This window comes from Amblyomma americanum, chromosome 1, assembly GCF_052857255.1.
Source record: "Amblyomma americanum isolate KBUSLIRL-KWMA chromosome 1, ASM5285725v1, whole genome shotgun sequence".
NCBI lineage: Eukaryota > Metazoa > Arthropoda > Arachnida > Ixodida > Ixodidae > Amblyomma > Amblyomma americanum.
The window spans coordinates 255,887,356-256,031,534 of NC_135497.1; the positions used below are offsets into that span (position 1 = coordinate 255,887,356).

General features: G+C 44.4%; 4 protein-coding genes across 13 annotated transcripts in view; 3 read left to right on the plus strand and 1 right to left on the minus strand.

Moving 5' to 3' along the window:
• Positions 1–34,645: 34,645 nt before the first annotated feature.
• LOC144114968 (protein SCAI) lies at positions 34,646–97,686 on the plus strand. 4 transcript variants are annotated; one of them, XM_077649045.1, is made up of 14 exons: positions 34,646–35,069; positions 35,389–35,484; positions 35,579–35,665; positions 35,796–36,009; positions 36,860–36,958; positions 41,053–41,205; positions 51,836–51,973; positions 58,472–58,667; positions 59,362–59,452; positions 59,687–59,841; positions 71,570–71,743; positions 73,420–73,520; positions 89,605–89,691; positions 97,402–97,686. In XM_077649045.1, exons 1-14 carry the CDS (start codon positions 34,873–34,875, stop codon positions 97,543–97,545), a joined length of 1,932 nt encoding a protein of 643 aa, XP_077505171.1. In that variant the 5' UTR covers positions 34,646–34,872; the 3' UTR covers positions 97,546–97,686. The 4 variants fall into 4 exon arrangements, with proteins under 4 accessions (XP_077505171.1, XP_077505173.1, XP_077505172.1 ...); XM_077649046.1 differs by having other exon boundaries at positions 34,683–35,069; positions 51,854–51,973; XM_077649047.1 differs by lacking the exon at positions 89,605–89,691.
• An 18,533-nt stretch (positions 97,687–116,219) lies between these two features.
• Positions 116,220–118,070, plus strand: Prosbeta6 (proteasome beta6 subunit). Its single transcript, XM_077649049.1, has 6 exons — positions 116,220–116,435; positions 116,520–116,627; positions 116,711–116,792; positions 116,860–116,989; positions 117,558–117,664; positions 117,746–118,070. The coding sequence occupies exons 1-6, from the start codon at positions 116,350–116,352 to the stop codon at positions 117,929–117,931; spliced, it is 699 nt and encodes a 232-aa protein (XP_077505175.1). The 5' UTR covers positions 116,220–116,349; the 3' UTR covers positions 117,932–118,070.
• A 1,411-nt stretch (positions 118,071–119,481) lies between these two features.
• mbf1 (multiprotein bridging factor 1) lies at positions 119,482–132,762 on the minus strand. 2 transcript variants are annotated; one of them, XM_077649051.1, is made up of 6 exons: positions 132,627–132,762; positions 132,474–132,570; positions 132,327–132,378; positions 131,935–132,095; positions 131,044–131,137; positions 119,482–119,916 (listed from the first exon to the last, which is right to left on the minus strand). In XM_077649051.1, exons 2-6 carry the CDS (start codon positions 132,549–132,551, stop codon positions 119,858–119,860), a joined length of 444 nt encoding a protein of 147 aa, XP_077505177.1. In that variant the 5' UTR covers positions 132,552–132,570; positions 132,627–132,762; the 3' UTR covers positions 119,482–119,857. The 2 variants fall into 2 exon arrangements, with proteins under 2 accessions (XP_077505177.1, XP_077505176.1); XM_077649050.1 differs by lacking the exon at positions 132,627–132,762 and having other exon boundaries at positions 132,474–132,618.
• A 146-nt stretch (positions 132,763–132,908) lies between these two features.
• The window catches only part of LOC144114967 (large proline-rich protein BAG6), a 136,044-nt gene continuing 124,773 nt past the window's right edge, over positions 132,909–144,179 (plus strand). For 2 of the 6 annotated variants that reach the window (XM_077649041.1, XM_077649043.1), the window contains exons 1-5: positions 132,909–133,163; positions 133,384–133,446; positions 133,633–133,674; positions 133,768–133,843; positions 138,842–139,062. In XM_077649041.1, coding sequence (XP_077505167.1) covers positions 133,384–133,446; positions 133,633–133,674; positions 133,768–133,843; positions 138,842–139,062 — 402 coding nt within the window. In that variant the 5' untranslated portion in view covers positions 132,909–133,163. The remainder of the gene's footprint in view (positions 133,164–133,383; positions 133,447–133,632; positions 133,675–133,767; positions 133,844–138,841; positions 139,063–144,179) is intronic. The other 4 variants (XM_077649039.1, XM_077649042.1, XM_077649040.1 and 1 more) reach the window with 3 other exon arrangements.

Consider the following 144,179-nt stretch of genomic DNA (forward strand, 5'->3'; position numbering starts at 1 on the left):
ATCGGCATATGCAAGCACGCGGATAGAAGGGATGGTCTCTAGGGCTCGAACCAGAGGAATTAAAGCCACATTAAATAATGTGGGGGCGAGAACGGAGCCCTGCGGCACTCCTCTATTGGAAGTGAAATTACCAAAGGGCTTTCCGTGGACACGCACGCTGAAGGTTCGATTTGCTAAAAAGGCGTGAATGGAGAGGAGGAACCGGTGAGGGAGACCGAGTTTGAAGGGAGGCAAGAATGGCAGAGTGAAGGATGTTATCATATGCCTTTGTTATGTCTGTAGCGATTACGGTTCGTACAAGGTGACTCTGTGGAGAGTGGTCAAGCACGTCAGCAGCCAAAGTAGCAAGGCCGTCCTCCGTTCCAATATGTGGGCGGAAACCAATTTGGGAATCTGGGTAACAATCATGGGATTCCAGCCACCATGATAAGCGTGCGGCTAGAATGTTTTCATAAAGCTTGCAGATGGTAGGGGTAAGGGAAATTGGACGAAGGGCCGAGAGAGATACTGGAGGCTGACCTGACTTGGGGATTGGAACCACAATAGAATGCTTCCAGTCTCCCGGCATGATGCCAGAAAGCCACACTTCGTTAAAAGTATCAAGTAGGGTTTCCAAAGCCCTCCCTTCCAAGTTACGGAATAAGGAGTTAGGTATGCCGTCGTGCCCGGGAGTAGTAGTAGTTTTTAAACGGTCAATGGAGGCCAGCAGCTCTGCCATGGTGAGGTCAGAAGTAATCCCATCGGGGGGCTCTGTTACCGATAAGTCAGGTGGAGACGTAGCGGTGCAGTCATGGTTTGGAAAAAATTGACGGGCCGCTTGTTGTGCAAATGTGTCCTCATCCACATTTAGCGCGAGGCGAATGCTCTCTGTGTAATCTGCAACCTGAGAAGGGCGCTCCATGGCGTGAAACACTCTCCAAAGATGTCGATTGCCCTGCGTAGAGGACAGGCGGGCACACCATGCAGCCCAGCGTTGCCTGCCTAGCCGCTTTGCATAGCGCCGCGCCCGTGCGGTAGCGCGGTGAAGAGTAGGAAGAGCCGAAGGGTCATCGGGGTGACGAGTAGCGTAAAGATCCGCCTGGCGACGAAGAGCCCACAGATTCAAGAGATGTATGTCCGGGTTTGGGTCATCTTCATTTACAGTAGTGGTAATAGTGTGAGTAGCGAGAACATCAGATAGAGTAGACAATGCTTAAGAGGGGTTGAATGTAGATAAATGATTGTCTGCGCGTACAGAATCCCATGATGTTATTCGTACAGTGCGGCGTATTTTCCGTAGACGCGTAGGCGTGAGGGAGATAAAAATAGGGCTGTGATCACTACCCCAAGTATCAGAATCAACAGCCCAACGAGGGTTACCGGGGCCTAACCACCAAGTCAAATCAGGTGAATACGGGCCACCTCGTGGGCGGGTAGAAGTATTCGGGTGGTTTAAAAGTTGAAAGGAATGATCTGAAAAGCTCCCTTGGATGTGTGAACCCCTTGAGGAATCCGATGGGTAACCCCACGCAGTGTGTGCGCCGTTGAAGTCACCGCCAACTAGAATAGGGATACCCGAGTTGGTAGAACGTAGAAAACGAACCCATCCCAGATTGGGAGATGCGGAGCCAGGACGACTATAAAAAGAAACTAGAATAAGGGGTGTGCGTGCAGGTTTTACGAGAAGGGCGACAACCTCTTGACGTGTGTTGCACCACCGTGAAAGGTCGAGCGGTGTGTGCGGAACTGAACTGTGAATATAAATTGCAGATTTACCTAGGCTGAGGGAGGAGGCGGTGCAACGGCGATCAGGGATAGATGGTGAATGGTATGCGCAGAAACCTGAAAGGCGTGGGAGTGCATTATGCTCTTGCAGTAGGAACGCCCATGCCCTCAGCTTTCCGTCGCGAAGGCGGATGTTCACTTCAGAGGCCTTATTAGCGAAACCTCGACAGTTCCACTGCACCACCACCGATGATGATGCGCTATCCATGACGAGGCCGAAGAGCTTCCACGATGAGGGATGTCACCTGCTTCATTAGCGCTAATATCTTGTCCACTGTCGGGGTAGTCACGGCTAACAGGTGGTCGGCACCTGATTGTGGGCCAGTGCTTACCCTAGGTGATTCCTCTGATGATTGCTCCCGAGTTATGAGAATTCTTCGAGAGGATTGAGAACGACGCTGTTCCCGGCGCTGGGTGAGTTCGTCTAGTCGGCGGCGAGCCTCCGCGATTGCATTGTCTAAAGCTGTGTCTTCATCTGTAGTATCCACATGTGATGGATGCACTGGACGTTTGGGCGTACCATTTGATCCGGGAAGGTGAGCCGCTTGTGCATATGTACGCTGGCGAGGAGACGTATGGTGAGCAGCAGGCTCAGATAAAGGAAGTTCAGGGAAGTCGTTGTCGTCACATGCGAGAGCTGCAAAGCGATTACTTGTAGGGACATCCATTTTTGCAGGCGACTTGTCAAACTTCTTCGCTTGCTTCTTCTTTGGACAAGCGGGGGAGCGAATGTCATGGTCCGGCGATTTGCACAGGGCACAATGAGCTGTTGGTTCATTCATGTCGGCCACAGCTGCTGGATTAGGGCAGGTATTTTGCATATGTCCTTCTTTGTGGCAGTGATAGCAAAAAATACGACGAGGTCGGAAGGGCTGTGGTTTGACGATCGCACCGTAGTAGGTAAGGTACTTCGGGAGAGTCAACGGGCCTTGCAGGATGAGCAGGTATGAGCCCCGGCGACCCATAGGCCGTGCTTGCAGTACAACATGAGTTGAGCAGCGAATATTTGCGCGCACCTCCTCGGGAGGGCTCGTGCTGTCGACATGATAAACCATGCAGCGGAGTGTGTCAGGACCAGATGCAAAATATATTTGCACCGGGACATGCTTGCTGTCATCCAGGGGGATCCGCGTAACTGCGCAAAGTTTCTGGGCGTCCATCAAGGATGACAAGTTTACCGTGATGGTGTTCGATGGGCGATGGACGACAAACCCGCAGTAGTTCAAAGAGCCAAGGGCATGGTCAATTGTGGCTTGAACATTCCGGGCAGGGATGGCAGTCATATCAAAGCGCAATGTAGGCTTGATGGTAACGCGGAACGAGTTCGCAGCAGGCGAAAGAGAGCCTTGACTCACGGGAGGCATCTGTGGAGGAGGCTCAGACGCTGGTGACGGCCCTTGGTGGGAATACTGAACTGGCGCGACGGGCACAGTTTCTTGAGGGAGTGCCACGGGCACGGAGGCGGTAGAGCAGTCCATGTCACAGGCCAAAGTCGTAGCATCGGAAGACGGCGCAGGCTGGAGGCCTAGAGGCGCTGACGATTGCGTGGACGTGGAGGCTGCGTCAGGTGGCAACACAGCGGGCATCCGCGTAGCCGTCGTCGACAACGCAGAATCCATGCAGACGCGTAGCGCGGCCTCGCTCGGCAGCGCCGAGCTAAGCCTAGCTTGCCCCTGAGGGTTCCGGTTGGGTTTTCTCACTTGAGAATGCGCCCGCCGTGCCGGGAATTTCTCCGTAGGGGCGTCGTCAGCATTCGGTCGCACGGAGGGCACTGTCCGACCCACGCCACACACGAGAAGACAGCGAAAAGCGAAAACACAGACCTAGAAGCAGACACGTATCCACCCACTAGGTCTTCGTCTTCTTCTCCTCTCATGACGTAGTCACTCTGTTAAAATCTTTAAACGAAAAAATTGACAAGAACCATAGCGAAATACTCTCCCAGCTCAATCAAGTTCGGCAAACACAAACAAAGCATGAGCGTCAGATGGCCAGTATGAACGATAGGCTTGTTGTCGTCGAAGAAATAGTAGCTGCCTCGCAAGCCTCCAGCGCCTTTGACATTACCCAGGAAGTGTCTGAGGCTGTACAGAATGAAGCAGAGGCGTTTCATAAACGACTCGAAGACAGGTCACGACGCGATAATCTACTTTTTCACGGCCTCCCTGACACGCAAAACGAAACATGGGATGAATCTGAAAAGCTCGTGCGTGAAAAGCTTCTTTCTGAAATGGACCTTGAGCTACCCAGCGAGGCCATAGCACGCGCGCATCGGCTGGGTAAATTTTCGAATGACAAATGCCGTCCTGTCATAGTCAAGTTTACGAATTTTAAGATCCGAGAAGCCGTGTTTACTGACCGAAGCAAAATGAAAAATGCTGGGATAAAGGTTACGGAAGATTTCTGCTTGTCAACTCGCAACGCACGTAAAAAAACTTTGACTTTGGACAAGCAAGTGGAGAGAAGTACGCTATTCGTCAGAACAAATTGTTCATAAAGAATAAGTGTTACATCTACATTTCGGCATCAGATAGCATCTGTGAATATCATATCAATAACCAAGCATCCCCACGCAGCCCTGTTAGTAGTGCCTTGCCTGCCAATCTTTCTACCGCGTAGCTACCTGCTCATGGTCATGCGCTTCCAAATGACATATGTGTTTTGTTCTCTAATATTCGTAGTGTTGTTAACAAGCGTGATGATCTGTGTACTATCATCGACACGTGCGATGCAGACATTCTGGTCCTCACCGAAACCTGGCTGAATTCAAAGATTTCTAATGATGAAATACTAAACTGCGAAAAGGATTTCATTACTTATCGATGTGACCGTGGAGACAGAATAGGAGGCGGTGTTCTGATAGCGGTCGCTGATCATCTGCATTCTTCACACGTGTCACTTGTTTCTTCACTAGAAATTGTATGCGCCTCTATGCGCATTAATCATCGAGACGTAATCTTCTGCGCATGCTATGGCCCTCCAAATGCTCCATCGTCTTTCTGTAGTGAACTTCATGATGTGCTCAATCGCATTTTAGTTAGGTTTCCTTTTTCACCAATCTTTTTACTTGGCGATTTCAACATGCCAAAAATAATTTGGTCTGGCGCGTTCCCTTCCACTCTGGATTCGTCACCTGACACGATTGGCTTTATAAATCTGTGCACTGACTTCAATTTTTCTCAGCTCATTACCCAGCCAACCCGTATCACCACTACTAGCGCTAACATTCTTGTTCTAACTACGCTTCCTGAGCTAGTTCATTCATTGGCATTTCTACCAGGCCTCAGTGACCACTCCTTCATCCAGTTTGACCTTAAAGATACTAGCACACGTGTGCGACCCAATCCCAAATATATCAGAGTTTATTCAAAGGCAAACTTTCCGTCGATTAACGCTTAACTCTAAATCTTCTTAGGAGAGTGCATGCCGAACTTTTATAACCGTACTGTGGAAACAAACTGGCGCGTTTTTAAAGAAAAAGTTCATTTTCTCGTCCAAAAACACATACCTTTACGCGTCATATCAGGCAAGCAACGTTCCCCGTGTTTCACTGCCGCATTAAAACGCCTTTTAAGTAAAAAAAAAAACGAGTTTATCGTAGAGCGACAACCACCGGTTGCCCAGATCACTGGGATGTGTATCGTGCCATAACATCTGAGTATCGAAAAGCCTTAAGAAACGCCAAGCAGGTTTTCTTCCAGAGTACGCTTCTGTTTTTGTTGATTGATAATGCCAAAAAAATTTGGCACATCATTTCTGGTCCAAAGCATAAAGCAATAGCTCTTAACGATAGAAGCGGCGCAGCCATTCCTTCATCAGAATGCCCTCAAGTGCTAAACGACGCCTTCTCAAATACTTTTTTACAGCAATCATCTGTTTCTTTGCCCTCTTTTCAGCCTGTGCAGAATCCATTAATGGACCCAATTGTGTTTGACAGTCTTGGTATAGAAAGTCTAATAATCTCAAAATTTCTTCGTCTTCGGGAATCGACGACATAAATTCTAAATTTTTAAAGAATACAAGTGTTTATTCTTCCATTTACTTGTGTGCACTGTTTTCGCAATCTTTGAATTCAGGAAAGCTACCCGGGGACTGGAAGGTGGGTAAGGTGGTACCAATATTCAAGTCTGGTGATGCTCATTGTGCTCTTAATTACAGACCCATATCATTAACGAGTGTCCCGTGTAAACTGTTTGAACATGTCATTTATTCTAATCTGGTTAAATTTCTAGAAAATCATTCGTTTTTTTCTCTCATTAGCATGGCTTTCGTCAATCATTTTCTTGTGAAACGCAACTCATTTCCTTCACCCATGATTTATTTGATGCATTAGACAAGGGATTTTTCATTGCTTAAAACATAGTGACTGGCTAGTTGGTTCTGCATACTGGAAAAATTGCAGCGCAGCAGTAACAAATACAAGACGAGAAGGACGCAAACACAAGCGCTGACTAACAACTGTGTTTTATTGCTCTGAGCCAGCCTATATAAGAACTAGGTACAAAACAACAAAAACAGAAACCAACACATCACCTCACGCATTCGTGGCACGATTATCGGAATTGTCTCCCGTTCCTCCAATCTTTCGTCCTATCATTGCCGTTCAGAAATGACATTTCTTTTTCACTAAGGCACACAGAGGGGTTGCTGACACACTTATCTGCGCATTTTGATATCGCCAGAGCTTCTGCTATCAACCTCGTGGTGGTGTCCCGACACTTACGAAGAATAACTGTGCTTTCAAGGGCAGGGTTGCAACCTTTGCACTTGCTACAGTGTAAGGCGAGTTCCCCTGAGTTTGGGTCCCTTAGGTTCCTTTTGTGCTCTTGTAGCCTTGTGTTCAGACATCTCCCTGTTTGGCCTATATAGATGCTGCCGCACGACAGGGGAATTGAATATACGACATCTTTTTCGCAATCGACGAGACGCGGACGGTGCCTCGTCACGCAGTCGGGCTCCCGTTCGGTGTCAGAATTTACTCCTCTGCACAACTGATGCAGTTTCTTCGGGGCCGAGAAGAAAATATCAATTCCCGCTCTGTTTCCTATCCTTTTCAGTTTGTGTGATACTGCATGTAGGTATGGTATCACAGCTGCCTTTGTTCGACGTTCATTTGTGGTGGGCCCATTTCGCGATTGTTTCAGTATGCCCTCTGCAACAGCAATTAGGAGATGCGCTGGATATCCGGCTTGCTCAAGACGCCCCACTTGGCTTCGAAAGGCTTCCTCTTTACGGTGCCCACATGTTTTCTCAAGAGCGCTCACAAAGCACGACTTCACAATGGCCCTCTTCACAAGCTTTGAGTGCGCTGAGGCATACGGGAGGACTGGTTTTTTACCCCTCGGCTCACAGGCCCAGCAAACGTGATCAGAGCCAAAGTACAGTCCTAAATCTAGGAACCTAATGTGGCCGTTGGCTGGCCGCTCATGAGTCACCTCCAACGGTCGAAGACACTCGGAAAACATTGTCAAAACTTCGGGCACTCGCGTATTCGCACAACCGTTTTCGTCGTTCAAGATTACGAGAAAATCGTCTACAAACCTAAACACTTCGTCTATGCCAAACTCAGCGCATCGTTCCCGTATCTTGCGGTCCCGGACACCAAGGCATATATCGCTTAGTACGGGCGCGACACAAGAACCAATGCAAATCCCGTTTCTTTGAGAGACAATGTGGTCTTCGAACTGTGCAAAGGTGGAATTCAGGTAAGTGTCCAGCAGCTCCAAGAAGCTACTGACAGCCACGCCTGAAGCATTTTGAAATTTGACGGCACCATGGGCCTCGATACAATCTCTGACATCGCTTAACAGGTCGTCATGCGGGATGGAATAGTACAAGTCTATGTCCACAGATATGGCAGTAAAACTACCTCCGCGCCTATCTTTTAAGTAGTCAATCACCTGCTCGGAGCCTTTCACCTGAAAAGGGTCGTCAATATCGAGCACGTTTAGATGAGTCTGGAGACAAAGAGGGCGGACAAAGAGGGTGGCTTTGTCGTTATGTCAAGCGAAGCATATAAATCGCGAACTACTGATGCAGTGCACTCGGTCTTTGACAGGCACGACGAAGTGTCGTTGAAAAAAGTGAAACGTCATGCTATACAGCTATGCGAAAGTTTAAACCTGGACAAGCTTGCTCGGAGTATCAATGGTGACAATAAGCTCTGCTTAGATATATTTTTTAGCGCAAAAACGCACAAGCCTGACTGTCCACTCCGTGTCATTGTTTCGGAGAACGGGGCATGGCAGAAAAATCTAGGAAAGTTTCTCCAGACTCATCTAAACGTGCTCGATATTGACGACCCTTTTCAGGTGAAAGGCTCCGAGCAGGTGATTGACTACTTAAAAGATAGGCGCGGAGGTAGTTTTACTGCCATATCTGTGGACATAGACTTGTACTATTCCATCCCGCATGACGACCTGTTAAGCGATGTCAGAGATTGTATCGAGGCCCATGGTGCCGTCAAATTTCAAAATGCTTCAGGCGTGGCTGTCAGTAGCTTCTTGGAGCTGCTGGACACTTACCTGAATTCCACCTTTGCACAGTTCGAAGACCACATTGTCTCTCAAAGAAACGGGATTTGCATTGGTTCTTGTGTCGCGCCCGTACTAAGCGATATATGCCTTGGTGTCCGGGACCGCAAGATACGGGAACGATGCGCTGAGTTTGGCATAGACGAAGTGTTTAGGTTTGTAGACGATTTTCTCGTAATCTTGAACGACGAAAACGGTTGTGCGAATACGCGAGTGCCCGAAGTTTTGACAATGTTTTCCGAGTGTCTTCGACCGTTGGAGGTGACTCATGAGCGGCCAGCCAACGGCCACATTAGGTTCCTAGATTTAGGACTGTACTTTGGCTCTGATCACGTTTGCTGGGCCTGTGAGCCGAGGGGTAAAAAACCAGTCCTCCCGTATGCCTCAGCGCACTCAAAGCTTGTGAAGAGGGCCATTGTGAAGTCGTGCTTTGTGAGCGCTCTTGAGAAAACATGTGGGCACCGTAAAGAGGAAGCCTTTCGAAGCCAAGTGGGGCGTCTTGAGCAAGCCGGATATCCAGCGCATCTCCTAATTGCTGTTGCAGAGGGCATACTGAAACAATCGCGAAATGGGCCCACCACAAATGAACGTCGAACAAAGGCAGCTGTGATACCATACCTACATGCAGTATCACACAAACTGAAAAGGATAGGAAACAGAGCGGGAATTGATATTTTCTTCTCGGCCCCGAAGAAACTGCATCAGTTGTGCAGAGGAGTAAATTCTGACACCGAACGTGAGCCCGACTGCGTGACGAGGCACCGTCCGCGTCTCGTCGATTGCGAAAAAGATGTCGTATATTCAATTCCCCTGTCGTGCGGCAGCATCTATATAGGCCAAACAGGGAGATGTCTGAACACAAGGCTACAAGAGCACAAAAGGAACCTAAGGGACCCAAACTCAGGGGAACTCGCCTTACACTGTAGCAAGTGCAAAGGCTGCAACCCTGCCCTTGAAAGCACAGTTATTCTTCGTAAGTGTCGGGACACCACCACGAGGTTGATAGCAGAAGCTCTGGCGATATCAAAATGCGCAGATAAGTGTGTCAGCAACCCCTCTGTGTGCCTTAGTGAAAAAGAAATGTCATTTCTGAACGGCAATGATAGGACGAAAGATTGGAGGAACGGGAGACAATTCCGATAATCGTGCCACGAATGCGTGAGGTGATGTGTTGGTTTCTGTTTTTGTTGTTTTGTACCTAGTTCTTATATAGGCTGGCTCAGAGCAATAAAACACAGTTGTTAGTCAGCGCTTGTGTTTGCGTCCTTCTCGTCTTGTATTTGTTACTGCTGCGCTGCAATTTTTCCAGGATTTTTCATTGACTGTGTATTTTTAGATTTTCAGAAAGCATTCGATCTTGTTAATCACCAACTACTATGTTTTAAGCTCGGCAAACTAAACATCGACCCAAACATTCTTTCATGGATCGAGAGCTTTTTTGCGTAACAGAACTCAATTCGTCACTGCAAATAACGCTGATTCCTCACCATGCTCTGTTACCTCCGGAGGGCCTCAAGGTTCCGTGCTCGGGCCGCTATTGTTTCTAATATACATTAACGATCTACCAATTTCTATTAACTCCACAATTAGGCTTTTCGCAGATGATTGCGTTATTTATCGAGTAATCAAATCCGCTTCAGACTCATCCTTACTTCAAAGTGGCCTAAATAAGGTATCTAGTTGGTGTAATATTTGGCTCATGAGACTGAATACTAACAAGTGTAAGGTCATGCGTATTTCACACCGGTCTGCTAACGAAAATCTTATTCCCTACAATATTTCAGGTTCTCTCCTTGAGCAAGTTACCACATATAAATATTTAGGGGTTCATATAACTGCTAACCTTTCATGGCAGGCACATGTTGATTATATTGTTAACAATGCTAACCGCATGCTTGGCTACTTGCGTCGTAATTTTTCCATGGCTCCATCTTCTTTAAAACTGCTACTCTATAAAACCTTAGTTAGATCGAAATTAGAATATGCGTGCTCTGTGTGGGACCCGGGACTTGAAACTCTTACTAATCAGTTAGAGTCAGTACAGAATCGTAGCGCCCGATTTATTTTGTCTAATTTTTCCCGCACTGCTAGTGTAACTACAATGAAAAATACTTTGAACCTTCCTAGCCTTTCCCTTCGTAGAAAACTCGCGCGAATACTAACTTTTCACAAGATTTACTACCACAATCATCAGCTAAAACGGGATCTTCTATTTGAACCATCGTTCATATCACCTCGCACGGATCATCGCCACAAGGTGCGCATTCCATACTGCCGAAGCAATGCATATTTTAACTCGTTTATACCCAAGACGGCGAGCGATTGGAACCACCTGCCCACCTTGGTTGCCGACATTTCTGACACCTGTTTATTCAAAAATGCCGCGGAAAACTATGTGTTTGACTAGGCTGTTTTCTTACGTAATCTGATTTGTATTTTGTTCAAGCTTACGTTTTTTCATTCCTTGCTGCATTACATTACATTTTCCATTTACTTTTTGTTTTCATTTTGCTGCATTGTTTTTACTTTTTTATCCACTCCCTTCTGTAACGCCCCACTGGGGCCCTGAATGCATTGTAATAAATAAATCAATATTTATACGCTTGATCAGTTGACGCCATTTCGCCGTCAGTGGTAAATTTCCGTCGAAATACGAACAAAGCTGCGTGGGGAGCGTTTCCAAGAATGCGAAGAGTCACACAATTAAAAAGCGCGAAAAATAGACGACGTAGAAAAAGGCTAGTCGAAAGCAGAAGCGCTGAATGCCCCCCCCCCCCCCCCCCCGGCATTCTATGCACTCAGGCTGCGCTTGGCCGTCGCACTGAGCAAATTCACAACCGCAATCTCTCAACGGCTTTCACTCTCTGCTGTGCTTCTTAGGTGGCCGGTAAAGCTGTTTCATTCTCACTTAAGATGTTTGGTTTGGTTTATGGAGTTTTAACGTCCCGAAGTGGTTCAGGCTATGAGAGACGCCGTAGTGAAGGACTCCGGAAATTACGACCAGCTGGGCTTCCTTAACATGTACTGATCTCGCACAGTACACGGGCCTCTAGATTTTTGCCTCCATCGAAATTCGGCCGCAGCGGTCATTTAAGATGCCTATCGGTTAATTTGTGCAGGCTGGCGGCGTTATGAAATTGCGTTGTTTGATTGTTTGCTTTTTAGAACGCGCGCATGGAGACTCTTGCATGCATGCATGCATGCATGCATGCATGCATGTATGTGTTCTCAGCAATGGAAATGCGAAAATGTTTTCAGAAATGCTGAAGAATATCCGAGAAGTTCAACATGCATGAGCCGTCACCTCCAACCTGCAATACTGAACTGAATATATTCACATATCGGATTCGGCAGGTGAAACCTCGCGCTCGCACGTGCAGAGTAGAAAACTGGAACCGACGAAGTAAACCCCAACCTTGTGAGGCGGATCTCCAGATATTTCCTCCTCTAAAACCGAACTGCGAACCGCTTGCAAGATGGTATGCAATGCGCTAGAAACTGAGCTTTCTCGCTCGATTCTGATGACCAGAATATAGGTCGATCGGCTTCTTCGATTGATGCCTCATTCTATCAGAAGTGTATCCTAACTTGCACTTATTTCTTAACCTTTAGCGGCATTTCCAAGGAATCAGCCTGAGCGCTGCTAAAGTTTGCGTTACAAAATACTCGTAACAATGCAACATATTTTGGCAATTATGACAAACAAATGTCTCCACAGTTTCAGTATTCGGCCGCTCTGAGCCATCCGCTGCAATAGAAAAGAAGAAAAAACGCTAATCTCAAAAAATTCTGCATGTATGCCTCTCGAGGGCGGGCCACGCATTTTGCAATATTTTCTACTCGACGACGACGAAGTGAAGAAAGGCTTTGGCAAGCCCCACGAAAGGACGCTGCGAATGTTTTTTTTTTCTTTTTTTACAGTGTTCTTAATTACAGCCCTTTTTGACAACACGCTGCTTTGCATTATTCACAGAACAGAACTCTCTCCTCGCCACGTCGAGCCCGAATACGCATTGGGGCCGGTGCTTCTACGAGTGAGCCATGAGCATCCGGGACAGCCACACGAAGAAGCACGAGCCCGTCGCTATGTATAGGCATGGTCAGGAATGCAAGGCATTGCGACCTGAAGACACGCAGACGCTCTCGCGAAGGCGACTCAGCAAAAGTTTCAATGACCGGCGGAAGATATCGGTGAATATATAGTTGAGCTCTTTATCGCGATCGTCGGAAGCGGTGACGTCAACACCCTGTTACGGTTCGCCTACGACGCGCGGTATAGCCGGCGCGGATGCAACGGACGCCGGGGATTCGTTCAAAGTGGCGGTCATTCTGGCCCGTTCAGTGCTGCCGCAACGCCTCCCGCCAAGCGCGTCCAGGCAGGTTTCAATGCCACGTGTCCGTGTGTGCGTGTGTGTGTGTGTGTGTGCATGTTGGTGCCCACACTTGTCAAAGCGCGGCAGCCGGGGAGAGGAGCTCCCCAACTGGGAGGCGAGGAGGTCTGACCGGCGCCGGCCCGGCGGACGCGCCACGTCACGTCTCAACATGTCCGTGCGTCGCCGTCTCGGGCGCCTCATCCCGAGCCGTTCCTTCTTGCCCGCGACTCCGAGGGTATAAAGGCAGCTGCCCCGGACGCCAAGAAGAGGCTTCGATTTCTTCCTTCGAGTAACGTGGTCGCCCTGACCGGCTGCTCTTTTGCGATGCTAGAATAAACAAGTTGTTCTGTTGGCAGTCGACTCATCCTTTGCCACGACCTTCGGATGTTTCCAGCTGTGCCCGAGGCCGCCAGGCCAACGCTACCCTTGGGGCTTGCAACCCATTTGCAACAACACCCAAGTAGGCCCCGAGACCGATCGCCTGTTAATTTTTGTTATGGGACACCCTACTGATATCAAAAACAAAGCGACGAGGTCAAGGTGGCATTTTTAATAGAAAAAGGAGAAAGAAAGAAGTTATGAGCCCCGCCGCGGTAGCTCAGTGGTTAGGGCGCTCGACTACTGATCCGGAGTTCCCGGGTTCGAACCCGACCGCGGCGGCTGCGTTTTTATGGAGGAAAAACGCTAAGGCGCCCGTGTGCTGTGCGATGTCAGTGCACGTTAAAGATCCCCAGGTGGTCGAAATTATTCCGGAGCCCTCCACTACGGCACCTCTCCCTTCCTTTCTTCTTTCACTCCCTCCTTTACCCTTCCCTTACGGTGCGGTTCAGGTGTCCAACGATATATGAGACAGATGCTGCGCCATTTCCTTTCCCCCCAAAACCAACCAACCAAAAGAAGTTATGAAAATGTTCCACTCAAATGTTCCGCACGAAAAAGAAGAATGGGACATAACTCATTGCTCTAAATTATTCCAAGATGTGCACTACATTTTCCAGTACTACTGAGTCGTTTTTCTGCTAGTTGCGTGAAGAAAAGATCTTTTCGATCTCTTGATACTTCTTTTTGTAGAGACTCTACTGCTCCTGATGGCGCTGAAGGCACCTCTCATCCCTGTCGAATTCAGCACAACGGCCTTTGGCCACAGTGCCGCTTTACCTCTGAGCAGGAGCTTCTGGGGCGCCTTTATTTTTCTGCCGTTCGTCTTGTGGAGCGGTGCCTGTGGTTCTCCGTGGCTCCAGGCATAGCCAATTGAAGTCTTTGTCAACTTGACTTGGCGTCCAACGTCACAGCTGGATATGTTCTTCGAACACCCCTTTTGTCAGTCTCTCAATGTCGAGATGATCGCTCCTTCCTAGCTTCGTCAGACGCTTATCCAGAATCGTGAAGTTAGAAACCCGGTGGTGCTCCCGCAGCAGCTCACATTTGAAATTCTTCATGACTTTAAGGTCTGGCCGTATGGCCTCAAGCAGTCGGCCATAGACGACACCATCGCTGAAGGTGGTGAAGTCGTGAAAATCGCTACCCAGGCGGTAGTTCACCCACTGAGTACGAACGTCGACTCATTCGATCCGTCGGTCGCCCAGCCACGCTTGTGCGCCTGGACACAGTTGCGTCCATCGCAAGACATCCGAGTATAGCGAAAAAAGCGTTCTAGCGGCGATTGCCGTGTCCAGAGGAAGGAAGGCCTCAGACGTCGCTGGCACAAGCCCACTACGGGGGAGTGGCCAAGACACAGGCGGTTAATTGCTGGATACAGGAAAGTTTTGACTGGAAAAGGAGTGGTAATAGGATGTAGCCTGATAGATTGGAAGACGGAAGGACGGGGGTCCTGTTAACTTGAAGATCGAGGACGGGACAATGGCTTAATGTGCATAATAGTATATAATGCCTGTAATGTTCCGATGTCGTACTTACTGAGAGCGGGAAGAAGAAATTAGAATGGGAGGCGCTGCGTTTCTTGAAGAAAATTTTGCACAGCAGAGCGCACACTCCTGTCGCTTCGTCCAAACAAAGAAGCGCCCATGGAAAGAACAACCGCGGAGGACACAGGCAAGCCCAGTTGATGAAATGGTATTTGCAAAAGACGCTTCCTCAAATGAGAGAAGCGGCGGCAGAACAGCACGAAATGATCTATTGCCTCAGGTTGGGCACAAAAAGGGCACAGTGGGGAAGCCGCCAGGCCAGATCTGTGAAAGTAAAGAAGAGCGGCCTCTCCCAGTTTTCTTTCTCTTCTTTGGAAGCGGTGACACGAGAGGCCTAAGATGACGAAACTGGCCAGGCATTCACCTTGCCTAAGCGCTCGTGGACGTGTTCAATGTAGCGTTTTTGCAAACCTGTGATGTGTAAGAAAATGCGGAGTTACGTACCCAAGCTTGCAAACCATTTGTGACATGCTATGATTTATGACTGTCAGAGAGGCGACATAGGGCGCTGCTCGCGCAAACACTGGGTGCACCCCTTTCATTTGTCGTCTGCTTCAGTTAACAGGTAAGTCGGAGCAGTTTCAGTCGTTGGCTCTGTACAACAACTGGCAGAAATGTGGCCCATCAATTTTTTTCCTTATTATGCAGCATTTCTAAACCTCCTCCCGACTTATCGATTTCCCAGCCCTCCAGTGATGTTGCTTCAGGCCTTACCATGGCAGATTTTTTGGTCTCTTTAGATCACTTCCAAAGCAACGCTCTCTTCCCGCCGTTTCCTAGAAGACTGTGCTTCGTACACGTAGTTCGACAATTTCAATGAAGTACGCCATTGTGGCGTCATTCTGGTAAAATGGAAGCATTTCTGATTGTCCCTATACACAAACTCCGTTGAGTCGTCCCCATTCCTCTCTGTTCTCCGTCTTACTTCTCAATAGCTTATGATCTGCAAGCCGTACGAACACTTTCCCGACGCACGCTTATCTCTCGCGTTGAAATATCATGCCTGTTATCCTGGATGTGCGAGCTTCGCCTCGCTGTGTGGAGCTTTCTTGCGCTACCGGTCTCCACAGAGAGGGCGATTCCCTCGCAGCCGGGTTTCGTGGAGTTCCGTGCGAGGAATTAGCTTGCGCATGTGTTGAGCGCCTCAGCGGATGCTCAGGTGACTCATACCTGCGACCTTAGCTCGGCTTTTTGGGCGACAGCTTTAGAGCGTTGTGCATTGCGGTTGAGGCGCTGGCCACCAGCAGAGACGAAAGGCAGGCGCTTGGTGCACTGAATGAAAGGCGCTAATATCCTGCCTTCCGTGGCGGCTTCTAAGCTACTGCGTGCATGATGGCCTGCGCTGGGAAACTTTTTTCTTTAATGAGTCGAAAGATAGGTGATGGCGCGTGCATGTAGTACTTATCTGATATTTTTCTGTATTTCGCAAACATATCCGCCTTTTCAGCGTATCAGAGAACACGGAAGACCACGCGCGTTAATCGTGGTTCACACGTTGACTTCCTGCATGCATGCGTACTGAGTACGAACGTAAAAAAAAAGAGGAAAGCCTTTTGAATTTCACAGCGCCCGCCACACAAAGTTGCTGGTTCGATGGCTGTACTGTGAACGAAACCCTTCATCGGCCACCTAACAAGCAGAAAAGAGCGCGAATACCGTTCAGAGATGGCGCATGTGAACTTGCTTTGTGCAATGGCCTCACGCAGCCTAAGTAATTCGAGGCGAGGGGTTCAGCGCTCGTTTGTATCTGCTCCTCGGCACCTGTTTAGCGCGGCTTTAATTATGAGACTGCGCATCTTTGGCAACGCTCGCCGCGCTGCTTTCCTCGTGTTTCGACGGCAGTTGCCCATTGGGGTCCAAATATCTCTGCACGAGAAAGCGCAGTACACACTTCACTGTGCACTCCGTAATGATAGCTATCGTTGATTTTTTGAACATTAATATCGTGTTCCTCAGTTATACCTAATAGCGCTTCTGTAACGACATCCTAGATTCCTCTACTTTCCCTCTTGCCGCTAACTCGTTAATGGGATTCCGCTTCACAAGTTTCTCACGTTCCCTCTTCAGGTCTAAGCTAATTCGAGACCGTACCATTCTGTGGTCGCTACAACGCACCTTTCTGAGGACCTCCACATCCTACAAAGTGCCAGTGTGAGCGCACAGTATGAAAGGTGTTTCATTTTCAGTCTCACCATTGCCGTTCTTCCACGTCCACTTCCTCTTCTTTCGTTTGCGGTAGAATGTATTCATGATCAGTAAATTATTTCTCTTTGCGGACTCTATACTGTTACAAACGCCTACTTTTCCCGGAGCCTGCTCCATAGTCGCCTACCGCCTGGTCTCCGGCCTCCTTCTTGCCTGCCTTCACATTGAAGGCGCCCATTAGTAGAGAGTACTGTGATTTTACTTTTTTCATTGCCGATTCCACGCCTGCATAGAAAATCTCAACGGTTTGGTCATCATGACTGCATCTATAGGAGCGCAAGCCTGCACCACCTTCAGCTGACACCTCTACAAATCTATTTATAATAGCTGCCACCCTCTCGTTAGTACTGTATAATTCCTCTTTGTTGCCAGCTACACCCTGATTGACGAGGAATCCCACACCTAGTTCTGGTCTATCCGCCAATCCACGATAGTACAGTACAGCCGGCCAAATCTATAACTGGCGTGCGCGACGGCCGCTTTTCCGCGCTCCTGCGTCTTGCGACGAAGCAAACTGGCGGAAAGCACGAGTCTAGTGAGCCTATGCATAGCTTTGATATTTTCGCAAGTTTGCTCCGTCATGAGCTTCAAGGGCACGGAAAACGCGGCCGTCACGCACACCAGCTAAAGGTTTGGCCGGCTGTGCATGCCCGCCCCAAAGTACTGTATGCGCCGCATCTGTCTTCCTAACCTCATTAAATAAGCCCTGATACATCCCATTTAATACCCGCTATTTCCTCGAACAGCACTCGCAGGCTAACCTCACTGGACAAGGTTCTAGCGTGAAATGTAGTCAGGTTCAGTTTGCAATGGCGACCTGTCCAGAGACAGATATTCGTGCACCCTCCGCTGTGTCACAGGTCTGAGCGCTGCCTTAGCGAGTTGCTAAGCCGCCACTTGGTACTGAGGGCCGAGGGCTAATTCGTTAGTTATTGAAGGTTGTGGCCAAGTACTTCCTCACGGTGGCCAAATCCTGGTCTGGTGAGGGAATGCGTTGTCGGTTCTGGTCACCGAGATCAGGCCGCACCCCAGGCTATAGTTATGCGATTCCATCGACACGCGTAGTTTGTTTTTAACCCAGTGGAGAATTGCGTGGCACCGGTATTCGAACCCCCGCGTTTGTCCTAGCTCTACGCCACCGCTGCGCCATCTGTCCATGACATTAATGCTGCAGTCGTTGGAAATAGTGATGTGCGTTGCTGATACTTTCTACTGACAGGTTGGTGCAGTTCGCCGTTGTGGATTGATATATTGATATATCAACATCACTTTGGGGTTATAATTCCGCGAAGGAAATGGTGCGTGCGCCTGCCTCTCGGATCCTCTGGCAGCGTAAACGGCCATATCTTAGGTCACGGCGTTGGAGCCGACTTAAATGTGGAGCCCACAGCTGCTGACCTTCACCCAGGAAAGGGCGGTCGCAACCCATTCTTTGTGGGCACAGTCATCTACTGCATAGGATCTGTACCTGACAGTGACGACGTCACTGTTTCGCAAAACTAGGTGCTACATCAGCGCTTGTTTCTTTTGCGACGGCCGGACCATCGACTCACAGTGGAAAGTGCGTATGGGTGCTGCTCGATGCGCTCGTCGTGATCCCATTTTCGGCTCGACGCTCGAAGGGAGCGAAAACAATTTCCCTTCGCCTTGGAGAATCAATATTTTTTGTTTTTTTCCTGATATGTCATTCTAAAATTTAACGGCGGCCTATTAATTGCAATAAGGTGACAAAATGCAATAGGTGACTACTGTTCACGAGTCAAATGCTCCATACCTACCTGTTGTCTGACGTCCGTCGCGTAATGCGTTGCAGTCCTGAAAAAGGTCCTCAGAGACCCTCAGTAATTTCTGGCGGCGTCAGATGCGAGCTTTCTTGAGGAGGCCGCTTTGTACGCAGCAGCTGGCAGATAGGACGAAGTTGCGTCATGGACGCACTTCTGTAATGAGGCGGCATTATTAAATTAACACCACAGAACGACTGAAGAAGGAACACACAAGTTTTACTCACAAAGCCAAGGTTATTCGGAGAAAGGAGCAAAAATGTTCGGCACAAGGATTTCACGTTCTGCGGAAAAAAGTAACTTCTCACAACGTTCCAGAACACCAAGCACACACTGGGAAAATTAGCCTGTTCCACCGAATCTCGTCAGAGGCTTGGGGAGCGGTCTTAGCTTGAGAGGTGGTCTTCGTTGCTGGTTGTGGGTCCGTCCTCTTCTTCATCGCCCAATGGCTCATTCAACACATTTATTATTTTGTCCAGCCAAATGCACGTAATACCTTCGTTCCGCGCTGTGTCAATAATTTCTTGAACTTTCTTCATCTTCTCATTCTGGGGATCACTTGCATTCTGGTCGTCACTAGACCTATATCCTGTTTCGCATCGAAGCCTCAGCGGTGTGCGCTTCCAAAGTTGTCTGCGCTACAATAATAGGCCTACTGCTCACATCGCTTTAATTTCAGCAGCATCACCTCGCAATAAAATAATAATGCGATCAATTTCCGCGACGACTTCAGCAGCAGAGCTAGCAGGCGCTGGTTTTGTTGCAGCTTTCGCCGCTACGTCGAGGTCACGCTTCAGCTCGGCGTTCCTGGGCACTGCTTTCTCGTTCTCCTTTTCGGCACTTCGTTCCGGGCGGACCTCACAGCCGGCAGTGCCTTCCTCACCGCAGGTGCCGTATCTTTTAATAAACTCTTCCATGAGCCATCTGGCAAAATTCAAGCATTCATGCAGTCTGCCTTGTGCAATCTTATCAACGGCGAGCTGCTCCTTGGCGCCCACTTTGATGAGTGCACGCTTGACTAATGAGAAGTTGGCCTCAACCTCATGGGGACGCAGTTTCTCACCTTTCCCAGTTGCTTTCGGTCGTGTCACAGCCGCTGGCCGTATTGCGCCTGGAAACACCCTGTTCGTAAGGTCACAAAAGACCACACCGTCCGTTAGGTCCCCGACGCCGCCTACGTCACAACCAAGGCTGTTTCCTACCCACTCGAAAACCTTCTGCCGGCTCACAGAGTACTTCACGTCGTTGGACGGGCAAAGCGACTTTCGGGAGGCGCGATTCTTGATGTCCTTGTTGTTGTTGTTGTTGTTAGCCTATCAAAAGATGGCACATACCCACACTGGGGGATCGGCCAAGAATCAGGTGGCTATTCACCTGAACGCAGTTAACAAAAAGGAAAAGCACGTGGGAGCGCAACACCGGTGAATTTTTCGTCATGAACAGAAAAGGGATGAGTGTTTTGATTTTAAAATTTTAAGAATAATAATAAAGAGAGTGAATAAATATTAATGATTTAGTCAAAATGTAATAATTGATAGAAAAGAAAAGGTTGGAACACTTGGCAAGGCAGTCAGTGAGATTCTATCAGGAAATTTTTAACAGCGGTGCAAACAGATCTGTGGCTGAACCCAAATGTGGTGGCGCCAAATGATAGCAAGAGCGGGCTGCTCAAACTAAGGCCAAGATGCTGCAAGGGCTCCTCCAGCAACCTTTTTCTCAGTGAGTTGAATCGGCGACAATACAGCCAAAAATGTTCAATAGATTCTGGCTCACGGCAAAATGCACAAAGGGGAGAGAGAGCCAAACCCGACTTGTGTAAATAGAAATTTAGAGGGGGGATGCGGCAGCGTAGCCTCGTCAGTGATACTTCAAGCTGCCGAGAGCAACAAATTTTCCTGTTCCAATAATATTTAAGGTGCTCATAATCCGCCGATGTTAAAAGTGATGTGTCTTGCGTGCTTAAAAACACACGTCGCCGAAATCTAGATGCTGTAATGTAGGCTGTAGCCGGGATGATTGGCAACACGGGGCCGCTGAGGGAAGCCTTTGCGAGATTATCAGCAATCTCATTTACTGTCACACTGCTGTGGCCGGGAACCCATACTAAATAAACAAGGCTCAAATGCGGAGGAAGTAGGGATAAGAAAGTTGATAAAATGGGACCGTCAACCTGTGCAGCGAGGGACGAACACAAAGATAAAGAATCAGTAATTACTGCAACTGCTGTAATAGAGGGGTCTAGCTTGCGTAGAGCAAGTACAACTGCTAGAAACTCTGCTTGAAAAATAGGGGTGAAATCTGGAAGGCGCAGAGAAAAGGACCAGTCTAAATGCGAGCAAAATATTCCCACACCTGCTTTTTCTTTGCATTGCGATGCATCAGTGGCTATTGCTATATCTGTTGGTAGGGTCCTCAGATGATCTTCTAGAAGACCATTTAGAATACTCGGTGGAAAATGTTTTGCATTTTTTGGGAATATGTCGTCGAAAACAATGTGGATAGTGGGCCCATTCCGAAGCGCAGGAAGGATATCATAAATGTTTACATCTAAAGGCTGAAGTAATCTTTGCACAAATACTACCTGAGGGGAATTGAAACGAGACCAGGGGTCACCAAAAAAGGAGGTCGGCTGAGAACAGAAAATGCTTTGGGAACGGTGGAAATGGGATTCATAGATCCTGAGGTAAGTTTGCACAGTTAAAAATTGAAGTCGTGATAAGAGAGACGGAATGCGGGCTTCAAGGTACAGCACATTGATAGCCACAAATTTTGGAAGGCCGAGGCACATGCGAAGTGCTTCCCTCTCTAAAAGGACGAGAGGGCGAAGTTTATATGTAGCCGAGCCTGAAAACAACACTGATCCAAATTCTAAAATTGGCCTGACATACATTATGTAGATCATTAATAGCGCATCTCTGCGCATGCCGTACCGGTGATGACATAATCTCCGTAACATGCCCACGGCACGAGCCCCTTTCGCCGCGACATGGTCAATGTGAGGTCGCCAGGTGAGTTTGTTGTCATAAATGACCCCTAGGTATTTTAGGGATTGAACCTGCGGTATTATTTTTAACTGGCAAGTGAGAGAGACCACTACAGGAGTGAATAGAGGGAAAACAAGAGTAGCGCACTTGCCAACATTTAACTTCAGGTGTAATGCGCTCAACCAGTGCTCAAGTGTATTCAAATATGACTGCAACAGACCATACAGAGAATGTATATCCGGCGCAGCAGCAAAAAACGCAATGTCGTCCGCATAGACGTAAGTGCGTACATGGCGGTGGAGAGGAATTGAGCTTAACAGAATATTAAAGAGCACAGGAGAAAGAACAGCTCCTTGCGGTACACCTCGCGTTTGTCTATACCTCTCTGAATGAACACCATTATGGACGCAAAAGAATTCCCTGTTATGAAGAAATGCAGATATCCATGCAACTATATAATCTGGAAATTGAAGAGACTGTAGCCTATGTATCAGGATGGAGTGTTCTACACTGTCGTAAGCTTTGGCGACATCTAACGTAACCAAAGCCGCGACCAGGCGTTGACGACGAGCAAGGAGAATTCTGCTCTCAAGATCAGCATGTACATTCCATATCGAACACCGTGGCCGGAAACCGAGTTGGCACGGGCTGAGTATACTTTTGCGGTCCACAATGGCTGACACCCGAATTAGTAACAACCTTTCTATCAACTTTACCACGTTTGATGTTAAAGAAATTGGCCTAATATTATCCAATTCATAGCCTCCACCCTGATTTTTAAGTAAAGGGATCACCTTGGACAGCTTCCACTCAGAAGGTATCCAAGCGTGTTTGAGAGAGTAGTTTATTAGGTGCAATAAGGAGTTGGGAGACTCTTCAAATAGAATCTTTAGCATCTTTGTGGTAACACCATCAGGGCCAGGAGCAGCAGCTGGCAATCTCTGGACAACTTGTGAAAGCTCCGATAGATTTACTTGTGAAGCATTATAATTTGGTACGACTGGTGCAAACAACAATGGTCGCATAGGTAGTAAAGACGAGAACCGCTTTTGCAGGCCTGTGGCTATTAATTCAACCGCCTGGATAGCTTCTATAGGTGACATAACTAATGACTGAAAATTATGAGAGGACATGAGCTGTTTCCTAGACCGTAGAAAACCGAATAGTGCACGTCGGTTGCCCGCCTTTGAAAGATAATCGAAGTGTTCTGAGTCATACTTTTCCTTTGCGCGAGAAACTGTGCGTTTAAAGGTGGCTGCAATAAATTTATAATCACTCCAGTTATTCGGACATTGGTTATGAAGAAGCCTTTTCCATGCTGCCTTCCTCCGCCTGTAATCTCTTGTACAGTCCGCATTCCATCAGTTAGAAGAATTCCCTTTTGTTGGCCTCACCAGGAACTCCGACTTTTTACGGCTTTCCTCAATAGCCAGACATATGCTTGCTGACTGGTGGACCTCGGCGATGTTAGACACTGGAGCAAGGGCAGAGCGCAACGCTGTCTGAAATCTGTCATAATTTACATGTGACCGCAACTGAGAAGACGCCGGAGTAACACGACATATGATATCAAAATGAATAGGTATATGATCACTTGAAGTGCCGCTATCAACTGTCGACCAATTCGTTACGCCAATTCCAGGACTAATGAACGTGAGATCTAAAACAGATTGAGTGTGTGAGCGAAGATAAGTGGCCGATCCTGAATTTAAGCACATCAGGTTGTGATCAGAAACCCAGTCCCAAAGGCGCTTGCCGCATGAATTAGTCCTAAAACCCCAAGACACATGGTGAGAATTGAAGTCCCCAGCCACGAGAACTGGGTTTTTACAGTTTACGAGTAAAAAATCCAGAGGTCTAACATCCTGGACTCCATTGGGGAAATAACAATTTGCTATTGAAAATGGAGAGCACCCAGGAAGTACAAAGTCTATTGCCAAAATCTCACAGTCAGGAGACATTTGTTGAAAAGATACCACCGCCCTGTGGCAAAATTTTGAAGAGACTAAAGTTAGTAAACCCCCGCCTCTTGATTGGCGGTCTAGGCGAAATGACCGGTAATTTTTGATATGAAAATGTTTGTCGGTTGAAAGCCACGTTTCTTGCAGAATTATGACATCCGGATTAAGCTGAGTAGAAAGGCAGTGTAAATCTGTGGAAGCGGAAAGAATAGAGCGACAGTTCCACTGCAGAACTCGCAACGACGCTATGGTTGCGAAAGTCTAGCAGCAGCAACTGCCTGCTCCAAAATGGTATCCTTGGGTTTAGTGCCAAGCTGCTTCTTCTTTGATTTGGGCTGGGTGCCCTGAGAAGACAACGAATGAGACATGGGAGACCCACTGCGCTTAAGAAGCCGCGCATCAGGCTCCACCATCTCGGAATCATACATTATATCAACATCCCTCGAAGTACCCGAGGTAGGTACAGCGGAAGTGACAGAAGTTTGTTCCTGGGGTTGTGATGCTACTGGAATTTGAGACCGGATAAGAGGAGAGGGAATTGTTGTCGAAAGAGGTGCCAAACTAGCCTGCACGGCATGTGTAATCTGAGTCGCTAGAACATTTGTAAAGCACTCCGACACACTTGCGATAATCTTTTCTACCATTTTAGACATCGAAACCTCCACAGCAGCCGCAATTGCCTGGGACAGCGTTGAGTCTAACATGACACCTTGCCGAGCGGTCACACCGGCATAACCGTGGGCACGTTCTTTGACCTCTGAAATAGCGTCACGGCGCGAACAGCGTTTCCTGTCAATTATTTCCAGAATTTGAATTTCCTGAGCTCGAGAGGGACAATTTGAGTAGTTTGCAGAGTGCGCACCACCGCAAAGGCAACACTTCTCATTCTTCTCAGTGCAGGTGCTTGTTGAATGACCATCCCCACAGTTGCAACACCTCAAGTTGGATTTGCAACCGCCAGCGCTATGTCCATAGCGCCAGCAGTTGTTACACTGCAGAGGCCGAGATGATAATGGGTCTACCCGAAAAATTAGAGGCCATGCCTTGATTTCAGAGGGGCAGGAAGTGCCGGCAAAGGTATCAATCACTGATTCAGTGGGCATCCCCACGTTGTTTACATCCCGGCTACAGCGGTGCACAGCAACAACACCTGCAGCCGACAGAAGCTCAAGAGTCTCTGCCGGAGACAGGGAAGAGTCTACACCTCGTACAATACTTTTCGTGCACGCCAGATGAGAAGGGATGAAAGAACATACCCGAAGGGAGGCAAAGGATGAGGAGTTTAGTAAATCTCTTACACAGGCGAGGTCTGGCGATCTGCACAGAATCCCACCGCGTCCAAACTGGCGAACCTCTGAGATTGACTCATAATTAGAAGTCGTCGACTGGAGAGCAGCCCGAACAGCACCAGGGTTGTTCATCCTAATAGCACCACCATCCTTAGGCACCAGCGCGACAGGGATACTGCCGACACCACTGTGCAAAAAAGCTTCCAACGGTAGGAGATCAGTTGACAGAGAAGCCGACCAGAGGGAACTCCCCTGGCCGGGAGACTGGGTGGACATAGTCCGGGCTTACTGCCTTACCGCGCAAAGACGCAGAGAGAAAATGCCACAATCAGCCACCCGAAACTTAGCCGATCGTTCCCAGCAGAGCAGAGCCGAACTGGAGTGCCTGCTGATTTGCACTTCTTTCTCCTCTAGCTGGGTGATGACCCGATCGCAGAGATATCAAAAGTAGCAGCGACTGTTTTTGCAAAGCTCGATGTGGAAGTACGTTGTATGATTTTTGATGAAGGGTATCACAGAATGCAACTATGCGGAAACGCACACCCAGGCGAAATGGTAAATAATGTACGTGCTGTAAATTTGTTGGTTGTAAAAAAGAAGAGGAGAAATAATAGGCTGCGATGCGGATGGTTATGCAGTGATTTCGGCTCCTGAGCATTTCAAAAATGCGACATCAAAGTAAAGATATCCCCAGGCAAAATTATGAATGATATGGTTGCTGTCAATTCTTGGTTTTGGCAAAAGACGAAAGAAGGCTTGCTTGCGAAAAGAAAAAAAAAATCGAACTGATGTCATACGCATTCAGAAATAAAGCGCTAATCCAGTGCGAAACAGGGATCACAAAAACAAGGCTTTTTATTTGTACTCTTATCCGTTCTCACAAAAAATCTGTTTTCCGAGAGGTGTCTCCTGGAGTGCACATAAAGGATATGCTTTGACTACATGGGACTCTACGGTATTAAAATATGAAATTTAACTATCAACTTCCGTGCGTAAGTGCTCAGCGCGTCACTGTGCAAACATGCGGGTACATGAAATTCTGTACTTCAGAACAAAAAGAAGAAAATTGTCATTGGCACAACTATCTATATATTAAACAACCGGAAGTGGCATCGTGGACAGGGTCTCGACTAATGTCGGCTGTCACCTTTCGCCTTTTTCTTCGGCCCCTAGGCGTCAATACACGAGTAGTCTGTACCTAGCATGTAGCATTCATTGGGTTTCGATCATATTAGTAAGTCGAGTAAAACAATCAATCTCTGGAAAAACGACTCACTGCACCGCCACACTTGGAGCTCAAGTGCACTAGGCGTACTTTGCTTCTCATTTCTATCCGTTTCGTGTTTGTACCGTGAAATATAGTGTGGGCTCAAACAGAGGGTCTTTTTTATTATTTTTAATTGGTTTTTGGGGAAAGGAAATGGCGAAGTATCTGTCTCATATATCGTTGGACACGTGAGCCGCGCCGTAAGGGAAGGAATAAAGGAGGGAGTGAAAGAAGAAAGGAAGAGAGAGGTCCCGTAGTGGAGGGCTCCGGAATAATTTCGACCACCTGGGAATCTTTAACGTGCACTGACATCGCACAGCACACGGGCGCATTAGCGTTGTTAATAATAATAACAATAATTGGTTTTTGGGGAAAGGAAATGGCGCAGTATCTGTCTCATATATCGTTGGACACCTGAACCGCGCCGTAAGGGAAGGGATAAAGGAGGGAGTGAAAGAAGAAAGGAAGAAGAGGTGCCGTAGTGGAGGGCTCCGGAATAATTTCGACCACCTGGGGATCTTTAACGTGCACTGACATCGCACAGCACACGGGCGCCTTAGCGTTTTTCCTCCATAAAAACGCAGCCGCCGCGGTCGGGTTTGAACCCGGGAACTCCGGATCAGTAGCCGAGCGCCCTAACCACTGAGCCACCGCGGCGGGTAATTTCTCATTTCGGTATAAAATGGAGATGCTTCCGTGTCGGTAACTATTCGAAGTTGTATCGTGGTCAACCGTTCATCGAAAAGCATTGATTCACCTTCTGTTATAGTATTGTAAGGGGGTGAGCATAGAAGCGAATGCCGGAACGGGTCACCGACGTGCCCTAACGAGGGCGCGGGAAGAGCGCCCCGTAAAACGACAGTACACGTTGCTGGCGGGAGTCAGACTGGCCCCTCTCCTTGAAAAGCGGGGGAGCGTTTATTATCTTTTCCCTTTCCCCCGTGCAGCTGGGTGCCGCTGAGAAGGCGCCTGCGGTGTCCTTGGCGTCTGCTGCCTTGGGGAATCATCACACCCCTCCCTTTGTTGTGAAGCCTGCTGCACGGTACTGGGGACGAGCCGTGTCTTGTTTACGCCTCTACAGTCCGTAGTAGATAACAGGCTTCCGGACCCGGGTAGACCGACGAAGCTGGGGGTCTAAAGGGGCCGCACTTGACTGCTGTTGCCGCGCCGAGGCTGTTGTAGACGGCTCGGTGCTTAATGAGCAGCGAGGTGGGTACAGCTGTTCGGTGTCCGTTGTCGCTGCTAGTGCAGGAGGAGGCTCCTCGTCGTCTGAGAGAACGCCGGGCGTCCTTCGCGGTCGCACGTGGTCCGCGTGCCTGTTCCACAGCGTTCCGTCTTCGAGTTCTATTTGAAGCGACGAAGAACTTGTGGGATGGCGAACCGTTCCGGCAATCCAAGCTGGGCCTGGTCGGAAGTTCCTAACAAAGACGGGCTCGCCGGGCGAAGGCAAACAGCTTTTGCGTGCGTTACTGTCGCAGCGCATCTTTTACTTCAATTGCTTGAAGTCCGCATGCGCCCTTAGGCCTGGGTGCATTCGCTGAATGGGCGTTTGCAGCTGCCTGCCCATGAGGAGCTCAGCGGGAGGGGACCCAGTAAACGCGTGAGGCGTTGTTCTGTAGGAAAGCAGGATCCTGTCGATGTTTGGAATGTCATGTGTAAAAAATATGGTCCGTAGGCATCGAATTGTGGCGTCCGCTGAAGGTGCATGAACGGGAACCACCTCTACCCATTTAGAGTAGGCATCGACTAGGACGAAAAAGTAGTGTCCTTGAAATGGACCACCAAAGTCGACATGCAGCCTAGACCATGGTTTCTTCGGAAACGGCCACGGATTAGACTGTGCTTTCCGTCCCATTCTCTGGTGTTCTTGACATATTTTGCATAGTTGCACTTTCTGTGCGATGGTGCTGTCTAGTCCTTCCCACCAAATGTGGCTCCGTGCGACTGCTTTCATCTTTTCCACACCTGGGTGAGTTTCATGAAGGAGATCAAGAACTTCTGCTTGTAGTTCTTTAGGAACGACGACTCGTGTTCCTCGCAGAACGCAGTTCTCATGAACACTAAACTCTGTACGGTTCTTCTGAAATAGTGTCCAATCACTTCCTCTTGGCAGCTCTTCACCAGTAAGGAGCGCCAGTCGTAGGCGTGACATAACAGGATCACGATCTGTAGCTTTGGCGATGGCGGATGGTGAAAGAAGTCGAGGATATGCACTTTCAATCATGAAGATGTCAGCAGGCTTGGGTACTGTGCCTGGCTCTGTGGGAAGCGGTAGTCGGCTCAGCGCGTCGGCGTTGCTGATGCTGGTGCCAGGGCGGTACACAAGCGTGTACTTGTACGCTGACAGGGTAATTGCCCAGCGTATCATTCTCGGTGATGATCTGTCGGGAATAGGCTTGTCCTGTCCGAGAAGTCCCAGAAGTGGTTTGTGATCAGTCACCACTTAAAAATCTTGGCCCCAGAGATACTTATGAAACTTCGATACGCCGAAAATTAAGGCAAGGGCTTCTTTGTCCAGCTGACTGTAATTCTTTTCTGCTGGAAGAAGGCTCTCGATGCGAAGGCAATGGGACGTTCCCCTGTTTCATCTCGGTGTGCGAGAACAGCTCCGATTCCGTACGGTGAAGCGTCGCAACTGAGAACGATTTGCTTCGAAGAATTGAAATGATGCCGTACCGGCGCAGAAGTCAGGAGAACTTTACTTTCTTTGAAAGCTTGTTCCTCTACGCTTGTCCACTTCCAAGGATTCCAAGGAGTTTCTTTTGTAAGTAGCAGATTCAAGGGCCGGAGAGCTGTCGAAAGGTTAGGCAGAAAACGCCTGTAAAAATTAATGAGTCCAAGGTAGCTTTGAAGTTGCTTGACGTCCTTGGGACATGGAGCATTCACGACAGCTTCTATTTTCTTTGGTGTTGGCCTCACTCCGTCCGCGTTTATGACATGGCCCAGGTACTCAACTTCTGTCGCTAGAAATGAACACTTCTCTAGCTTGAGCTTGAGGCCTGCTTCCTGTAGACGCTGTAGTACACTGGCTACGTTGCTCAAGTGATCTGCGTCGTCCAATCCCGTTACCAAGATGTCATCAAAGTAGACGGTAACATGGCGCATGTCTTGTAGCAAATTTTCCATTTCTCTGTGGAACATGGCCGGCGCTCAAGCTACTCCGAAAGGTAGTCTGGTGTACTGGAAGAGGCCCTGAGGCGTATTGATGGTCACTAGCTTCTGTGACCTCGTGTCAAGTTCTACCTGCTGGTAAGCGTCTTTAAGGTCCACCCTCGTAAACTTTTTGCCACCTGAAAGTTTCGCCCATAGGTCCTCGACTCGCGGCACAGGATATTTTCCCAGCAATGTGGCACCGTTAATTGTGACCTTGAAGTCGCCACATATGCGCACGCGGCCGTCTTGCTTGAGCACAGGAACAATTGGGGCTGCCCAATCAGACGTTCTGACGGGTGTAAGTACCCCTTCTCGTTGCATTCTTTGCAATTCTTCTGCAACTTTGTCTTGCAATGCAAAAGGAATCGTTCGTGGTTTGAAGAATTTTGGAGGTGAATCTTCCTTGACAACAATTTTGGCTTTCACACCTTTGAATGTTCCTAGTCCGTCCGAAAATACTTCTTTGTAGCAAGTAAGCAGCTCGTCAACGCTCGCAAGTGAGTCAACGGATCTGACGTCATTTAGGTCGAGCTGAAGCGCACTGATCCAGTTTCGTCCGAGAAGGGTTGGACACTGGTCCGGAGCTACAAACAAAGGCAGTGTTGCCTCTCTTCGTCCGAACTGGACTGAAACGGTAACCTTGCCCCTAACGGCTGTCAGTCTTCCGCAATAACTCTTCAGAATTACGTCTGATGGGTCTACTGAGAGCTCGGGAAACCGCTGTTGGAATGCGGTCTCCCCTATTACGGAGACACTGGCCCCCGTGTCTAGCTTCATTCTAAGAGGCCTGCCTGCGACTTGCAAAACTGCTAAAAACGGAGGAATTGTTTTCTCGCTGTTCATCTGCCACGTCTCGTAGACCTGTGACTGGATTTCAGGAAGATTTCCACTGTCCTCAAGGCTGTGAACTGGCTTCTTTGTTTGCCTTTGCGTACTGTGCTTCCTTGACACGTTCTTTTGCTTCATGTCGGCAGCCTTTGAGCGGCATACTCTGGCCAGATGCCCAATCTTGCTGCATGCGTTGCACCGGGATTTGGCGTGCTGGCATACTGTTGCGTAGTGCGGCTCTCCACAGCGATAACAACTTATCGTCTGTTTCATTTGCTTGCTCATCGCACTGTGAACTGTCTGCGCTTCGATCATGCCCTGAGCTTGCATCATCATGCTTGAGTCTCTTTTAGCCGTCTCCATTGCAATTAGAAGCTTGACTGCGGACTCGAACGTCAGGTTTGGCTCTTCAAGCAGGCGTCGTTGCATTGACGCGTCATTAATGCCGCAAACTAGTCTGTCCCGCAGCATGTCAGGAAGGAAGGTGCCGTACTCACAGTTTGTTGAAAGCTTTTTCAGTGATGCGGTGTAGTCGCTAACAGACTCCTCCGGTTGGCGAGAGCGACTATTGAATCTGAAGCGGCAGACCACCACGGAAGGCTTCGGAATGTAGTGACCCGAAAGCACGGAAAATATCTCGTCGATAGAGACTTGATCTGGAGTTTTAGGCGTCAGCAGGCTCCGTAGTAAGGAATAGGTACTGGACCCGCAGCAAGTCAGGAACACGGACTTTTTCTTCTGCTCTGGAACGCTGTTGGCGTCGAAGAACAGCTTGACTCGCTCAAGGTACTCCGTCCAGGCTCCTCCCCCGTGGAATGGCTCCAATGCTCCGTAGGCCGGCATGGTTGCAGATGATGCGATGCCGGAAAACTTTTACCTCGTCGCCAGAATTGTTATAGTATTGTAAGGCGGTGAGCATAGAAGCGAATTGCGGAACGGGTCACCGACGTGCCCTAACGAGGGCGCGGGAAGAGCGCCCCGTAAAACGACAGTACACGTTGCTGGCGGGAGTCAGACTGGCCCCTCTCCTTGAAAAGCGGGGGAGCGTTTATTATCTTTTCCCTATCCCCCGTGCAGCTGGGTGCCGCTGAGAAGGCGCCTGCGGTGTCCTTGGCGTCTGCTGCCTTGGGGAATCATCACACCTTCCTTTCCTCAAAAAAAATGTAACACATATTTGTTGGTACTCAAAAATCTTCAATAAAATGCGGCAATCAGATTCGGTTCTTTCCGTTCGTTGAAAGCGACTTTGCGCGCTTATTCGCAAAGATGCCGGTGGCTCTAGTGACTTTCATTAAAAGCGTGTATTTACAACTCCTTAATAAAATAAAAACCTAGCGAACAAGGAATCAAAACCTAAAGAAATGCATGAAATGAGACTTAAGACTGTGCAGCGACGCGGAAAACAGTTGAGAGAGAATGATAGAGTCAGAAAACAAGCCAGAGTAAATGACATCCTATAGCTCAGATGAAGACGAACACTTGGACAAAAGGCCAGCGAGAGCAACAACCCAATGCGAACAGATAACCGGTGGTTCCTTAGGGTAAAGGGAGTAGTTACCAATGAAGGTAAACCATAACAGGGGGCGGCAGATAGTCAGATGGGCGGATGAAAAGTTGGCCGCAGTTGGCGCTAGTCAATCGGGGGTCAACAGGAGTGGCCTTGGTCTTGCAGGGGCGCAATAAGGCTGAGTATGCTTACGAAAATGCACAAGCATATAGCGCTGAAAAGCTATGTCGATGAAATCAATGATTCGGAAATACTGTTCATTGAAGAGCTCGCGTCAAACGAGTGCTGTATCTTGTTTTACCTTGGCGGTTTTATTTTGAAAGGAATTCTAAAATTCATAACTTGTGCGCAGTGCAAGGCTGCTCTTCTTGGCAACCCTGACGATGAGTATGCTTCCCTCACTGCGCTCAAGGAATACGTCAGGGATGGACAAAACCTCCTATATCCCAGCAGGGATGTAATGAAAACACTGAAAAACTATGAAGAGCATTTTACAGGCGTCAATTCATGGTGTACCGGCACATTTTTCACCATGAAGTCGCCACTTCGTTCTTTGGTCGCATATCTTGAAGAGGTAGACAAGCCCTCTGTGAAGACTTGCATGGCTCACAAAGAGCGAATAAGAAAAACGTTGACTGCTGCGTATGCCAGAGTGAGGCTCCGAATTCATCTTCGCCAAATTCCGAGCCCTCATTCTAGTGGCCACGGAAGCAAAACTCGTGCTGGAGTCAGCCTTGTGTAACCGAGCCAGAATATGAAGTTCCGCGAAAGTTTAGCTTCGAAGCCTGAATTCTGCATCTATGTATATATGCAGGCACAATTTTTTTGTCAATTACAGTCATCTATTTAACACAGATGTCTACTTTGAAAAAGGCCTATAATGTTTACGTTCCCATTAACAGAAATTTTGGTAACTTTATTGTGTTTTCATAACCACTGAATAAATGATTTCATGTTTTCTTGGGTAACAGTTTGTGTTCATCTAGGTATACCGAGATGAACAGGCAAGTGCTTATATTTTATTACCGTTGCTGATAATCGTTTCTTCAAAACCTGCGAAACCAAGACGCTGTGTCATTGACCGCGTCTGCTCAGTTTCTTACCCATCCATTGCACTCACTTGTATTAGGGACATTTATAGCTAAAATCTTCAAAAAAAGAACGCCAAACAAGCTTGGACAGAAATCACCCGTTGCGTTTCAGCAATCTATTAAACTTGTTGGTTTGAAATTAACTACGAAAGAAGTTAGCAGGATTAAATAATTTCAATTGAGGGAGGTGTGCTCTAAAATAAATTTTTAAACTTCCCCCTCCACGCAGTGGTTTGTGTCATTTTTCGAGCGTTCTGTTCGCCCGGAGATTAAACATGCGTAGGAAGGACAGCACCAATGGGTCTGCCAATACCCGCGGCGGTATGCAGAATATGCCTTGACATAACCGTCATCGAGATTTACCTCATCTTAAAAGCGGCTCAAAACTTTTTATTGCATGCTCCTCTGCTTAGTAACGGTTCCCTTCATCCTAGTCTATCGCAAAACTCGGTAAATAAACGTTTTCAGGAATTTTTTTCCTCTCCTTCTCTAGGAGGATGGTTGCTTGACGCGAGTAAGCTAGCTGACGACGCAAATTTATGTTGGGGTTGAGTGCTGTTTAGACGCACCAACGGGTTCAGTGCATAATTAGAGTTAGGTTTTGAACTATAGCAATAAACTCGAGAAGCTTCACTGACATAATTGGCGCATATCTTGCATACCCGCTTTCCTTGTTAATGTCGACGCCTTGATGTTGGCTGCTTGTCCCGTTTTTAAAAGCAGAAGGCTCTCCAACAAAATTTAGTATCCTATTGTCATGTAAAACAGAAGCGCACCGCAAGACTCCTTATTTTTCTTATTTTAAGCGCCCTCCGCAAGCGAGAAGCGAGCAGCCCTCCCCCAATGAGAACGAAACCCATGCCGCGGGAGCGAGAATGGCGGCCGCCGTAGCAGACGACGCAGATGTCCTCACCCTGAGCGGGGTGCGCTCATCGAGGCACCCTAGGCTAGAGCTCCTGTCCATGCAGTGAGGAGGCACTGGTCCATGCTCCTGTCGGCAGTCGCCACCACTACCACCACCATGGTTCCCATGGTCGCCACTTTTGCCTCCACGCCGCTGCTCTCCGTTCGATTCGCAGCACTCACTCCACCAGTCAGCACGCCAGAGTGAGCAACGCCATTTCCGGCAGTTTCAGTGCAGCTTTTGGCACTGGCTACGTCCGGAACGAATGGTCGAGTGCAGTCCTGGTCGTCTGCTAGCCTTGGCGTTGACAGCAGAGTGCAGTCAGCTGTTTGCCGCCCACCTCAACGGTTGCCAATTGACGGATGTTAACATCCCGAACCGCGTGAAGAATTTTCAAACGGCACATCGCATCGAAGTGTTGCCGTGAAGAAACAGCCTGCATGTGCACCTCGCGGCAGCAGCCGCGAAACGCACGTGCGTTCTTTTACCGAGCGACTAGCGCGCCGAGTTACAATGTGGTTTTTACAACAACGTGTATCATGCTGCATGACGTGTTTGCTTTTTAGTTAACATACATGTTGTCGAGTACTGCTGTTATAACTTTATCGGTCTAAAGGAAATAAGCCGGTGACGGGTCTGTCGAGAGGTGCGAGGTGCCAGCGCTAGGCCACCGTCCGTGCCCTCAATCGCCGCATTCTCGGGAGGGGCACGTACGAGAGTCGGGCTACGCACTGGTTGGTGAGTGGGATAACTTGAGTTTCTGTAGTTGGACTGTTTCGGCACTGACCTCTCAGCGGTTACAGTTTTCCTGAACTAGACCTGCACAAAGTCTGCACTTTTTTGGAACGAATGGCGTCGTGCAGCGCCATGGTGCACCTCTGGAACGAATAGCGAAGTTTGCGAAGTGCAGTTAGTGCAGTACCGCGAGAGACAGTTCATGTAGTGCAGACGCATCGAACGGACCACTAGTTCACTGTAGCCTAGCGGCCCAGTGGCCCAGCCGCCTAGCTTCCTTAGCCGCCTGGCGTTGAGAAAAAGAACTACTTCTGATACATCACTAGCAAGTTAGGCCTACTGGCTGTATCGTTTGTTTTTTGGTTGGTTGTCATGTGTAGTCGGTGTAGACGCCGGTGGTGAAACGCTTGTGCGCGGCTTACGGCACTGAGTTTCGTACAATAATCACAGGAAAGCCTATGGTTACTGCCTCATGCGGCGGGCCTTCGTAAAGATCTCTGGTGTTTTGTTGCGGCAGCGAAAGCGACGGGTGAGCAAGGCAACGGCGAGAGAACCGTAGGTGGGCGCTTTTGATGCAGAAGGGAAGCGCCTCTTACTACGATCGTTTGGACCCCGTGAAACGCCCTGCTTCTGGTGGTCCGGAGGATCTGGGACAGCATGCACCTCGAAGAATGGCCATTATGAGTGAAATTGAGGAACAGGAGCGGAAAATAGTGAATGAATTCTGTCATTTGCTGGAGAAGTCCAAACAGCTCTTCAACGGTCTGAGGTATGCACACCAATTACGCGCTGGTGCTGTGCAGGCTCAAGTTTTTATCGTAACGACTGATTTTTTTTCCCTGTACTGAGGTCATTCGGTACGCTGAAAAGAGTTCAAACATTGTCCAAACTCAGCGCTTGTCACTTGGGTCTTCTTCCGAGCCCCAAAAAAGGGCATATTGCTTCCTTTCGTTTTTTTTTTTCTTCCACAGTGCATCGCATACATACGAGAAGTTTGCCATTCTCTGTTCGTAGCGTTGTAAATATTCTCTGACAGAGGAAGAACTGAGAATGTATTCTCCAGTTGATAGCTTGTTACTTTCGTGCAGGGACCTCCCGCAATATGGACACAAACAGTGGCAAGCTTATTTTGGGCGGACGTTCGACGTGTATACTAAATTATGGAAATTTCAGCAGCAGCATAGGTATGTCTTGTATCATTTGCTTGTTATTTCTGTGTTACTCAACGTGGAATCGACGGATCATTTTCTTTCCTCTTTTTTTTTTTTTCTGGTGCAGGCAAATTTTGGACATTAAGTACGGTTTAAAAAGATGGCAAATAGGAGAGATTGCCTCGAAGATTGGGCAGTTGTATTACCATTATTAGTGAGTACCTTTATGATGTGTTGCATTTCTTTCTTCTGGCTACATTCCAATAAATTGTTTCTTCACAATCTGAACTTGTGCAGCTTAGTAACTTATTATTAATGAGACTTTATGTTGAATCTTTTTGCAGCCTGAGAACAAGTGAAACCAATTACCTGAATGAAGCATTCTCATTTTATGCGGCCATCCGTGCTCGGGGATATTACTCCAAGGCGAGCAAAGAAGAGAGCTTGCCATACTCCCACCGCTCAGATTTGATGGTGAAAAAATTGCGTTATTATGCTCGTTTTATTGTCGTCTGTCTCCTGCTCAAGAAGATGAAGCTTGTGCGTGACCTAGTGCGGGTGAGCATTTTTCCAGGACAAAAAATTGTCATTTTATGCTGCCGTCTGATGTTCTAAATACTGCTGTTTGCATTTTTTTAGTTGTGTGTCATGCAGAATCATTGTAGTGCTTGCCAGTGCTTGTTAAGGACAGAGGATCTGTCCTGCACAGGCTCTGGCAAATGGTGAAGAAAAAAAAAAAAACCTATGGGATGCACATCCATAACTAATTTTCAATGCCTGTCTTGTGTAATATCCTCTGCCGAGGGCGTTTAGGTGTGTTTTGAATGAAGAAGAGATACATAAATGTGGATTATGTAAAAATAACTTTCCCACATGACTCTTGTGTCATACAGTGAAGGCTGTGCTTGCTGAAAATAAATGTAAAAAAAAACATCGTATTGAAATGCTAGTTAATATGGCTGAACATAAGTTATAATTTGTAGTTATAGTTGATATTCAGTAAGGCCCTGAAGCCTCAATAAATTTGTGCATTCATTGTTCACTATTATTTTTTATTGTAACGTGGATAGCAGGGTCACATTTCACACACACACAAACAAAAGTTTTGTAGTCATTCTTGAGTGTTCTGTACTGGACATGTGAAATGTGCATTAATAAGGGCCAAATTAAGCAAAAATTGTTCTTAACAGGAACGCTCTTTAGTGAGGTATTTTATCTCTCTCTATTACAAGGTGCAGTGTCATGTCTGCTGACAGTCCATACATAAGTGTGCGTTATTGAAAAAAGTTGCATGCTTGCTTGCTAGTTGGGTGCTTTAGTTTTGTCATTATAGAGTTGTGTTGATGGCTTCTTTGGTGACTTTTTTGGAGTGCTTTTAGCCTGTGTGACAGTTGCTTTTGCTTCACAGGAACTTGCCAAGCAGATTGACGACTACACTGCCACATATGAGCCTGAGGACCAGTTGGAATGGTCTCTTGTGTTGGGCGAGATCAAGTCCTTTATTGATGTATGCATCATATTTCAGGATTATTCGTCAAGGGTTTTCCTTTGTTATGGTAGTTTTGTGTTATTTCCATGGCGCTGCTGATAAGTTGGAGCTTTGTTTGTCACATTAAATTGAACCTTATTTCTGCTATTTGCTGTAGTTCCCTCTTCCCTCGGAAAAGATTGCTCTGAATTTTCTAATTGTAATCCTTGCTTGAATGAAGCATATATTCTTAGTTAGCATACGTTTTACGAATTATATACAGCTAATTACGGGTGAAGCCCAGAGCAAGTATTTATGTGTAACTTGAAGTATTCTTTTGCTTAGGTAATGTGTGATGAAATGGCAGTGGGGTGTTATTTTTGTGGTAGCAGCTTTCAAACTGAAACCATGTTATTCTGGCACCTTCAAAAAAAGCATGGAAAGCCTGTTTGTCTGGCTACTAAGTGAATTCAGAACTTATGACATAGCCTGCACATTGCATTTATGCAATGTACTGCATTCATGCAATACAGTGCATTAACGTGAACGTTGTGTACATGAAATTTATTGTGCATAGCCTGATTTCTGGCAGTGATCAATGGCTTGTGGGCTCTTGTGAGGTGATGATATGATGCTTACTCTTATTTATTATTTCTTGTGCATGCTTCTGCATGTCATTTCACTGCTATTGTTAACATTTAAAAACCTTGTGTCGCTTGTGCTTGTGCTAGTCAGATGGACTCAACAGCTTGTGGCCCCCTTCCCATGGCATATTTTCCTGGCACTTGGAGTGTAAATCGCATCCCCATTTATTAACGCGATAGCATTAAAGGCCCTGTTCTCCAGAAAATCAGGTGTCAGCATCGGCGTTGTGAGCGAAAAACCACGGGCACGGCTCTGGCAGGTGGTGCCCAGAGTGCAACCTAGGAGGCAGGTGGGCCACCTAGGTCACGTGACCTTGCGGCGTCATCACAACCTGCCCCAGTGGATAGTGAGCAAACTGCCCACCGTGCCAGGTGGCAGTTAAATTAAGGGCACGCAAGGCCTACCGCTGAGCACCTGCCATTGTAGGGCAGTGGTGCATCCCTTAACTGCTGCACCACTGCATCAGGATGGTTAGGAGGACTCCTAAGGATCTATGAATGTAAAGTAGAGAATGACCTTCCGCATATTCGGGGATTAAACCATTACGCTGTCGCATCGTACCCTTAAAGCAGAGCTTAAGTGACCCGTCCAATTTTTTCAAACATTTAGTATACAGTAATTTGGGTTTCCAAATATGATAGAATTCGATGGAGGTGAAATGCAAGAGTGTGCATGTGCTATGTGATGTCAGCACATGTTAAAGACCACCAGGTGCTCTAAATTAATCCAGAGCCCCCACTATGGTATCCCTCATAGCCCACATGTCGCTTCGGGACATTAAACCCCAAAGACCCAAAAATTTATTTAAAATGTCTTGTTGCATTTATAATTTTTGGACATGTGCTTGGAAATGTCCATTGAAAAATTTCCAAAGCACAGAGGAAAATCAGAGCCCTCTCTTTGCTCAGATGTGTGCCTATGTAGGCTGGCTGCAGTGTTACGAGTGCCGATTTGCACTTAAAAGTGCCTTACCGCCTGTTGAAACACATGCTAATTGCCTTGCTGCTTTTCATAGCCACTGTAAACCATGTTCGCACTGACTTCTACCTTTTTGAGGGCTTCTACCTTTTTGAAGGAGGGAAACAATAAGACTTAACGAATCTTGCTGGATAGCAACACGGGTTCTAAATGTAGTTGAGAAAGAGTTTTTTACGGCACTTAACCTCCTTCCTTGGCTGCCGCACCTGCGATTCCAATGTCCAGTATGGTGGACATATTTTTTATTGTTGGGCCTCAGGACAATATTAAACAGTCTACTACCACTGGTAAGAATGCAAACGGAATGGGGTGAGGGCATGGAGTACTAGGTAGTCATGATGTTGCCTTGTAGGGAGCCACTGCTAATAGATGTTGCTGTAGATGAACAGAAATGTGGTTACTGCCTTTGCTTTCTGTCAGAAATGCATATTTTTTTCATGTATTTGTGACAGCAGGCTTTGCATTTGTTACTTTTAAAAGGTCACTTTTTGTTTTGCATATGTGTGGGGACACGTGAATGAATTTCATTAATTTAAAAATTGCGCATTGATTTACTAGAACAAGGTGCTTGAGAGGTACAGCCTAGGTTTTGCATTTTGTGTTGCTGTTTCGTTGAATCTGGTGGCGGTTGTTCTTTAAGTAGTTTGCTTTTAGATTGAACCGCTGTTATGCTAAATCCTCTGACAAAATGAAAAGTTCAGATATAGTTGTTTAGTGTCTAGTGAGTGGAGTGTGAAAAAAAGTTGACAGATGCAACTCCTTTCAGTTGCACACATTGGTTAACATGAACCCTTACTGTGCTGCACCAACAAGCATTGTACAACACTGAGTGGTCAAAATTTTCTCTCGCTATATTCTACTTGGTGCGGAAAAAGTATTTGGCACAGAAAGCAACATAATATGAGGCCAAGAGTACAATTGCATGGGTTTCTCGTGCAGGTGCTGTTTTAACCTGGCAAAAACAGTTGTGATTTTCAGGTCTCTTTTGTGTCTCATGTAATTAGGCCCATTCTTCCCTTTTGAACATAATACGCATTTGTTCAGGAGCGTGAGAATGGCAAGCATTCTTTACAAACATTGAGGAAGCAAATGTGTGAAAAAAGAACAATTTTGTAGGCAAGACTAGTACAACTGAATGGTCAGTGACAGGTGGCATATGAAAATTCGTGAAAAAAGTCCTTAATATGTCTCGTAAATGTTCTTTTGCAAACTCATTATCATTTATGCTTGTCTTACTAGCAGCCCACATATAGTGCCTCCGTGCACCTGATATTTTTGTCCCTTTATTTTGAACTGAACCTGTGATAAGCTGTATTGCAAGGCTATTCTGGTTTTTGTTATTCTAATGTTATTCTGGTTTTTGTTTGATTACTAAGAAGACATGGGTTGGTTGTTTTTAAGGGTTTTAACATCCCAAAGCGACTCGGGATATGAGGGACGCCATAGTGGAGTGCTCCAGATAATTTTGACCACCTGGGGTTCTTTTGAAACTGCATATTTCACGGGCTTCTAGCACTTCGCCTCCATCGAAATGTGAATGTCGCGGCTGTGATCAAGCCTGTGTTTTCGGATCAGCAGCTGAGCATCATAACTACTGAGCCACTGCGGCAGCAGCCCCCTAAGGTGTTTTGAAACAAATTAACTAGCCTAAACATTGTTCTTTAGGACAAACCATGTTGTGCTGAATTCTGTTTGCATTAATTGTTATATTAATATAGTATAGTTCATTTGTTTTAATGTGTGTTATACAATTTGGGGCCTTAAGTTGTGGTTGTGGTGACCTATTGATATTTTTATTGCTTCATTGAAATATTATTCTTAGAGTACAAAAAACTCTAAATCTTATCATAAAGCATAGCATTAAACTTTGACACCATCAGCTGCTGTCTTTGCAAGAAATGAGTGGATTAGACTGCTGATCTGAGCAAATTAATTAAAATTTGCCACAATTGTGCATGACTCAGTGCTTGAGCATGGCTTGATAACTTTTAGATTGGCTGCAGCGTCTTTTTTGCATATAGGTGGTTAACTTCAGCTTTTGTGGACCCACCACTTTAGTGGCTCGGTAGTTAGGGTGCTTGGCTACTGAGCTGGAGGACCTGGTTCAATCCCGGCCATGGCAGCTGCGTTTCGATGGAGGTGAAACATAAATGCGATGTCAGTGCACATTAAAGAACCTCAGGTGGTCTAAATTAACCCGAACCCCCCCCCCCCCCCCCCACCCACTACGGCATCACTAGTAGCCCATGGGTAGTTAAACCCCACAATTTATCATTTAGGGCTTTGTGGATTGTAACTCTGGCAAGTCCAGCTATTGACAGTCAGTGCACAGGAGAAGCATTTCTTAACATATTTTATGTGTCAATTGTAGACATCCGGAGAGGCTAGTTGCATGCTGGATAAGATTGCTCCATATTGTTTTAACATACTGTGCTGTGTAGGTATCTTTACAACGCTTCATTCATATTTTTACTGGTTGGTGCTTGGTCTTTCTCTCATATCTACATTAGGCTGATAACCTGGTGAATGTGGTGGACCTAGACTCATCCTCTATAGTGCTTTCCCATCGACTGAGTCCTCTGAACACCCCTCCCATGGAGAAAGTTCCCTCCAGTCATCTGAGTCTTCAGGAGATTCTTATCATTGGCAATTGCTGCGACCAAGTGAGTGACCATGTGGTGTGCTGAGCCTGTGTTTGCCTGTGACATGTTATCATGGTTCTTTGAGAGTTTTGCTTGCTCATGTTTTTAGTTGTTTTTTTTTGCATCCTAGCTTCTAGATTTTAGTGATTAAAAGATATGAATTCTGTTTTATTTTTGTGATACATGTAGAATGCAGATAGGATGACTTGAGAGGCATGAATGCCATGATGCCTGCTAGGAGAGTTATTTTTTGCATGGTTGGTATTTTATTGTACAAAGCAATAAAAATAACTGCAAGGGCAATTAATGTATTATTAGAATCTTGTGGGGGGGGGGGGGGGGGGGGGGGGGGGAGAATAGTGTTTAGCTTATAATCTGTATGGTGGTGCTGATAATCAGTAGTTTAGGCGATAGAAACTCTTTAGGAGCTGTAGCTTTAAGGGCTCAGTGTTTGTATAGTCATTTTGTGGAGCTCTGTCGCATTGCCATGTCATTCAGTTGCTACCTTTACTCAAGCCTTGGATGTTGCCCTGGCGAATTACTTTTATGTGTGGAGAGAAACATTTAAACGGATGTAGGCATTGTAATTTTTTTCATATTAATACTGCTTTTCTGTAGGTTGTCAACACTGTCCAAAATGATAGTTTTTATTTTTGTGGGAATTTGCGAAGAATTCTTGGGTGTTGAGTTGTCCATCTAGCCCGGTAGAGAATACAGCACAAACTAGGGTGGTGACAGTGTGCATATTATTGCACTTACCAGTATAGTGCATATGTATGTTTGTTTTGTTGCTCTTATTAGGCTTCGCGTTAATGCTCTCATTCCAGTACTGATGTATGAAAGGCATATGTATGTTACACTTTCAGGATGCTTTTGCAATGCTTACATTTTTCTAGTTATGCTGCAGTAAACAAATTTCATGCTTTTTTAAGAACACTGGGCAAACGTGTATTTGTTAGTTTCATCTGTTGTAAGCCCTGGCCTTGCGAGTTTCATGAAAGCGGTAATGGCATGTTCTAAGTATAGAATGTTGGTGACACTGGAGGGCCCTTTTTTCTAGAGAGAATACAAATGCCTTTAGTTGTGTGCTTGCATGAAGTGTTTCTGATAGGCCTTTAGCTGCAAGGAGCTGGAATAGGTCTTGTGTATGAGCCAAATGCCTTACATCCTATTTCTTCCTAGAGGCAACGCATGTGCTGGCTGCGAGGGCTGAGCCTTAGGCGGCTGCTGTTTGCGCTTGCCACAGTGTGTTCTGTTGGGTCTGTATGTTACCCTTTTGCGTAGTACCTGTCTGACAGTGCTTGCTTTAGCCCTCTCCTTGGAGGCAGTTCTTCGGCCTAGTCTCTTTGTGGTCTTGTCCATTGCCTCTCTCTCAATCACTCTCTCTCTTTCTCCATCTCTTTCATTCTCCTGAAGTGTTGTGCAGTACCATGTCTCCGTTACAGTCTGTTTACACCACTTGCACCTATATTTGTAAACATTTTATGCCAGCTGGCACACTGTTGCAATAAAAGAAAATTGTTTAAGGGGGAGGGTGTGGAAATATTGACAGATATGTTTGCTTTGTAGTGAATACTCAGCTGCTGGGAACTTACCTACAGTGTGATGAATATCTGTACTTGTGCATTCTGCAGAGAAAATCATGTTGTCAGCAATAGCACCGTGCAAGCTGGATGGTTTTGTTTTAATGTCAAAGTACTTAAAATGGAAATGTTGTTTCACATTTGCTAGAAATGGTAATACTAGCAGCACCTGCCTATTGTTGCCATTGTATTTTTTCATCAGCAGGTGGCTTTATGTAATGTGCATTTAGTTTTTACCGTACAGATGGTGACATGGCAAACTTGTTTGATTACATAACTAGTCTTAGCTTGAGTATTGAGCTGTGTTGTGGCACTTTGCATTTGGTTTCTTTTGTTGCCAGCCAGTATACAACTAATAATTTTTATAAGCTTGGTCTTCTGTACTATTTGCAATCTGAAACCTTTTTGTGCAATTTTGACAGTCTGAATGGAACCATTCTTATGTGAAAATGCTTGATTAAATATTTATTTTTGTTTCTCGAGAATTTTTGGGTTGCATACCAATAGTTTGGAAAAGTCTCGTATAGCTCGAGGCATTCTCAAGGGCGGAGACTAGGATGTTCACAGCATGTATTCTAACAGAACAAGGTGTCACTCATTGGCATATTTTTGCATTTAATTCACTATAAACAGTGCAATCTTAACTGTTGTTGTCCTCAGAGTTCTCCTGAAGGAAGTGCAGCCTTCTGTTCAACATCTAATTGCTTTCAATATATCCAAAGGGTCCTTTTTGGGGGGGGGGAGCCTGAATGTCTCCAAAAAACTGCTCAATAAGGTTCCGTCAATACTGGAAGTGTCTCTGGGCCTTCATTCTTTGAGTGGCCAGTTGCATTTGCATAATTGGAACGTTGGCAATAATAAGGAACAGCTAGCAGCCAGAGAAAAAGCTTCTTGCACCACTGAACAGATTTCCTTGAAAATGCATGACTTGCACAATAGTGGTCAACTCTGTTAACTGCCCTCGTATTAATAATCCATGTTGCTTTCATCATTGTGATCAACAGGGATTATTACTGTGTCATCTTAATCAAGAACATACTTCTTGTCACTCAAGTCATCTTCATTACATTTAAACTTGCCGGATTTGTTTGTAAAAAGAGTGCGGTCGAAGTGTTGTTGTGCTAAAGTGTGCCATGCTGCATATGGAATGCACACTGTAATCTTGCTGTGCCCTCTTTTGTCAAAACAGTGACACCTTGAATAGCATCAGTTTAAAGAATCTTCAAGGGCTAGTGCCACCAATCAAGTAAAAAAAACCTGGCTGTTTTGTGTTGAAGTGAGTGTGACAGTGCTTGGTGGGCCCTCCATGACATCTGACCAGAACTGCCCTTCTTTAATGTTCGGTGGGACCTATCTGATAACCAGATTTATTGCAACCAGTCTTCAGTGAGTTTGGGAGGGAAGTGGGAATTCTCCTGTCCCAATTCCTCTTGCTCCCTTTTCTACTCTTACTTGCTTACTGGTCATTCTCCTTCCTTCTGTGCCCCTGCCCATAAGCCATCCACCTCATCAATGCTTACGAATTTATGGAATTCAGCCAGTGAGTCATCCATCTTATTATTGCTTAATTCACTCGTTCATTGCACCTTCTCTTTGCAACGAAAGCAGAAAGATCCCTCAAAGGGACAGTAAAGATCATTTTGTACATCATCCATTTGTCTCATGGAAATATAGTTCAGGCTTTCTAAACTACAGGGATGGCATTTCATATGTATTTAAATTAAGGGTGTGTGAATATTAAAAATTTCGAATATGTTTGATATTCGGTTCATATTTGTATTCGAGAAATTGATATTAGAGAATTTTCAAATATTTGCCTGCGATCGTATACTGCGCCGACTTCCATAAATTTGACCATGGCAAAATCACAATATCTGGGTAAATTATCCGATGGCCAAGTATAAATTGCCAGGAAAACAATGCAAATGTGTCCTTATCGCTTCTGCGGTGTTTTATCTTTTGGACCGATCGCATTCGGACGCTGCTAGGCTTAACCTGAAATTCCACAAGTAGGCTTTCCCACATATTCATTCATTCATTCGTTCATTCATTCATTCATCTTTATTCGACATCTTTACAGAGGTCTGGAGCACAGACAAAAAGCTGAAGACGACAGCTTGACAGGGTCTGTGCCCCTTAACAATTCATGTTCGTACAGACATGTATAACACCTTTATGACACCTGTATGACATGTATGACACCTGATGTGAACAAGATGGCATACCACCCGCTTAGAATAATCGCACCGGGAAAACTTGCTGGTTTTTCTTTGATGCTTCTGTAATGTGTTACATGCTTAATGCGCACACCCTTGGCATTCGTCCTGTCGCTTTCAGATCTCTCCTAGCATGAGCTCTGCCATCTCATTTTGGTCAACTATGATATGCAGGAAAGTTCACTTGTGGGAGTTTACACAAGGCTCCTGAAGGGGCAAGTTGATGTGTCATAGCAGGGCAAGTGGTCGTGTAAAAGTCATGTCTATTGCACGGTGCATTGTAACCCGTGCACTTCTTAAATGCGCTTAATGGAAGGCGTGATGACGCTAGAAGAGCCCTTATCGCCAGGCCAAAAAATAGCCTGGCCACGCAGTTTCGGTCTTTGAACTCCTCCACTAACCCGCGGCGACAGCAGCTGTTGGCCAGCTCATTTGCCGGTCGTCCGAACCCAGCTTCGCACCACTTTCGGATGCCGACTGGCATGCTATTGGTCATTTCTTTCTCCTTTTTAAAAGCAGTCTCCCCATTCCAACGCCCATATACGTTCTCCTCATTTATATCCGCTTTGTTCCAGCGCGCCGAAACTGCATGCTCGTCACAGGCTTTTTGATGTTTGTGCAATGAGCCTCCGCATAAGGCTTAACCACATTTTCGCATTTTCGGCATTTTTTTTTTCAGGGGTGCAGGGCATAAATCGACCTTTGGATAATCCGGGCATTTCTTCTGGTTTATTGAAATCCAAGTTGATAAGATTTTGCTAGCCATCATGTTAGCTTTAGTTGTCAGTCGTGTCATTTCATGGATTTCATTTTGCATGACCACAATACAGGCTGCATACTGTCATGCTGTCTAATCAAATAGTATACATTTCTGTGCACATCGGGTTTTTTTATATGGTGCTGAGTCAGTCTAGGTTTTGTTTCAGTTGCAAAGACCATGCACTGATTTGAAGGGAAGAAAAAAAACTAAGGGCAACAACATTTGCCTGTATTTCTTTTCCTTAAATATTTTTTCAATATTCGGTTCAAGACTCGGAAGCCATTTGTTCTTCATATTCGTATTCGATTTGTATTCGAAAATTTCGTTATTTGCCCACCCCTTATTTAAACACAATTTTTATTAGGAAATTGCTTTCAGTGAAGCTCTTTGTATCTTCTGCATCTCTGCATAACTTGGGACATAATCCTTGATCACAGAATCTATGATGATGCATGTGGAGACACATTAGCATTGACCTATACTGTATTAATGTATGCCAGTTACGCATGTGTGGTTGCAGGATGTTGAGCAGGGTAGGGCGTGCATCTGCCACTGCACATGCACAACAGACATATGTTAATCCGGTATATGTCTGTGCTGATACGTCCCTGCTAAGCTAAAACGCTAATAATTCCTAAAGCTTACCCTGATGCTGAACTTTCGGTCTTTACTTTATCCTCACTTAAATGGCCCTGCTTACTTACCAAAGCCATGCCTTTAGCTTGACTTCCTGTTATGCAGGCACTTGAATGATAGTTCAGCTTTTCTGCGTCCGCTGAAATGAATGGCTGTTGTTATGATTACGTGGCACTGTCCGCTAAACTCAGCCAGGGAAAGTTGTATATTGGGGGATATAATATTAAGGACAGCAATTTTCCATGCAGTTCAAGAATGTATGGCAGCAGAAAATGTCACTGACTTGGCCAATTCAGCGGGTTTATGAATCAATAAAATTCACGTATTCATCTAGGACCCCTGATCTCGTTGAGAGCTCAATGGCGGTTTGATTCAGTTCAACTATTCATCATCAAAACTCCTGTTGAAAATAACATGTAACAAAGGTATGCTGGTTTATATAATGACTTGGTGTGCTAATTAAGCTGATATGCTCTTGCCAACACTATGAGAATGAAGTGGTCTGTTCTAATTATTTTGTAATGCAAGGAGTTCATGCAAGCACTACTGCCATCGCAAAGCGTTTTCAATACACATGTAAATAGATGTAAGCTTTGTAGCATGGGAGAATGTTCCAGTATTATACAAGTAGCTTATACAATTAGTACACATGATCCAAACTCACTTTAATGTATTTTTAAGGAATTTGATTCCAGCACTATTGCCTTTGGAGAAATACTTTCTTTGTATGCTGACTAGTGAACTATTGCTTGTAGTTAAAAAATACCAATCTTTAGCTGTGACCCTAGATTGGTAACATATTTACGTGCGTGAGTGATATCGTAACTGGAAAAATTGCTAGCACGATTCTTCAGGGTTCAAGACCAGTCCAAAGATCTGAGATAGCTTTTTAACCCACACCTCGTCCCATGAACAGGCCATAGAGCCATCCCAATAAAACTTGTTCTGTCATTCAATCATCAAGTTATAATACTTGTGGTTTTGACAAATGCTTATGAAAGGGCAGGAAGTCTCAAACATGTGTTTAGTTTACTTTGTGCTTCTCTTTCTGGTCCATCGTACTGGCAGTGTTGAGGTTGGCGTATAGTTGGCCCCAGCTAGGTGATGGGTGTTGGAATTCCATTAAGCATGCTCGAGGACTTGGGAAGACATTGTGTGCACAAGTGGTAAACTGGAAGTTAAAAATGATTTATTAATAAATGGATTCAGAATATAGAATCATAGTGATAACAACTTCCTTTTTCATTGCTTTATTTAGTGCAGTCATGTACTCAGAGTAATGTCTCCAAAAGTTCATTACTAGGATATGACTGTTGTGTTTTAAAAATCTTCATGCTGTTATTTTGGTGTGCTGCTGAGGTAGTACACTTATTGTGTTGCAGCAACGAGCAGAATTGCATTTTAGAAATCTTGAAAACTGATTATTACGAACAGCTAGCTACAAATCTCTAATCACAACCATGCAGGTATCTATAATAGTTAACAGTTGGCTGTTAGAGTGGAGTTAACTATCTCTCTCACCTGTTTTCTGACGTCCGCCACCAGTGGCACAACTTTGACACAAGGAAACAAGTCTTCTTGCCGCAAAAAACTCATGATGTCTACACCAAAAAGGACTCCATGATCACTGTTTTGAAATGAATGGCGCTCTAGCCTAGCCTCGGGGATCTGTGCTAAAAAAACTATGTCGACACACTGCACTTTATTTGCGAAATTGGCTGGTGATGCTGACACCTGTATTTTATTTTCTTGTCTTTTCTAACTTATAAAAGCTCGGTTTATGGTGAGAGTGGTCTCTTTGTAATTAGAATGCAGTACACTATTGATACAAGCTGACATTTTGTTCTCAGTGTGCCGTTAAACAACCCCAGGTGGTTGAAGTCTAATCCAGAGCTCTTCACCATGTTATGTGTAATAGCCCCCAGCATTGCTATGGCACATGGAAATCTATTAGCCTTTAACCCAATTACTAGCTCAGGAACTGACTAGCAGTTGCTAGAACCTTGCTGACTACCTGAAGCTGTGTTGCCTGCCTCTCGTGCAAATTTTTTCAGAAGACCTGTTCAAATGTTGCAACTGTGTGCAAAACTAGTTAGCGTAGGTGTTGTCACTATGCTCTTTGAAGGACTTGCTGCCTGATGAAGGGAACACACTAGTTTTAGTGTGCAGATGTATCCGCATTAAGGAGTATAGATGCGAAATTTTGGTTGCTTTTATTTGTCTTTGTAGTGATGTGTAACACACAAATAAACCTAAAAGCCGCTGCGGTGGCTCAGTAGTTATGGCGCTCGGCTGCGGACCTGAAAGACGCGGGTTTTATCCTGGCCGCGGTGGTGGAATTTTGATGGAGGCAAAATTCCTGTGCGATGGCGGTGCACGTGAAAGAACCCCAGGTAGTTGAAATTTTCGGAGCCCTTCACTATGGTGTCCCTCATATCCTGAGTATCTTTGGGACGTTAAGCCCCCCATAAACCAAACCAGTAAACCTGGATCGCCACATGGGATTCACTTATGACTGTTAAGTAGTATATAATTGAGCTTCTTCTCTCGTGCTGTTTTGGTCATGAGAGGCATGAAAAAACTGCATTATAATCATTCGTCCTTCACTCATGTTCATGTTTCTGTCTTTATCGTAGAGAATTAAAATGATGCAGCAGCGATTATATTGAAATTTTTCATGATTCGTGTGACCTATACAGAACTGTGACATCTCACTCATCTCTTGGCTGTTGAAACCAAATCTGAAATGGCCTTAAAGAAGACATTTCATTATAAATTATTTTGCGGTCGTAGGTTAATAACGTGATAATCCACGTATACAGTCGAATCTTGGTATGACAAAGTCATACTTGCAGTCGAAAGATTTGTTAAATCACAAATTTTGTTAAGTCAAAATTCCTTAGTTTCAGCAGTCCAAATAAAGTTATATTCTTGAACATTCCTGGTAGATGGCACCTTGTAAATACAGTAGAATCTCATGATATGATTGTGGTTGCTAATTTTGCGACGATATGAATTTTAAACTTCTTCCGGCCAGAGTGTATTATATACAATGCAGTACGGTTCGGGATGATACGAACGATTTCTGAACCTGCAGCGGATGATACGAACATTGCCAGTGGGTGTCCGGTGATGATGATGCTGTTCAAAAGGGACTACTCGAGGGAGAAAAGAGACATATCAAGGGAGAAAAGGTCCAAATGAGCATTGTGGACTTTCTGGGTGAAAATAATTGAGCAAAAAAAAAAAAAAACTGTAGATATATTGAACCCGTGCTGGTGACAGGCAGCAAGCTTCACTGCACTATACAACTGGCCGGTGCTGGAGTACGCTCACTGCAGGTTTCGTATGTACAGGGTCATCCACTCTTAGTGCGAACACGCGAGTACACTTCTGTGCTCTGCGGAAGGCCACTGCGTTCGACACGGCCTCGCATGGAAGTAAAGTCGCAGATGACGCTGTGCATCACCTGCAGGTCCCTCTTCGCCTATGCCACTTTGCTGCGATAAGCTGTTGGTCGGGTGCAGTGGCACTCCGAAGAACACAGTCACACACTTGCGTGTTCGCACTAAGAATGGACAACCATGTATATGATGGATGGTGCAGCGATACGTTCTGCTCTACTGATTGGAACCCACCGGCAACAGCTGTGCATGAAAGGGCACATGCAAATCGTGGTCTGTCTCGGCTAAAGTTTTCATTTTCACCTTCTAGTCAACAAGGCTGCCGGTATGTGCATTCGATATGCGAGGACTTCATTAAATTGAAAGTGCGGTTTAAAATTACTTAATTAAATTGTGAAAAAACAAACAAACATGGCTTTCAGTGGGGCAGAGATTGGGAAACAAAAGAATGCAGTACTTAGTGAATTTTGTTATATTGAGGTTGGTTATATATCGAGGTTCACTGTACACTTTACTGCAATTTACATTCTTGCACATTACCGCAAAGATGAAAGCACACAACAAAAAATTTGGTGCCTGTATTTCTTCAACAGAGTTACAATATAGCAATATTACATGCCAATTTAATGTTGCAAATTATGTGATGTTTACATTAATCTACCATGTGTTGTTAAAAGCACTGTGGAATTTGAGACTTAGTAAAGTGGTAGGCTGTTCTGTGTAGTTTTCTTAGTTGAACATGTTTTCTTGGAATGCCCAAAACATGTCGCCTCTGATTTGCCATAGCACGATTTTTCAATCATGATGCTGTCATCGTTAATACTGTAAAATCTTATGATAGTGTCAGAGATGAATGTAGAGTGTGAAGGAGGCCTCCACTTGTGAGCTGTTCTGTAGAGTGCGATGAGTTGTCTGTAGAAATTGTGAAAGCTTGTACCCAAAGCCGCACTTACTGGCGATGGTGCATGGGGTTTGGGATGTGTGTTAGCAGCTCACCATATCTAGCATTGCATATGACATGGTGGCGAGCATCAGTTAATAACATCTTACCAAGAGTTTCTTTCATTGTGGTTGCTGTCATGGGAAGAACTTTTCGACTGCAATTTTAGTCGCCTATTATGGTGCAGAGCTCCCACGGTGTTCGTTTTTATCCCTAGTACTGTTACCAGAATACAAAAGTGCAATACTTTGAACAAGCACGTCATGGCCCTTTTAAGGAACTGCATTATTGGTAACTAAAACAATTTACTTTGCGGCTGTACTTTCCGTCAGTACCTTTTCATTCCAACTGTTAGAAGTTAGTCCTTATCTATCATTGGCCTCTTTACTGATTTGTTTTGTTCTGTGCTGCTCGACTAACAGTCGCTGCTAGGTAAAAGCTACTGGTGTTTGCACAACGGAACTTCGTTTTTAGCTACTGTTTCATACAATGACATCGGAATTGTGACATCCTAGTTTGATTAGGGCTCCTCCCACATGAATGCATGTGAGTTTGCATGGTGCATTCCACCAGGCTGCTGCCTCTTTTTAATGTCAGCATTTATTGCAAGTTGGGCTATTTTGTGGCTGTCATCGATCGGTCTTGAAAAGTTTGAGGATGAATCCCTGCTATAGCTGCATGCCTTGTGGGTAACTGATTTCACTCGAAATTTGCATAGCTGTTGCTGCTAAGGTATTGTCCTGGCCTCTGCCTTCGTTGCAGTGGCTTGATACTGTTTCTGTGAGGTGATAACCCGGAGCCAGTACATTAATTTTTCTAGATGCTCATTAAATGTGCATTTTGTGGTCCGGAATCTTTTGCTGCACTGAGCAGCACCTGTCTGTTACTCAGACAGTGTTCTGAATTACACAGGGCACTCTTATGCTGTGTGTTGAGGAGAATCACGGAGGGAGACCTGGTGGATCTCATTTTTTGTACCTCTGGGTGGACATGTTGCTTTATGTTACAATTTTTTGAGAGGGAGAGAGAAAGAAGTGGATTGAGAGGGAGAGAAATCGGAAGAGTGCTGCAGAAGGGTAACACGCGGCTTCTCTCCTGGTGTTGATGCCAAGATGGCGGACCCTCCCCAGGTGAAGTTCAGTGAGCTGACACTGGACATGTTCCGGATGCTGCAAACATTGGAGCGGGAGCCACAAGAAGACACCACACAGCTGTACGATGCTTCGCCTGCTCCGGGAAGGGTGCCTTTTGTACGTGGGTTCGAACCTTATTTTTCCTTAACAATCTGCCACTTGACAGTGAATATGCCAGTTCAGAAAAGAGATGGTAATCTTGATGTTTTATGGAAATTTAAACCCACATTTTCTGTGAGACATCTCAAGGCTGATGATTTTTTTTGGTGACGGTGCTGGTTTCTGAAGTTCAATTTGGTTGAAATGGAAATTCAGCAAAAGAGGAGGGTAAAAAAATTCAGCTCGCAAAGTGTGAGAAATTGGTTCTTACTGCCACGCACATTTTGCCATTGCGAGATTTCATTCTGAAACCCAAATGGTATGCCAAGATGCCACTAGAAAACGGTCTAGAGTGCTTTGAAGGCATGACACAGCTGTTGCAGAGTAAAGAAAAAATAGTGCGTTATAGGAAAACATGCCTAATAACCCCCAAGTGGCTATCTCAACGTGGCCAGGAGCGGAGCTTCCTTGCTTCACTTGTCGAACAGATAATTAATGTATTTACGCAAATATAAAGCGAATGTTTTCCTCACTTTATCAGTTTCAGAATGCATCCCATGTAATATTCGGAACCAGCATACAAGTATATACGAATATAACTGCTGAAGATAGCTACAGTGACTTTAATCACCAGACTTGCAAGCCGCAAAGAGAAGCCAACTTTTCTATAACCTTGGGGTAATGCATTTATTAGAGTTTGGAGGAGGAATGGTTGATAGCTACAAGTATGGATGTGCAGCGCTATGTGCGCAGTGTGCTAGCATATGCATATAGGCAAGGGTGGCGATGAATGTGGAGGGAATGCGGTTCGTCCTGTTGAGAAAGAGATGGCGATGAAAGAGTTGAGTGGAGTAGGGAAACGAAAGAACAAGCACAAGATTGGACACTCCAAAACTCTTAGCAGCACTGGTGCAGTGGTGACGGCAGCCACTACTGCGTGGCGGACAGGGTGTGTTAGCATCGGAGGCTTTGCAGTGGTCGATGGTTTCGCTTGCATTTCTAAGGCATTGCCTATCAAATAGTGTCGCCTTATCCATTGCTTCACTATTTTTGCATGCCGTCTCTATTTTTATTTTTCCAAGCCCTTGGCCCCTTGGCTGTAGGTGACTTTTGAACAAACTGTGATTGCATTATAATAATTTTTTTTCATTTTCGTAAAGTCTTGCATTATATTCGTGATCGCATTATATACATGTAAACATGGTAGTTAAGTGTAATAAATATTTTAACCAAATGGTATACATAAAGATACATGGGCGCAAAGAAAAATATTTTGTGGTGCAATTTGTTCAAAAGGTATCATTGTCTAGAAGTTAGTCGTTTTATCCTCTAAATAAAATGCTCATAACACTGGCGGAGCTTTAGTCTGCTACTGTACATTGTTAGAGGCAGTTACGGCAGCTGGAAAGGAGATGAATGTTTCTTCACATATATTTATACATACAGCTGCAGCATTGCATTTGCCTCTTTGAATCAGCAAGAAATTTTAGACTGTTATGATAGAGCATGGGGAATTTTAAGTAATGTATAGGTTGACGCAACCAATTACATATTCCGATGTTTCACTTTGAATGAAATGTAGGTGATAATGAACACAGCATGCAGATGTGTGATCTTAGAACTTATGAACAGTTAATATGCAGCTAACTGCAGCATCTTGTTGTGCACGCAAGCATGTTGTGATTGAGCTTTCCTTACTTGCCAAACCACCCGAATACATTGCTTTATTTTAATGGAAAAAGTGGTAGTACAGTTGAATTGCATTAAAATGTTTTGCTGGGCTAGTTGGTTCTGAAGCATCATCAAGCAGACGGTGGGATCTGAGACACACACAGTAGGAGGAAGAAACAGTCAGGTCTGTGTTCATCTGTTTCTTTGTCCTGCTGTGTGTCTCAGATTGTGCTTTTTGGTTCATGAAGTATTGAACCTCACTGCAACAATGACATTACAGTTAAGTTTCCACAACAGCAAATGTTCTTCCAATTCCCCATTATCTAACTATACACTCCATTTCATACATAGCAGTCAACACAGCCAAAGCTGGCGTGCCTGTTCGCACAGGCCACGTCCACGTCCAAAAAGTAGTTGCCATACAACAAAAGTGAACACAAGCACGTTTCGTTGTGACAACTGTCAAGTACCATAAGTGACAACTTTCTGCACTTCATTTTACTTGCCAAATTTTCATCCTGCAACTCATCGATACTTCCAGAAATAAAAATGACGTGGTAGTATGATACGCGGCTGGTAGGGCGGATTGCTTTGACTCCATCTGTGCCTATAAAGTAGTTCACACGCATTGAAAGCCTGAACACTGAACACTTCACAGCTCTGACCACGATTCCCGAAGCTAGCACTTCATTTTGTAGTGCTCTTTGTTTTCACCCAAACACTGTCCAAGACTTCGAGAAGATACAAATGATACGTGTCGGAGTAATATGGTTTTGCGAGCACACTACTTCCACATCCTCCCCAGCGTTGACTGCTGTGCACGAAACGGAGGGAAAAATATAATGTAACATGTTTTCCTCCTCAACAAACAATTTTCAGAGCAGTGTTCACTTCAGTAAAGTTTTCGCAAAGTTAAACTGAACTTGAGAATTTGTTTTCTAACAGAAAAAACGTGGGGCCAACAGTTGGTTTATTCTTGCAGATCTGAAGATGTGAGTTAAGTGTATTGTGATTCCTTGGCTTCATCAAAAACAAGGGCTGAAGCCAGTATTCACTTTAAACGGTGGGACTGACGTTCCCCATGGTGAGGAGCAAAACCGCAAAAAAGGACGGGACTGAGGCAGGCGCCTCGTGTTGTCGCCTCAGTCCCGTCCTGTTTTGCACCTCACGATGTCCTACCAACTAGCCTACAACCAAGCCCTTCGAAGTTCCCCATGGCTTGGCATAGAATACTGCATCATGCATGCATGAACACACACTTGTCATCATTGCACGTTTTTTGCTCTGCCAACTTATAATTACAGCTCTGTAAACTCATCGACGCCTGGTTTCTTAGTCCTTAATAAGCGAATAGGATGCAGTGAAGCATGTGGGTGGGATGCATTTACTGAATCTTGCAATGCTAAACGCGCGCCCATAAAATGGTTCTCTCGGTTAAACAGCTCTCTTATTCACGCTAAAATTTGATGCAGAGATGCCATATGACAGTCTTTTTGTTTCAGTATTACGGTTGGGTAATGTGCTTGCCTGATTCAATCAGAATTGATTGGAAATTTGCTTTGTCTGCAACATTGGTGACCCAAACTTTGCATAGGTGATACTGGTGGTGCCATCTGGTGCCTATTTGAAAAGTGATTATTTTACTACTGAAGCTGCGGTGAGTGGGGGGGGAGGGGTAATGAGCGGCTTAGTGAAGATGCTTTCTCGACTGCTTTTGCACAGTATTCTTAAAGCCGTCGAGAAATCATCTTCAAATGAACTGTTCATTCACCGACCCATTCATGCAACTTGAGTGCTAAAATTATTGTTCCTTGGATAGGCACCAGATGGAGCCACCTGTATCTTCTATGCTGACGTAAGTAACTACCGTCCCATAACAGTAACATCTGTGGTGCACAGGATAGTGATGCAGATTATAAAGGACAGATTGCAGGATTGGGTGGAGAATGAGGGGGTGCTAGGGGAACTACAGAATGGGTTCCGGAAACAAAGGAGGTTGGAGGAGAATCTGTTTTCATTGACGCAGTGTGTAGAGATTGCTGAAAAGGAACACAGGCCCCTATGGCTAGCATTTCTGGATATTAAGGGAGCCTACAACAACGTTATTCAAGAGTATCTGTGGGACATACTGGGCACATTGGATGTGGAAGATGGTGTAATTAATCTTTTAAAAGATGTATATAAAAGTACCAGAGTGCTTATAAAATGGGAAAAAAAGGTATCAGAGCCTGTAGAGATACAGCGGGGGCTTAGGCAAGGATGTCCTCTGTCTCCTTTGTTGTTCGTGTTGTACCTGCAAGGGTTGGAGACCAAGCTAGAGAGGAGTGGACTAGGTTTCAACCTTTCTTTTTTCAAGCAAGAAGAATTGATTAAACAGTCATTACCGGGACTAATATACGCCAATGATATAGTGCTAATGGCTGACAGCAAGGAAGATTTGCAGAAGTTGATAGATATATATGGTACAGAGGGAGATAGATTAGGTTTCAAGTTTAGTAAGGAAAAATCTGCAGTCATGATATTTAATGATGAGGTCGGCGAGCATAGAATACAGGAGTTCACGCTAGAAATAGTGGATGAGTACATGTATCTTGGGGTGTGGATAAATAACGGCGCTGAGTATCTGACAGAGCATGAAAAATATGTAATGAATAAAGGTAGTAGGAATGCAGCTGTCATGAAAAATAGGGCACTGTGGAATTACAATAGGTATGAAGTGGTAAGAGGGATCTGGAAAGGGGTGATGGTCCCTAGCCTGACCTTCGGTAATGCGGTCCTGTACATGCGACCAGATGTTCAAGCAAGGTTAGAAATTAAACAACGTGGCGTAGGGAGGCTAGCTTTGAGAGCACATGGCAATACACCAAATCAGGGGGTACAGGGTGATATGGGATGGGCGTCTTTCGAGAGCAGAGAGGCTAGCAGTAAGATAGCATTTGAGGAACGATTGAGAAAGATGGGGGAAAAGCAGTGGGCTAGGAAAGTTTTCAGATACCTGTATATAAAGAATGTTGATACGAAATGGAGAAAGTGGAGTAGAAAATTGACAAGCAAATATCTGGACAGCGGTAGGGGGGCAAATCAGCAGTTATCGGTTAAGAAAAAGGTTAAAGAAACAGAGAGAGCTCTGTGGAAAACAGGGATGCTGACGAAATCGGCACTGGAAACATACCGGTCCTTTAAACAGGAAATTGCCAAAGAAAATATCTATGATAATTGTAGGGCAAGCTCTTTGTTGTTTGAGGCCAGGACGAGAGTTTTGCGGACTAAGACATTTAGAGTCAGGTACCATGAGATAGACACGTTGTGCGTTGCGTGCGGAGAGGAGGAGGAAACGGCTGAACACTTCATACTTTTCTGCAAAGGTCTTCACCCTACAGTGGAAAGCAGCAGGGCTGATTTATCCAAGGCATTGGGGTTTAAGGACAGTGAAGGGAAAGTAGATTTTAAGTGGGTAGAAGTAACCAAGCGAAGGTTATCTGATTGGTGGCTAAAATCAGGAGAAGAGTAAAATTTCATAAGTCATGGCTAGGTGGCTTGAGCCACCGCCCGATTTAAAGGGTTCAGCCGTATCCATCCATCCATCCCATCCATCCATGCGAAAGCTTCTTGTTTTGGGTTGCCAATGCTGCAGACAAAGCGGAGTACATCATCCAAACGTAATATTGAAACAAAAAGACTGTCATATGCCATCTCTGTGTCAGATTTCAGCGTGAATAAGCAGGTGGTTTAACCAAGAGAAGCATTTTACAGTGTGCATTTAGCGTTGCAACATTCAGTAGATGTATCCCACCCTCATGCTTCACTGCATCCTCTTCGTTTATAAAGGCTGAGGAAACTTGGCATAGCAGAGTTTCCAGAGCTGTAACTACTACCTAAGCTGAGAGTAAACTCGAGAGGGAAAGGGTTCAACTTTGATAACACTCACTACGTAGCAGTGTATGTTCTATAAGTATCTGAGAAAGAGCTTTTTGAGGCACTACACCTCCCTCTATGACTGCCATTCCTGGGATTTTGTTGTCCAGTATATTGGACACTTTTTCTTTTTTTTTTGCCGGGCCCCAGGAGGTAATGTAATAGTCCATAGCTTGGAGGCTTTTGAAATGAACACACATACCTTGTTGAAGGTCAGGACAGCAAGTAATGAGGAAGTAGTGATGAATTCCACCTGGCGTCAGAGGTTTTGTGCCTGATGCCTGGAAACTAGGCATTCATTCTGAATGGAATTATCGCAGTAAGAATTCTGGTATGCATAAACAGCTTGGTGCTGTCTGCAAAATAACTAATTATGTAAAATGTCATGTTTAGCTCAAATGAAGAAGGATTGGGCTGAATGGGATCATGGATGTAGCTTAAGAAAGTAGTGGCTTTTATGAATAATGAACAAGGATGAAAATGTTAGTGCTGGTTTATCCAACCGTGACATGACCAAGACTGTCTTTGAATTTTTGGCTGTGAGATAAAGCCTGTTAGCCACAAATTTGTATACAAAAAAAAATATATGCTGCTTTGTTGCCAGTTTTTTTTTTTTTTTATCTGCAATGAGATTTTGATGGTGCTTTTGACTGGGGTTCAATTCTGTTGGTAAGGGAGAACAAGGGCACTATTTATTTTAATTTATTTTTGCAAAATTAGCTTAAATTTCTTACCACAAGGAGACACCATATGGCATTCTTTTTTATTTTTACTTTTTTTTTTGCTGAAATATTTTGTATTTCAGTCAGACCACTGAATATAGAATAATCTGATTGTGTCTGATAAACAGAAGCCATTGACTTATACGAGCTATCTTCAGATGTGCAGGTGTGTTGCAGTGTGCTTGATGTGGGCTTTCGTTGCATGCAGCCTGAGAATGGGGGCACAGGCGACAGCCGTCCTGGCAAGCGTGAGAACCCACACAAGTACCTGCTCTACAAGCCCACTTTCAGCCAGTTGTTTGTGTTCCTGGCTTCGGGCTTCAAGGAGCTGCCGCCCAATGGGGTGTTGCTACTCTACGTCTCTGCTGACGGCAGTTTCCCCAATGTGAAGCACCCCGAGGAGGGTGAGTGAGCACTTTTTCCAACTCACTGTCACAGTTGGTCTAGGTTCTCTTGCTTAGGAGGAATTTTGGAAGGGGGCACGTAAGTCTGAAGCAATGTGCAAAGGTGGCTGTACTGCATTTCTGAGAGTTCACTCAGCAGTTTTCTGAGTAGGACTGCCAAAGGAAATGTGCTTTCGCCCCATTTATGAAGTGACCAAATTTTATTTCAAGGAGCGCTAATATCAGTAATGCATTTCTGGAATTGTTGACACCCTTGAGTTTTTGGTGTGAAAGATAAACCACTTCATAATTGTGAATATCGTCCAGTTAAGCCTACTTCAGGGCAAAGGCCTCTCCCAGTGATCTCCAATTATTCCTGTTCTATGCAAGCCGTGGTGATGCTGTTCTATCGAATTTCCTTCATTCATTGCTACATCTGACTCTATAAACTACTGCCGATTGTGCTTTCCTTCCCTTGGTATCCACAGTGACCTCTAATAGGCAGCTAGTGGTCAGTTCTATGCATTAAATGACCATGCCTAGCTCTTATTTTTAATTTCAGCAAAAATTTCCTCAACTCATGTTTGCTCTCTAAAACTTGTTGCTTTCTCTCTCTGTAGTTAACACTCATAGAATCTGTGGCTTGGTTGGTGAGTGAATGAGGGTTGCTAAAAGCTGGTACAAATTTTTACATCCTTTTGCTCGCTTTATGCAGTTGGCTATGATTACGGTGGAGTGACCACCAACAGCAAGAGGGAACCTGACCATTCCAACAAGCGCAACGTCCAGCTCAAAGATATGCACTGGTGAGGCAGGGGCCTTGGAAGGCTTTTATGCTTTTTACTAACCATGGTGATTGTCATTTACTGACACCTTCTCTGGTGCACTCTTGTCCTTGTCCTTTGGTGACATGGATCCTTGCATGTCTCCTCCTCTGCAGTGGGGCTGAGTTTTCCTTTTTTCTCTCTCTGATAAACCTATTCCCTATCTGGCCTTCTTCCGGCTGTCGGCTCCTACTAATGGGGGGCGCATGGACCCAGTCTGTACCCTGGTGACCTGTATCCGTACACACGGAAGCCACTCTTCCTCATCATGGATAGCGACAACAGCCATGTGTTCCAGCACATGCCGCGCTTTTTTGGCCAGCCACTGGTGGCCCTCATGTCTCCTGAGGATGTTCCACCTGCTTTCCATGGTAAGTACACAGGCTTCTACATATCTGCTGCTGTCAGGACTGCTGCGCATTTCATGTAAGAGCTCAGCGCTCTTTGCAGACACTTGAAAATCTATATTCTAGAGGCCCAAAAAGCATTAGGCCCTGTAGACTTTGGTGAGGCAGCCTTTACTGGCAATGTCAGGAGCTAAAGTGCCATATTGGCATGACATCATTCTAAAGTTGCTGTGATGGCCTGCTGCAGCCATGCTGCACTAACATTGGCCTAGCAACAATTACTAGGTGCTCTTTGACTAGTCCACAGACAAGTACATCCATACTTGTGTTTTGGGCTTGAAGTGTTAAGCATATGTGTTTGAGAAGTGAACTGTCGATCATTGTTTATGCCTAGCAGATCCAGCAGCCACCAAGTTGTGAATTAGAGCCCCCGTGTAACAGTACAGATGGCCTGCACTTATTTTTCTTCAGCTAATTGTACCATTGTCGTAAGTGTTTGTTACAGTGTTAGCTTTGCGCCACTTACTCTAGATGACACCTAGAAGTGAGTCCTGCTATATTGTAGGAGAGATGGATAGTAAGCACAGATTTAGCCATCTTTCAAAAATAGGACATCACATTTTGTTTCAATTCTAACAATTTGATTGTTATGCATTGATAGCCTAGAACCACAAAACTCTTATATTTGTTGTGCAATTTTTGCCAGTGCCACTTTTGTTATGTTTAGAAAAGTACTCCATGCTGCCCAAGTATGTTATAAACCCTGTTGGGAAGATCAGTCATTAAGAAGAGGCTGAGTCATCACTAGCAGTATTGTGCACAATTTCAGTATCAGTGTCACTGTCATTAAGGGGGTATCTACTGTGTTTACTGTGCTCCTGTTCTTGTCCACCAGCTAACTTTCACATGACACTTGTGTAGGACTCTACTATAGTGGCTCACCTGCAGTGCGTTAAGGCACTGCACAGTTGATTGCTGCTGAGTCATGGAATGCCTGGTCTGCAGATCAAAATCATGACTCAGTTTGTGAGGTGGATGTACTCTTACGGTAGATGATAGGCTGCCACAGTGGCTCAGTGGTTATGGTGCTCAGCTGCTTACCTGAAAGACGCGGGTTCGTTCCCGGCTGCGGCGCTCGAATTTCGATGGAGGCGAAATTCTATACGCCCATGTTCTGTGCGATGTCGGTGCACATTGAAGAACCCCAGGTGCTCGAAATTTCCGGAGCCTTTCACTATGGCGTCCCTCATAGCCAGAGTCGCTTTGGGACGTTAAACACCCATAAATCAAATCTTATGGTGGATGCACATGATGGACTAAACTGCAGTTCAAAGCTGGGAACTTGCATTCGTGTGATTGTGTGACACTGAATTTCACCGCATGTGGGGTGTTTGCTGTAAGACTTTGGCGTAACAGTTACACGTCCTTTTCAATTTTTCTCCTCAAGTAAACAAAAGGGATGAGCTAGAAAAACCTTGCTTTGTTTCTCTTCATATATGCGTTGGGAGACTTCACAGACGTAGTTTTCGTAGGTTCGCCATGGTACGAAGTGCATGCATGCCTACACTGATGCCTGAAAACTAACTTGCAAGCTAGCTCGCTAGCTCACTGCAGAGCTACACCACTGCGGCTATCGAGAACCATAAGAGACGCCGAAAAACCACCTCTGGCATGTCAAACACGTCAGTGCAGTAGCGCATCACTGGCGACTGACCATCCGTGCACATGAGCGGTTTCGCGCTGCCAGGCATTACACACGATCATGATGCAGGATGCTTCAACAGCTAATAGAAAGTTCAAGAATAAGAAGTGCATGTTTGCACGCAGGAGACGCAAGCATTTTGTGGGACATTATGGTTTATGGTACATCGTTCAACGTACGCAGACGAGATAACTCCGGTAGTAGTGGCGCCATCCGGTTTGAATGAAGAGACCAATTTCTACAACAAACCGGTGCTCATTAGGCCTAGGAGCTACTGAATTGTCAAACGAAATAGAAAACAGGCCAAATTTATCATTTATCCAATTTGTTATAGGCCAGATAAGACGAAGCGAAAGTCCCGAACCAGGTTTATTTCCAGTTCACGTGCTGAAAATACGTAGTAACACCGACGAGTTCACTTCAAAGTGAGAGGCTCTGCTTCAGAGCGCGCCGCCATGTTGCCTGTCTTTGAGCATCTGCTGCTATGGAGTGTACTTTCTGTTTGATGTCACCATCCGGTTTCTTCGACCCTTTTTGCTGCATCCGAACCACCACATCTGTTTCCAGTGTTTCAACCAATAAGGTGTGGCCACTGTGGCAGATTATGATGCTTTTTATTATCACACAAACTTGGAATGCGGACCCAGGTGCAGGTAGTGGATTGCACTGCACTAAAGCTCTCTAATAACTCTATTCTTTTTTCTTTTACACGTCACCACTGCAGTGGCTCAGTGGTTATGGTGCTCGGCTGCTGACCCGAAAGACGCGGGTTTGATCTCGGCCGCGGTGGTTGCATTGGTTGCATTTCGATGGAGGGGAAATGCTAGAGACCCTTGTACTGTGCTATGTCAATACACATGAACTCTTTTCTTGCCGTGGGAAAAGAAGCAATTTCAGAGCGATGTATGGAAAATAATTATTTACTCATAAATTGAAAACCTTTCCTATATTGCAGCCCATCATAGTGTAGCTAATAGAGCTCTCTATTTGATGGCATAAAGAAAAAAACAGGATATGTAGTGCTTACGAGGAAAGAAAATATTTCATTGGAAAAACTTAGTGTATAAACACATAACTAATTTTGGTGGCATGTTTTCTTCTGTACAACGTTGCGGAAGACACTACTACGCATGAATCACCATGTGATATTCACCTGCAACCGCTATATAATTTATAATAGAATTTTTTCTGTCATGTCGTTTCGGTTTCATCTGCCGAACCATGGCTGCAATGTCAAAGAGTGCTTTTGTGTCATGTGAGGCATTGAAAAATGTCTATATAATCGCTGCGTCATCATTTTAGTGTACTGCGGTGCTGAAGCCAGCCTTCCTCAAGAGCTGGAATGACAATGAATGTGGAAGCAGCGATTATGTTGCAGTTTTTTCATGTCTCACATGACCTTTAAGCACACGTTGACATCACAGTCCTCATTCGGCTGTTGAAACCGAAGCAGCACAAGAAAGAAATGCGATTATAAATTATTTAGTTGTCGTAGGAGAATACCAGGTGGTAATCGATGTATAATAATGCCTTATGCATCATTACAAACAAAAAAAATACGCACCCAAAAGTTAGGTGTTTATACTCTTTTAGGGGACTCACACAAAAACTCACGAGCATATTATATATATTCAGCCAGAAAATTGGAAAATAAAAAATATGAGTTAGAAAGGAGTATTCAGAGTTACAGAACTCAATGCTGAAGTTAACGTTCAGTAGAAAAAAATTCGCTTGCCCGCATGAATCACTTTAGGCTACTCCGCAGTGCAGTCCCAAGGCCGACCCCGAGCTGTCTTCGAGAAAACTCGTTCTGGTACATTGCTGGTGGCATGGAATTGATCATGTTATGCCCGGTACCTTCAGAGAGGCTCAGAAAGCAGCGAATCTCCTTGTCATTGGCTAAAATGAAAATTTTCGAAACCACTCAATATGTGGTCCTGATTTAATTCTATTGAGTTTATTTTTTGTCATGATTAGCTGTCGTCACTTCTGATTTATCACAAAGTGAATAAGGGAGGGGAAAGCCTTGGGGCAAGCAGCCTGAGGCTTTCCCTCCCTTGTTCAATTCGTGATTGTCAAGAACCATCTGCCTACCCTCTCTCTGCCAGTTAGGCTTGGTTGCTTCTTTAACAACATTTTTCTTCATATCTGCTACAGTCCAACTTTCCTTCATTCGCAGATTGTTTTCTTCACCTGTTTTGCTCTTTTCTTTTTATTTTCTGCTGGGAATTTTTTGGTGATGGTTTGGAGCACTTCACAGGTGTGGGGTTCAGATCCTGATACTGCTGATCCTGCAAATTTCTAATGACCACAGGTGACCCCAACCAGGTATTCACCTTTCCGTTGGTGTAACACCTAGAGAAAGGTGCCACCGGTCTTTGGCTCAACTGCTCTCTGACCAGCAGTTTTGCTCAGAGTCTGATGATACCTTTCTTTAAAGAAAGCCAAGAACCCGGTGAGGGCACAAAAACAGCATCCCTGTGCTATTTTTCTTAACATTCCCTTTGCAAAGACTAGCTAATCTCCAAACTCTAGTCTAGCACCTTTTTCTACTATTTTCGGGTGCTCATATTTGTTGTGCTTTTCTCATCCTCTCTTCATATGCAAGCTAGCATGTTTTTGCAACATTTCTGTACTCTCTTCACTTTCACCATCATCACTGTGTTGGACTTTTGGGTAGCACCTGTTTTATGGCACTCTGTCTGTGTGAAGTGTTCACTTGAACTAGTTCGTGGTGACGCATGGCGGCTTATTAAGGCAGCAATTTAGTCTAGGTAGAAATGCTCACTTTATTTCATAATTTCTAGCTCTTACATGGGTGGAAATGAACATATACAAGCAACAGAAATTACACACATAAGCGATGTAAATTATGAATATACTTGGTGGGGCCTTAAAGAGTGTAGTGATTGATGAAAGACACAGAACACACACATCGCTCATGTTTATTTGGTCTTCATTATTAAATCAATGATTGTGCTATCCATTATTTCAAGATTGCACAGTAGAGTGGTGCTAATTTAAAAGGAATATAAGCTGCCTATAAATGCAGGACGGAAGTGTAGTGTATAGCCCCAAATAGAGAGGGCACCATGTGACTGGCCAAGCGCCAAGAAATATGAAATCACAGAAAGCGGAGGGTACAAACCTGTACTAATAGGTATGTTGGAACTCAGTGAGCTCAGGTTGATAGAATGTCCAGAAGATGCCATGCTGAAAGGGAGGAAAAAACTGCGAAAAGCTGCCTACAAAAATATAGGCAAAGGCTTAGCTTTCTGTGTACCAGGCAGAGATCTGTCTAGTTGCATTTTACTGGGAGTTTTGACGCAGAAAGCATTCTTGATGCTTCTGGAAAGGTGTCAAGGATAGGGAAAAAAAACTTACATGGCTGAGAATTTTACAGAAAGAAATAAATTGCACCATTGTTGTCGCAAACATGATTAGCTTGACTAAGAGAAAGAAAAAAGGCAGAAGTCAGAAGAAAAATTCTTTTTTGATCATTTGCTTAATGCATGTTTTACTAGGATGTTGTTATTTTGCTATGGTTTCTTGTTTTTACAGAATGTTGATTTGGTGCCTTAAGTAGTGTTCAGAATTTGGAGTTTATTTTTTAAAGGAATATGGGCACGAAATATGCAAGACATAAGTATGCATGGATCATCACGTGGTGTTCACCTGCGAACGCTAAATAATTTATAATTGAATTTTTTCTCTCATGCTGTTTCAGTTTCAAGAGCTGAATGACGGCTGTGGTGTCAAGGCTTAGTGTGGATTATGTCAGCTAAAAAGAAGCCGCAATATAATTGCTGCTCAATCATTTTAATTCACTACAACAATAAAGCCAGCCTGCCTCACGAGCTGGATTGACAGGGAATGATTAAGCAGCAATTAAATATTATTTTTTTCATGCCTACTGTGACCTGTACTACACTTTGACGTCACAGCTATCATTTGATTGTTGAAACCGAAATAGCATGAAGCAGTGAATTCTTTCATAAATTGTTTACTGGCCATAGGCGAATACCCCGTGGTGGTTCATGTAGACTAATGTCTCGCGCATCATTGCAAAACAAACGTGCAGACAAAATTTTGTCTATACTCCCTTTCATATCTATGCTACCTTGAAATTTGGCTTATTTTCTTTCATGCGCAAACGTAATTTTCTTTTTTTTCTCGTAAAGGTTTCGTTCACATGAAGGCTCGCTGGTGTCATTTTTGGCGGGCACTTTTTTTATTTTTCTTTCCCACATAAAGGGGTTTCAAGCGTGTCCTTTGTTGACTATCTGGTTGACCAGTTGGTTATTGCAATGCAAGTACTGTTGCGTCACTCAGAGACAACCGGAGAAAAATTCCGTTAGCTGCGGAGACTCGCCCTGCTCTGTCCCCTTGGGTTTGCTTCCCCGCGATGCGTCCTGCTTAGTTACCTACCTCAGCTAACCTGCGCGTGCGGGGGATCTTCCTCTTTAGCTCGGGAACTAACTCGTTGCTTGCAGACGTTTTGGCGTGGCGCTCCACTCTCCACTAGTGGGGCGAAGCCTTGTCGAATTTTTCCCATGAGCTCGTTTCGTCTGGCCCCGGAGTTTCTCCCGTGCCCTAGCGTGGGTGGACATTCGCTCGTAACCCTACTGGTGAGTCAGACGACCTAGATTCCTTAGCATACTTTGTTGCTAGCCAGCATTATTGTTGTTCCAGCAATAAATGTCTTGTTTGTGTCAGCCAAAGTGTTGTTCCTTTGTTCCCTCAGAGGTAGGACCGCCATGGTCAATGTGTGCTTGTTAGCGCGCATGATCAAGGGGCCGGGTCTGGTGGTTTGGATGGTCGGCCAGTTATGTGGGGAGAACGTATTTACCCCCTATTTTCAACCCCACATGTGATGCTCAGAAGTGGGGTTTAAATAGGTGAGATAAATACATATTTCCTGCTTAACCGTGTCTACCAGTTCAAACTGTCGGACCTCACCTCGTGATCACGTGCGCTACGGAGCGCACGCAGACCGTAGCGGGCCTTGCTCTACGGGGACAAAGGAATAACAGGGGCTGACACAGAATGGCATTTATTGCTGCAACAACAATAACGCCGGCTAGCAACAAAATATGCTAAGGAATAAAGGTCATCCGACTCACCAGCAGGTTCACAGGCAAATTTTTGTCCATGCTAAGGCAAGGAAGAAGATCTAGGACGAGACAGGATGAGCTCATGAGAGAAGTTCTGACGAGGCTTCGCCCCGCTGGCAGAGGGCAAAGCGCTGCACCGAAATGTGCTGTCTGCGGCGCTAGTCTTGCTATGACACATGCAAGTTATGACGCATGCTATTGACGCAGTTGCTATGACGCATGCTTGTTATGTTAGTTATGGTAACTAGGGAGGATGTATCGCAGGGAAGCAAATCCAAGGGGATGGAGCAGGGTGAGTCCCCACATAGCTTAAAGCGCTAACTGCATGAGGCGGTAATTTGCCACGACATGCCACATGATTACCTGGGAACCACTGAGCCGCTGTTGCTCATCATGTCGCTCAGTTTCTGGGTTTGCAGAGAATTTTGCCTATCACCCGGAAGTGCCCCACAAGGCTAGTCAATAGCAGAAGACTGCGGGTGCGTGACTTCTGATTCATTTTGAGAATGACAATCTTTTTTCGTGTGCACTTCTAGTGAAGAAGCTGCTGAAGCTCACTTCATGACCCATGCATTGAAAAAGTTCATTGAAAGCCTGGCAGGAATAGTGGAACAGGGAAAAGTGCTATGATATACTGTACTTGCACATATAAAATGCGACCACGAACATGGGGGAGTTTGATACCTCACGAAAATGAAAATATATATATATATATATATACAGGGTGTTTCACCTAAGACTTTACGCAATTCTTAAAAATAGGCTTTTTGAGTTAAAAACGCGATTTCTTTGGCATAGCATTTTCAGCGGCGAAGTACATCAGAATACAGTTAAGGCGTGCTAACACTAGCAGGCTGGTTAACTAATATTGAATAGTTAACTTTTCAACTATTACCGTCAGGCTGTTTAATTACTAAGAGACGTGTAGCCCCCCATAAGTGATGTCCATATCAGTTTTTAGAATTTCAAAAACCCGATTACCCTTGGTGCTGTGGCCCAGCAAATATTGCCTAAATCGCGCCAAAATACATGCGCTTTCGAGAAGCTTGCAGGCAAAGCAACCTCTCCAGTGCACCTAACTTGTCGAAATAGCCAAACTTTGTTGGTCCACAGTGCCGAGGGTAATCGTGTTTTCGAAATTCTTTAAAGTAATATAGATATTACTTACAGTGGAAATTCTAAAAAGTAATATGGATATTACTTACAGTGGACTACACGTCTCTCAGTAATTAAAGAGCCTGACGGTAATAGTTGAAAAGTTAACTATTCAATATCAGTTAACCAGCCTGCTAGTTAGCACGCCTTAGCTGTATTCTGATGTACTTCACCGCTGACAATGCTATGCCGAAAAAATCGTTCTTCTTACTCATAAAGCTGATTTTTAAAAATTGTGTAAAGTCTTAGCTGAAACACCCCTTATATTACGATTGCAATATGATCTGAGCCAGCTCAAACCAACTACACCCAGGCACGGAAAAAGTGGAGGTGGCACGCAAAAATAAGCAATGGGTACGTCGATATTATTTGAGAGAGAACACTCCAGAAGTGTGTGGAGCACCATCGAGCTTAGCGAAGCCTCATATGCATTAATGTGCATAGTCTCCCACATCGCAACTGCCGTCAGCACCGTTGTGCCACTGCTTCTGCATGTTTCGTGCTGTCCAGTTCTATGCTTGTTCACCTTTCTTTGGTTTCCCTGCTGAACTCTTTCAGTGCTTTCTCCTTTTCAACTGCCCATGCTGCCTTCTTCCTTCGTCCATAGCCAGTCTCTACTCCCTCTCGCGCCGCATAGCCCAGAGGTCATTGAAAAGTTGGCTTCTCCTAGTAGCTTGCAAGTCGTGGAAAAGATCGCTGTAGCTATCTTCAGCACTAAGAGGAAATCACATTATTCTTAGATATTCATACCTGTGTTCCGAATATAATGCGGAATGCATTCTGAAACCGACGAACTGAGGGAAAAAACTCATTATATCTATATAAATGTGATATGTCTCTCGCTTCTGAGAAGCCTCAGCACCCCGAAATGTAGTTTGGCACGTCTGTGCAGTGTTATCAATGAGGGCTTTTTATCATCGCTTTTATCGTACATTACGCTGTTTAAAGTCTTACTTCCCTGATTATGTGAAGTGACTGAATGTTGAAGCAACAGGAACCGAGCAACACTGTAAACGCGTCCTGTTTTATACTAGAGTTCTTTGCCAAGTCTCGTCGCTTTGTGAGTATGTACTAGTGGCAGCAATAGGTGATGACTGTTGCCATCATGCATCACGTTGGGAGGAAACTTCAACTCGCACTGTTACTGCCTAACATCTGGCTTGTTTGTGCATTTGGCGGTAATTTTTAATTTATACCATGTTTGGGTGTGGTACTTTCTTGAATTGGTGAGAATTAGTCAGAAATCCACATCATCTACAGTGGTGACAAACAAAAAAAAAAACGCCTTCGCAGTGATTGATCCAGCAGCGTTGTGTTGAGTCCGCCTGTAGAATGGCCTCCCTGCCATGCAGGCTGTAACGTGTCTGTGTATTGCTTTCGTACATAGTGCATAAAGTTAGATTCACACAGACAGGTCACGGTAATGGCCTTCTCTAGAGCACTATACACTTGCATTATGAGTGGCGTTCTGGTACTTTGTTGGAAAGAACACCGAAGATATACATTTGCTAACTTGGCACAGCTATTGTTGGCAGAAAGGCGAAAGTAGACTATGGAGAAGAAGGATTAAAGTGCTTTATTGCATTGATACTAAACTCATTGATCTCCGGTGCAATTTTGTGCATGCGGCAGAGTGTTTCTGTTGCATGCGTGGGATGGCGCTACCGTCTCTGCAGAAGGTTGTTTTGTTTCTTTTTGGCTCATTGTTACGATGGGGATTTTTGATCAGTTCTGACTTGATCAGGTAAGTACCCCACACACATGTATTACAGTAAAATCTTGTTAATTGGAAGTCATTGGGACCACAAGAAATACTATTCAAATTAACTGTGTTTTCGAATTAACCGACAGCAAAAAAATGGGACCCAGGAAAAAATTTTTGTTGCTGGAACGTGCTGAATCTATTAGACGAGCTTTGTGACTACCATATATTGCCACATAAAAGTCTACCCACCTACTCGTTGTTCTTGCTGGCCAAAAAAGAGTTTACTTCAAACATAAGTTGAAGCTTATACACCCCCTCCCCCCACTTTGTCCTGCTGCTTCACACTGTTTTGCAGTTTCTGACAGGATGGAATTGCAGCGTGCAACTCAAAGCAACAACCATACAACGATAGAATCACTAGGAGAGTAGTCTGAAGCCAATGAAGATCAAATGCGAAAAAACGGTGCTCCACCCTTCCTTCCACACTTGCATGGGCCTTACTGATCACTAGCAAAGTAGAACTGCAAGTGGTCCTGTTGTTTGATTTCAGCGCGACACAGGCCTCGGAGATTATCTAAAGCTTCTCTCACACTGCCTACCGCTCGTCAAAGAAAGCGGCTGCCAGTGCGAACGAGCTGGTTAAACGGCGCGCAATTGGAATTTTCTTTAGTGGAACCGATTTGTATATGAATGAACTTCTTTTGATGCCTGGAGCCCCATGCATTCTGCAGGGAATGGGCACCGGCATGTGGTGCACATTACCCATTGCTCATTTAAAGCTACCTTAGACTCCGCTAATAGGTCGACTCCACGTATAGATCGATCCCCTAATTTCGGATGGTTGTTTTTCTGAGGAAAGGTCTACTTATACGCAGCGATACTTAAAGTATGTAGTCAAAGATGCTGGTGACCTAACCCTCTAACCACGGCACACCACCCAAGGAAACTGTGCAGGCCGGCGTTGCATACAGTCAGGCTATCGCGGGCACAGAGCAAGAATGATTGTGTCGCAGGACAAGCGCAGGTGTGCATTTTGGCGGTAGCATAGGCTGGTTTTTGTGCTGGGAGAACTGGGGCTGAGGTGCTTCACATATTAAGCATGGGCATCGCTCCGCGGTGCCGCCTCGTGGCTCTGAGGGGCCGTCGCTTCACCAGTATACGGCGAAATCGGGATTGGGAATTCCTGTGTAACACCGCAGGTCTTCAAATTTACCGGGCTGGTACAGGCCGCCATTTGAATTGTCCGGTCAGATTTGCATTAGAAATTATGAGACCACAGAAGTTCTGAGAAGTATCAAGGATTTTGAATTAACTGAGTTTGAATTATCAAGGTTTTACTGTAACAAAACAAAAATTCTGCCAAATGCCACCTCTGTGCAAAATTTTGAGTGCCAAGAGGCTTGCAGTTAATCTGAATGTTTTTCAACTTTCTCTGAGCGACGCAAAAGTCTGTATCATTTCTTCATTGCTTGTTGGAGATGCGACTATGTGGCGTATTTTTTTTTTCCATTGTTTTTGCAGTTGAATATTTCTTTTTGTCATAACTTTTCCTGACAATAGTTTCACTGACTTGCTTGCACTAATGTCACCATCTAGCAGTGTCTTTGCCTCTTCCTGTCCGTAGCTTTCACAGGTAGCTGAGTAATAATGAAATGGTGTACTATATTTCTTCTCATATTTTTTTGTGAGGACGTGTTGACATCAGGCACACTGGGGCAGCTGTGCGGACCTAAATGAGAAGCCTGTCCCCCTTTTTCCTTTCTTTTATTTTTGCCCTATGTTTTGCTGTTGTTAACCGCTTTGACAGTATGTAGCAGCATTTTCTCGGCTGCACGGAGGTGCATTCGCCACCATGCACATTGTCACTACACAAGAGCCATGATAAAACTACCACCAAGCACAAATCGGCTTGCCACCTTTATTATGCTTGCTTGCATTCATTGTACTGATGTTGGTTTTTGGCTTAAAACGAAAATTTTAATACTTTCTTTTTTATGACTTTTCCTGCATTTTTTCAGTTTTAACTGAAAAACATTGAACTCAATCTGTAACATGCTTTACGTGTTACCTATTCAGATCAACAGCACAAGGGCAACCTGCTGACATTGTTCCTGCACAGCCCGCTAACAGCCCTATGCTTCGTGTGCCATGTTGTGGATGTGCCAGTGTCACTTTGGGACAAGGCCCTGGGCCACCTCAACCGCTTCATGGCAGAGGCCAGTCGGGTCCTCATACGCTCCCGCAGCATAGGTATGCTCATACTGCTGGCCCTTTTATGTATAAGAATTGGTAAGGGAAAAAAAAAGACGCACCACAGTGGACAGCACCCGAGTCATGCTGGAGGGTTTCCAGAAACCTTTTGCTCATTCCATTCCATGTGATCTCGCTGCAGTGAAAGAGTAAACATTCTTGGGTGCACTTTTTCCCGCTTTTGCAGCGTTCACTGCGGTGTGTACAACTTGCAATTGTTGATGTACTCTGACAGCATTGCAGTGTGATTTGTATTATATTGTGTGAAGTGTCTTAATATGTATTTCTGTGGCTTGTATTACATGAATGTCCTTGTCTTGTCTTTTCTTATGTACATAATAAGCTTTATTGTGGTTTGTGTCAGTTATGCCGGAGGATGGAATATAATGCTGGAGAGTGAATAGTTATTTATATAGCAAACTTTGCACCATTTTGGAGACGTGTATACATACTTCTTCAAAGTGAATCATTGGGTCATTTCTTAGTCAAACTGCACACTGAGTGAAAGAGGCATAGAACTTGTGCTCACAAGTTTTTGTAGTGCCACCTGTGGGAGAGGACTGGATGTGTACCATAGAGTGCAAAAGTTTACATAGAGATGTTCACATCCTAATAGATGGTGCCACTGTAGTTTAAGCTTTGAGTATCCTGACGTTTTGACATTTTGCTCAACCTCTTGCAAACAGCACCAGATTTTCACTAGTTTTCAATGATCATTACGCGGGAGAAAAAGTTCTAACAAATTTTTTGGGGAGTTGAAATTTGATATCATAAGTCCGTCCACCTGCCCGCCCACCAGCCCTCCCAGCCATCCATCCATCATCAACAAAAGCACGCGGTCAGATTCATTCGTACCACTGGTGTTCAGCATCGTTCACTTCAAAAAGTGTTTGCTGTATTACGGCGCGATTCGAAAATTTTGTGATAGCCAGTGGTGCCGACCAATCACAGCGATATAAAATAAACATGCTGAATACCGGCCCTGAAGGTGAGATGCACGTTTTTTATGTGAGGTTAAAAAAAAGAATGCAGGACGATTACGAGTGTGTCATGCGAATGTTTAAGCCTTAGCTGTGGTGAGGGGTTAGGCATTTTTGCTCCCTATCTCGAGCTCGCCGAATCGTTTGGGGGTCTGAAGGTCCTGCTTTCTTCGTAGCATTTCAGTGTAGAGGATGTTTTGGTTTAAGCTAAGCTACTACGCTCCTCTCCGATGCTCAAGTGCTCACTGGCTTTCTAAGCATATAGTGGCACAGCCAGTGCACTGCAGTGTGCTGAGCAAGCCACCGCCGCCGGCGCTTCTGTTAAGAGCGCACAATGGCTTGGTGCTCTGCCAAATTCGCCGAGCACGCCACCCCCGTTGCAGGAGCTCCCGTCAAAAGATAAACAAACACATTGTGACGTTATTGGCACGCAGCATCTTGGCGCACTGTCAAGGTCTGCGCTGCGGATGGCACGAGAAACAGGAGCCCACTTTTAAGAAGCTAACAGTTAAAAAAAGTATAAAATCTCAATGGCAAAAGTGGGGGGTGTGTTTATTACAGGAGTAAATATGATAATCTTGTTCTGGTAGTTGCCCTGATTTCTCAATTTGCTTTAATGCCAGATTTTTCTACACTAGCATACTGATGTCCTAGTTGCACTATGTATTAAGCGCATTGATTTTTTTTACTTCCTAGATCCCGCATACTTGCAATTCTATGGTGATGACTTCCTAAGGTTGTTGATGCTGAGGTTTATCTTCTGTCATGTTGTCCTAAAACTACATCGAATGTTCAAGGTGAGTTTACTTATTCTTCTTATTTGTAAGTGAGCATAAAAGTGCATTGTACTTGTAGCTTTTTGAAAGGATGGAAATGCAGTCATATGTGAAGTGAACTTGTTTTGTAGCACATGTTTGTATAATACCCCCCCCCAACACACACACACACACATTGCTATGTACTTACTTGTGCCCAGTTCAGTAGAAGGATGTATTTTTGCCTTGTAGCTGTGGTATTTTCGGCCACAGTGTTTTAAGTTGCCAGCCATAAATATAAATTTTTTCACTTCAGTTCAAGTTGAAGAGAAACATGGCCATGTTTGAGCTCTTCTGTAAAAGTTTTTGCTGGCTTGTGCTAGCGTATTTGTGCACGTCTGAGAGAATTTGAGCCACTTGAGTGCAGGCTAAGTTTGCCTCGATTGAAATGCTGATAAATATCTTGGTTAGTATAACTATTTTTGAGGTTGTTTGAATCAAAGCAGTGAGCATTTTTTTTCTATACACTTTAAGGTGTAGAAGCATCTGTGCCAAAGCAGCAGTGGCTACTGGTACTACCAGTGATGCACTGATATGTGGTAGGCTTTTGAGGTCCTTTGGAACCAGGAGAGGTGATTGGAAATAGCTTTTTGTGGTTGTGTGTTTTTCATGGCAGAAATGAAGTGCAGGGCCTCCTTAACCAGTTCCCTTGCATTTGCATGCTGTTGCAATTGCTTGGACGAGGCATTTATGCTTGTTGTAATGGAATGAGGGTGTCCTGAAGGCACTGACAGTGTCAGCAAGAATTTGCGCCTGGCTTTTCTGTTCAGAGTACAGAACAATGCTTTTCTGAGTGAGAAGGAAAGTTTGTACCCCTACCACTTACTCTTTCTCTCCTCGAGGTTAAATTACTGCTCTTTCCTCATAACTGCATAGTGAAGCAGTGTTTTCGATCTAGGTCAGTGTAAGCAACAGAAAATATTACTTGGTTTTATTTTAGAGTCGGGGCTTTGTTTTACTTTAGCAAGAATAAAATTTGCTTGCTGCTTTCAGTTTTCAGTCATGAGTCAGATAATCTCCCTAGTTGTGGTAGTCCGAAAATGGTTAGGGTGTGTGTGTTTAAGAGTCGTAGTCTAGTAGTTTGCCAAAACTTCCTAAGTGGTAACATTTTGAAGGCTTGGCTCATGCTGCAGACAAGTGTTCTGGAACAATGTTGAAAAGATTTTGCGGCACTGCCATCAGCAGCAGGTTTTGTAGCATGAGCAGAAAGGTTTTAATCAAAAGTTTCATTTGTGCTAGTTGGGTTTGCATCACATAATTCCAGAAAAACAGTGCAGAAGATAAGACGGAAGAAAACACTCAAGCCATACAGGCACTGGCTTCCAAGTGATCTTATTTGTGAAGTCAAGCATGCTTGTATACCCAGAAGGTGCATGAAAAATAGGAACTCCTTCCAACTCGATACAGTGTAATCATGGAGCCATTGTCTTAGTAAAGATACACAAAACTTGAAACCATCCCAGGAAGAAGGTCACCATGTCATGCACCAAACGTAGTACACATTGAGGCAAAGTCGACCCCACCAGAAAGAGGGGCTAAAATCTGAACATTAGGAACCTAGCCTTGCTCAGACAGAGTGGTACAAATAAAATATACAGACATATACAACTAAAAGGTGAAATCTGTTAAAAATCCCGTCAGTTTTACTTTCAGACAAAGAAATAGCTTTCATAGAAGGATAGTTTAATGCCCTAGTTTAATTGACGTTGCTCTTGCAGCTATCTGTTTTTACTGATTTTAGATTGTTTGACAATTTTTTCATCTCTGTTTCTATTGTGGTCATAAAATAACAGTATGGCGATAATTCTGATGTTCTACATTTCGTACTCACTCCATACTTCTTGCATTGGACACATACTGGTGCATCTGTCAATTGTGAGCAAAGGGAACAAAGCACCATGGCTTACCATAGAAGCCTTTGGCAAAGTTTTGTGTCTACTGCCTATTTACCATATTTGTTTGAATGTAACATGAGCGTCGAGTTTGTGGGTGCAAAATGGGGGAAAAAAACACATAGAATTGTAACACGAGGGTCAACTATGTGTGCGAAAAAAAAAAATGGAAGTACACAAATTCAACGCAAAGAAAGCAGCCATATACATTGGAAAGTTGGGTAGAAGTTTATGAACCAAACTACTGCATCGAAAAATGGCTTTCACACACCCTTTCTATTTCAAGAGAGCTATAAAAAAAGATTATCAGATAAGACCAACACACAAATGAGCAGTGAGTGGCACTGCGCCATCACGACGTCGACCATGCACTTTAGAGGCCCAGCCCTAAAAATGAAACCTAACCCAGTCACTCAACCACGTGTGGGTGGCCGTTCTCAGCAGCATTTAAACGAATCATATTACACACAGGGCCATTGCAAAAATGCGTGGCAGCACACGAGTTCAGTGTCGTCATAAAGGGCATCAGATACCAATACCGAGGAAAGTAGCGAAAGTGCCTTTTCGCATGCAATAGCAACACCAAGTGTTCATGCACCCCATGCGGATTACTGCCGTTAGCATGCGACATCGATGGTGACATTGAGGGTGTCTGACAAACTTAACAGAACGAAACAAAACTATAACAAAATGAAGGTCTTTATGCGTTGTGGGGTCTATCCATTTCCTCCTGATGATGTGTCGAATTTGTGCTCGGTTCGCAAGTACGCTGTTTCCAGTGACTAGTTTCTAGCTGCTTCGCTGTTGCTTCGATATGTGAAGCGCTGTGCTGGTCACCTTGGTTGGATATATGGCTCGGAGCTTCCATTTTTTTTTTACTCCTCCATTTCCCGAAGTTGGGTGCCAACCTGCACGATGCATTAACGAATGTGTGAGTAAATAAGGCATAATATTCTTTTGTTTCAGTGTAATATTCAATTCTAACACATATAATATTATCATGGTGTAGTGACCGCAGTCCAGCAAGCAGGTTTCCGGCCAGTGCAAGGCTTCCAAACAAAGCTCTTTATTGGGCTGACCTGCGCCCACAAAGAACTGAACTCGATGGTAGCGGTGATAGCAACGAGCATGCTCAACGGCCATCGGAGAGCAGAATACCCACCGCTCTCGGACGTGCTCAATTTAAAGTAGGGGTGTGCGAATATTCGTGTTCGAGAAATGATATTCGTGAATTTCCGAATACTGTATTCGAAAATTCCCGAATGCTCGGCAGCGATTGTATACTGCGCCGAACTTCGGAAATTTGATTGTGGCAAAAGCGCAATATCTGGGAAAATTATTTGAATATAGAGTTTAAAGTTCTATGAAAACAATATAAAGGCCCTGTTCTCTTTCTTCTCCATCGTTTATCACATGGACCGATAGCATTGCGATGCCGCTAGGCTTGACCTTGTGCGCAATTCCGCAAGTGGGCTTTCCCACATACCACACGTGCTGCGAGCAATTGCAACGCGAAAGCGCGTTTATTTTTTTATCCTTCTGTAATATGTTATCTGATTAATGCCCACACCCATGGCATTCGTTTTGTCACCTTAACTCTCTGAGCGTGACCACCGCCATCTTGTTTTGGTCAACTACGCTATGCGGGAAAGCCTATTTGCGGAATTTCGCGTGAGGCTCCCGAAGGGGCGAGTCGAGGTGTCATAACAGGGCAAGCGATACTGTAGAAATCCCGCCTATTTATTGCATGGTGCACTGTAACCCATGCACCTCTTAAGTTGGCGTAACGGCAGGTGTGACAACGATCAGAGAGCCCCTGTCACAAAAATAACCTGGCCGCGTAGTTTTGGTTTCTGAGCTTCGCCACTCGCCCATGACAATGGCAACTGTCGGCCCGCGCATTCGCCAGTAGTCCAATCTCAGCACCGTGCCGCTTTCAGATGCTGACTGACGCGTCGTTGGTAAATTTTTTTTCCTTTTTAGAAGCAGTCTCACCATTCCGACGTCAATGTGCGTTCCCATCTCACTTATGTTCGCGATGTCTTCCAGCACGCCGAAACTCGGTGCTCGTCACGTGATTACAGGTGTTTGCACGATAGAGCCACCTCATAAGACTACCGCACTTTTGGTAGTTTTTTTGGGGGGCCGCGGGGCATTTTATAAATCGACCTTCGAATAACCTGCGGGCATTTATGTCAGTTCTTTGAACTCCGAATTAATGAGGTTTTACTAGCCATCATGTTATTTTTGTTTCCAGTCTTGTCATGTTGTGGATTTCATATTGCCTGACCACATTGCAGGTTGGATACTGTTATGCTGTTCAATTAAGTGGGATACATTTCTGTGCACGTCATGATTTTTTTTATACGGTGCTCAGGCAGTCTAGTTTCGTTTATTTCAGTTGCAAAGGCCATACACTATTTTGAAAAAATATATGAGCAACAATGTTTGCTCGTTTATCTGTTCTGAATTTATATTTTGTGCTGACCAGATATTTGATATTCGATTTAATATTCTAAGCCATTTTTTCTTCATATTCGTATTCGATTCGTATTCGAAAATTTCAATATTCGCACACCCCTAATTTAAAGCTGACAGCGATCTTTTGAGATACGGCGTGAAATGTAACCACAATAGCCTCAAACACCATAGAATCGGTTCCACCTGGCCGTGATCATTCGAGCTAAACCTGGTCACATCTTGCTTCACAAACGAAGTGATAAAGTCGCGTGCCAGTGGCCTTGAACATGAACAAATGACATGAACATTACAAAGCTTTGCGGCAATATTTGATTATATTGTGAAGGGTATCTTCACTTCTATTTTCGGTAAAAGAACTCACTTTACATTTGAATAAATATGGTATACTTAGTGCAAAGTAAGTGTTTAGAAGAAGGGCGCTACAGGTGATTGGTTTATATGCGCATTTCATTTAGCCTTTTTTAATCTGAGAGCATCATAGTGTATAACCAAAGAATAAAGTGAACAGTCACCAAGAATTTGTCTCGTTTTGAACAGCTGGTCAGGGAAGCGTGCTTTTATGCCACAAAGGTTATGCACACTGATATCACAGTTTGGACTCAAAAACTGAAAAAAAAAAAAACCTGAACACTACATTACTACCCTATGAACAGGTGCAAAGGCTGCACTTTTTTTTCCAGGTTTAAGGGCCAGTTTTCAAAGTGCAGCCCATACACGCGATGTGCGAAAAAAAAATTTTTTAAAGTAAAAACACGTCGATCAGGGAATGAGCGGCGTTTATTCTACGTTCAGTCGTCACTTGCAGAGTATTCCGACTCCAAGCTGGTGCTGTGCTCTGGTGCATGCTCATCCCACAAGAAGTCGTACAGCGTGTCTGTTGTCAACGCATAGTCGTTGTTCCGCGCTTCCATCACTTAGCTGTGCAGCTCTTCTTCCAGTTCCGGAAACTTGCACGGCTTGTCTCGGAAAGAGCGCTTTTTGCTGCTTGTGTTCCTCAATGCATCCTTTTGCACCATCGTCAGGTGCACTTCTCGGCCACATCGAATTTCCTGCCTGCTGCACATTTGCCGTGTTCTACAGCAAGTTCCCAGTCGTGTAGCTATTAAGGTTTTTGCCCATTGTATTTAAGATGTTTTCCCAACGGCCCTTACATGGATATTATTTTTTTTAATATTTCCTTGGGGAAAACAGGGTGCAGCCCATACATGGGTGTAGCCCTTACATGAGTTCATACAGTATGTCTTGACAGGCGCTGTCCTCACATGAAATCAACATATATGGCATGAGGTAACTGGGAGAACGTACAGTAAAAGCTTAATGTGAGTTTCACGGGAATGCCAATGCAGTTCGAATTAACTGAAGTTTGAACTAACCAAAATGATTAGAATATGCGGTACATTGCTATTCGGAAGCAGTCGGGTAGTTATGTTACCCTATTTTATTATTGTAAAATATTCAGTCATCATCTTTTGCTTTTTTCCCAGAAGGCAACAGCCAGCACCCTCTATTCTGAAGACCAAACTTATTTGAAGGCCTCTTTTTTGCCTTCAAAACTCAAGAGGCGGGCAGCGTTCAGTGCCTCCCAGCTTGCGCAGCGGAAGGCTGCACCGGAGGCTTGAAGGGCGTGCAAGCGTGTGAACATGGTCGCAAGGCTGGAAAATCGAACAGCATGCGACTGTGATGCAGCTGCCACTTTTCTATCAAAACATTAGTGCAACCTCCGCGACTCACAAATTCACACTTGCGAGTTGTAGACGCTGCGCAACCACTTAAGTTGAAAAGCAGAAGTAGACAGGATGGCCGCACTTACATGGCCCATTTTTCAGTCTTCCGACCCCGTGTCGCAAACTGCCAAACCATCTTTTCGGGTTTTTCTTTTTTTTTTGCTTTTTGTCAATGTCCTTTTTCGAGAACACACTGACGTCGACTTCACGCATGGTTTCAATCTTGTCTTGAAGCATTTTGGTGTGATAATTACTGCAAACAGACAACATTTCTAAGCCACTGTGCTGTGGCACGCCGCTTAGGTTGACTGCTATGACTTCAACCAAGCGCATGGAACGCACACTGCGGCGTGATGTAACCCAATGCCACATAGCTGGCAATTCTACCTCTGCATGGCACTCTATGTAGCCACCGCCATGACTCCACCACGCCCCTTCTGATGGGTTAATTGCCATGTATGCAATTCTTTTTCTACATAACATTCATAGATTCCTGGGAGTCTTCATACCACTCCTGGCATGGTGGTGCAGCGGTTAAGTGATGTGCCACTGCACTGGAATGGCAGTTGCTGCCACCGGTGGGACTTGTGCGATCCGGGTTGTTTCGAGCAACCTCGCACGACCAATTATTAATTTAACCATGTCCTCATACTACTCTTGGTGCAGTGGTGCAGTGGTTAAGCTGTGTGCCACTGCCCTTGGATGGCAGGTGCTGCCACTGGTGGGACTTGTGCAATTCAGGTTGCCCTGGGCAACCTCGCGCGACCAATCATTGATTTAACCACCACCTGCCAGGTTGCATGAAGACACTATCTTTTATGGGTACCATTGAGTGTTATCTCTCTCTCGCACACGCACACATGCATGCACGCACGCACAGAGAGAGAAAGAGGAGGGAGAGAGCGAGACAGACAGACAGGCAGAGAAAGAGAGAGAGACGGGTTTTCACTCAATGGGGCAAGTAAGGCTTACGCCTTAAAAGATGCGCAGCAAACATATGCTAAAGCTTCAATTCGTTCGTTTTGCGGTGTTGTGCACAACTGCGTGGCTTCGAATTCGGAGTACCAGTGATGCTGCGACGCATCTGATTTTTTGTATCTTGCCGCTGGTCCCGTCATTCATCACTCAACAACAAAAGCTAACACAACAAGCTACTGAGGCCTTCGAGACCAACAGCCAGGTACAAAATTTCGGAGGTCATGGATAGTTGCCGCCACCATGTTGCCACTATACTGCAGCTAATGTGGAGAGAGAGAGCCTCCCCCATCTCCATCTATCCAGCCTCCTTCTACATTGCACGCATACTTTACCCTCTCCACATCTCTAAAGAGGCAAGGCAGCGCCTTGCGGGAATGTTGCTTGGTTCGTCATGAGCCCAGGCCGCCGAGGTGTGGCGGCACGTAGTTCAAATTATCGGTGGCGCAACCCATTCATGTTCAAATTAACAGGCTATATTTTATATACGATCCATTGGAGTGTGGATGGACCAAGCTGTACAGTTTGAATTATTCAGAAATTCAAATTAATGAGGTTTGTATTAACGAGCTTTCACTGTAGCACTTGTTGATGGGCTGGCAGCGGTACTTGGTTATGAAGCTGCTCTCATTGTATTGAGTCATATCACACTAGCAGGATGCGCTGTTGTGTGAGTTGGTTCTTATCGAATACAGGGAGATGGGTTAACGCAAATGAGACACTCTCAAGAGAGATGGGTAAAACATAGGGCAAACAGGCCACTGTATCAAAGTACACATTGATGAGCTTGAGTTGTCAATTCAAAACAAGGCGGTCTCACTTACCAATGCATTGCTTGCCACACAAATATATAATACTCCGCTAAATGTTGCTAAAGTTCTGCACAAGTGTGAAAATAAAGCGTGAGAAGTTCTCTAATCACTTTATTAGGAAGTAAGGTATAGACTGTGTCAGCGACATGTCAGTCAGGCTTTATAATTGTGAAGTGCATTTCTTCGAATACACGCTGATGGTTCTTTTTGTTTCTGCATTGTTTTCTCTTTTTTTTTTTGGCTCTGAGACCCTTCTGCGTCTGTGCTTGCAATGTATGTATACAGTAGACTCCCTTTAAGACAAACTTGAAGGGACCATAAAAATTGCTCATCTTATCAGGAGTTCATCTGAACACAAGTACCCCTAAAGACCTGAAAGACAGGGGTTCTCTGCTGACCATGGTAGTTGCATTTTCATGGAGGCGAAATGCTAGAGGCTTGTATACTGTGCGATGTCAGTTCACCTTAAAAACCCCAGGTGGTCGAAATCATCCGGAGCCCTCCACTATTTCATCTATCATAGCCTGAGTCGCTTTGGGACGTTAAACCCCATGAACCAGAAACTAAACCAGAAGTGCCCCTAAAAAAAGATATGTGAGCATGCTAGGTATGTCCATATATATGTTAAATGAAAACAAAGAATAAAATATCCTTTCAGAGAGAGAATAATTGCAAACGGAGCATTTATTTTGCACTATGGATGAAGCGAGCTGAAGACTGAGAGCATGAAACAGGCTCGCATTATCCGCGAAAGAGGCTATATGTAAGAACTTCGATCCATTCGAAAAGAGAATTGCGAAATTAAAGAAAGAAGGCTTGGTTTTATGTGAGGAGCTAAACTTGGTTGCGCTGAAAAAACAGGTGGACAGGGCTGAGGAGAATAGTTTAAGAATCTTCTTTTCAGTTAAAACACATAAGCAAGGACTGCCCTTTCGAGCCATTGTTTCTGAGCAGGGATCCTGGCAAGGGTTGCTTTCAAGGTTCATGCAAAAACAACTTAAGCTTCTAACAGTAGTTGATCCCTTTAGGGCCAGGAATGCGATGGAAGTGGTTGATTACCTAAAAGAGCTGCACGAAACACCATGTGGTAACTTTGCATTCTCTATTGACATAGTAGATTTGTTCTACAGCATTCCACAGCCACAACTAATCGATGCTCTCCGTGACCTCATAGAAAACGGGGGCGCGGTAGACTTCCAGAACGCTTGTGGTTTGTCAGTAAACAGTTTTTTGGAATTGCTATCCTTTTATTTGAAAGCAACTGTGGTGTGTTTCAGAGATGACTATTTTATTCAGAAGGATGGAATATGTATCGGGTCTTGTTTAGCGCCTATGCTTAGTGATATATTCTTAGCCCATTGTGACAAGCCCATTGTGACAAGCGCATTGCTAAGGGTTTAGATAAGAGTGTTGTGAAATGTTTCAGATATGTAGACGATTATCTGGTGATTGTAAAGTTGAATAGCCTCCAGGAAAGTGCCTCTTCTGTATCTGGTATTTTAGATGTTTTTCACAGATGTGCAGATGGGCTTAGGTTCACTCATGAACTTCCAGTGAATGGCACTATCCAGTTTCTAAAAGTGTCCCTTTGCGTCACGGGTGAGCGTACGTGCTGGGCATATAAGCCGAGATCCAAAAAACAGGTTTTAAATTATGCTTCGGCTCATTCGAAGGTAGTGAAGCGCGGCATTGTGATGAACAGCCTGCGTGCGGCTCTGCAGAAGTCGTGCCCGCATAACATGGAAGCCAGTCTGCAAGAGCAGGTTGACCGTTTGGACAAGGCGGACTACCCTCTAGAATCGGTTAATGCGGTGGTCGAAGCTTTACTACGGGAGCTTGGTGGTGTCAAAGGGAAGGCAGGTGAAGAAAGGCTTAAGCGGCGGGTCGCAATCCCGTACGTCCACAGTCTATCCCACCGCCTCAAAAAAGTTGCCCAGAAATGTGGTGTTGGTGTTCTGTTGACAGCCCCTGAAAAGCTGGTAAGATTATGTTCAGCAGTCACAGAAACGAAGAAGCCGTGTTGCAGCAAAAAGCACCAATTGAAGTTTGTAACCTGCCTAACGGGAGTGGTGTACACCATTCCACTTGCCTGTGGCAAGGTATATATAGGCCAGACCGGAAGGTGTGTCAACGACAGGATTAGAGAGCATAGAAGGGATGTTTCGTCACAGGCCGGTGGAGCTGAATTGGTGAAGCATTGCAGAAGTTGTAAAGGCTGTATCCCAGTATATGACGCTACGTCTGTGATGCATGTGGGAGCAGACAAAAAAGAAAGGGAAATTATTGAAGCCTTTCGTATTCAAGAAGCGGGCGACATGTGTGTAAGCACTCCCTCCCTGGCGTTGGCAGAAAAAGAGATTGTTTATCTGCGCAACCCTATGCCTTGCAGGAGAGGGGAGGGCGTAGTTAGACCTGATGCGGATGACGAGGCACCTGCGTGTGCTCACTGATACATATTTATGTCGTACAAGTGTCCAGTAAAGACAGTTGAAGTCTAGCGGGTGTCCTGTGTGTGTGTAGCTTGGTGTTGTGTCTGTTTCTTACCGCTAAGAATATGATTCCTTTAAGCCGTTACCAACTAGCCCAACTTAATGTTTTAATGAAGCCTCCTGTACCTTATGGATTAAAAAAAAACTATTTGCTTTAGCCGTGACTGTTCATAATGAGGAAGGTGTGCGTGTAACCTAGTGCTTATCAGTGCTGCAGCTCTAATACATAACCTTTGTCCACAAAGTTCCGAGACTGTCCATTAAAAAAAAATGCGTTTTAACATTGAAATCATATGCGCAGCACCCCTTCGATATAGTCTCCCTTGCAGTCTATACACAGCTTCTAACGCTTCTTGAGGTCTTGGAAACAGTTGGAAAATGCTTCTTTTGGCAGGGCTGTCAGCTCCTTTGTCGTGCCGTCTTGAATGGCCTCCACTCTCCCCATCCAGCGACCTTTTGGGGCTCTCTTCATACGAGGAAACGCAAAAAAATCTCATGGGGAGAGGTCAGGCGAGTATGGCGGATGGGGAAGTACAGTAATGCTGTGCTTGGCGAGCCTTGAGGCCTTGCTTGTGCTTGAGGCCTTGCGTTATCGTGTAGAAGGCTCCATTGTACAGATGCCATAAGTCAGGGCGACGGCGTCGCAGTGCATCACGCATGTGTTGGACCACGCGGACATAAAACTCTTGATTCACCGTCTGCCCTTGTGGGACGAACTCGTGGTGTATGACACTCTGGAATGGAAAAAGCTATCAGCATCGTCTTTGTTTTGGTCTTCTGTCGCCGCACCTTTCTCGACGCCAGAGAGCGTGTGGACCGCCATTCCGCACTCTGCCTCTTTGTTTGAGGATCGTATTGAAAACACCGTTTCGTCTTCAGCAATGATGCTGTCGACGAATGCAGCACCCTTCTCTGCCTCGGAGAGCAAATCAGCGCTCACTGATGCCCGTGTGTCCTTCTGGTCCTGTGTGAGGGAGTGCGGCACAAGTCTGGCATTCAACTTTCGTTTCCCCAAGTTCTCACGCAAAATTTGGTGGCATGTTGTCTTACTAATGTCGAGAGAATCTGATAGCATGCGGACTGTAATGGTGCGGTCTTGCTGTACAATTTTCCTGATCCGAGCCACGTTGTTTTCATTCCGTGAGGTTGAAGGGCGCCCCTGCCTTGTGTCGTCCTCTACCAATGTTCTCCCCGAAACAAACCTCTTGTGCCATTCGAAAACTCGCGCCCACGATAATGTCTCGTTGCCGTAAGCGTCACGAAGGAGCTCATACGTCTGTGTGGCTATCTTGCCAAGCGCCACACAAAGTTTTAAGTTTACACGCTGTTCGAGGTGGACATTTATCTCTCCACATGTACACTCAATGCGCAGACGACTAGTGACCGTATTTTTCTACATGTTGTGCCATCTAGCTGCTGCCTTAGCAATTAACATAAATAGCTCAGGTTAGCCCGAAAAGATGGCGCTACACATACACACCAACAATTGTTTTGGGGAATCATTTCTAGAGAAGAAAATAAATCAGTCTCGAAACTTTACGGACAAAGGTTGTAGGTGTTTCTGCTGCGAGGTATTTTTTTCTTGCAGGGGAAGAGGGAAATTTATTGTTTATTGAGTGATTAAGTAGTTCAGATATCAGGTGCAGTCGAGCCCACTTAACGGCCACAGTTATAGCGAACGTTCGCTTATTAAGAACGAGGGTGGTGCTACCATCAAAGTATGCATTGGGGCAATGGGACTGCGTCTAAGATACAGCGAACAACCATGACAGCGTAACTCAGTTGTAACAAGTGGAGGGGCACTGCAAATTCGACCTCGCACTCGAAAAACCCGCGAATCTGGTAAGCACAGAGTTTGAAGAGTGCCTCCGATTCCCTGTGACACCTGTCCTCGGAATGAATGGGGTGGCTAAAGAATTTGATTGGAAAGGCAAGGCATTATTGCCAACAAAACAGCACAGTTTTACCATATGGTGCCGTCAATAACGAATACCTTGAAAGGTGACATCTGCACTGGTGGAAGGCACGCAGGCTTTCGCAGTAACATGCGTCTGTGCACGCAGAAGAGCCGCAGCTGCTGCCAGCGGCTCTTCTTTTGCATCGGCAAGTCTAGCAAACTGTGATACTTTGGGAGGTGCGCTTTCATATGCTACAGGCCAAACACAAAGGCTAGCATAATACGTTGGTTTTTGTTTTCATTCGTGGATCATGCAACCAGGCATAAGTTTCATAAGGGCAATGCATGATTTGCTCATGGAGTGGCTTTTTGAATGCACCCATGTCATGGCGACAAAAATAATAGCTTCGGCTCGTTCTTGATAACTTTGCGACACACCACTAGTTGCTCTTCTTGCCACCAAATGAAAAGTGCAGTATTCAGCTGCCGGACATATGCTTCATTCACACGCTGAAGATGTCCCCGCATCAGCGCTATATACAGTGCATGCTGATAACAGTTGACACCAGGTGGCGACATTCCTGGTAGGATATCTTCGTTTGCTGCTGTAGGAATTATTAAGGCCGTGTGGATGGGACTTGCAACAGAGTGCATTAGAAATTGCTTCCCTAAAGCATGGTTTACGAGCCAAGAAACGACTGAAGACGTTGAAGATACGTATGATTAGACATGTGGATTTGTAACAATGCATTGTTGATGCACAGGTGGCCGGACATAAGTTTGCCTAGGAGGCTTTTGTGAGCTGTGGATCATGACGGCGACGTTCCTCCCCCCCCCCCAAATTTATATGTTCAACTATTTTATAGTCTGCGTATATGAACATGTGGCAGCCACTCTTCTTGTGTTAGTCGCTGGTAGAAAAACAAAATTGTTCTGTTTGGGCTGAGCGAGAGCGACTGCTGGCTCTGATGCTGTATGCTCAGTTTTTTTGTTTCAGTTCTCTATACCATTCATGCTTGGTTAGCAGAAAGAGCAGGGCTTCAAAAAGAGCACATCAGGGGTGTTGTAAACTAAAGGGCCAGAAAACGGCTTTTTGTTAAAACTTGATATCAAATATTAGCTCTCAGGCACTGCCCAAGTCAGTTGAGGAATTAATTAGTTAAGCAGCAAGTGAGTTATGAATTGCTTGGGTCTATGCTTGCTGCTTTGCAGTATAGCTTGTGCTCATGTCGGAGCCCTTCATCAAAACCGTGCTTCTTTCCTTTTTTTCTTTCTTGCTTTTACTATTTGATAAGCTCCTACACCTTGTTGCTACAGTTCCTCATGCTCTATGTCTCTTAGCATCACAATCTCTTGCAGATTTTTATGTGGATAATGCAGCACTCTCTCTCTATGGTCCCTTCTGTGATCTTAGAATTAGAGTAGAATACTGTTTTCCTTCCACTTGATTTTCACAGTGTGTGAGCAGCAGCGCAGGCTCATATGAATTGGCTTGCTTAAAGCCAGGATCAAGCTTCTAGCCAATGCCTCAAGCCAGCAATTATTGAAACCAAGGAAAGCATGGGGGGAATTGTTTTCTGTTGTGTTTATTAAAGGGGGAATGAAATGAGTTAGATAGGAGGTAATTTTACAGAAATTACAAGAAAAGACAACCAAGAAGACAACCACATGTCACCAGTGGGATCCGAACCAATGACCTGCATGCATGTATGTACATTTGACAGCAAAAATCTCCAGGACACATGAGCGGCAAATGAAGCTGATAGGTCTGCTTTTAGCCCATGGCTTGAGACCACTCTTGTGGAGGTGAAAGTTGGACCCACGTGCACTAATGTGCGGTAGTCAAATGTGGTGATCTTTGGCAGACATGGCACCTATACTCCGTTTGTACATAGTGTGCACACTGCCAAGGCTCGTGCACCTCTTGGTTCCGGTGCGTCTGCGCTTGAAAAGTAGACAAGCATTTTTAACTGTGACAAGGCTGAGGTATCGTGACTGGCAATATCCTGCTCTTTATTTTACTTTTTTAAGGACATTTTTGCAGCCACTGAGAAGTGCATGTGGCCTTCTGGTATAGCGGGCTCCCCAATGAGACGTAGAACAGTAATGTTTTGCCAGAGTGATCAAAACCACATGTTCTACACTGTTAGTGCATTCAGAATTTCTAAAGCCTGCCAAAGCATCCCTTAAAGCCTGGTTCTGCTTGTCTTCTGTGATAAAAATTTATCTCGAAAAGTCGAGCTATGCTGAGTGTTTCTGATAAAAAAGATCAGGCTTTAAAAATTTGCTTGTCCTCTTCATGAGAATGAAACTCAAGTTGTATGCTTGGCAGTCATGTAGAGTACTCAGCAGTATGCATTCTTTGTACATAACTAATGAATTAATGTTTGAAATACTGAAATTTAATAAGTCATTGAAAAGGCATGAAAAGTTATGATTAAGAAGATGTAGAGCATCAAGAGGAACAATGAACAGCACCATTTCCAAAAAGGTGGCTTTGTCCTGAACATTTTGTTCATACATTGAACATTGCATGTAAGCCCCGGATGAAATCAAATCTGATCTGTTTCCTTTTACAACATGGTGGTATAATTGAGTGTCCCAAGGTTATCTAACTGAGCAGAACCTGTTATGCTGGCAATAAAAAAAAAGCAAGTAGTAAGATACAAGGCACAAAACAATAAAGTGTTCATCGCAGTTATACAACAACATCCTTAATTTCCTTTGAAAAAGCTGCAAGTACACTTTTTTTTTATTTTACAAGGCAACTCATTTCAAAATGATGTGGCTAAAAACTGCAGTCTGAATTTTGCACAATTGTTATGTGTCCTGGGTAAATTGTGGCAAAATGCAAAATGTGCAGTATTAATGTTCAAGAGCATATATTGCGGAAAAATGTTGAGGTGAAACATGCAATGATAAACTTTAAAGAAATGTACAGCAGTATTAAAATAAAATTTGTAGCTGAGGTGAAATATTAAAATAGAAGGGTATAGGAAAGGAAAGAGAAAATCATGCAGCAAAGATGCCTGAGGCTGCTTGCAAATTTAATTCTTAGGCCTTCACTATGACAACTCTTTGACAACTTTGTTGCGTAGAAAATTAACAATCCTGTTTTATAGTGATAAAACAAATACCTGTGGTGCTACGCAAAACTGGGGAATACTGATAATTCAGTTGTGGAAACTGCTGCAAAATATGCTCTGAAGTTTGTTTACAGTGCTGTTACCTAAGGTTTTTGAAGGTTTTGGTTTAGCTTGCCTGTGAGCTTGGTGTTTATTCTAGTTACGGCTTCATAGGAAGTAATACTTGTATTCCTTAAGGCATATACCTTTGTCGCAGTGCATTGAGCTTCACCATCTTTTGTGGGAACTGCTCTGTCACTGGCCTTTTTTCCCTGCACAATGGTACTGCACAGCAAATGGCACTTGCACTCTGTTGATCTATGTGCACAAGTGCATTGGCTGAATATTGTGCACACTATGGTTGGCCAGACTGGCTCTTCACTATTTCTACATTTACTTGGATTCGTATCCTCAGTCCCATTTTTCTATTGTCTTTTTATTTTTATTTCCAAGGTGTTTCTAGTTCAGGATGAAAATATTTGTTGAAATTTCTTTGGTTGATCGAGGATTCCTACCCCCCAGTGCCTAACATATTTGAGAATGACCCCTTTTTTTCCAGATTTGCAGCACTTGGTTATGTGGGTAGTCATCACAGTTTGCTCTTTGGTGGCACATGTGATTTGGTTTGCTGTTGGATTCTCCGAATCTGGTTCTTGTTTCTTTTACCATAGATTAAGTATTCGGTGGGGGACCCAGAGAACTTGTATCAGAGGATGCCTCAGGCAGCCATGGGCACGCCTCCCTACCAGAGCCTGCCGGTATTTGCGCTTTTCTCTTGCGTTTGCCTCCTGCTCGTCTGGCCTGAGCAGTTATTGCGAGTGCTGCATTTGCTTTTTTTGCAAGGTTTTTTTTTTCTTGCAGCATGTGCCTTGTTCTTTTTTCCACTGCACATTGGGTTTTCTTCACTTTAGCTGTGAAAAAGCTGATGCATGCTGTGCTTTGTTATATCATCATAATGCACCTCTATAAACGAAGGAAGCATTCATGAGCAGCTGCATGTCCCATCATGCTTTTTTATTTTGCTTGATTGAAGGTGCTCTAGTGGGAAAGATTTCTACAGATTGAATTTTATTTTGAGCTGTAATTTATGCATTATTCCTGGCTTCAAACATTTTGCCGTTTGTGAGCAATGAGCACGAACAGTTTGTGAGAGCTTGGAGAGACCCCATGCCTGTTTTTATTTGTTACTGTCATTACACATGTTTGTAAAACATGGCTGTAGCTGAATGAATGTATATCTTTCATCGCTTTAGTTTCAAGATTGACTTAATGTTTGCAGTTGTTGTGCAACTTCATGTTTGTACATGCAAGCAATGTGACATCTCATAGTTATTGATGTTATTTGGTAGAACATGGCAGAGTAAACTGAAGTTGATCTGTATCAGTGGGTTACTGCGTTGTGATTACAAAGAAACTACGTTCACCGAAAACCGAGCTTTTATAAGCTAGAAGACAAAAAAGAAACTAAATACAGGTGTTGCTGTCACCGGCTGATTTCGCAAGTAAACTGCTGGCATTGACACTGAAAAATATTTTTGTTGTGGATCTCGGAGGCTAGGCTACACTGCTTTCGCTTAGTGACAGCCAGTCTTTTCAGTGTGGATGTCAAGAGTGAATCGAGCTGCGGGAGAATTTTGAAATTCAATTTTCTCAGCCATAAATGTGTCTTTTCTTACCAGAAAAACTTAGACACAGCCAGAAGGAGCCAGATAATCAACTTTTACTGAGAACAATAATTGGAGGGAGTTTTCCTCAGTATCACTTTAAGTGCTGATCTTTGTCATGAGGAGGATGGACATTAAGTCTGAACAACGAATGAACGTTATATTTTATATTAAGGTAAGCCAGGTATTCACGGGCACAGCAGCTTTTATGTGATGTCTTTGATAGTGAAGCTTTATTTCAACCTGAGAAACAGCGCGAAAGATGGGACAAAAGGAAGACTGACAACATGAGCACTGACTTTCAACTGGTGGTTTTATTTCAGAAGGCACGAAAATATAGGCTTCTAGCAGCTTGAAAACAGATCCAAATGGAAAAGGCACAGCTCAGCATACAATGTAGAGTGGGAAGGCACGTGCCCAGCTTGGCTGCTAAAAACTTAGTAAAGGAAAAAAACCAAAACAATAAACACAAAAAGGGTCAACAAAACAAATGCGTCAACAGTGACGACAAAAGGCTAACTTGTGGCTTAGCATGTGTCAGGGAACTGGTGATTAAGGAATGTGATTTCCTTTGGGAGCTAGGTGAGGGATGCTGTGCTTACACAGGCTTCCCAAATTTCGCGCACACGCTATTTCTTCAAGATGCATGTTTGGATAAGCAGAGGAAAGCAATGTTTACAACTGGCGCAGTGAATGGCAGGGTTACAATCTTTTGTCACTACTAGAGAATTGGTGTGCTCGCACAACCTGTCATTGATGTGTCTTCTGGTTTGTCCTGTATACAACTTGCCACATGACGGCCATATTTCATGTAGAAACGTGCCTTACATTGCATAAATCTTCACCTGTAGTTCGTGTCGCACGCTGGAACTTCAGCCTCATTTGAGTTAACCCGTTTACAAAGAATCACGAGTTTGTTAAGTGCTGAGAATACAAGACATACTCCTACCTTTCCCTGATGTTTTCTTAAGCCTGTGTGACAGACACACCATGCAAATATGGTATGACAGCAGTTCATGATCACTCAATGTCTGGGAGCTCTTTCTTGGGGTGTGGGTGACTGTCTTTTAGCAGTTTTTCACCCAGACGCGAGCCGTCACAAACTGCCGTCATTCTATATTTATATAGTGTTTCACACATGCTTAAGAAAACAGCAGGAAAGGTAGGAGTACGTCTTGTATTCTCGGCACTTAACAAACTCGTGACCCTTTGTAAAATGGGGCTCAAGTTGTGCAGCGTGCGAAATGAACCACATGTGAAGACTTGTGCAATATAAGGCGCATGTTGTACATGAAATACTCCTGTCATGTGGCAAGTTGTATATAGGACAAACCAGAAGGTGCATCAATGACAGGCTGCGCGAGCACGCCAGTTCTCTAGTAGAGGCAACAGATTGTAACCTTGCCATTCATTGCACCAGCTATAAAGATTACTTTCCTCTGCTTCACCAAACATGGATCTTGAAGAAATGTCATAACCACTGTGTACGCGAAATTTGGGAAGCGTGTGTCAGCACAGCACCAATCACCAGTTCCTTGACACGCGCTAAGCTTCAAGTTAGCCTTTTGTTGTTGTTTACGTGCCTTTTTTGCTGACCCTTTTTGTTTTTGTTGTTTTTGTTTTTCTTTGCTCACAGTTGTTAACAGCCAAGCTGGGCATGTGCCTTTCCTCTATACATCATATGCTAAGTTGTGTTTTCTCCATTTGTGTCTTAGTTTTGAAGTTATTTGAAGCCTATATTTTCCCACCTTCAGAAATAAAATCGCTAGTTTATAATCAATGCTCGTGTTGCCTTTTGGAGTTGATGTGGTGCTGGCCCAGCCAACCATCATACAGTAGAATCTGTGATACGAATCTCACAGGGTTGGGGAAATATTTGTATCACCCGAAATTTCGTAATATCCAAACAGAACAAAATCTATATGCAGAAGCATTTAGAAATACATTTATGGAGATTTGTTTAGGGCTGGCGGGATTTATTTACGGCCACGCAGCCACTGCTCACTATTTGCAGTGCATACTGCGCAACTGGCTATCGCGACGTCAGCAATGTGCGGGCCGCGTGCCCACACTCACTTGTAACATCAACGATGTGCGGGCCATGTGCCTACGCTCACTCACAATGCCAGCAATCTGAAGCCACGCACCACTGTTCACTGCTCCCTGTGTGTACAGTGTGACTAGCAGTCGCGGAGTCAGCAATGTGCATGCTGCGCGCCGTAGCTCACTGCTTGCAGTCCGTGCCACACTACTAACAATCAAGGCATCGGCAATGTGTGAGCAGCGCTTAGTGCTTGAGGGTGCAGTTGCAGCTCATGCATTTGTATGATCCGCAGTGGCGGGAGGAAGTGTTCGGAACATCCGATATTCTGCATATTGTACACAATGCACTCCGATCTGGGAACTTAATGAATTCGTATCATCCCGAATTTCATATCAACCGTGTTTGTGTCATCGAGATTCGACTGTATTTATGAAATGTAGAAAGGCATATTAAAAACTGCTGAGTGATGACATTAACACTGTGCACATTGGCTGCCACCTTGTTGCAGGTACATGGATGTGGGTGTGAGAATGTTGAGATTATTCAAGAGCCATGCAAATCATTAGTGCAAAACCCTGAATTTTTCTTTTGTAAATGCAGCCGCCGCGGTGGCTGAGTGGTTAGGGCGCTCGGCTGCCGGCCCGAAAGGCGCGGGTTCGATCCCGGCCGCGGCGGTCGAATTTCGATGGAGGCGAAGTCCTAGAGGCCCGTGTGCTGTGCGATGTCACTGCACGTTAAAGAACCCCAGGTGGTCGAAATTCCCGGAGCCCTTCACTACGGAGTCCCTCATAGCCAGAGTCGCTTTGGGACGTTAAACCCCCATAAACCATCTTTTGTAAATGCAGTCGCAATTAGAAGCATAGTTAAACCTGGATATACCAAAATTGAAAAAGTCTGCAGTATTTCGTTACATGCAGTTTTCACTTAAATCTCAAAAGGACAAAGCAGAAACGAAATCAACATGACAAGTAGAGGTATGCGAAATCACCTTGCAAACGTTCACAGCAAACACCTGTGAAGTCATGGAATCTGAAAAACGATTTGCGATCTCATTGATAACATGACTGCAGCAGCAGCAGCCACCGCCATCTCTGCCTCAGCTCACACTACTCCACTACGCATAGTGGGGGTGAGGGTGAATTTGGCAAGTGGGGGATTCCAAGGTGCTTGCCTCTTCTCACATGTCTCCTCTCTCGGTCTGCGCGGCCATGATTGCCCTAGGAAACAGACTCAGCTCACATCGCTGGCGCTATATGCTGTCCCTGCGCTTGGCAAAGCCTACCTGTTACCGGAATCGCACTGACAACCGAGTGGCAGCTAGGGGCGTGCACCGCTCTTCCCGTGTCTTCTTTGCTATGTCCTGTTATTTTGCACTGCTTCGGAACAGAAATTGTTGTAGTTCCACTTGGCGTGATGCTACAAAAGCGAAAGCTGCGGAGACTGCTGCTTATTGCAGAAAGGGGCTGATGGTGCTGGAATGCAGCGCGTTGTGTCACTTGCGTTCACGCGCCTGTGATCATAGACATTCCTTTATTCCTGTTTTATCATCATGAACGTTTAGCTCGGTATGGCCAAAATGCAAGTAACGCAGTGCCATCTAATAAATAGTCAGTATAGTGAGGTCATTATATCAACATCAGCTGCTGCGACACCTTCATTATGTGGAGTGCAAGCGTATGCGCGCTTCAATGGAAACAGCATTATGGAATTGAGAAACTTTGTAGAATAGAGGAATTTGTCACATGGAGATTCGTTACATCCAGGTTTAGCTGCACAAAAATAAACAGCAGTTCAAAGTTGGCTGAATGGCTTGAGGGGGTATATTGTCTTCCTGAGGTGTGCGTAAAAATGTAATATTAAGAGCTTTTAGGTTTGCACAGTGGAACTTCACTTGTAGCCAAGGAATTGCACTGGGAAAAAAAATAATTGGTTATCAGGAAAGGAAAGGTGTAGTACCTGTCTCACTCTCAGTGGACACCTGAAGTGCACTGTGGAGGATGGGATGAAGAAAGGAGTAAAAGAAGGGGGTGAGAAAGAAAGTGTATACTGGAGGGCTCTGGAATAATTTTGACCACCCGGGGTTCTTCAGGGATGCCAGCACACATTACCCAGGTGGCTAAAATTAATCCAGAGCCCTCCACTACAGCGTCTCTTTGTTTCTTGTTGGTGCCATTCATCCCTCCCTCCACAGTGCATTTAAGGTGTCCACTGAAAGCGAGACAGATACTGCACCTTTCCTTTCCCAATAACCAATTATTATTATTTTTATTTTATTTATTTTTTGTTGGTGCAATTCCTTAGCTTGGCAGTCGAGTTGACTGTACTTGGTAGTCAAGCTCTTTAGTACAACTCTTCTCTTGGGCAAAGAAAAAAAAGTTATATGCGGACTTTTTTTTTTATTGCATGTTGCTTCTACCTTTGGCTTGTAAGTAGCAATTTCAAGTGAGTAGGCATTGGTGACAGCATTCTTGGGCAGCTCGGATAACTCCTTCTGCATACTTGGGTTTTGAGCAAGTGATATCCAAAATACTATAAACCGTTAGACTGACATTCCTCAAGCTAAGAAAATCCTTTATGTTGCCCTTGATTTTCATTTAATTTTTTGTCACTACATTGAAATAGCTAGGAAGGATTCAGAAGGAAAGAAGCAGACTGAAAGTGTACAAGGGCAAGGTGCTGACATGTACTTTTTCTTTTATGCACATGAAAATTTTCAGTCTTATATTTGTTTTGTTAGGGGGAAAACCCGAGCTGATGTGCAGTCAGTCAGGCTAGGAAAAAAAAAATCAAAACCAAACACTCTGCAGTGTTCTAACTTGTCTTAATGCCTTGATAAGTGGGCAGCAGTGCATGAGCAAGTATGAAGTAGTGCGGTTATATATGCAAACAGTTCTGTATGCAAAAGTGTGTCAGCAAACAATATTTACATTGAACACAACATAGCTTTGACTACATTCAGTTAGGTTAAGGATAAGGGTGGTAACAAGAGTTCTGTTTGTGAAGTTGGTGTCATTTTTTATATAAGCTAAAATGGCAAGTCTCTCTTTTCCAATAGATTAGTTCATTTTCTATGAAACTGTATTGTTGAAGTCAGCATTATCGTTGTGTACACCTTAAGTAATACATTTGGACTCACTATTTTCCGTGACAGCATATACAGCTTGTTCGGACAAAAGGCTGTCGGCGTAGTGGTCGGCACTGCATATCGGAAATAATCAGGGGTTGCATAAAAAAAATCGTATCATGGTAGTTCGTGGTTCCAGTGATGATAGATTGGTGCATGATAAGCGATGACAAGTTAATGAAATAATTCTAATTAATTGATGAATGGATTAATCAAAGAAATGAAAAATTGGAAAAAGGGGGTTCAGAGGTGTCAAAATGCTCAGAATGAAAAAGCCAATGCTTCATGATGGTAATTAAAAAAATTAGATTGTGCAATTGATCAATTAGTTGATTGAAACAGTTGAAAAAATGAAAAATGCTTTCAGAGGTGTTTCCAATGGTCAAGGCATCACGTCGAACAGCCGATGGCGTTCCGTGGACTCCCTGGCAGCACTGTAACACGCTGTCACGTTCCACTCTTAAAGGCGAAGCTTAAGTGTCCTCAGATTTTCGGGTTACGTAATCGTCACCGTTACTTTTTGTATTCTTCCTTGTTTCATGCTCGGCCAATGCAATTTAGTAACAAGCAGTTACTGAAATGAAGTAACAAAAGAAATTACTCATAAAGGATTGTGTTTTCAGAATATTTTGTTCATCTGTGGCCAGCATTGTTCTCGTAGGGAAAGCTGAAACTGAAATCAACAGCTTTTCATGCATTGCAGTTGTTGCTGGTTGTGAAGCAGCATAAGAAAAAACAATTTAAAGTAGTATCCATGGGTGTTGCCTAGCACTACCAAGCTTTTTACACCGTAGTAAATATGTATAAGTGGTGCCATGAGACCATAGCTGAGCTCTGCTTTTTCTTGCTGCTGTCAAATGAAACGTGAACAAGGTAACTAGAACCATAAAACAACCTCTGAAGACGAAATATAGGCACGGTCTATTGACACTTCCACGCAGCTTTCTTCTCCCTCTTAAAATGAAAATCAAGTGCAATAGTATTCAGTTGCCTTCAATTAAGATCTCTGTTTACTGTTCCTGTTGAAACTGTCTTGCTCATGTTTCATTTGATGCTGATAATATATGCTTTTCTGAGCTAGAGCACCCACAGTTCAGCAATGAATTTATGTAATGCTGACACCTCGAGAACTTCTTTAACACGTTGACAGTGTCGTGGCTCACTGGTCGGTCACGTCCTGTATTCCTGCTGTGCGGAACGAATACTGTGTGGCACTATGAAGCCATGGGACAGCTCAGACTTTTCAGTGAGCCTGCAAAAACACATCCAGGTTGCTACTGCCATCTCTTGTCGGTTCCAATAAGTTGACTTTGCCGGAAGGCTCACTGGTGGGTCATGCTGCAGGCAAGAAAATTTAAGGGTGCCCCACCGGTGGGCCATAGCGCACAGGGATTAGGGCCCCAAAAATCGCTGCCGCAGTGGACGTATTAATAGTTGCATTGTTGCCGAATAGTATTCTTTTGATGAACTACACTATGACGTGTGGTGCGCTCAGTGAAGACAGTAGGGAACTAGAATGTCAGCAGTGGAGTCTTGCAGTGGCATTGGTTGCTGCGAGTGCATGGCAAACTAAACTGGCAGCACATTGTAGTTACTTGGATGTGTCCTGCAGAATTGTCTTCTTTTTTTTCCCAAGGGGTCCAACTACCTACCTCGGTCACATCCTCCAATTCCCGAGAGTGAGGTCTTGGATCATCCAGCTTTGCAGCGCACCATCTTGGAGCTGGCAGAGGTGCTGGATGTGCGCTCCCTCTTTTCGGAGATCGATGAGGCTGACTGACAGGCGGTCATGTTCACCCTGGCCTGAGTGGGAATACGCCACAAGCTTAACTGGTCTTTCTTCCTTTTCTGCCTACCCTCCTACTTCTCTTTGAAAGCCTTGATACATGAGCGGGTGTTGTTTGTCTGTGACACCCTTTGCAAGCTCTATTGCGTACGCTGTTGTCTGGGTGCTGCCGGCATGTTTTTACAGGTTGATCTGTAACGTGCTACATGCATCACTACATTTCGTTCCTCTTAAGGCTGACAATAAGTCGCTGACTGTAAGAGAAACTAATTTTTTTTCGTGTTGTTTATTGAAGTTGTTTTTCTTCAAGCTCATGGAGTTAATATTGAAGCCCTTGGAGTGCAGTGCTGTGCATGAAAAAATATAATTGCAAACCAGCTGCCACTTGGCTGCTATCATGCAAACTTAAATGTGTTCTGTATAATTTTGAAGTCAGTTGAGACAAGTAGTGGAGTGGAGGCAGGTTTTGTAATTGGAAAGATGAATGCACTGCCAAAAGTGGCTGGAGTTTACATTGTGAGAGTCTTGTCATGTTTGCTCCCGAAGAGTTTTCTTTGATGGGAGTTTGCCGCTCATGATCCAATCAGTACCTTGTAGTCATTTTATTCTTTGTCATATTCAATTGGAACTTATTGATGTATTAGCCCAATACATTAGAGACATGCCATTTTGTATACTTGTGTTGGTGAGATCTCTGAAGTTATCTAATTTTATGTGGTCTCTTTATCAGAAATTGCAACTATGTTAATTTCTTGTTATCAGGCACTTGTACTTAATGCCTGTATAACAAATTCAGAATTCTTTGTTGCTAGTTCAAATCGGTTCAAGTAAATTCAAGCATTCCATAAGAACCAGTTTTTTGTTGATTACTTTTCTCAGTTACAGTTCTGTCCTCAGTGAGCACAGTTTTTCAAACAGTAAATTGTGTTTGATGCAGTAAAACCTCGATAATTCGATACCGGTTAATATGAAATCTCAGATAATTGACAGAATTTCTGTGGTCCCATAATTTCTGATATATATTTTACTGGTTAATTTGAGCTGCCAGCATGGACTTCCTTGGTTAACTTGGAGACCTGGGGTCCACTCCAGGAACACCTCAGTTCAACTGATAATGCAGTTTCACACCACTTATAATAAGTGTGCGAGACCATATTCAGTAGCAAAGTGCTTAATCAGACTCTTCAGTGCATCACGCACCATCGCGCAGACAGCGGCAGCACTCCGACTTAGCGCGTGGCACGGTGACGTCACGCCGGCCAAAGTGACCCTCTGCAGTTCATCATTGCATGACTGCCACCATGTTCGGCAGCATCTGGCGTGCTGCAACCATGCTGGCACCAACACTTAGTATAGCCCAGCTCCTATTTTGTGCATTCCACACATTGGTACAAACTGCACTGCACCAGCCTAGGTGTGCCTGGTGGACCTTGCGTGCTGTCTTCTCATTGCCCCTTCTCACCCTACAGCTGCCCATATCGGAAGCCCTTCTGCGCATGCTTCTTAGAGCTGTGCGTATTGGACCTTTGCTGCCGCTCTCACGCATGCCAAAAACAGAATAAAAGCGCCAGCGAACAACCAAGGGCAATGCGCTGCCATGTTCTGTGAACATTGAAACCAGTGTGGCCAAGGCAGCGACAGGGCGACTATGATGAGTCTAAACGAGCTCCTGCTGCAGCAGGACTGCAGATTTCTTAAGTGCAATGGTAGTAACTCCATAGTAAAAATTGGTTATATGGAAAAGAAAGGCACAGTAACCTTCATTCTTGGTGAATAATGGATGGAAGAGGAAGTGAAAGGAGGAAGAGAAGGTGTGGATTAACCTTGGGCTCTTTGGTTTGCACTGACATGCACAGTTCGTATGCATATTTTGCACTCTGTCTCCATCAATAGGTGCTGCACATGATTTACAATGTTTCTTGGTTGCCTTTTTCATTTTGCATCGTTTTTGGATAATGCAATAACTCGCTTAATTTGAACATTTTATGCTGTCTGACGGGCTTCGAATTAACGAGGTTCTACTCCATATTGTTGTGCATTTCTGATTGTGCTTTGAAATCACTTACACATGAGAAGGCAATGATTTCTCTCTTTTTATGTTGTGCAGGGGAAAAATAGGGTCTGACTTCGAGATGCAATTGAAATGCAGCTATACGCACGTTAAAGTTGTGAAAATTTAATGTCAGTAACTACTGCATTGATATGCTTTCTAATATTGGCGGAGTACCGTCCTTTTGTTAGAAAGGTGTTTGCGATTGCACGCATGAAATATGTGCTGTTGTTAATTTTATTTTGTCATGCCTTTAACATATTCATTTTACTCTCTCTTCTATGCCATGATTTTTGTTTGTGCTGTAGTTTGCAAATGAGAAAATTACATTTACAAGTGGCTACCCTGCCTGAGGCATGCCACGGTTTGCAGGCTCACTGTAGAAATACTGAGCTAATTTTGTTAACTGTGGGATATCTTAATGCACTGGACAAGGGGGAGAGGGCCTTTTAATGTTGTACTAGATTACTGTTGAAAGCACCTGTCCTACAGGGTAGTTAACACTTTTTTTTACAGCATTGAAAATACGTCTGGCTCATTTTACTTGTGATGTTTGTAGGCGTTGTTTTTCCAAGTGGATGAGGTTCTTTTGCTTTGGCCGCGGCGGTCGAATTTCGATGGAGGCGAAATTCTAGAGGCCCGTGTACTGTGCGATGTCAGTGCACATAAAAAGAACCCCAAGTGGTCGAAATTTCCAAAGCCCTTCACTACAGCGTCTCTCATAGCCTGAGTCGCTTTGAGACGTTGAACCCCCATAAACCAAACCAAAATATTTTGCTTTGGCAATATTGTCCAGCACCCTATTTGTGTGATTGGTCTGCAGACATATGTCCAAATTACATTTTGTGCTCAGTTATGTATGACAGTCTCATCAATAATATATATGAGGTGCCCAATTGTTCAAGTGATAAATCTTTTTAGTGAATTCATGTAACCTGTATGTGACTTACTGAAGACTTCATGGAGTTGATATTCACTTTGAGTCTATATTTTCTTTTTTATATTTGTGCACTGGAGAATAGGTGGTTCGCCATTTCAGACATGTGAAACATATCTGGCATGTGTTGAGGAATGCCTGCAAGCCTACTTTTGCAATATGTGAATGTGTTAATTGGCTGGCCATGTTTGCACAGATTCTAGTCAACAGTTGGCCAGAGAGCATTTTACCATCTTGCAAAGTGAAGCTAACCATATCAGTAGTGGTTGACTGCATAGCCTTATTTGGTTATATGAGTATTCTGATATTATTTTACTTAGTCGTGCATTTGCTTTTTGTTGGTGAGGGTTTAGTGACAGTGAGCACAATGCATAGCACAAGGTGATGCATATTTTGCACACCACTCATACATTGCTTGAGTTCACTTGCTGTAACTGAAGTTTTGGGTGCTCTCTCTCATCTTAGGTTTTCATCAAACTTAGTATACCAAACAGTGGGCAATGTTGTCGCATAAATGTTGCAGTTTATATCATACATGAAGGGCACTGCTGCAAAAAGCTTTCCTTTTACGTATTGTCAGAAACTTCTGCAATAAGGAGCATGCTGGTTTAACTGTACTTGACTATGCAAGCGGTCAAACTGTTGGCATGCAGAGATAATAATTTTCGACTGCACTTGCACAGTCATCAGTCTGGATTTTGAAGCTTTCTGCATTGTTTTTCATTTGTATTTGCTGACGACTTTTCTCCTGGTAATATGTTTCTCAGTATTATCAAATAAGCAAAATAAGTGTGCAAAAGTTTAACTAGTGCATTAATCTTTCATGTGTTCTGTTCTTGAATGTCTCCATTTTATATCTTTAGGAAGCAAACAGCCTGCACCAAGCTTTTTGTAAAATAATGACAAAAATGAAATATTCTTCTTTTAATGTGAATTCTGTATACCATGAATTATCAAGAAAATTTCATATGTAACTGTTGGTGGAATCTTATTAAGGATGTATTCTTAATTTCATATTCATGTGATCAAAACTTCTGTCCTCGTACCTCATTTTAGGATTTTTGGCCATTCTGATAATCGTAAGGCAATGCAGGGATACAGTAGAACGGTACTGTTGTGTTCCCAGGTGCTGCGTTTTCCCGGCTACTTCTGGGTTTTGGGCTTTCCTAGGTTTTAGAAACTCGTGCAGTTCAAACTTTGCTAATACATTGCTATTGTGGCAGCATTCCCAAATGGTGCATTGCAAATGTCACCTTGAGCGGGTGCTTTACCCCATGCCGGCATTTTGACAGCCCACATATATAGCGCGCGGAATAACGACGGCATGCTGGCCAAACTGGGACTCTACACCCCATGTTGCACTTCCATCGCCGTTGTGACGCGAGCACAAACGACCGAAGGCGCAAAACATGTTGCGGCAGATGCTGCATGGGCAGCGTTGTATGAGATTAGGTTGCGCAGGTTGGCTCTGAAGCTTTTCTTTTTGTTAACAACTTTTTTCGTGTTGCCTACAGCTTAACAACGAATTTCTAGATTCAAATAGATGAGGATTGTGTGGGATTAAAGCGGCCACTAGCACAAATGCATGCTGCAACTCTGCCTCCGCCATGGGTGCTCCTTCCTTGCCTCCCACACATTTGCTCAGGCAGACAGAGAGAGAGCCATCACAGGGCGTTTTGAATGCTCTGCACATGCAAAAAGATGGCCAGAGTCGCAAAGTTTTGCAGGTCCCAGAGAAGCATGTTGCATTTGTAAGAAAAAACAAAAAACGGCAGACGTTTTCCAATTTTTTTCATGCTGATTCGGCTACTACGTTTCCCAACTGTTCAGTTTTTTTTCCATAGCCGTGGAGAATGTAACAGCAGAATTCTACTGTATGATGTTTTGAAATCAGATTATATTGGACTGGTATAGGAGTGCCTGGTCTCTTTAGAAAGAGAGGGAGTATGTGTGCAGGCATGCTTGCTTGCGTGTGTGCATGCATGTGAGGGAGAGAAAAAGAATCCGTTAGTCCCAAAGGCCCAACGTCTTGCCCGTTTAACATGTCTGCCCTTACAGTAGGATCAACGCAGCAGTGGTTTTCTTTGAAGCAGCATGAAAAAAAGACATACAACAGTTCCTGTTTGGGAGGTGAAATGAGGTGTTTGGGAAGGGAGCAAAAAAGGTGTGGTGTACCATGAGAGCTTCAACTAAATTGCATAGTACCGCCACGTCATGACCACACCTGATGTTGAGAGAACCAGAAGAGGGACTGTGGTTATCCACCGGCACATCAGCTGCTTCGTTTCGATTCATTGCACTCCTGTGTATTGAAAACACCAAAAACTTGCTGCTGCAGTGCCATAGCTCGCGTATTATACACCATTTTTTCTACTAACAGTACTAACAAGACTGCATTGTACCACCGTGATAACAGTATATGGCATTTTCCTCATTTGTTTTTCTTCTTTTAAGTGAGATCCCAGCACAGGGAGCTTAACCCTTTCTGGCCCAGCAATTCCAAATCGAATCACCAACTTTAAAGGATAGCACACGACACGGGGAAGAAGCTGCAACTGTTTTATGGCGAGTCTAGCATTTCACTATTTATCTACATATATTGGCAGTATAAAAACGGCTTATGCTCTGCTGCTGCTATCAATGGATACTTCTGCCTTCATTTGACAAAAATAAGCGGTGTTTGCTTTTTCTGATCACATGGAGTTGGGCTAGTAGGCCTCATGTGATTCCTTCAGACTAAAGCCTTCTGTAAAAACTCATTTACGAGGGCTGAAGCCTTTAAAAACTAATTTACGAGGGCTAGGAGGATTCGCAAGTATCAGTGATTCCAAATGGAATCATTGGAAGGTGGAGACACTAAAGTATAATGTGCCTTCCGGCTGTGTTTGAGTTCCTGTGATCGCTTGTGTTTTCTAAATATCGGCTTTTCTGCGCTCTGTATGTAATAAGACACACTCTTTCCTCCAAAGCAGATGACTACATTCACAACACACAAAGTTTAGAGCGCAAAAGGAGAAGTCTGAAAAGCTGTGCACATTCACGTGCTGAAGTGTCAAACATTGATGTTGATTCATTAGATAAAGAAGTAATCGTCGCAAGGACCTGACAAAGTAGAACACGAAACCTGATGAAGCTGCCTGCAAATTCGGCCATCAGATTAAATTTAAAACTGCAAGGCGACGAAAAGCTGAACAGTTGTGCAACAACACTGTTAGTTGAAAACCACCAAGAAACTCTTCGGAAAAAGTCGCACTAGACGATGCGGCATGAAAACTGCTAACAAAGGTAGAATACAAAGAATAATGTGAACGCTTACAACAAGAGTATGCACCTTTGTCGGACTAATAACTTAAAAAGCTCTGTGCTGACTCAATTTTTGAGAATTTCAATTTATGAATTTTACTTCTTGCAGAAGCTGGATATTGTCAGTTCCGAACACAAATTGGCAAAGCCTTCCTCAAGACATTAAAAATGCGAATAAGAAAACGTGGCCTCCCTGCTTCTTACACATCGCCTGCCAACAGAGCCAGCTCCCGGAAAAGATCGCGCACTGACCCACACACTATGGTAAAAAGCAGCGCAAGCTCTATATCGCATTATACTCACGTCACCGACTGGCATTGTTCTAGTGCTTTTCGTGGGGAAACAAGTTTTTTCACTGAGCTCATTCGATTACACATTCTGCACCCACCAGGTCCCACCGATTCCATTTGGAATCATGCAAAAGAAATGGATGAAGAAAAGGCTGAGCTTGCATTTTCTCATTTTTATGATTTATCCTCTTCCTAAACACTCAAATCTCTGTGTGTCAATCTTTTATTCCAAGCATTCTTAATTTGGGCCTGAATGGGTTTAAGAGCAGGCTATATCCTCACTTAACCTGTTTGGTATTTTTTTATGTTTATGTTTATACAAAAAACTTTTGTTTGCCCGTTTTCCTTTTTTTTTGTACATATGACTTGAAAAAAAATCACTGTAAATTATTTGTTTTTTGCTAAATCCTAATTATTGCATTTTTTGCGGATCACATAGACCTCGTGAAAAATGGCTCCCATGAAATATTTGAGCAAGAAGAGCGCTAAGGGGCCTATTACTTCTGCTTCACAAAATTCAGTGACTTATCCGAATTCTTGAAATACTGCAGCTTGCAAAAAGTGAGCTGTTTGCAGTGTCCTGTACATGACACATGCCTGTTGCAGATTAGCAGCAAATATATTTTCTTTCATTAGTACCATCCATGACTATACTAAATTTTTTGAGTTGGTCAGGAATGGTGTTAATACATTAAAGCTGCAAGTTTTTTAAGCAGGAATTCAGACAATGCATTTAGTTGTCTACATAGTTATGTCTAGTCTTGTTCATCAGCATAAAAAGAAATAGAGAATGTGTAGACTACAGTAAAATAAAGCTCAAAATTGTTGAAAAATTATACGTAACTAGATGATTTGAGCCTTGTCAAATGTGTCAGGTTGGCGATTATGGTCAAAAATAATTTTGAATTGCTGTGCATGCAAGCTAGTTAGTACTTATCAAAAGTTTTGCAGTGCAGCCACCTGCTTCTGTTTATCAATTTTAATTTTTTTTCAGCTTTAAGTCTCAATCTTGCTTATATGCCGTTTTTTAGATTTTGAGTTTGTTCTAAAAATATGTGCTTTGCATGTTCAGTATCTTTTTGGTGTGTAGAGATACAAGTGAGCAGGGAAAGCTTTGAAGATGAGAAAGATCTGAAGCCCTGTTTATACTGAAAACTTTCAGTGCCAGGTAGTAATGAACTTCAGTTCACAATGAAGGCTCTTATAACGTAACTATAGTAATATATATATTGTTTGGCCAAGTGGTCAGATACCATTGTCAGTGTAGGAAAACAGCTGTGGCCTCATGCAAGTGGCTAATATCAAAAGAATAAATGTAGCCACATAGGCCAAAATAAACATTTATTTTAAATAGTTTTTTATTCCTTCATTTGCCTGTTTTCATAAAGAAAGACAGTTATGGTTCTCCGCCTGAACTTTTATCACACCAGAGTCGTCATAACCTGCTTGCACTTTGCTGAAGCTTCTAGTGTGCAGCAGTGCCCTTGATTCCGTGTGAACTTTTCTCACAGTACATGTGAGCTGGTATGAATTTGTGGCTTTTTTTAATGTTGGTTGAGGCAACTAATTGTTATGACAGTTCTTTTGAAAGAAACATTCATGAGAGCAACCATGACATTGCAGGTTTAGTCAAAACATTCAGTACTGCCAGCGCTCTTTGAACATTGCAAGCTTCATAATGTTGCAGGCTGCTGTAGTTGCATGCTAGTCTAGTCACAGGTGAGCCCGCACTTGTCATAGTTTCTTTACACTTTGTTCAGCCGTTTTCCATGTAAGCTGGTTCACTGGTTATGGTAAATAATGATAGAATAATTATTTATAAGCAATGCTGCTTCGCGTATGCTGATGTGGGTCTTCATTTTCAGTTCCAAGATTTCCGAGCAGTAGGTGGGAGATTTGCAATATTCATTCTCAGTATGTTATCAGAGCTACCCGCATGCAAATACAACAAAAATTTATTCTCACTTGATATTTTGAACATGCTGTGGTGCCATTTTCTTTTTTTTTTCCCCCAGCATGCAGCAGAAGGGGCTACTACAAGCTAAAGCTGAGAGCTCAGGTTGCTTATTTTTCTGACCGTAACATGCTGCCCTGTACTCCATTTTTTTCACCTCACCAGTGCATTTGGGGAGTGCGGCACAGCAGCAACTTGTGCTGGTGTCGCTTGGGGACTCCTTGTGCTTTCATTGTGCTCTTGCAGTGCACAGTTTGTGGCAAGGCGGCCACCTGTGCAACTGGTTAATGTTGACCTTTTCGCACCAGTGCTTTGCCTCCAGGGGAAGTGTTGTCTTGTCATGCTTGGGCTTCTGCCAGCTGTGCACCAGAAGCCTTTATTGTCTTGTGCACAAAGCAAGCTCTTGGTCAGGGTGAAATATCAAGCAGGCATGATTGCAGTTTGGCAAGAACAAGCCTTGTCATATATCACTTCTGTTGTTTTTGGATCTTGGGGGATCTAGGGGTTTACTAGAGTGCACATAACTAGAGTCAGCACACGAACTCTCCAGCAGTTACTGGCACCTAACTTCTTTCCACTGAAGGATTGCTTGTTTTTGCATGCAGACTGCATCCCTCACAACTGCTACAGAATTGCTGCTTACCCTAGCAGTGTGATAAGTGCACTGGTCCTCTTGGAAGAAGTGCATTTTTTTTTTCTCTTGTTGCATTAAATGCATCTAAGCATTATTTATTGCACACAGCACTGGGTCTGTTTTGATAACAGCAGTGATCTTACATTTCGTGTGTGTCCACTGTGAATTCCGGTTTGAGTGCTTGGTACCGCATCACATGAAGAGAGTGTATTTTCAGCTTATTTAGTGGTACCTTTGCACTTGATAGTGTGGCCAGATCGTTTGTAAAAATGTGGCTGTGGAAGCTGCATTAGATTCTGTATTTATTAACATTTTGATTCAGATTACGATGTGCCTGCCCTAAATGTGTTTCATTGTGCTGTTGTTACCTCTCTTTGTGTGTGTAATATGCAGTCAAAAGCCATGTTTAAGACAGCTTGTCCCCTTGTTTGTTGCGACAGACTTGGAGCTTTATAATGATTTTCTACAAAGACATGGTCCAGCCTTGTGCACATCATGTTAATATCTTTTTTTTTTTCACATATGTGTGTATGTCTGTTAAATTGTTTCCAGATTTTATCTTGTGTGTGTCATCATGTTTCTAGTCATAGAAGCTTCATATTGTTTGTTGTTTTCTAGTCACCACGAATACTGTTCCTTTGGCTCTGATACTTCTTTTTTTCCTTGAATGCCCTGAAGAGTATTGACTGAACAGTCTGCCTGCCATGTTATGTGACAAACATTCACCATTTACAAAGGTTGTTTGCTTGGGGTGTGGCCAGCGCCTGGCACATTTTTATGCCAAGATGTGCACGGTGCACTAATTCCATCTGTCCAGAGCATCTTTTTGGGTAGTGCTGATGATGTTGGCTTACATATGTGGGATTGTGCAAGAGAACCTTATCTTTCCACTTTCCATGAAGTATGCATAGTTTTATGCCTGAGGCATCAGTCATGGCTGTACACATTCAAGTGACTACTTTTGTATAAAGTTCCTGCTCTACTGAATCATATTAAGCTGTCTGGCCTGCTTATAGTTATGGATATCATAGACAAGACCATTTAAATTGAGCATTGCAGGTTATCATACATTGCCATACACATGCTGGCTTTTTGGGAAGAGGTTGCAACTTATGCATTTTTTTCGCATGGTGCAGTGTCTGTTTTGTTTTTTTAAATTTCAGCTTAGTTTCTTTTTGTGCACAATGCATCTGGTGACTACTTTTGCTGAGAGTATGTGTGTTTCATTCACAGGATTTACTGAGGCTACTATATGGGTTTTCAGACGGAAGCACAAAAGTTCCAATATTTTTAATGCAAATACATCACGCTCCTTCTTGTGGAAAAAGTATCTTCCTTTTATGCGAACATACATCATTTTTTATTTACAGCATCATTGATATGGGTTACTATTACATTGAGTGAAAGGTTATTTTGTCATGCACAACTGGCTAGAAAATGATTCAGCAGGCATAAAGGACTTTTCAGAGCACTCTTGAAGTTAACTGAAACATATATAAAAACAGGCAAGCTCATCTTTTGCATGGAAACTTGTGTATTGCCGCCTAGTTAGTCTTCTGTCACCAACTGACACAGAAACATCTGTACTGTCCTCAATACGAGTGTTCCTTCAACTCACACTAGGTTACTAAGTGACTGGCCACCATCGGTTAGCATTTTTAATCAGAGTTAGGGATGATGCCTAGCAGTAGTGTAGCAATTTTCTTCCCTTCATCTAGTCCTTCTGTAGAATGTGTACAAGCAACTTGGACTTGGTAGTGCAGCTGGTTGTAGGACATGCCGGTACACAAGCGTATGCGCCTTTCTTTTTTCTTTTTTAGCATAGCTTCCTGCTGAGGGTGTTTCATTTCTGCTTGCTTTTATTTCATGTAACAATGCAGGATTCAAGATAGTTAAGGCCATGATAACACTACAATGCTGTGATCCCAGTAGTGGTTTCCTGTGCAGGGCATGCATCAATGATCTTAGCTCTTTATATCAGCACCAATAATCATAATTTAGTATTATCTGAACTGCTTGGTTCCTCTTTTTGCATTCTGTAGTTGCGCAAGCAACTATGCTGCCATACAATGAAAAAAAAAAAATGAGTAGCATCAGCCGGTTAGTGTGCCAGCAGCAACTTAACAAAGAAGCCTTACAAGAGCCAGCTACAACATGGAGACTGAAAATTGCATTGCTCAACTGACTCCACCTAAGAGTACCTTGTCTCCGCTGCTTTAATGTTAGACCTTGAGCCACACTTAGAGTCACTGTTGTGCACCCCTTCCCGATTTTATTGTGGTGGCATGTTCTGCTGTTTGTTCTCTTGAGTAACTCCAGTTTGTGTAGTGTCGTGGCAAGAATTTCGCCTGCAGTATACCCATTGAGAGGGTTGTGTAATGTGCCCTCTGCTGGACAAAACTGTAGCCCTAGATGGTCAATTACTACTTACACTTTTGCTTCCCAGTCTTTTTGAAACTTTGGAGCAACATTTTCTCAGATCACTTGTGACAATACTCGACACTCACCCAAGATGAGGAAACATGGTTGTGGTTAACAAATATAAAGTTCAGATATTTATTTCTTCACGGAGACAGTAGAATTAGCTGCATTCACTGATGTTATTCTTGCCAAGTTTGGAAGGAACCTTTGAGCGTGCGACTTGAAAAGGCCTCCAGTATTGATGTGGCTGAACCCAGTGGCAAACCAGTTTCACATGTATGGTTGGCAGATCTTTCGGCCACTTGTGCCGATGGTGGGTAAGCCAGAGTGCGACGGTTGTGCTGGCTCGTTGCTTCTGCTTGCAAGATGTTCAGACTGAACGTCATTTTCTTGGAGCTTGTACTTTGCCTTACCTCTCCAGTTGGACTGCCCCGATTCTAGGAGGAAAAGTAGTTTTTGAAACCTACTCTTAAATAAAATTGACTTTCGATGATTTTTGCACCAACGGCCAACTCATTCCTCATAGTCCTCTCTCACACAGCTGCTGCCTACTTTGTTGGCGACAGCAGCCAGAAAAGGCCACTAGCAGTCCTGAGAAAAAATACTTGTAGGGCGTAGTGCAGACACCATTTTGTTGTTAGGGTTGTAAACAGAAGCTCTCATTTACAAGACCATGCACAGCTTTAGGCTGTGTGTTCTTTAAATTTAGATGCAAGAAAGAAAGTCAGCCTCGCTTGTATTTAACTTTCTCACTGGTGTGCTACTTGTGCAGTAACAGCGCACTAAAATTAATAGCACTCAAAAGCATACTCTTGTTACTCAGCTCAGGCCTGTTTCGAGAGCTGCAGGCTACAAAATTTTCGCCGCCTATACCTAAGATCCTGCATGTATGCACAGATTCTATGCTGGAAAAACCGTTGCAGAACGCTTGCAAGACATGCAAATCATCTGCACAGTGCTTAGCCTAACACACATGCAGAGAAGTGCAACATTGCAGACTATAGGCATGACTACCACATTGTTGAGGTAAGTGTATTGCTACAATGTGTCTACTCACACAAAATTCACAATGCAAACCTGGTACTGGATCTGATTTAAGAGGGAACTATGTATCTTTGCCATGTCTTCATTTCTTCCAGCTACAGATATCGGCATCTAAACTTCTTTTACAAATTTATGGCATAGAAAACTGCTTGATAAACACGTACACAAACTGTGCTTTTGCTACTTATGTTCTAAACTGTACCATTCTGACATGTGCATGTAGCAGATAATGGCAAAGCTACATGAAGGCATGTTAAAAAAAAAATACATTTGTTGGCTGCACATGTCGCTCCCCACTTCAAGGCTTGCTTTGCAATGTCTTTGCACCACCCCCTAGAATTAAGCTGTATGCACATAAAAGAGTGCTCATACTGTGCTGAAAAGCCGCCGCGGTGGCTGAGTGGTTATGGCGCTCGGCTGCTGGCCCGAAAGATGCGGGTTCGATCTCGGCCGCGGCGGTCAAATTTCGATGGAGGCGAAAATTCTAGAGGCCCGTGTACTGTGCGATGTCAGTGCACATTAAAGAACCCCAGGTGGTCGAAATTTCCGGAGCCCTTCACTACGGCGTGTCTCATAGCCTGAATTGCTTTGGGACGTTAAACCCCCATAAACCAAAACCAAACCAAACCATACTGTGCCAAAAATAGTCATGGGTGCGGATTTTAACAGCATTTTATATTTGCTTATGCACCTTTAGAAGTAAACGGCAACCATAGCTTTCCGGCACAAGTATTTGGCTGCTGTCAGAATAAACGTGTGAAAAGTCAGACTTGTACAATGCAAGAAAAAAAAAATACCTAATAGAAGTTCACCTATGTTGAAATGTGCGAAGTTGTCGTGGCAGTTACTTTTCACCTCATGTTAACTTTGATACAGATGTCGAGGGCAGAGACCGTGCACAAAGAATTTGTGACTGCTTTAAGTCGCAGCCCAAACATCGCACACGTAATTCATAATCACTTCAGGTAAAAAATCTTGGCTTGTCTTTTAGCAAGTTTCTGAAAATGCGCAGATAAAGCCGGAATTTATGAGCTGTCATGTTGGCTATATATGGCGCTGTGCAACTCCAAGCAGATTGTTTGCATGCTACGAGATGCGTGACAATCAGTAGACCTATTTTAAACTGTCCAGAGTGCTGGATTTTCAAACAAGTGCATTATAGGGGGTTCTACAAGCGGTAAGGTCAGTTTTTTCTCTGCAGTTACATTGACTGAGCTTGCATTATGAAGGCTTGCAGATAATGGCGGTTTTGACTCTCTGCCAAACAAGGCAGGTATGTACGAAGGTTGACCATGAAGCAATCTTTGGACAGTTTTGAGCGTGAAGGAACCATTGGAAGAAAAGTCCTTGAAGGGTGTCCAAATAAACACGCTAGATACTGTGCATTTCTGTGCAAGGTACAGCCTTTGTCAAAAATATACAGGCCACCGGTTTTTCTTTCGTGCTGTCTTATGGGGCTCTTTTAGCATGTCTGGCACTCATTAGCTCCAGAATGCTGGAGACAAGCCTTCACCCCGTGAGAGGTTTGGAATGCTGGTAATACAAAATAAAATGTAACATAGCTTAAAACATGTCATCACTTGCATGTCATTACCACAGATATTGATTGTATGTGCCTAAAAAAAAAAAAACGTGTCCAAGACTGAAAGCTACATCCAACACCTGTGACAAGTGTCACTGTTACTGTAAGCTGGGCATCCCTTGCGTATTCATTCATTTTACTCATGAGGCCTGCTGTGATGTAGTGGATGTTTTTTTCCATGCCTTCCAACTTTCCTAAGGCCTATAACATTTTTCTGCTGAAATTTTCATGCTGGGATTTTTAAAAGACCTCGAACAGACCTCCTTTGCAGACTGGCTAAAATATGCCTTTTGAACATGCTTTAACGTAGGCAAGAGGTATTAAGCGTATGTTTCTTGAGCTGGCATTGACAAAATACACCAAGGTGAGAGAGTTTACTTCAGACAATTATTGAACCGTTTTGGCAGTAGTCGTGGTCTTTAATAACACTGTTGGTGAACTTGCTCAATTGTATCCCTCTCAGATTCAGTAAATATCTACAAAACTAGCCCATATCAAGGAACATGCACCCTGTACACCGTGCAGGAAGAGGCCAGAGCTCAAGCCATAGAACAACAGAACCGGTTGGGGGCATCATGATGTTGGCAGTCACAGGTTCGGATGGCAACCTCAGAAATAGCACATCAATCTGGTGAAGAGACCCAACCCAAGCGGAGGAGGCAGCTATTGCACTTGCAATAACCACACAGGAAAAAACCAATAATTGATTCGCAAGAAGCGTGCATGGAACCATCGGGGACAGGGCAAGGTAGGCAGCCATTAGGATCCAGAAGGAAGTAAAGGAAGCCGGAAACCTAGCAAAGCTTATTGCATCAGTTCGTAGAGGGGACGAAGGCGCACATACCGCAGACCGAGCACTCCTAGCCCGGGAACCCCAACGCACAGACAAGCACAGTACGCAAACATGCTGACCACTAACACCGAGAAGAATACTAACAAACATACTAAAGCCCAAAAAGACTACTCAATTTACCCAGAAGACTATGAGCCACAATGCACGCACTGCATATGGTATGGGCCTTCCGAAATAACACAGAAAGGATAAAAGAACTAACGATTGAGCAATGGGAGAAAATGCTGTACAGCTCAGACCTGAAAGTTCAGCATGAGCTGACTGAAAGGGCTAGAGTGGTTGCAAGATCCAAATCATTGGAGGCTATAATGGAATTCTTTAACAAATGCTGATTGGACCCACCGCGGTGGCTCAGTGGTTAGGGCGCTCAGCTACTGATCTGGAGTTCCCGGGTTCGAACCAGACCACGGCAGCTGCGTTTTTATGGAGGCAAAACGCTAAGGCGCCCGTGTGCTGTGCGATGTCAGTGCGCGTTAAAGATCCCCAGGTGGTAGAAAATATTCCGGAGACCTCCACTACGGCACCTCTCTCTTCCTTTCTTCTTTCACTCTCCTTTATCCCTTCCCTTACGGCGCGTTCTGCAGTTCACCGATATATGAGATAGATACCACGCCATTTCCTTTCCCCCCCAAAAAACAATTTAAAACCAATTTAAGGAAAAATTTCTGAGGAATGGAAGACGGCAGAAGTTCTGTTTATTCCGAAACCTGGTAAGGAGATCAGTATAGAAAATTTCAGGCCAATATCGTTAACGTGCACCGGTAAGTTGATAAAAAAGTTATATATAAAAGAATTTACTGACATTTAGATAAAAGTGGCCTCTTCTCAAACACAATGTTCGGGATCAGACCAAACCTTTAGACTCAAGATGTAGTTTTACACCTAAAAGAAGAAATTGTCGACAAACCTATACCAGGGCAATTCTAGCATTAGACCTCAAAGGTGTTTTTGATTATGTCAAACATCCTATCATACTAAAAAATTTACTGGACTGCAATTGTGGTGCAAGGACGTATAATTACATCAAAGAATTTGTCTTGAACTGAAGAATTACGCTCAATGTCGGAGTTACATGACTGGGAAGTAGGGGCACACCGTAGGAACAGTGCTGTCTCCTTTGCTCTTCAACATTACCCTATTAAGACTACCGAGTAGACTGGAGAGCATACAGGATGTTGAGCACGCGCTGTATGCTGACGACATTACGATTTGGACCTCCAGAGGGTCAATTGGGAGCATGCAGGAAAGACTACAATGTGCGGCGGATACCATGCAACAATACGCTAATAGCTGCAAACTCCAGTGCGTACCCAACGAATTGGAGTTACTAATATTTAGGAAGAAAAAAGACTCCGACCCTGTTACAGTATTTGCGGGGGGAGCGCAGATTCAAGAGGTGCCACTTGTGAAGATCTTAGGTCTGTTAACAGATGCTAAGGGCAACAATGCGGAAGTGATTAGGCGATTGCAGGCAACAACTGAGCAAGATTAGTAGGGTATCAAACCACAAGCATGGACTTAAAAAAAATTTTTAAAAAATTAATACAGGATCGCGATGTGAGCAGGATCGCTTACACAGCATCATATCTGAAATGGAAGAAAAGTGAGAAAAACAAGCTGGACATCGTAATACGGAAAGTATATTAAAGAGCTTGGTATCTCGGTCAACGCAGGAACAGAATATTACTACACATGGGAATTCACAAAACTGTAGATGAAATTACTGAAGGCCATTCGAATTCACAGAGGATATGGCTATCGGGAAGCAGGACAGGAAAGGACGTGCTCGATATACTAGGACTCCCATACATTTGGTCTATGGAGGACAGAGAGAACTTTGGAGATCAGCTTAGAAGAAAGATCAAGGTGCAGCCCATTCCATGAAATATGCACCCCGAGTATCATAAGAAAAGAAGAAAGGCTAAGGTGAATGCCATCAGGAGAACACTGGGTGCGATGGAAGAGGCAATTTACGTGGATGCGGCAGGACCGGCCAACGGGATATCAACAATAGCATGCATGGATGCGCAAGGGAAGTTAGTTAAATAGGGCATTACTTCGATGCCAGGGAATTGCCCAGGCTGAGGAAGTGGCGATAGCTTTGACGGTTTCCAGGAAGGTCTCTTGCGTAATTACGGACTCCCAGATTGCATGTCGTAACTATGCAAGAGGAAGGATTGGTCAGCATGCAAACAGAATACTCGGAACTAAAGAAGATACAGACCAGCTCACATTCGGATGACCACTGAGCTCTCGCTGGTGAACCGGGCAAGAGCGGCGGCAAAAGCCAATGGGCTCCTGGAATGAGGGCCCACCCAACCATTCTATGCATTAAACGTTTTTCTCTCTCTCCCCCAATTAAAATTAAAATGTTTTTATCGTTATCACCATGAGTGGCAGCGTGCCGCGAAGCGCGGCGACCATAGTGCGGCTGTCCCGCGCTCCCATAATATCCCTTTATGCTCCCAGTTCCCCAAGTGTGAAACAGTCCGCACAGGCACGAGTGTACCTAGGCATGTCTGAATACTTGTGTATACTGCTTGTTTGTTGTTATTGTACTCTTTACAAGTGTTGTGTGTATTATATGTGCTTGCAGTGGTATGTTCGAAATAGGCTCGGATCGAGTGCTTTATTTTTTTTTTAAAGGTTTATGTAAACAGGCACAAAAACTAAACTGAAGGACAACTGTCTATCTGCTTCTATTTGTTTGGTTTCCACGTAGCCGTGACGGGATATTGTAGAACGATACCAATATATGAGCAACTCAACTTTCAAATATCTTGTAACTTTGCAACATATATATAGGCCTCTATGAGACAAGGATATCCCATGGACAAAGAGTTTTGTTGTGATAAAACCATAAAACCTTGAAGTGGCTTTCCTAACCCTGGACATCCATCTTTTTATCATTCGATTCCCACGCCGGAAAAGAGTAGCATTCAGGCGTAGTTGGGAAGGTAAAAGGTTTATAATTAACGTATAATCAATACATGTAAAACTACTGGATGTGGTAGGTTGTACCATATGGTTGTACAGCTCACGGCAACGCCCGTGATGTAGCTGACTGGAGGCAGGTGTCGTAGATATTTAAGAAGTGCACTTCTGCACATCAAAGTACGCCAACTGCATATTGTGTTGTGCTCTGGCCAAATCGGGCAAGTGATGCACCGAATCGTAATCAAATCTCTCTCCATCTGCGCGAAATTTGAGCGGGTCGATTGGGAGAAGCATTTTAAACATGTGTCTATGACCATGGTCTGAGCGACAAAAGCGTGGATAAACCACGCTCTAATTCACACCACAGCTCTGGCCAGGTGCTGACACTGCCGCGCTGCCGGTACCGCCGTGCAAGTACTGACAAAGCAAGACTAACCGGACAATGCTAATACTACAGTGCCTAGAGGGTAGCGGCAGACATTTGCCTTGTCAGATTGAGGGGAAGGCTCAGACGGCGGTGTGCCGGCAGTTACAAAATGTAGTTTTTACATGCATAAAATATTACAATAAAAAATAGTTATTACTTTGCAAAAAGTATTTGTAAATATTTTACATTTCAGATACTACAATTAATACGTTTATGCGTCTTTTTAGTCAAGGCTTGAAGATTCGAAAAAGTCAACTCACTCTCGAGCTGTGGTAGCTTTCGGCACGCTGTGTGCGCTTCGAGTTGTACCTGGTATTATCGAGATTTCTGTAACGGGAACATTGTTAGAAGCTTTTGCCTCTTAAAATGGACATGTTAGCTGAACAGACTGCGCTTTCCTACTATGGCGGGCCTAAGCAAGCATACTTCAGTCCTTACTCCGAGAACGGAGGGTACGTTTTTCAAAGATTGCAGTTACCGTCTCTGGTGCCTTGTTCTGTCATTGCGTTACGCGTTTTTTTTTTTTTTTTGCACAGGAGTATTGTGGCCATTGCTGGGGACGATTTTGCAGTCATTGCGTCTGACAGCCGGCTGAGCACAGGATATCATATATACACGAGGGAGCAGTCGAAGCTGTTCAAGCTGCAAGTAGTCCTCTACCAAGCGTGGTTCAAACGCGTTTCGTGTAGCTGTTGCGTCTGAAGGTTGTTCTCTACATTTTACGCAGGTCAAATCAGTGCGTACTTGGTTCCACGGGCTGTTGGTGTGATATTCTCACATTCACACGCTTCCTGGAGGCGCGAATGAAGGTAAGCTGCATTTTACATACCTACTAATAGTCGCAACACTGCCTGTAGCTTTGTTTACTTTCCACAGATGTATCTGCATGAGCATCACAGGCTGATGAGCACACCTGCAGTGGCCCAACTTGTTGTAACGATGCTGTATAACAAGCGTTTCTTCCCATACTACATCTCAAACATCTTGGCAGGCCTCGACGAAGAAGGTAAGTCATTGTGGTTGTGTCTATTACCTTTGCCTGCTACATCTTTTCTGGACACAACAAATGGGTGTTCACTGCTCAGCAGTATGATTTAAAGCCTCTTTTGTCATTACTATATTTCTGATGGGGTGGGTAGTCTGTGTTCTAGTCGTGGATAAATAAGCGAGCTGAACAACTTGACTCTCGAGATACGAAATAGTGATGGGTCGTCTGCCCTTGTTTAAGTTCAACTAAATCATACGTTTTATTCTGATGCTGTTTTTCCGAGGCTTTACCGTGCAGCATCTTGTTTTTACACCCTCTATTAACTGGCAGGCAAGTGTAGGTTCAATAGCTAGTGTCTGTAACGTTTTGCATTTCTTTCCTGCAATGTTTTTTAAACTACACAATATGTCCGTTTTATCAAAATACTAATTGCCTATGTCATGTTGTAGTTGGTGAAGAAATTGCCCATTTGACAGGCATATTGCGATGCGTTTTTTCAGTGATACTCGTAGTTAGTCCATTAATTGTGTTGAACTCAGTGCGTTAAATGCAGTGTTAAACAACCGCCATAATGTTATTGGCTCAGGTAAAGGGTGCATCTACTGCTATGATCCCGTTGGCCACTGTGAAAGAGTGCAGTACAGGGCAGGAGGCTCTTCCAGTGCTTTGCTTCAGCCACTTTTGGACAACCAGGCAAGTAACTTGCAGTTCCTTTATTCCTGTTTGTTGCACTGCTGTGACATTGAATGGAAATTTGCGCTCATTCCTTCACAGATCGGTTTCAAGAACATGGAAAATGTGGAGCTGGTGCCACCCACTCGGGAGCGAGCTGTGAGCATTATCAAGGATGTCTTCATTTCTGCCGCTGAGAGGGACATCTACACTGGAGACTCTGTTGTCATCAATGTCATCGACAAGAATGGCATCAAAGAAGAGATGCTTGCACTCCGCAGAGACTAAGGCATTCTGTAATTTGGGTCATATGTCTGCTCACGATGGCCATATAAATGCCTTTGGGATGTTGTGCTGGCCCCTGTGTTGTAAAAGGATATTGGCTGCAGTGCCATGTGAACTGCATCTATAAAATTCTACCTGCTGAGCCTTGTTATTCTTTATGAAAAAATACAGCCATTTCCTAGGTGTTTCCTTTATGCAAGGTCACCTGGATGTTGGAGGGAGTGAAATTGCTTGAGTGCAAATTACGTTCATTACAACCTCTTGACAAACGAAGCCTTTTATTTAAATTTGCACATGGCACAATGTAGACTAGACATTTGCAATGTGGACAAGACAGAGCTGAGAAAATAGAGTACAGGGTTGCAACACGTTAACCACCTCTCCTTTCCGTGTGTACTGCCCACCGAGTAGCACAGGTATGCAGTTCATGAAAACATAGTGCTGGTGAATTTTATACTCAAGTCCAAAATTCAGAAGCGCATTTTGAAATACCTTTGTAGACTTTTTCAACTGCAGTGACGAGTACTGAAGCGTTCGCTGCTGCTTGAAGGCCTGCATTAAAGATCGCATTTACTCAAATCATGTAGAATGTTTTTCATGCTGAATTTGGATACAGATGGTCCATAAGCATGCATTTTTGTATTGCTGTACAGTCGCGAGTGAAAAATAGCACTAGTGACATGACACTGGAGCGGCAAAGAGCTGCGCTCACCAATATACAAAGGGGTTAGGTGTGTTCGCAAAGCACGGCGCCAGACGTGCGGCGAGATTTTCGGTCCTCCGGTGACGTTACTGTGCTAACCTTGACTCGCAACTGTACAAACAATTAAGTACATTCTGCAATGTGCATGCATGAACACTATTTTATGCTGTATTTGAATACAGCATAAAACAGTTCAGTACTTTTTGGAATGTGCTTCTGCATGATAATGAGCAAACATGCAGACTAGGTTATGAATTTGCAATTGGTAATAAATCAAAATGTCCGACTAAGAAAAAAACCTTGCAGCTGCATAATGAAACAGGCAATTTGATGCCAGACCAAAATGTACAGCAGTAAAGAACGAGTAAAAACATGCTACATACAGAAGCAGGCATCCTAATGAGCTGTAGAAGGCACAAGCTGCAATATGTACATCTACAGCATAGATGGAAATGGAGATGAAAATTCCACTGGACATGGTATTATCGCTGCGACATGCAATGTCGCCATCCTGAAACAGATTCCCCCCCCCCCCCCCCCAACACTTCTGACATTCCTCGATATATGTATTCAACAGTTCCAAACTGCACTGCTTGCTTTTTCTGTTCACTATAAAAAGTACCTCTTTGGCTTGGATTTCGCAGCGAGAGCTGCATACACGGACTTTCCGAAAGGTTAATAGCATTGTCCTAACTTGCTAACAGTATGCGATCTGGGCCACGACATGCGGGTGGGGTGTAGTACAGCTACTGCCGTTACTTCACATTGTAGGAGAGGAAAGTCTGGGAGCTTATTGTGTGACAAGCATACTTAACATGTGGGATATTTAGGCTCAAGAAATTTTCACAAGTTTTCAAACAAACACTTTATTTTTTGAGCGCGCACACACACACACACACTGCTCTTCAAACTCTGGAGACAAATGCCACATCCAAGGGAACAAAAGTTACCAAGAAAACACACGGAAAGTGCTTTGTGCGATATTGCAAAGCTACGAAGTTTTCACTGCTGGCCAGCATTTTGAGTGGTGGACTTGTTTTCGCCGTGGAAAAAGGTTAAATCACACCAGGCCCACACAATCTTCTAGGAGCCTATTAACAAGACTGAAAAAGCTGACAACATGAATGCACACTCCAAAAGCCTCTTAAAGATCCACCCAGATTGGTCATTCGCAGCAAGCATTCGAAAATAACCGCCGCCCCATCTCGATGCTCATGTCCTTGGAGCTACTTTTTCTTATCGGAGCCGAGTGGCAACCCTTTCTCCTTGCCACGCAGCTTCATTCCTGCAATACAAGCAAAGAGAAAACTGAGCAACAACATAATAAACTTGCTTTGCATCTGAAAACTGCGTACAAAATGGCACAGCGGCACACACAAACGCAACACAGCAGAGACAGCTAGGATGCATAATATTGCATCACCCTAGACGTTTTCATATGAACAAATTTTTCTCTGCTTATGAAATAGCTGTACTGCTATCATGCATAAATGCCACTTCCTTTATATATTCACGCCAGGGCTACATATTACTTGTATCCAGGGTTTGGAGCAGAGTTGTATGTAACCCATTACAAGTAAATCATTACTTGTAATCAACCGCAGCGGTGGCCTAGTGGTCTGAGCATCCGCCTTGCATGCGGGAGGTGCGGGGTTCAATCCCCAGTGCCGCCGGGTACCCAGCGGTGATACAGTGGGTACAAGCTTTCCCCCGCCAGGTGCTCGGCTTCTTAGGGTGAGATGCTTGGGAAATGGGTCTTTGACCCCACCTTGTGAAATGAAAACTACCTTGAGCCATGGCGCTCTTTGGCCAAAAGTTGCCCTTGCGCCATAAAAAAAATTCATCTTCATTTTCTCCATTACTTGTAATCAAGTTACATTTTCTTGAAATTTTGTAATAGCTTTTTTTCAAACGGTAATGTCCCAGGTAATTACTTTTTTCTGTAATCGATCACTGGCAATCAGTAACTTTTTTTCCAGAACAAGTTGTAATCAATGGTACAGCTTTGAGAACCCCAACACGACGGCTAACACTGATGCTAGTGGGGACATTTCCTTAGTGACAGAGCGAGAACAAACCGGCTGCAAGCATCGTGTGTGATCAAGTCTGGACCACAGCCGGATCACTGCAGTTTTCTATGGCAGTTCTTGTCCCGAGAAATATATGGCCACACTGTGAGGACCCCCACTCCATCAGATGGCCCCACAACTTAGCTCCCACCACAGCTAATCCCACTACATCAAACTCGACGGAATCCACGCACAGCGTGACCCGTTGGGTAGAGCTGAAAAAGGCATGTAAAGAAAGGGTTATGTTGATACCAGCACTACTGTTAAGAGTGTTTTGTATTATTGAAAGGAAATTACGATAACCACTTTGGCTTCTATTATTAAAGAAATAACAGCGCAGCAAAGACTAGGGCAAAAAGACAGACACAGGCAGACATAGATATGGGGACATGTCTTTTCGTCCTTGCCTTTTTAGCACATTTTTCTGCAGTACTTGCGGTGCCTTCGAAGTTATTTTGTAGAAGCGTGTAACAATGCAACCAAGAAATCGGGAGTACGCTGCTTGCCAAGCAAGCAAATGTGTACCGAGAGAGTGAACTTGCCCTGTGATATCAAATAGAAGGAAGAAAAATTTTAGTCTACTTCCATGGTGCATCTACTTGTCGCTAGTACCCACTGATGTGCAAAATAAAAAAATTGGAGGGAACACTTAAGCTCTGCCTTATGGGTATGACGTGATAGCTTAATGGGCTAATGCCCATATGTGCGTAATTGGTCATTCTCTACTTTACACTCATAGATCCCTCGGAGTCCTCTTACCATTCCTGGCGATGTGCCACTGTCCTGCGATGGCAGGTGGTGCCATCAGTGGGGCCTGTACGACACAGGTTGATCTTCCCAAGCAACCTCTCGTGAACAATAATTTAATGCCACCTGCCATGGCCCACCTAAGTTGCTTCTCCGGGGATTTTTTGCTCACTGCCGGCACCACCAGATTTTCTGTAGAATGGGAGCCTAGTAAGGCATGAGGTACTCGCAGTCGTGCCTCCGTTCCATTGAGAGATAACATTTAGATTTTGCCAATGACTGTGGGTCAGCCCAATGCCCGTTTCCCAAGGATTTCACCCAGGAGAAATAAGCACCACACCGGGGAAACCTTGCACACATTAGGAAACCGGTGGGTACACGATGGCACTGGCGATCCGAGCCCAGAACCCAGCAGATGTTCTGGCCACTAGGCTACTGCTTCAGCACTTCAGTTATCCATGGGGCTCTTCAAATGAGTACAAGCCATGGCCCGGCCCCGTGCTCGGCTTGGGAAAGTAGCCAGTGCCTTCAAATCCCACTACTGTGAGCGACCCTTATGTGAGCCTCATGCCTCAGTGATGTTTAGTTACTGGCTCAAAGTATTTATTATTTATTTTATTTACAGAATACTGCAGGCCCCTCTGGGCCCTAGCAGGAGGGGCAATACAAAGCAACATGAATATACACAAAAACACTAAAGAAAATTCGAAACATAAAGCCAAATAACTTTGATGGCGTCAATCTTCTATTTCTTCAATGGATTCTATGTCATGTAGTGCTGTTAAAGGTAAAGCATTCCATTCAATAACGGTGCGAGGGAAGAAGGAGTATTTAAATAGGTTAGTTCCGGCGGTGAATGGAGTTAGTGAATCAGAGTGGCGATGTCTTGGTGGTCGTGGAGCGGAAAATGGCTTGACGTAGGGATCCGGGCACATTGACAACTTATGTTTTAGAAGAAAAAGAAATTTTAATCTGAGAATTTTACGTCTTACTTGCAATGTCTGAATTTGGTATGATCGCATTATGGCAGTAGGTGAGTCGGTTGAACGGTATTTTCAAAAGATGAATCAAATGGCCTTGCGCTGGATCATTTCAAGTGCTTAAATGTTAGTTTTAGTAAATGGGTCCCACACAATGGAAGCGTATATTCTAACTAGGGTCTGATTAATGAAGAATAGGCTAAAAATTTCATGTCTGCAGGAGCATTCTTCAGTTTGTGCTGAGGACATTTGTTCCAGCTTAGATTATATTAGCTATCGTCACGCCAAGACATATTCAGTTACCTCCGAAAGTGGACGTGAAGGAAGAGCGTAGGGGTATAATAGGCTGTTTTTTTTTTGTTAATCGCATAAAAACGGTTTTCTGAGCGCTAAGTTTCATTTCCCACTGATTGCACCAATCCAAAATATTCTTTAGGTTTAAATTGAGTAATAGTTGGTCTTCACAACAAGTAATTACATTAAACAAAAAATAGTCATCTGCAAACAGCTGGATTTCAACGGGATGAGTAACTACTATAACAATGCCATTCACATATATTAAAAATAACACAGGACCGAAGACGCTTCCTTGGGAGACACCAGAAGAGACAGGCAGGCTGTGTGAATAATGGTCATCAATACTAACAAACTGCTCTGGGTTAGATAAGTAAGCTGAAACCCAGTTAACTACAAAATTAGGAAGACCAACTTGTTTAAGCTTGTCAATTAATTTAGAATGGGAGACGAGGTCAAATGCTTTACTAAAATCCATAAAAATAATATAAACCTGGGCGGATTTATCAAGTACAGATGCGAAGCTATGAACAACCGATGTTAGTTGTGTTACAGTAGAATAGCCCTTCCTAAACCCTTGTTGAACGTTAAAAAGGATCTTGTTGTCGTCAAGAAAACCGATGATGTACTTGGAGATTATGTGTTCCAGTAATTTGCAACAGGTTGAAGTCAGAGATATGGGACGATAATTGGATATCAGTGATGCGTCCCCTTTCTTAAGAACAGGAACAACACGTGCAGTTTTCCACTCTGAAGGAATGACAGCTGTTGAAAGTGACGCGCAAAAAATGACAACCAGAAACTCGGAAAGCTTTTCAGCATACCTGCGCAAGAAAGCATTCGGAATTTTATCAGGGCCTGGTGATGCTTTAGTTCCCAGGTTTAGGAGCAATTCAACAATGCCAGGTCTTGATATCGTAATAGAAGGCATAGTGCAGGGCGTTTCAAAAGGACAAAGTTTACCACTTGCATTTAGCAAAGACACTGTGGAAGTAGCGGTTAAATTGCGTAGCAATATCATTTTTATCTGTGACAGGCTTGCCGTCGTGCATTATTCGGTAAATAGGTTTTTTGTTTTGACATAAGTGGTTCCAAAATTTTTCAGGTGAAGTTTGAATGAAATTAGGCAGTTTGTATTCAAAGTAATGGTGTACAGCGGACCTCACAGCTGCATTAAGGGATACTTGAAAAGACTGAATAATGGAACGACTGGCGCCTCCACGTTTCAAACGTTTTACCTTTCTTTTCAATTGCAGGACTTCACGTGTGATCCAGGGAGTGGCTTTGAGAGATTTTATTATTTTATTAGGGACAAAGTTTTCAAGGCACTGAGTGCACAGTGTTTTAAACTTATTCCATAGCTCATCAGCATTACTGCCTCGGAAACTGCTGAGGCAGAAATCTAAATAATCCAACAGGCTCTCATCTTTCGCATGCAAGAACTCCTTTACATGGCAGATTTTGGACACAGGCTTTTTGGAAACAATATGGATAGGGAAGGAACAATAGACCGTATCATGATCGGAAATTCCCTGCTCAGTTGAAACATGGTAGTCACTAATAGATCGGCTTACAAAGACAAGGTCAAGTATAGAAGAAGTACAACCATGTACACGTGTTGGCTGCCTCACTACTTGCTGCAAGTCATGTCTCAACATCATATTAAATATGTGCTCTTCGTGGGCAGCATGATAGGGATTGAGAAAGGGCTTGTCCCAGTTAATTGATTCTGTTGTGATGAAAATCATTCATGAAATCAGGCAGTTCACGTAGAAACTGCGGAGGGAATTGGGGGCTCTGTAAACTGCAATTACTAGAAAGGACCATCACCAACAAGAAATTTTTAACGCGAGGCTTTCATGGTTTTCAATTTGAGTTAGGAAAGAACTGTCGATGCCACGTTTTAAGAGTACGGCAACACCACCTCCTCTGGTAGATCTGTCCCGACGGAACACCCGGTAATGGGGAGGGAAAACATCTTCATCACCAATTCCCTCGTGCAACCAAGTCTCTGTGATTACTACAATATGTGGCTGATACCCTAGAATTACAGATTCAAGATGATCGCTTTTATTTACCACTCTGCGTGCAGTCATGTTTAGAAGCCTGAGTTCCTTGATAAGCGGTGATGCGAATCACTCTTTACTCTGCTCATTTCGTATCTTGATTCTGCAATTGTTGGCCTCATCCCACGCAAAAATCTTCCCGTCCATTTTTAGTTTGTCGTGCACCAGAATGGGCTTCTTGCCTTGATCCCTATCTATCTTCGTACTATCCCATAAGACCTTCCTTATTCTGAGGGTGTCACATGAATAGTCATTTTGTACAGAAAGTTTGGTTCCTTTAAGCTTGCAGAAATTCCGCATTACTTCTTGTTTTTCATTAAAGTCCTGGAAGAACAATATGACTGGTCGGTTTTTCCCAGCTCTGCCAATACGGTGGATTCTGGCGACTGAGTTGCATGTCACACCAAGCTTCTCTTGAAAAACCTCAGAAATAACTTTCTCTTTAAGGACGGATTCTGTTTCATCGCTGTCTTCTTGTACCCCAAACACAACTGAGTTGGAACGCCGACTTCTGTCCTCCAAGTCGATAATTTTTTCGCGTAGGAAGGTGACTGTTCTTTCCAGGTTTTCTATGTGGGCTGATTGGTCTTTTAATAGATCGAGCTGTTGGGTGAATTCGCACATTTTCCATCTTCGCGTTATGCGTCCTTAATGCCCCATTGGGGCCTTTAAGGGAAAATAAATGATGATGATTTTGCCTGTCAATTTTTGCTGTCCCAAAATCAATTGCTGCAACACCTCCATCTCTTGCATGCTCATACTGTCATGAGTCTGTCTCGGGGCCAGGATTCAGTTCGACGTCGCCGCACAACATCAATTCGCACATTAGCTCTATAACACATGCGATACGAATGCACTGTTGGGGGCAAGGCAGAAGCAGGATACCATGACAATCACTTTTAAATGAAGAATAATAGGCACCAACCTGGGTTAGACAAAAGAAAGGTGCGTAAGGCCACATGCTGCTGCCTGGTCTGCCGAGCCCACAGAAAAGAAATTCTTGCAGTCGCTATTTAAAGGGATGTCCGGTGAGGTCACATGCTGATGCGGCGGCGCTGTAGGCGTGACGCACGTAGCCAGATTCATGACGTCATCAGGCTCTTGATGAAGGTTGTGCTGATAGTCCGCTCCGGCATGACCAAGCAGAAAAGCCTGGGTTAGACAAAAGAAGGGTGCGTAAGGCCACATGGTGCTGCCTGGTCTGCTGAGCCCACTGAAGTGAAATTCTTGCGGTCGGATATTTAAAGGAATGTCGGTGAGGTCACATGCCGATGCGGCGGCGCTGTAGGCGTGACGCATGTAGCCAGATTCATGACGTCATCAGGCTCTTGATGAAGGGGGTGCTGATATTTTGCTCCGGCATGACCAAGTAGAAAAACCTGGGTTAGCCAAAAGAAGGTGCGTGAGGGCACATACTGCTGCCTGGTCTGCCGAGCCCACTGAAGTGAAATTCTTGCGGTCGGCTATTTAAAGGATGTCCGGTGAGGTCACATGCTGATGCGGCGGCGCTGTAGGCGTGACGCACGTAGCCAGATTCATGACGTCATCAGGCTCTTGATGAAGGTTGTGCTGATAGTCCGCTCCGGCATGACCAAGTAGAAAAACCTGGGTTAGACAAAAGAAGGTTGCGTAGGGCCACATGCTGCTGCCTGGTCTGCCGAGCCCACTTCTTCTCAACATAGCCTATTATACCGCCGGTTGGGCATGACATTCTGAGGAAACTCATGAAAAAAAGTTCATGTTACCTTACAGCCATTTAGCTTGTGGAGCGGAACTTGGCAGCGAAACATCGAGTTCCACGCAACTATTTTAAGAATTTTGCAAGCTCCTTCACAAATTCGGAGCACACTGCAGCAGCCAACAGCATCACGTGCCCAGAACTTAACAGAATCAACCAAACCCAGGTAAACAAAACGCAAGGAACGTTAGCAGGCACCATCATGACGGTGTGGGGTACTGTGCAGTGTCAGTGGTGGCAGTTAAGTGAAATAAAAAAAAAAAATTTGCCCGGCACGCTAGCGCAGCCACTAACTACCAGGAATGCAAGCCCCAGCGGGCAGCACTTGTGCGAACTACGACATGGTATGCACGGTGTTCACACGTTACAATATAAACGCGACAACGTTAAGGAGCTCGTGTCGCAGAAAAGCCGGTGTTGTCGGCGTTGGCCGTGAGCAAAAAATCCCTCCTCCCCGTGAGCGAAAAGTCCTCCTCCTCGCAATGTACGCCACTGCCCCAACAAATGGCACGCGACGACAGCACCTCCCGCTCATGTCGTTCGGGCGCAGTGGGGCCGTGCGGGCACGCAGGAATCGCGGTGAGTGGCGAACAACGCAGCGCACATCCAAAGCGCGTTCACCACGAAGCTTGCGGCTTGCTGCCCATTCGTTCGGCGCGGAAGCTATGCTGGCGTTCGTGGTATCGGGTTTGTCGAGGACGATGCGCCGACAAACTACGACTGCAACTTGAGACCTGCGCATTCCAGCAAGGCGCCTGGCAGCGCTCCTACGTGGTTTGCTGCTCCGTGTGCCCGCTTCACCATACATAGCAGAGCGATTTGTCTAACGGGCAAGGCGTAGCGCCGAATGGGCGATGGCGTTCGTGGACTCCCTGGCAGTGCTGCAACACGCTGTCGCATTCCACTCTTAAAGGCGAAGCTTCAGCGTCCTCCAATTTTTGCCATTCTTTTCAGTGCATACATGGAGTGTTCAGTTAAACAGCTGATATCTTCATGAGGTAACGGAAAATTAGCAATGACTACTTCGAAAATCAGCAACTCTTTAAAATTAGCGTGTAATAAAATGTCAAGCAATTAATCCACTGTAATTCATTGCAGTCTGAGTAAATTTGTGTTACGGTAAAATATGTCGAGAGACAAGCAACAGTAATCGATTACTTGATTACTTTTCTGTAATTTTTCAGTGGGGCTGTAATTGTAATTCTGGGGTTGTAACTGACCGCCGTAATCAGTTCCATTTCAGATGGAGAAATTGTTCATCGTAATCAGTTTCTGTAACATGTACAAGACTGGGTTGAAGGAGGAGGAATTTGGCTTAATATGGCCTATGACAGAGTCCTACTCCTTCTATCAGTATTCTTTTGCCGTTGTCGCATGAGGTCTTGAGAGGACATGGTAGTAGATGGCAATTTTTCTAGGGGCATTACTGATCTACTTGCGCCTACAAAAGTGAAGAAACTATGATGGTTTAAACAGGATGTTGTGAAAACTGGCGAACTCTAAAAACAGCTTTCAACAACAGCTGAAAAACTGCTCCCGAATACATTAAAATAGTACCCAAAAGATATTCCAACATCTCTTATGATAGTTAGATTTGACAAGACTGGCAAGTGAGCTTCATGTGCCATGAATGACACAACCCTTCAGTGGAATGCAGTACATCATGCCACAACAACACTTTCTATGCACACACTAAAAGTACTTGTTGCACCATTTAGCAAGAAGACATTTTAACTGCTAGAGAGCCTGTACAAAAACATTAGTAATCTTGCACTGTTGGGGATGATAGCCTACAAGGACATGCAAAAAGCAATCTGGGGCACAAAGGTGGCACACCTTCCAATAATTGCCTCATGTGACTAGCATGCATTACACCATGTAAGCTCAACTTTAACCTCCACAAGCATGGTCTTGAGCCACATGCTAATAACAGATCTGTCAGCTTTGGTTGCCACTGACGAGTCCTGGATACTTTTGCCCCCATTGTACATCATATGCTTTTCGTGAATGAGTATGTGCCTTTCACACAGGAAATTGTTTTGATACAAAGAAAAGGTGTATGGAACAATAACATTATGTTGAAAATCTGCTTCCCCTAGCACTTTGCCCATGTATTAGTCCAGCAACACGAAAGCAGTCTCTTTTGTGTTGGAAATCTGCTTTTTTTTTTTAAATATGCACCCTGCAAAGTGGAATAAAATATGTGTCGGCCATACAGAAGACTGGTTGAAAAAAAAATGCACGCGATCACCACTGTGCTGGCCACAGGTATGATCTGCTCTAGTGAGGCGTCAACTATGCACAAGAAGTGGCAGGAGCAGGTTGCAGCTGCTGCTTGCTCCCGTTGGCAACAAAAACTAAGTATGCACACCGTTTCCACGGCTAGGCAACAGTTTATTGGTGCCGCCTAGCCCGATGTTGCCCAGAAAAGGAGAGAAGAGCGGAGGCATGCATACATAGTGCAGATGAGTGAAAAAGGCAGATTGCAAATCTACTTTGAAAACGTGGAGTTGCTGCAAAGAGTTCTAAGTCTGAGTAAGATGGCACGAATTTAAAGCCAACACAACTGTAAGTTTGGAATGTAGGAGCTGAACAGTGCAGAAATGTTGCACGATAGGCTGAAGGCAAGTGGTTTAAATTCATAGGGAGTTGCCATGTTTTTAAAGCATGGTTTCTCCTGCATGCAGTAGTGATGCTCTAAATATGGCGCACACATACTATGTTGGCACTTCTGAGTGCTTACATAATGCCAGGAATGCAAAACTGATGCAAAGAGCTTGCATTCAGCAATGAATTGACTAAGCATGTTAACTGCTCCTTAGCAGGCATGAAAGTAAATGTGGCACTGTCACTAACTGCAATGCATGTTCTAGATCTGCTTTCACACTTAAGCGATAACTCCACAGAAGTGATAATTTGCAGCTATGCACTGTGCGATGCTGTCTAACAATGAGCTATTGTTTCGCTCAGTTCTGGGTTTCTCAAAAATTTCGCCCTTCATCCGGATGTGGCTTGTGAGGCTGGCCAATAGCGAAAGACATTGCAGACACGAGATCCCTGATCCATTTTTCACGCGGAAGTGCTTTCTAGCACAATTTCAGTGGAGAAGCTGCCGACTTTCATCACAGCTCGTGCATTCAAATAGTTCAATGAAAGCAAGGTAGGCGTAGTGAAACTAGAAAGGGGGTAGTGGGATGCCCCTCCCATCTTGGCATCTCGGAAATGTAGTTTGGTGTCACTGCAAGTGTCACTCACGTCCACATATTTCATTAAAAATGCAAGATATTACTAAAGAGGGATTTTCATCATCGCCTTTATTCTGCTTTATCGATTGCACAGCACACGGGCATTTTTGTACATGTGGCCGCCGCAGCCGAAATTAAAACCGTGACATTGGGATCAGCAGCCAAATGCCAAAGCTGATGCGCTACCGCAGTGAGAGTGTGTTGCAAAATTGTTGCTATTAAGCATTTGTCCTCTGTCATCTTCCCTTCTTCATCTTTCATTATTTCGCACTGCTGCACCCCCAGTGAGTCCATACCAACAAGCCCAGCTTTCCCTTCTACTTGTGGCCAATAAACGAGCTGTCCTAGAATGCACTATGGCTTTCTTGCAATGGAGTTCATGGTTATGCCTACTCTCAACAACGCAAGAGACCATAGATTTTTCACATTTCCCCTCCCCTGCTCTATGTGTGTGCATTAGGCGCTAGTCGCAACACCTGGCATAGTCCTATTATGGGCCAAGGAAAAACAGCTATAATTAAGCACAACTAGGAAAGCATTCAGAACATGAGAGACAAGCCTTTGCAACATCTTGTCCACCCTACAGCTCAGCAAAATTATAAATAAAAATTAACACAGCATGACATCCCCAAAACCATGTATGTACTACAAGGTTCTCCAGATGGGTGGAGAGAAGAAAAGACAAGCTCCCAGTCACGCCCCATTTTCCCTTGCTTATGATCTCCCTGGGCTAAGGAATGCCAAAGCCCCTTACTCCCCCTTTCCTCCTTGCACACAGCTATGTCTGCAACTTAATAAAAACACAAGAAGAAACTATGTACTCTGCTAGTATAAATACAAGGAAAAACAATACCATCCCACTAAAAGGGCATTCTTGCATTTAAATGAAAGCTAAATGCAAAAGTGGCCATGTATTGAAATTTCAGAGCACATAAAACCCCAAATGCTCAAAAGTGGTCCAGAGCTCTCCCACTGCAATGTGCCTCATGGACCAGTGCTGTTTTTTCATGCAAAAACCCACCACATTTCTTGATTTTACGCTAAAGAACTGTTTCACTGCACACTGAAGAAGAGCTAACCATAATTAAAAACAACCATGCTCAACTTTCGATCACTTTTGCAGTCCTAATGTATGCACTATGCCCCAGAAATGCAATTCAGTGGCATTGCCTTTTCCTCGTGAACATCTTTGCATGGCATCTGTTCTGCAATAGATTTCATCAATAAACTCTGACAAAATAATAACACGCATGTAAATAGATTTTAGGCTTACCAATCACTTTTTCAATCTTTGAGAGGACTTGTTGGTTTGGTATGGCACGGCCAGCTTCATAGTCATTGATCACTTGGGGCTTCTCGTTGATTTTCTGGAGAAAAAGAAATTAAGATGAAAGGCCAGTTAGAAAGGGTGCATTAACTATGACATAAGAGCCTTTTCAAATGCTCATTCTTAAAAAAAAGAGGGGGGGGGGGGGGGGGGGGGGGGGCAGTCCCGTGAACATACTTGAAATGATGGACAGATATCATCTTCGTTACTGACCTTCCAACGGCTTGTGGAGCATTATAAAACGTCCGCTACACAGAACTTGGTTCGCACAGAACAGAACTTCTGCTTTACTAGTGATTCCAACAGAAAACTTCGGCGTTACTTTCGTGTAGAACAGAACTGTGTTACTTCTGTGTAACAGGATAAAGGAGCCCAAAAAACGTGAAGCGAAACAGGTGGGACGAGCACAAGGGAAACGCGGGGCATAGCGCTACCGTTCCGTTTTCCTCCTCATTCTTGTTCCACGTCTTTCGCGCTATAAATCTGTAAAAATAAATGAACGTGTTCGGGCGATGGAGCATTATCGAATACGCACGGTAGACGCGAAAGCAGCGCAGTGGCAACAATAAAAAAGTCACACGCGTTTATACCCATATAAATCAAAGGACAACTCGTGAATGAAAAGAAAAACTACAGCTAAGGGAACTCTGCGACAAGCTGGGGTCGGGCACGGGCCCGCGCGCGCACACGAACCTTGATCCATCGGATGGACCACGCGGCGAACGTCTCGCGCGTAGTACCGTTCCATGGCTATGACCGTTCTATCCACACGTATAGCAGACATCTTGCCAGATGTCCACATCAGCCCCCCTTAAAAAAAAAAAACGAATAACTTACCGTGGCCAGCTCCTTCTGTGTCATGTTCTTGGCCTGCCTGCCTTGCTGGATCAGTCTGCCCACATCCAGGCCAATGCGATCATGATGCAACTCTTCGGTCTCTCGGTCGAGCTTAGCAGTATTTAACGTTGTTACCGTCTTCTTATTAGTAGCGGCGTTGACTAAACCAACCAAACGAAAGGAACAAAAATTTAATACTAGATTCCTAGCGGAACATCAATGGCGCACATCATTTCGTTACATTTTAAAGCACGGTACCACTCCACCGCATTTCACAAAGCCTCCCTATGCTGGCCAAAACCCATGCCCAATACGTAAACACATTTCGCACTACGTCCACACCAGAGCTGCTTTGCTCACGACAACATTAATAACTTTTCCAAGACACTCACATTTTTTCGTGGTCTCGATCGGTACTCCCTGTCTTTGAGCTGCGTTGATCACCTGGGAAAGAATAAAGGGGCAACACGTCTTACGCATCGCTCGAACGTGCCTAAACTAGACTCCCGAGTCGCAAGCGAAGTGCCTCAGAAACAAACCTGTCGAGAGCGCAGCTGACTAGCCGTCATAGGCTTTTTGCGCAGGTAGGTGACAGTATCCCAGTCTGCCTCAGACATGATTGACCTCCAAAGCTTCCTGCAATTTAGGAATGATTCGGTAGAAATGCCTGAACCCTGCCGACTCGCACGAACCTTCGCGAACGTTGCGAACGTGCTAACAACCAGCGCCTCCTCTATACCAACAAACGCACATGCAATATGGCGTCTTCCTCACTCTTGTTAGCAAGCACTTTAAACTAAAATGTTTGTATGCAACATTTGTTTCGCCAATGCGCTTTTTTAACAACATAATTTGAGAGAACTGTTGAATTATAATTGTATATCAAATTTTTGACTGTTGGTTTTTTGATCACTGCTACACTTAGCGACGACAGGAGAATCCCAAGGCGGTGAAGAGGCCGCGAGGCGGCGCGCATCTGCATCCGATTTTTTTTGTGGGGTCCTGTCTTGTTCGGTAGCACTAATCCGCAAAAATTGTGAGTGCCGTTGCTTCTTTCGATTACGTGTTCGGCCATCGTGTGACCTGCGTGGGTGGTCTGCTGCCTGGATTAGACAGAGGCCTCATCAGATGCCTTTAGGACTTCGTTTTGTGTAATTGTGTGATAGCACCTCGCTAGCAGCGGTGAATGCTTGTTTAGCGTTCGACTTCATTCCCATCGTCCGGCAAAGGTGAAGACCGCATGTTACCGTAATATTTAGTTTGCTGTGTCATGTTGTCGACATTTTGTATTCAATATCATCAGGTTTCTTGACACCGGTTAAATTTTGCCAGTCTTTGTTTTCATTTAGGCATCATCCGACACGCGGATTTTCTGTAGCCTTTTAGGTGTCACGTTCTGTGTCTGGGTGTGCCTTCGCACGTTTTGTAATAATTGCATGGCTTTTGCAGATGTTGGAAGTCACAGTCAAGACTTTAGATTCACAGAATCGAAATTACTCGGTTCCCGACGATGTAAGTTTTTGCTTGTTTTGTTCATACCTCATGTCGTGGAGCGGAAGTTCGCATTCACGCAACAACCTAAAGCACTACACAATGGTGTGTACTGCTAGAGGTTTTGCGACGTCATTTTGCTGCCATTACATGCCTTGCCATTGCTTAAATTCGTTCAAGTGCCTTTGCCGATTTCGTTTCCTTTAGATTACTGTCAAAAGCTTCAAGGAGAAAATAGCAAGTTCCGTGGTAAGTGGTCGTGACAGTCGCCGTTCTGCATTTGCGTGGTTTCGTATTTCCGTTGTTTCTTTGAAAAGCTACAGCATTGTGGCGTTGTTTCAGAACATCACTGCAGACAAGCAACGTCTTATCTTCTGTGGTCGAGTGCTGCAAGATGATAAAAAATTGAGTGATTACGGTAAGGTGCCTCCTTTGACTCTTTAAAGCCGCATTTACCAGTGCTATACAGCGATATCTGCACATTTGTTTCTTCATTTCACCTAATAATTTATTTGCCATACATAAATTGCTCTTCTCACAAACAGCCTCGAATAATGGCGGCAGGCAGAGATCAACTCATTGAAATCAACTCGGAATGCTATCAAGTTAATAGCATGACATAAATTATCCTTTCAGGCATTAGACCTGCATTCAACGCTTGCTTGTTCATTTGTGTTGCAACCTCATGGAAAGATTCCAGCTGATTTGTTGACGCGGTTGCAGCACCATTTCCAAGAGAAATATTAAAGGGGAGACTGAGGACAAATGTTAGCTGCCCTGCATTTATAGATTACAGTGTACTAATGACAAAGAGGCTACTTTCACTTGAAATGGAGCTTTTTATTAACTAGAAAAAGCAAAAAAATAAAACACCTGTCGCCTCACCAGCTGATTTTTAAGTGAAATGCAGTCACCAAGACATTTGTAACTTTGATCTCCTAGGCTAAGCTATACCCCCATCCACTTTCAGACAGTTATCATACGGTTATTTTTAGTCCTGACGTCACGACTTTGGATTGAGTAGCGGGACAATGTTCAAATCAAATTTTTTCGCCTACAAATGCAACATCAGTATAGCCAGGAAGAGCCATAGAATAAATTTTATTAACAGCAAAGGTTGGATGGAGTGGTCCTCAGTGTCCCTTAAAATACCGAGTACTTTGGCCAGGAGAAGTAGATGCTATGGTGTTAGTCTTTGGCTGTTAGAGTAGAAATGGCCAAGAGCTGATTGCTTTCACGGGTGCCCCACATAACTAAGACCAACTTTCAAGTAAATAAGTTTTGTGTTGGCTAGTTCATGAATCGTAAACATTACAGAGAACAGCGCATGGACACAGGACAAGAAAGCGATGACATGCCCAGGGCACTAAGCAAGAAACTGATTAAAGATGGGACTGCATTTGTAGTTTGTAGTAAAGGGGAAGTGGGTTCTGAGAATGCACTAACCTCTACATTGGATGTGCTGTTTTTGTTTTATGCCTCTTGAAAGTATTTGCTTACTTGCAGGCAGCTAGCAGGTGGTTAGTGGTAGCATTTTTTTTGTTGATGTATGTTTGCACGTAGGGGTGTGCACATAGTTCTTTTTTCAAAACAGTTAAGTAAAAATAGAGGAACTTTATCTGAACTAACCTGGATAATAAAACAGCCTGAATAAATATTAATCAATTAATGACAGAACCAAGTAGAATATTTCACATACAATTTCCTGATTGTGTGCATGCCGTGGTTAAAGGACTATAAACACAAAATTTTGGGTGCATGTTTTCTTCTTCGTAGTGATGTGCAAGATGTTACTATACATGGGTTACTATGTGGTATTCCCCTACGACTGCTAAATATTTTATAATTTAATTTTCGTCTCTCACCAATTTTGGTTTTGGTTTCAACATCCGAGCGATGGCTGTGGAGTCAAAGGTCAGTGTAGGTCACGTGAGGCATGAAGAAAACTGCAGTATTATTGCTGGTTCTTCATTTGTTTTAATTCCGGCCCTTGAGGAAGGCTGGCTTTAGTGTTGTAGTGAATTAAAACAACGAAGCAACAATTATGTGGCAGTTTTTTTCATGGCTCGCATGATCTATATTGACCTTTATCATTATAACCATTGTTCGGTTGTTGAAACTGAAACAGGGGAGAGAAGACAATTCGATAATGAATTATTTAGCATTCATAGGCGAATACCACATGGTGATCCATGTACAGTAATGTTTTGCGCATCATTATGAAGAAAATGCGCAGCAAAAAAATTAGTTGTCTCTACTGCTTTGTAGTATGGCAAAGCATCTGAAATGCACTTTTTTGTACAAAGCTATTTTGTGAATGCCTTCAAAAACATACTGCTTCATCAAACTTGACTGGAAGGGAGGTAGACCATTAAAAAAGAAAGTGTGACTAGGTTACTACATTGCCATTGCTAGATTGCAGTGGTAAGTGGTGGTTGTGTAATATTGACAGAGGTCACTTAGGTTTATTGAAGAAGGGCACAGGTCGATTAATCATTTGGAACTGCTGAAACATTGAGTGGAAAAACTATTTATGTAGGCATTGGTTGAAAAACATAACTTTGGCTAAAGCATGGCTTACTGAGAGCCTGTCAAAAATAGTCAACTCTTTAGTAGCTGGCGCTTAGAGACACCAGTGGGCACATTAACAGAGGCCACTGTGCTTTTTAGAACACCTTTCAACTTTTCATTTTCTCCGTGAAGCATTGCTATGTTCCAGCCTGTGGGGTGTGAGGAACCTCGTAAGAGACTAACCAAAGGGCTCATTTGTTGTTTTGTGATAAAATAGAAGTGATAGCAGCATCATGACTGTTGCTGTTGAATGCAGGGTAGCAGATGGATAAAATAATAAACAACCTCATGCTTACGCAGACATATTCATTGCCTTCAGTCATGGAGGCTAAACTGGTTGCACCACCTCACAGTAGATGACGTGGACCATCAGATCAGGTTTTGGATGCTGGTTTTTAAATGCAAGACCACTACTGCATCCTCCTTTGCTCCTCTGCCTGCACCTTGGTCCTGTCGTGGGTTCCCTCTACTACCTCGGCACCTTTGTTATTTGCTGCCTTCTCCAGGTGCATTTCAGCTTCCGGCGGCCTCCACTCTGCCGTGTCCACCCCTCAGTCTGTTATGCTGGTCGGCCCTCCTTTGCTCTGCTTCCAGTCTTTGACTCCCTTTCTGCCTGCTTCTTTCTCAACTCCTCCGCCTGCCTCTCAAATTGGCCTCTTTTCACTCGTTCCGTTCCGCACTCAGTTCTCTTGCCCGAGAGTCTCCACCCTGGTGCTCCACTCTCTCTCAACCCTTGATTCAAACTCCACGCGCCTCTCTTTTTCTTAAGGTCTTCATTCAACCTCTCAACCTCATTCACCAGTTGTTTTTGCAACCTCCTGATTATCTCGCACAGTCTACGAACAAACCATCCTTTATATTAATGACCATGGCTTTATCAAGCAAGGCCAAAAAATGAATGGCAGAAATAAACTAACAGAGTAAAGAGTACAAAGCAGACCAAAAAGAAAAATATAGCATCAATAGATGAGAGCAAAGCAAAGTAGCACAACAGATAGTATCTTATTGTTCGTGTTATGTTTCATATTCTTTACTTTATTAGTTGTTTTTGGACTTTCTTGATAATGTTTCAGTATGCTTAGAGGATGGTATGTCACTCCTTTAAATCACTTGGTAGTCAGCACCTGTCTAGCCTGCTTGTTGCTTTACCTTCATCTTTGACTTTTTTCGTGCTGTTGTAACCTTGATCTTGAACCAACTGGCTCTTAAGAGTACTCTTGGTGGTGTGGATAGCTCTCAGTCAATTTTTTTCTCAAAATGGCCTCTGTCAGTGTTTTTAGTCTGTGGGCTGCATTCCAGGTACAGAAACAACTTTATAACTCCCTGCCTACCTGTTGCAAATGTTTCATAAATACCTTTGTGTAGTACAGCCCTTTTTGTTAAATGTGGTCTCTTCCAATATGTAAAGTAGAGGTTTTAGCATAGGGATTTCTTTGTAGCTCTGCCTCGGTGACAGCCTTTTTAGCTTGCGAAAAAATTGTATGACCTTGAGAGCAAATGGCATATATGAAGCTATTGTGATTGACAGGATATACATGTCCAAAATGCAAAATAAGGGTAAATAATGAGACTTGCCATAAGCTGCTTTTGCACTGGGAATACAACTTTTGCATTGTGGTCAAGCTTGATGGACCTGAGTACGCTGCTTTGTTCCCAGAATAAGTCACTTAATCAAAGTAAAGGAATGGAAGAATATAGTGGAACCCTGCTGTTGCGTTTCTCTCGGAACTGCGAAAATACCTGCCATCCAGAAAACGTAGTAGCCGAACTCAGCGCATGAGAAAATTGTACAGCGTTGTCTGCCACTTTTTTATTTCTTGTAAACTCGACATGAGTCTCTGCTTTGCTGCTTTGTGGCTCCTGTGATTGTTTTACATGCATAGAACGGCCTCCGATAACTCTTACGCCTGACAGCTGTCCGTGGAAGGGAAGGCAGCAGCTGAAAGGGAGCGCGCACGGAGTGGGCGAAGTTGCAGTACGCATGCACTTCTGTGCTGCTTTGATCCTACAGAACCCTCGTCTGCTGGAATCTAGAGGTGGTGCCTTTTAAGCTGCAGGCAAATAAAAGAAAGCAGATGATACAAACAAAAGCCTCCAAACCAACCCACACAACCAGCGGCCCTCTCAGAGACTCTGATACCCCAACCCCCTTAATTGGCTGGTCGACCAGGCCACAAGGGCAGCCCCGGCCAACAGTTTCCTGAAATTGTGATCCATCCGCTGAATATGTGCAATTTAACAATGTAAATAACGAAGTTTTCCTTCTCTTCCTACACAGCTCTGCCTTTGTGTGTCTGCTGCTGCTTAGTTTTTGTTATGGTGCCTTCGATCAATCATGCTTGCACCGCAGTGGTGATGGAACCGCACCAACAGCCACAATAAAATTCACACTGTCCATAAGTGGCATTGGTGTGGGCGCTAGCGAGCTGGAAGCTGCCAAACATGATGGCAGTCAAGTGCTGATGGTGTGTAGAGGCCTGCTTTGGCCAGTGTGCAATCACCATTGTGTGCGTGCTAAACGTAGGCTCTTAAAATGCCGGCATGGGGTTAACCACTATTGCGAGATGACATTCATGACGTACCCTGCTGGGATGCTGCCACAAGTGCGATGTAACAGCAGAGTTTGTATTGCGTAAGCTTCTAGAGTGTGACTGGCTCACAAAAACATAACAGCCAGAAAAGCTGAGCACCCAGGAACATAACAGCAGGGTTCTACTGTGTTTTATATATTTATTCTGGTTTTTGTTGCCTGAGGTGATTTTTCTTTCATCATCACCACTGTTGCACTTGCTCTGCTGTGTGGATGCAAACCAACACTCTGAGCCTTTTCCCATTTCTTTGGCAGATGTCAATGGCAAGGTTATTCACTTGGTACAGCGGCCACCGCCACAACCATCTTCAGGTGGTTCATCGTCATCGGGGGCTACGGGCACTGGCTCTACCTCGGGGGGTGGAGGGTCCAGGAGTAATGCATCTGGGGGGCTGCACCACCCACGGGAAGGGGGTGGCTTTTTGCTTGGAGCCTTTACCATTCCCCAAGACATGATTGACCCTGCCCAAGTACAGGTAGGCCGCTCTATGTTGCCATCAGTGCGGTACAACAGCTGCAGACAGGTTTTTTTCCTGTCATGTGCCTTCTGTGAAACTTTCAGGGTCATGGCTACTTGAAGGGGCCAACAGACTTGAAACTTCAGTTGTATGAGTTAGGTTGGCTGAAGCAACACTTATCATTGAAGGCAACCCTGGTTTGTTTGCCTTTGCAGTCAAATGAGGGTTTAACTGAATGAGCCATGAAAATGTCAAATCTTGCCAAGAACATTGCTCAAGGTGGCCTTATGCCAAAGCACCATTTTAGGACAAAATTTGTCACACTTGCAAGGTAAGGCTGAAACAGGAAATAGTGCTTTAACTACTATGGAGCCACCTTGGCCTGGCAGCTGTTATCAAAACCCAAAATGTGCTTTCGTTATGCATGGAAGCTAAAGGGGGATGGAGGAATGTAATGTTGCTCTGCTTGTTTTAGCTCTGACACTCTATGCATTAGAAACTAGGAAGGTAGATGCTGTCTGTTGCATAACATCGTGCTCCTTGTTTTATGTGTACAGCCGTTAAATGTACAGTCCGAAGGGTTTTCTTCAAACCCACATAATGGGGCTTTAGTGGCACCCGTGGAAGTAGTCCTAAGCTTAGGACTGGCGAGGACAAGAGATCTCCCCCATCGAGAGATTTGGTATGCTGACGATGCAAAACAAGCTACACTGCATGGCCCGCAAGGAAACCTGGTGGCCTATATTTTTGACAAAGGCTGTACATGTAAAAAAGCTTGCTAGAAGGCCACATTTTTGTTCAGAGCGGCAGGATCCAGTTAATACTGAATGCAAACTTGTTTCTTGGAAAAAATAGTAAAAGTGTCAGCAAACCTTATTCTGAGCATGAACTACCAATACACATAAGCTATCTCTGCTAACCTCGTTTGCCAGTGATTGATTCTGTCATTAGACATATTTCAGCACTTATGCAAAATTACCTACCCTGTACCAGGCCTGCATTTACCCGGAGGTGAAGTTAGCTCGGAGACTTGATGCTTCTGCTATTACTGTAACCATTTATGTATTTGCAACATAAGAGGACTATAAGTCCCGATATGCAGGTCTCGGGTCTCTCAAACATATATACACTGTGGAGAACAAACCTGGGAAACATGCATTGTTTTTCAAGAATGTGGTATTCATTAAATTCAAAACATAATGTGAGGTCATCAAAGGCTATTTCGTCAAGAAAACAAGGTCAGGCATTGGCGTGGCTTCAGTCAACGTTCATGGCAAGGAAGTGGAATTTTTGGATTGGCGTGCGAGAGGTTATGGGAGAGGATCGGAAGCAATAAAGCTATAACAACAAGGGCTCTGACCAAGTAAACATAGTAATTGGCGCTTTGTGGGTGAAATGTTTGTCTTTTATGGCAAGGTTCTTTTAAGGATGTTGTATTTACTTGTTAGAAAGTAGTGTAATATAGAAAATAGAAAATGCTACAGCTGCTCATGGTGACTTTTCTGCAGTACTAGTGTGTGACTTTAATACAAGCAATTTGATTGTAACTCTTCAAAGTTAACCTGCTGCACTGGCATAATTCGTGTGGCATTTGGCTACTGAGCCCAAGGTCGTGGGATCAAATCGTGGCTGCGGCGGCTGCATTTTGATGGAGACAAAGTACAGAAAATGCCTGTGTGCTGTGCAATGCCAGTGCACATTGAAGAGACCCAGCTGGTCGAAATTAATGCTGAGCCGTCCGCTTTGGGGTCTCTCATAGTCTAAATGCAGCTTTGGGATGTCAAAAACTTCGTGTATATTGTACCATTCTTTGCAAGTTATTAGTGAGATATAAAAACACTAGGAGTATGGTAAAAGTTCATGTAGTGTAGGTTTGAATGGCTCATTTGAAGTGAGGATTGAAGAATAGGATGCAAAGTACAAAAGTATTGTACTCGTGCTTTGCACAGGAAAAAACCCATAGTGTGTTGCCGTGAGTGGCTGGCATTAGGTTTCAGTCTGTCATACAATTTCATTGTCTGTTTATGCTCCAGGTTTTTCCCATTTCTGCCCCCTTTCTTAAAAGCAAGTGCCGCTGGTGGTAGCCTACTTTTCCATGATACACATTTGGCTCCGCCATGTTTACTTTTTTCCTCTACCACCCACTGGCCAATCCACAATGTCGGAGTGGCTCCAACCTCGATCTGTTGTGAAGCTGGCACCTGTCGGCGCCTCGATTATCCTCTTTTCCACGCTCCAGATTATGGCTACGACCTTGGATGATGGTAGATTCCATCGCAAAATAGTATTCTAAATGGCTAAACCAAAGCTAAATAACCTTTTGGTGCAAAAGATGGTCCGCCACTGGTGCGCAACGTCACCTTGTCTTCGGCGCACTCAGGTGTGGGAATTGCCTGCTTTGGGAAACGAACTACCTTATGGGGGAGGAGTGGCACAGCACACTCACGGATTTCCCCTCAAGGGGGTCATCTGCAGCTTGCAGGCGTTGGCGAGTGGCGACACTACGGGTTCCCAAGCATCCACAGGGATATCCCTGCAGGGGTATGATGGTGAACAGTGCATCACCACGGACCCGAGCACCCGCGCTTCGCGTGCGTGATATCGCCGTGTCCGGGGAAAAAGGGGTCCTGGTGGTTGAGACTATGCCGAGCATTTGGACCTTTAAGGCCCCTCGGCGGAGGCAACACACCACTTTGGCCCCAGCTTCCTGTAGACTGCACCTCCGGCCTGACCCGACCGGGGGTAATAGGCAGTCGCCTTTTCCTATCCTCCCCCTCCTTTTCCTATCCTCTTTCTTACAACTCTCCTGTCTCCTCCTCTCTTCTCTTTTTTTCTTACATATTTCATAGGCGGCAAGGGTTAACATTGTGTGGCGTAACTATGCTGAGTTGCCCATATTTGATTATAGCAGTGGTGTACAGCTGGCGTGGGCAGGACTACAAGATCCTGTCCCGTCCCCTTGTTGGGCTCCATGGTGGTTGGCTGGCACCATTGCCGAAGAACACTTTTTTATGGCTGCCTCTTTCCTTTCAAATGATCGCCCTGTAAGAAGAGGGCGGACCGACGTCACCTCACAGTTTTTCAGCAAAAAGAAATCTACGTTCCCAAAGTATCACATCGTTCATAGCGAACAAACTAGAAATGCCAGCCAGACTTGTATCCCCGTTTCTAGTATCCAAAGTTCTCAGATTCCTTCGGACTCAAGTATAAAGAGACAAAACTAGCTAGTGGTGACCTTTTGTTCGAACTGCTCGATATCATTCAGATTTCAAAGCTGGCAAGGATCGAAACTTTTGGTGATATCCCTGTCTCCGTGACCCCACGTAGATCTCTAAACACAGTGCGTGGTGTCATTTCTGATAATGACTTCTTGCAACTAACCGAAGAACAAATGCTCGAAGGATTGTCAGATCAGAATGTGACTAATGTACACAGAATCAAAATCCGTAAAGAAGACAAAGAAATTCCGACAAAGCACCTGGTTCTGACCTTCGCCTCTTGCACCCTGCCTGAGTCAATCGAGGTGGGATACGCAAACATCTCCATTCGTTCGTATATACCTAACCCTCGATGCTGCTTCAAATGCCAGAGATTTGGCCACGGCTCCCAAAGCTGCCGCAGCCGCAATACCTGCGCCAAATATGCCTCCAATGATCACCAATCAAATGAGAGCGATGCTGCGCCGCGTTGTGCAAACTGCGAAGGCGACCACGCTGCTTATTCAAGGTCTTGCCCTGCATGGAAAAAAAAAAAAAATAATTACCATAAAGACCAAAGAGAATATAACATTTAAAGAGGCAAGGCAGCGTTACGCTATGACTCAGGGCACATTATCTTTCACTGCACATACAAACTTCGCCGATGTGTGCGTGGGTGCGGCACACCACAGTGGCCTTCGGCACCTGCCCAGCTCACACCTAGTAAGGCTGAGGCAGGGCCATTCGCGCCCCTGGCAGATGCAGCGAAAGCTGCTATGCCACCCCAGAAAAAGGGCCCGCTGGCCACCAAGTCGGCAGCCCGCAAGGCTTCCCCCGTTCGGGAGAAACCCACAACCTCCCTACCCGCGGGTTCCCCGCGGAACTCCAACGCCTCCAGTGAAGTGATAGACACAAGTCAGAGCTCTCCTCCGCCGCTGCTGAGGCGGAACTCTCTTGGTCAGAAAAACAAAAAACCTAATAACAGGCCCTCAACAAGGAGGGACCTAAGGTCTTAATACACCCCCCCCCCCCCCCCCCCCCCCCCAAAATCATCATGGCGTTCCTTATCCTATGGAACTGCTGTGGAATTTTAAATAACTACAGAGATGCAGCAGATATTGTAAATTCTCTATCTCCTGTAGCACTGTGTCTCCAGGAGACACACTTGGGGCCTTTTCATAAAAATATTTTAAAAAGTACAAAGTCTTTCGCCGTGAGCAGGCAAATAGGCTCTCTGGAGGCGTGCTGTTGTAGTTGAGAGTGGTGTTGCAACCATGAAATAAAGCTCCAGACAAATTATGAAGCCGTTGCAGTCACTGTCCTTAGCTTTAAAATAATTACCGTATGCTCTATATATCTCCCACTACATCTCACTGTAACACAACAAGATCTAGAGGAACTTTTTTAGGCAGCTACTAGAGCCGTATCTGGTAGTCGATGATTTTAATGCGCACTCCTCGTTTTGGGAGTGAAGACAGACAGACACACAGACACTAGAGGTCGGGTTTTAGAAGATTTTATTCTGTGCAACAACGTCTGCTTGCTCAATATAGGCAAACCCACATATTGCTCTTCATCCTCGGGTAAGATGAGTTGTATAGGCTTGTCTTTTAGCTCTCTATCCGCTTTTACTGATTTTAAGTGGGATGTTCTTGATAACCCGTACGGAAGTGATCACTTTGCAGTTATAATTAACTTTTCATTGCCGCCACCAATCATTCCAACTAAACCATGCTGTTGGAAGCTGCGCTTAGCGGACTGGCCACTATTTCAAAAAAAGGCCTGCCTGGAGAAAATATTTTCTGACAGTCTTAGCGGTGACGAACTAAATGAAGTTTTTGCAACATGTATCATTGTGGCTGCACGTCTAGCCATTCCTCAATCGTCAGGAGTTGTACGAAAAAATAACAAGCTTTGGTACACACAAGAATGCAGAGA

Bases quoted from the DNA above. Each gene is read 5' to 3' on its own strand.
- mbf1 (XM_077649051.1), bottom strand. From the start codon at position 132,551: ATGTCTGAGGCAGACTGGGATACTGTCACCTACCTGCGCAAAAAGCCT. The intron at 132,096-132,326 runs GTGAGTGTCTTG...TGGTTGGTTTAG, and splicing joins GATCGAGACCACGAAAAAAT to TCAACGCCGCTACTAATAAG. The intron at 131,138-131,934 runs GTAAGTTATTCG...CTTTTTCTCCAG, and splicing joins CACAGAAGGAGCTGGCCACG to AAAATCAACGAGAAGCCCCA.
- LOC144114968 (XM_077649045.1), top strand. From the start codon at position 34,873: ATGCAGAAGGGAAGCGCCTCTTACTACGATCGTTTGGACCCCGTGAAA. The intron at 35,666-35,795 runs GTGAGTACCTTT...ATCTTTTTGCAG, and splicing joins CAGTTGTATTACCATTATTA to CCTGAGAACAAGTGAAACCA. The intron at 59,453-59,686 runs GTGAGGCAGGGG...GCATGGACCCAG, and splicing joins CAGCTCAAAGATATGCACTG to TCTGTACCCTGGTGACCTGT.
- Prosbeta6 (XM_077649049.1), top strand. From the start codon at position 116,350: ATGGACATGTTAGCTGAACAGACTGCGCTTTCCTACTATGGCGGGCCT. The intron at 116,436-116,519 runs GTACGTTTTTCA...TTTTTTGCACAG, and splicing joins CCTTACTCCGAGAACGGAGG to GAGTATTGTGGCCATTGCTG. The intron at 116,793-116,859 runs GTAAGCTGCATT...TACTTTCCACAG, and splicing joins TCCTGGAGGCGCGAATGAAG to ATGTATCTGCATGAGCATCA.